This window comes from Tachyglossus aculeatus, chromosome 21 (genome assembly GCF_015852505.1).
Source record: "Tachyglossus aculeatus isolate mTacAcu1 chromosome 21, mTacAcu1.pri, whole genome shotgun sequence".
Taxonomy (NCBI): domain Eukaryota; kingdom Metazoa; phylum Chordata; class Mammalia; order Monotremata; family Tachyglossidae; genus Tachyglossus; species Tachyglossus aculeatus.
The window spans coordinates 12,171,746-12,314,510 of record NC_052086.1 but is presented as its reverse complement, the minus strand read 5'-3'; the positions used below and the strand labels follow the sequence as shown (position 1 = coordinate 12,314,510).

The 142,765-nt window shown below is 50.8% G+C and overlaps 4 protein-coding genes across 7 annotated transcripts; 1 reads left to right on the top strand and 3 right to left on the bottom strand.

Moving 5' to 3' along the window:
* Positions 1–6,370: 6,370 nt before the first annotated feature.
* LOC119942050 (ectonucleotide pyrophosphatase/phosphodiesterase family member 7-like) lies at positions 6,371–38,541 on the bottom strand. Its single transcript, XM_038762706.1, has 5 exons — positions 38,292–38,541; positions 20,712–20,857; positions 16,347–16,973; positions 10,160–10,397; positions 6,371–6,438 (listed from the first exon to the last, which is right to left on the bottom strand). The coding sequence occupies exons 1-5, from the start codon at positions 38,539–38,541 to the stop codon at positions 6,371–6,373; spliced, it is 1,329 nt and encodes a 442-aa protein (XP_038618634.1).
* Positions 38,542–61,221: 22,680 nt separating this feature from the next.
* Positions 61,222–71,358, bottom strand: RPUSD1 (RNA pseudouridine synthase domain containing 1). Of its 3 annotated transcripts, none has more exons than XM_038763195.1 (6): positions 71,297–71,358; positions 66,838–67,033; positions 65,611–65,734; positions 65,224–65,326; positions 62,168–62,269; positions 61,222–62,017 (listed from the first exon to the last, which is right to left on the bottom strand). In XM_038763195.1, the coding sequence occupies exons 2-6, from the start codon at positions 67,017–67,019 to the stop codon at positions 61,635–61,637; spliced, it is 894 nt and encodes a 297-aa protein (XP_038619123.1). In that variant the 5' UTR covers positions 67,020–67,033; positions 71,297–71,358; the 3' UTR covers positions 61,222–61,634. The 3 variants fall into 3 exon arrangements, with proteins under 3 accessions (XP_038619123.1, XP_038619122.1, XP_038619121.1); XM_038763194.1 differs by having other exon boundaries at positions 71,226–71,301; XM_038763193.1 differs by lacking the exon at positions 71,297–71,358 and adding an exon at positions 71,226–71,295 and having other exon boundaries at positions 65,224–65,734.
* A 10,419-nt stretch (positions 71,359–81,777) lies between these two features.
* CHTF18 (chromosome transmission fidelity factor 18) lies at positions 81,778–125,481 on the top strand. 2 transcript variants are annotated; one of them, XM_038762632.1, is made up of 22 exons: positions 81,778–81,886; positions 91,147–91,353; positions 91,496–91,640; positions 91,937–92,138; positions 95,624–95,716; positions 96,997–97,049; positions 98,800–98,947; positions 99,362–99,574; positions 99,904–100,001; positions 100,425–100,548; positions 101,011–101,153; positions 109,700–109,793; positions 110,378–110,476; positions 110,752–110,882; positions 116,787–116,955; positions 121,233–121,457; positions 122,908–123,057; positions 123,191–123,321; positions 123,409–123,553; positions 124,378–124,464; positions 125,105–125,162; positions 125,284–125,481. In XM_038762632.1, the coding sequence occupies exons 1-22, from the start codon at positions 81,790–81,792 to the stop codon at positions 125,421–125,423; spliced, it is 2,952 nt and encodes a 983-aa protein (XP_038618560.1). In that variant the 5' UTR covers positions 81,778–81,789; the 3' UTR covers positions 125,424–125,481. The 2 variants fall into 2 exon arrangements, with proteins under 2 accessions (XP_038618560.1, XP_038618561.1); XM_038762633.1 differs by lacking the exon at positions 121,233–121,457.
* A 3-nt stretch (positions 125,482–125,484) lies between these two features.
* GNG13 (G protein subunit gamma 13) lies at positions 125,485–133,756 on the bottom strand. Its single transcript, XM_038762634.1, has 3 exons — positions 133,427–133,756; positions 125,857–125,969; positions 125,485–125,692 (listed from the first exon to the last, which is right to left on the bottom strand). Exons 2-3 carry the CDS (start codon positions 125,952–125,954, stop codon positions 125,587–125,589), a joined length of 204 nt encoding a protein of 67 aa, XP_038618562.1. The 5' UTR covers positions 125,955–125,969; positions 133,427–133,756; the 3' UTR covers positions 125,485–125,586.
* Positions 133,757–142,765: the final 9,009 nt, after the last annotated feature.

Sequence of the window (142,765 nt, the reverse complement as noted above, 5' to 3'; positions counted from 1 at the left end):
TACTGTGTGCAGAGCACTGTACTAAGCGCTTGGGAAGCACAAGTTGGCAACACCTAGAGACGGTCCCTACCCGACAGCGGGCTCACAGTCTAGAAGGGGGAGACAGAGAACAAAACCAAACATATTAACAAAATAAAATAAATAGAATAGATAGGTACAAGTAAAATAAATAAATAGAGTAATAAATATGTACAAACATCTATACAGGTGCTGTGGGGAAGGGAAGGAGGTAAGGCAGGGGGGATGGAGGGGGAGTGGGGATTCGAACCCATGACCTCTGACTCCAAAGCCCGGGCTCTTTCCACTGAGCCACACTGCTTCTTACTATGTGCCTGGCACTGGAGTAGATAATAATAATAATAATAATAATAATGGCATTTGTTAAGCGCTTACTATGTGCAAAGCACTGTTCTAAGCGCTGGGGGGGATACAAGGTGATCAGGTCTACGGTAATAATAATAATAATGATGATGATGGCATTTATTAAGCGCTTACTATGTGCCGAGCACCGTTCTAAGCGCTGGGGAGGTTACAAGGTGATCGGGTTGTCCCACGTGGGGCTCACCGTCTTAACCCCATTTTACGGATGAGGGAACTGAGGCCCGGAGAAGTGAAGTGACTCGCCCAAGGTGACACAGCAGACATGGGGCGGAGCGGGATTCGAACCCATGACCTCTGAGTCCCCAGCCTGGGCTCTTTCCACAGAGCCACGCTGCTTCTCAGAGCGGGGGCTAACAGTCTTCATCTCCGTTTTACAGATGAGGGAACTGAGGCACAGAGAAGTTAAGTGACTTGCCCAGAGTCCCACAGCTGACAGTTGGCGGAGCCGGGATTCGAACCCATGACCTCCGACTCCAAAGCCCGGGCTCTTTCCACTGAGCCACGTAATCGGGTTGGACACGGTCCGTGTCCCACGGGGGGCTCACAGTCTTAATCCCCATTTTACAGATGAGGTCACTGAGGCCCGGAGAAGAGAAGTGACTTAATAATAATAATAATAATGGTATTTGTTAAGCGCTTACTACGTGCAAAGCACTGTTCTAAGCGCTGGGGAGGTTACAAGGTGATGAGATTGTCCCCCGGGGGGCTCACAGTCTTCATCCCCATTTTCCAGATGAGGTCACCAAGGCCTAGAGAAGTGAAGTGACTTGCCCAGAGTCACACAGCTGACATTCATTCAGTCATTCATTCAATCGTATTTATTGAACGCTAACTATGTGCAGAGCACTGTACTAAGCGCTTGAGAAGTACAAGTTGGCAACATCTGACGGTTGGTGGAGCCGGGATTTGAACCCATGACCTCCGACTCCAAAGCCCGGGCTCTTTCCACTGAGCCATGTAATAGGGTTGGACACGGTCCGTGTCCCACAGAGGGCTCACAGTCTTAATCCCCATTTTACAGATGAGGTCACTGAGGCCCAGAGAAGAGAAGTGACTTAATAATAATAATGGTATTTGTTAAGCGCTTACTACATGCAAAGCACTGTTCTAAGCCCTGGGGAGGTTACAAGGTGATCAGGTTGTCCCACGGGGGGCTCGCAGTTTTAACCCCCATTTTCCAGATGAGGTCACTGAGGCCCAGAGAAGTGAAGTGACTTGCCCAGAGTTCCACAGCTGACAGCTGGCAGAGCTGGGATTTGAACCCATGACCTCCGACTCCAAAGCCCGGACTCTTTCCACTGAGCCATGTAATAGGGTTGGACACGGTCCGTGTCCCACAGAGGGCTCACAGTTTTAACCCCCATTTTACAGATGAGGTCACTGAGGCCCAGAGAAGAGAAGTGACTTAATAATAATAATAATAATAATGGTATTTGTTAAGCGCTTACTACATGCAACGCACTGTTCTAAGCCCTGGGGAGGTTACAAGGTGATCAGGTTGTCCCACGGGGGGCTCACAGTTTTCACCCCCATTTTCCAGATGTGGTCACCGAGGCCCAGAGAAGTGAAGTGACTTGCCCAGAGTCACACAGCTGACAGTTGGCAGAGCTGGGATTTGAACCCATGACCTCCGACTCCAAAGCCCGGGCTCTTTCCGCTGAGCCACGTAATCGGGTTGGACACGGTCCGTGTCCCACGGGGGGCTGACAGTCTTAATCCCCATTTTACAGATGAGGTCACTGAGGCCCAGAGAAGAGAAGTGATTTATAATAATAATAATAATAATAATAATGGTATTTGTTAAGCGCTTACTATGTGCAAAGCACTGTTCTAAGCACTGGGGAGGTTACAAGGTGATCAGGTTGTCCCACAGGGGGCTCACAGTTTTAACCCCCCATTTTCCAGATGAGGTCACCGAGGCCCAGAGAAGCGAAGTGACTCGCCCGGAGTCCCACAGCTGACAGCTGGCGGAGCCGGGATTCGAACCCACGACCCCCGACTCCAAAGCCCGGGCTCTCTCCACCGAGCCATGCTGCTTCTCAGGTTTCACAGCGGGCGAGTGGTGGAGGCGGGATTAGAACCCAGGGCCTTCGGACTCGAGCCACCGGGCCGCGCTGCTGCTCGGCATCCTCATTGCCCCTGGGGTGGGGTGGGAAAGGGGAGAAAGGGGGCCTGTAGATAGGCAGTGGTGAGTGGGGGAGACGCTCTTTAGGGTGGGAACCACCCTCTCTGCCTGATAATCTCTCCTCCTGCCACTCGAGCGGGCTCGTAGCCATTCACCCCAGCCGGGCCTCGGCGTAGATTGAATAATAATAATGATGGCATTTATTAAGCGCTTACTATGTGCAAAGCACTGTTCTAAGCACCACTGAAAGAGCCCAGAGATGGGTCAGATACGGCCACTGCGGCCTATCCCCACCAGAAATGGAGCAGGAGTTTTCAGAAAGGCCGAGATGACTGCGGATTCATCATCGAGAAGCAGCGTGGCTCGGTGGAAAGAGCCCGGGCTTTGGAGTCAGGGGGCGTGGGTTCAAATCCCGCCACTTGTCAGCTGTGTGACTCGGGGCCGGTCACTTCACTTCTCTGGGCCTCAGTTCCCTCATCTGGAAAACGGGGACGAAGACCGTGAGCCCACCGCGGGACAGCCCGATCACCTCGTAACCTCCCCAGCGCTTAGAACGGTGCTTTGCACATAGTAAGCGCTTCGTTCATTCGTTCAATCGTATTTATTGAGCGCTTACTGTGTGCAGAGCACTGTACTAAGCGCTTGTCCATATCTATTCTATTTATTTTATTTTGTTAGTATGTTTGGTTTTGTTCTCTGTCTCCCCCTTTTAGACTGTGAGCCCACTGTTGGGCAGGGACCGTCTCTATGTGTTGCCAACTTGGACTTCCCAAGCGCTTAGTACAGTGCTCTGCACACAGTAAGCGCTCAATAAATACGATTGATGATGATGATGATGATTGAGGTGAGGTGGATGGCCTGTAGCTTTAATAGCACTTAGTACAGTGCTCTGCACATAGTAAGCGCTCAATAAATGCGATTGATGATGATGATGATGATTGAGGTGGGGTGGATGGCCTGTAGCTTTAATAGCGCTTAGTACAGTGCACTGCACATAGTAAGCGCTCAATAAATACGATTGATTGATTAATTCTTCTGCACAGAGCTTTAATTCTTGGGCTTATAGCTTTAATTCTATTTGTTCTGACGATTTGGACACCTGTCTCCATGTTTTGTTTTGTCGTCCGTCTCCCCCTTCTAGACTGTGAGCCCGTGGTTGGGTGGGGACCGTCTCTATAGGTTGCCAACTTGTACTTCCCAAGCGCTTAGTACAGTGCTCTGCGCACAGCAAGCGCTCAATAAATACGACAATGAATGAAATGGTTCCTCTGAGCATCTGGCTGCCAGTTAATGGCATTCCAATCCATCAGGGGTATTTATTGAGCGTCTACCGTGTGCGGAGCAGTGTAGTATTTCCCAAGCGCTTAGTCCAGTGCTCTGCACACAGTAAGCGCTCAATAAATACGATTGATGGATTGATTGATTGATTGATAGTAAGAGACGCCACAGAGAAGCAGCATGGCTCAGGGGAAAGAGCCCGGGCTTGAGAGTCGGAGGTCAGGGGTTCTAATCCCGGCTCCGCCGCTTATGAGCTGTGTGACTGTGGGCGAGTCGCGTAACTTCTCTGTGCCTCGGTTACCGCTTAGTACAGTGCTCTGCACATAGTGAGCGCTCAATAAATACGATTGATGATGAAAATGGAGATGAAGACTGTGAGCCCCACGGCGGGGGGGGGGGGCGACCTGATTACCTTGTATCTCCCCCAGCGCTTAGAACAGTGCCTGGCACATAGTAAGCGCTTAACAAATACCAAAATTAGTAGTAGTAGTAGTAGTAGCAGTAAGGGCTTGGGAGAGGGCAATACAACCCTATATGTATATATATAGATGTATGTATAGATAAATATATACACACACACACACCCTATATGTATATGTATATATATATACACCCTATATGTATATGTATATATACATATATCTATACATACATCTATCTGTACATATACATATATCTATACATATCTATATATACATATATGTATATACATGTATACATGTATACATATATACATATACATATACATATACACACACACACACACACACACACACACACATATATATATATATATATATACATATCTCCCCCCCCCTTTAGACTGTGAGCCCACTGTTGGGTAGGGACTGTCTCTATATGTTGCCAATTTGTACTTCCCAAGCGCTTAGTACAGTGCTCTGCACATAGTAAGCGCTCAATAAATACGATTGATGATGATGATGATATATATATATATATATATGTTTGTACATATTTATTACTCTATTTATTTATTTATTTTACTTGTACATATCCTCCCCAGCGCTTAGAACAGTGCTTTGCACATAGTAAGCGCTTAACAAATGCCAATTATTTTATTATTATTATTATCTATTCTATTTTATTTTGTTAGTACGTTTGGTTTTGTTCTCTGTCTCCCCTTTTAGACTGTGAGCCCACTGCTGGGTAGGGACTGTCTCTAGGTGTTGCCAATTTGTCCTTCCCAAGCGCTTAGTACAGTGCTCTGCACACAGTAAGCGCTCAATAAATACGATTGATGATGATGATGATGATGAGACGAGCCTAAAGTATCTGGGCCTGAGGGAGGGCTGAATATCAGTTGCTTAAAAGAGTCCAAGACCAAGTGAAGAGATGAAACAGAAAAGCGAGGGCTGAATATCAGTTGCTTCACCAAGTGCAGAGGTGAAGCGGAAAAGCGGTCGCAGCCGGAGGTGGAATTGGGGACTGGATTAAGAGGCATCTCTAGATGTTGCCAATTTGTACTTCCCAAGCGCTTAGTACAGTGCTCTGCACATAGTAAGCGCTCAATAAATACGATTGCTGATGATGATGATTTCTTCCGGACTTTTGTTCGGCTCCTTACCTCTTCCTTCTCTGGATGGCGGTGCACGCCACGCTGGCGATGAAGACGACCGCGACGACTCCTATAAGGACGCCGAGGCCGATAGCGACGCCTTGGAAATCCGCCCCTGCCAAAAAAAAGTGGAGAAGTGGTTTTTTCCCGAGGCCCAGTACGCAGAAAGGCCGTTCTCCCACTCTTCAATCAATCAATCAATCAATCGTATTTATTGAGCGCTTACTACGTGCAGAGCACTGGACTAAGCGCTTGGGAAGTACAAATTGGCAACATATAGAGACCGTCCCTACCCACCAGTGGGCTCACAGTCTAAAAGGGGGAGACAGAGAACAAAACCAAACATACTAACAAAATAAAATAAATAGAATAGATAGGTACAAATAAAATGAATAAATAAATCCTCACCTGGCCTCTCCCTGAGGTGAAGGGACAGATCATCATCATCAATCGTATTTATTGAGCGCTTACTGTGTGCAGAGCACTGGACTAAGCGCTTGGGAAGGACAAATTGGCAACATATAGAGACGGTCCCTGCCCAACAGTGGGATCATAACTCAGGGAAAAGGCTTTGGGAAAAGGAACCCTGTCCACTCCGCCCCTTTGATCGGAGGACATTCCCGGAGAGCGGTTTGGAAGAATGGAAGGGATCCCGTAAGCTAATTTCTGTTTCTTCTGTTGGTGGGCTTACCGACTTTGACATATCGCTCTTGGACAGTGCTCTGCACACAGTCGGTGCTCAGTAAATAGCCACAAACACCGCAGTGTCAGCTGTGTGACTCTGGGCAAGTCGCTGAACTTCTCTGTGCCTCAGTTACCTCCTCTGTAAACTAATGGTGGCATTTCTTAAGCGCTTGCTATGTGCAAAGCGCTGTTCTAAGGGCTGAAACGGGAATGAAGACCGTGAGCCCCATGTGGGACAATCAGATCACCTCCCCAGCGCTTAGAACAGTGCTTTGCGCATAGTAAGCGCTTAAAAAATGCCATCGTCACCATCCAGCCGGTACATTTTAGGAGTGGGCTACCTCCTGGACCGGGGCCGGCTTCAGAAGGAAGGGAGCGAGGATGCCCCGCGATCCTCAGACCCACCATTGTCCGAACCGCTCACGCGAAAAGTGGCGAAGCCGCACGGCCGAGTGGAAAAAGCACGGGCCTCGTGGATAGAGCACGGGAGGCAGAAGGACCTGGGTTCGAATCCTGCCTCTGCCACCGGTCTGCTGTGTGACTTTGGACAGGTAATGATAACGACGGCGTTTATTAAGCGCTCACCACGTGCCAAGCACTGGGGAGGCGACAAGGCGACAAGGTGATCAGGTGGGCCCGCAGGGGGCTCACGGTCTTCATCCCCATTTTCCAGATGAGGGAACTGAGGCCCAGTTGCCCAAAGTTGTTGGCAGAGCGGGGATTCGAACCCATGACCTCGGACTCCAAAGCCCGGCCACTTTGCACTCCAGTGCAAAGAAGTGCACTTCAAAGGCACTTCTCCGGGCCTCAGTTACTTCATCTGCAAAATGGGGATGAAGACGGTGAGCGCCGTGTGGGACGGGGACTGTGTCCAACCCGATTACACACAGCTGATGATTGGCGGAGCCGGGATTTGAACCCATGACCTCCGACTCCAAAGCCCGGGCTCTTTCCATTGAGCCACGCTGCTTCCCACAGCGCTTACGTACATATGTGTAGTTTATTTTAACGACTGTCTTCCCCTTTTTATTTGACCATGTTCTTTTTCCAGCGCTTACTGTGTGCCAGGAACTGTTCTAAACGCTGGGGTAGATACCAGCTGATCAGGTTGGACACAATCCCTGTCCCACATGGGACTCACATTCTTCATTCCCATTTTACAGATGAGGCAAGTAATAATAATAATAATAATAATGGCATTTATTAAGCGCTTACTATGTGCAAAGCACCGTTCTAAGCGCGTGGAGGGATACAAGGTGATCAAGTTGTCCCACGTGGGGCTCACAGTCTTCGTCCCCATTTTACAGATGAGGGAACGGAGGCGCAGAGAAGCGAAGCGACTTGCCCAAGGTCACACAGCAGACATGTGGCGGAGTCGGGATTCGAACCCACCACCTCTGACTCCAAAGCCCGGGCTCTTCCCACTGAGCCACGCCGCTTCTCAAGTGAGGCACAGAGAACGCGCCCAAGGTGACACAGCAGATGGGTGCCCCTTCCATTCACTCACTCATTCGATCGTATTTATCGAGCGCTTACTGCGGGCAGAGCACTGTACTAAGCGCTTGGGAAGGACAAATCGGCCACCTACAAGAGACGGTCCCTACCCCACGACGGGCTCACAGTCTAGAAGGGGGAGACGAGCAACGGAACAAAACACGTAGACCGGTGTCAAAACCGTCAGAATAAACAGAATTATAGCGATATGTACCTCACTGATAAAATAGAGTAGGAAATAGGTACAAGTGAAATAAATAGAGTAATAAATCTGCATCAATATATACAAGGGCTGTGGGGAGGGGAAGGAGATGGGGCGGGAGGGGATGGGGAGGAGGAAAGGAAAAAGGGGGCTCATCATCATCCATCGTATTTATTGAGCGCTTACTATGTGCAGAGCACTGTACTAAACGCTTGGGAAGTACAAATTGGCAACATCTAGAGACAGTCCCTACCCACCAGTGGGCTCACAGTCTAAAAGGGGGAGACGGAGAACCAAACCAAACATACTAACAAAATAAAATAAATAGAATAGATATGTACAAATAAAATAGAGTAAAAAAAAATATGTACAAACATATATCCATATATACAGGTGCTGTGGGGAAGGGAAGGAGGTAAGATGGGGGGGATGGAGAGGGGGACGAGGGAAAAGGAAGGAAGGGGCTCAGTCTGGGAAGGCCTCCTGGAGGAGGTGAGCTCTCAGCAGGGCCTTGAAGGGAGGAAGAGAGTGAGCTTGGCGGATGGGCAGAGGGATTGGGGGCATTCCAGGCCCGGGGGATGACGTGGGCCGGGGGTCAGTCTGGGAAGGCCTCCTGGAGGAGGTGAGCTCTCAGTAGGGCTTTGAAAGGAGGATGGTAAGGTCCTTGTGGACTTACCTGGCAAGTCACTTAACTTGCTAAACACTGAGCAAGGTCATTCACACAGTCCCTGCCCCTCAAGGGGCTTACTGTCCAAGTAGGAGGGAGAATAGCCATTTCATCTCCCTTTTCCAAATGAGGAAACTGAAACCCAGAGAAGTGAAGTGACTAGCCCGAAGTCGCCCAGCGGGCAAGTGGCTTCCCCTCCACGCAGCACCTGTATATACGTTTGTACAGATTTATTGTTTATTTTACTTGTACGTATTTACTATTCTATATATTCTGTCAATGATGTGCATTTATATGTATATATGTTTGTACATATTTATTACTCTATTTATTTTACTTGTACAGATCTAGTCTATTTATTTTGTTTTGTTAGGATGTTTGGTTTTGTTGTCTGTCTCCCCCTTTTAGACTGTGAGCCCACTGTTGGGTAGGGACTGTCTCTGGATGTTGCCAACTTGGACTTCCCAAGCGCTTAGTACAGTGCTCTGCACACAGTAAGCGCTCAATAAATACGATTGATGATGATGACTGTCTCTATATGTTGCCAACTTGGACTTCCCAAGCGCTTAGTCCAGTGCTCTGCACACAGTAAGCGCTCAATAAATACGATTGATTGATTGATTGATTTAGACTGTGAGCCCACTGTTGGATAGGGACCGTCTCTATATGTTGCCACTTGGACTTCCCAAGCGCTTAGTACAGTGCTCTGCACACAGTAAGCACTCAATAAATACAATTAAATGAATGAATGAATGAATTTAGCTTTACTTCTATTTATTCTGATGACTTGACACCTGTCCACATGTTTTGTTTTGTTGTCTGTCTCCCCCTTCTAGACTGTGAGCCCACTATTGGGTAGGGACCGTCTCTATATGTTGCCAACTTGTACTTCCCAAGCGCTTAATACAGTGCTCTGCACACAGTAAGCGTTCAATAAATATGATTTACTTGTACATATTTATTACTCTATTTATTTGTTTATTTATTTTACTTGTACATATCTATTCTATTTATTTTATTTTGGTAGTATGTTTGGTTTTGTTCTCTGTCTCCCCCTTTTAGACTGTGAGCCCACTGTTGGGTAGGGACTGGCTCTATATGTTGCCAATTTGTACTTCCCAAGCGCTTAGTACAGTGCTCTGCACATAGTAAGCGCTCAATAAATACGATTGATGATGATGATGATGATGATTGAATGAATGAATGAATGAATGAATTTAGCTTTACTTCTATTTATTCTGATGACTTGACACCTGTCCACATGTTTTGTTTTGTTGTCTGTCTCCCCCTTCTAGATTGTGAGCCCGTTGTTGGGTAGGGACCGTCTCTATATGTTGCCAACTTGTACTTCCCAAGCACTTAGTACATTGCTCTGCACACAGTAAGCGCTCAATAAATACAATTGAATGAATGAATGAACTTCTCCGTGCCTCAGTTCCCTCACCTGGAAAATGGGGATGAAGACTGTGAGCCCCCCCGTGGGACAACCTGATCACCTTGTAACCTCCCTAGCGCTTAGAACAGTGCTTTGCACGTAGTAAGAGCTTAATAAATGCCATTATTATTCTTATTATTACCAACTCCACTGTACTGTTCTCTCCCAAGCGCTTAGGACAGTGCTCTGCACACAGTAAGCGCTCAATAAATACGACTGGATGAATGAATGAATGAAACAGCAATGACTGACTATGTTTTAAAAGTACTTAACCCTCAAAACTGTTCCTCCCCCTATTTTGTAGGCCCATAACTTACCCGACTGCTGACCGAAAGTGTCCGAAAGCATGTTCTGAGTGACGGCAAGAGATCCATTGTGCGGTTCCGGGATGACGCCCAGGAGTTTGCACATCAGCGGGTAAATGTGGATGCTGTCGAAGGGTTCAGTCAAGTGATCTTTCTTGAAATCTGGTCCAAAAGCTCGGAATATTGTCTTCATGTCCATGCCCGCGTTATCGAATCCATGATCCCCTTTGTTGACATAGAGTATAAACCGCTGAAGGAAAAGCCAACAGGGATTAGAGTCCCCTGAAAGGACACTCGGTATCTCCTTGGATCCCCGAAGGTGCTGGCAAATAAATATGGTTCCCCCCTCCGCCATTTTGAAGGAAGATTCTCGGAAGTGTTGGAAGGGAATAATAATAATAATAATGGCATTTATTAAGCGCTTTCTCTGTGCCAAGCACTGTTCTAAGCCCTGGGGAGGTTACAAGGTGATCAGGTGGTCCCAACGGAGGGCTCACGGTCTTCATGCCCATTGTCCAGATGGGGTAACTGAGGCACAGAGAAGTTGAGCGACTTGCCCCAAGTCACCCAGCTGACAGTTGGCGGAGCCGGGCTTTGAATCCACGATCTCCGACTCCCAAGCCCGGGCTCTCTCCACTGAGCCACACCGCTCTTCCATTAACCTGCAGATAATTTGGGGAGATAATCCATTTGTCGTCCGTCTCCCCCTCATACCAAGATAAGAATTCCTTGGATACTTGAAGATCTTTATTAAATCTCCCTTCAAATCTCTCTTCTCCAGGCTCAGCAATCCCAGTTCCTTGAATATGTCTTCACAGGATTTGTTTTTACGAGCCTTTAATTATCTTTATCTCTTTCCCCTGAATCCCTTCCCAGTCCTTCCCATTCCTCTTTTTCCACCGTGGAACTCAGTAGGAAGCAGATTAACAGGGCTGAATAGACCGGGAGGAACAATGCAGGATTTCTGCTTTTTGACCATTCCAATTAGGCACCCTAGTGTGTCGCTTGCTTTTTAAACTAAAGAGCTAGTTTCTGATTTAGAGAAGCAGCATGGCTCGGTGGAAAGAGCCCGGGCTTTGCAGTCAGAGGTCACGGGTTCAAATCCCGGCTCCGCCACTTAGCTGTGTGACCTTGGGCAAGTCACTTCACTTCTCTGGGCCCCAGTTCCCTCATCTGTAAAATGGGGATTAAGACTGTGAGCCCCTCATGGGACAACCTGATCACCTTGTAACCTCCCCAGTGCTTAGAACAGTGCTTGGCACATAGTAAGCGCTTAATAAATGCTATCATTATTATTATTATTATTAATATTTAGGGAACACTTGTCACCCCTATGATTTGTAGACTTCCTTAAAAAAAATCCACTTAACCGTTAAATTAGTTGTCCATCATACTCCCACACACACACATATGGCGTGAGAGAGTGATAGAGAGGGAGAAGGAGGGGAAAAAGAAGATGGTGAGAGAGGGCTTGAGAAGAAGAGACTAAGAGTGGAGGAAAGGAAGAGGAAGAGGCCGTGTTTCCGCCCTCCTTAAGAACTCCAGGGATTACCCACCCGCCTCCATATCAAACAAAAGCTCCTCACCGTTGGCTTTAAAGCACTCAATCGTCTTGCCCCCTCTTACCTCACCTTGCTACTCTCCTCCCACAAATCAGCCCCCACACTTTGTTCCTCTAACACCAAACTACTCATGGCACCTCAATCTCATCTATCTCGCTGCTGACCTCTCACTCACGTCCTTCCTCTGGCCTGGAAAACCCTCCTTCCTCATATGTTGCCAACTTGTACTTCCCAAGCTCTTAATACAGTGCTCTGCACACAGTAAGTGCTCAATAAATACGATTGATTGATTGATTGGTAGTCATCAGGCTCCTTCAAAGCCTTATTGAAGACTCATCTCCTCCAAGAAGCCCTCTCTGACTTAGCCCCCTTTCCTCTTCTCCCACTCCCTTCCGCCTCGGTCCAACTTGCTCCTTGTACATACTTATTACTCTATTTATTTACTTATTTTATTTGTACATATTTACTCTACTTATTTTAGTTTGTTAATATGCTTTGTTTTGTTCTCTGTCTCCCCCTTCTAGACTGTAAGCCCGCTGTTGGGTAGGGACCGTCCCTAGATGTTGCCAACTTGTACTTCCCAAGCACTTAGTACAGGGCTCTGCACACAGTAAGCGCTCAATAAAGAATAATAATGATGGCATTTATTAAGTGCTTACTATGTGCAAAGCACTGTTCTAAGCGCTGTGGAGTTTACAAGGTGATCAGGTTGTCCCACATGGGGCTCACAGTCTTAATCCCCATTTTACAGATTAGGGAACTGAGGCACAGAGAAGTGAAGTGACTTGCCCAAAGTCACACAGCTGACAAGTGGCAGAGCTGGGATTTGAACCGATGACCTCCGATTCCAAAGCCCGGGCTCTTTCCACTGAGTCCCGCTGCCTCCCCAAACAACTAAAAAATACTAATTATCCACCCACAGCCCTTCTTAGACTTATATATCACTAAGAAATTTAACAAGATCCCGCATCTGTAACTGAATTGCTTCTGCTCAGTCAAAACTTGATGGACCGAAAAAATAGGGGCAGAGATGTAGATTCGTTTAAGTATTTTTGAAATTCTTTCTAGTTAACGCTGTTAGACAAAAAAAGCAGTCTTTCCTGTAAAGACTTAATGTCAATACTAAACTTTTAGAAGTAGTAATGCGGCTTTCCATGCTAGTTTATTAAAATAAAACACCTGTTTGCCTACTTAGTGACACCCAGGCACTCAGTCATAATCCCCTTAATTTACTACTTAATAAATACTATTGAATGAATGAATGAATCCCCTCTCCCAGCCCCACGGCACTTAAGTACGTATCTGTTATTTATTGATATTACTGTCTGTCTCTCCCTCTAGACACGTTAGCTCACCGTGAGCAGGCAATGTGTCTGTTTTATCGTTATATCGTACTCTCCCAAGTGCTTAGTACAGTGCTCTGCGCACCGTAAGTGCTCAATAATGTGACCGACTGAGTGAGGAAAGTGCGGAGAGAGAGAGATGGAGAAAGAGGAAGAAAGAGAGGGAGAAAGGGAGAGAACTTTCCTTTGGATTTGAAGACTATACTGCTGACAGTGAAATTTTATCCATGTGGCTCCCAGGACAATTGGCAAGCCATTCCATCCTTTGGGAATGCAAAGACGGCTTTTTGGGAGACTGATGCCGTTCATTCAGTCATTCATTCGATCGCATTTATTGAGCGCTTATTGTGCGCAGGGCACTGTACTGAGCGCTTGGGAAGGACAAGTCGGCAACCCATAGAGACGGTCCCTACCCAACAACGGGCTCACAATCTAGAAGGGGGAGACAGACAACAGAACACAAAGTGTAGACAGGTGTCAAAATCGTCAGAATAAATAGAATTCTAGCTCTATGCAATTGCAACTTGGTTCCTAGATACAGTTCCATATGGGGAACATTGTAAAACTGATCCAGTCAGTGTTTCTTCACCTCGAACAGGTTTCTAAAATTTGTAAAAATGCTGGCGCTGATTTTAAACTAAAAATGGAGGGAAAACCGGTGAGAGCGGAAAAGCATGACCCAATCCGTTGGACGGAAGTGGGCAGATTCCAGGAATCTGGAGGGAATCAAATTAGTCATTTGAGGAAACGCAGCGTGGCATAGTGGCACAGTGCTAAGCGCTTAGTACAGTGCTCTGCACACAGTACGCGCTCAATAAATACGACTGAATGAATGAATGACAGAGCACAGGCCTGGGAGTCGGAGGGCCTGGGTTCTAATCCCGGCTCTGCCATTCATCTGCTGGGTGACCTTGGGCAAGTCACTTAACTTCTCTGTGCCTCAGCTACCTCATTGGTAAGATGGGCATTAAATAATGATAATAATAATAATAATAATGATGATGATGGTATTTGTTAAGTGCTTACTATGTGCCAAGCACTGCTCTAAGCGCTGGATACTACTCCTTCCTACTTACGTGGGCTTGGGAGTCAGAGAACGTGGGTTCTAATCCGGCCTCCGCCACTTGTCTGCTGTGTGACCTTGGGCAAGCCACTTACCTTCTCGGTGCCTCAGTTCCCTCATCTGTAAAATGGGGATTAAGACTGCGAGCCCCACGTGGGATGACCTGATTACCTTGTATCTACCCCAGCGCTTAAAACAGTGCTTGGCACATAGTAAGCACTTAACAAATGCCATCATTATTATTATCAGCGCTTAGAACAGTGCTTGGCATTCATTCAATTGTATTTATTGAGCTCTTACTGTGTGCAGAGCACTGTACTAAGTGCTTGGGAAGTACAAGTCGGCAGCATATGGAGACGGTCCCTACCCAAGTTGAGGGAGGAAGGAAGGGGAAAGATTGGGGGAAAGAAAAGAAAGTTGAGGGAGGAAGGAAGGGGGAAAATTGAGGGAAAGGAAAGAAAGGTGAGGGAGGAAGGGAGGGGGAAATTGAGGGAAAAGAAAGAAAGGTGAGAGAGGAAGGAAGGGGGAAAATTGGAGGAAAGAAAAGAAAGTTGAGGGAGGAAGAAAGGGGGAAAATTGAGGGAAAGGAAAGAAAGGTGAGGGAGGAAGGGAGGGGGAAAATTGAGGGAAAGGAAAGAAAGGTGAGGGTGGAAGGAAGGGGGAAAATTGGAGGAAAGAAAAGAAAGTTGAGGGAGGAAGGGAGGGGAAAGATTGAGGGAACAAAAAGAGAATTGAGGGAGGAAGGAAGGGGGAAAATTGAGGGAAAGGAAAGAAAGTTGAGGGGGGAAGGAAGGGGAAAAATTGAGGGAAAGGAAAGAAAGGTGAGGGAGGAAGGAAAGGGGAAAATTAAGGGAAAGGAAAGTTGAGGAAGGAAGGAAGGAAGGGGGAAAATTGAGGGAAAGGAAAGAAAGTTGAGGGAAGAAGGAAGGGGAGAGAAAAGAAAGTTGAGAGAGGAAGTAAGGAGGAGAATTGAGGGAAAGGAAAGAAAGTTGAGGAAGGAAGGAAGGGGAAAGATTGGGGGAAAGAAAGTTGAGGGAGGAAAGGGGAAAAAGAAAAGAAAGCTGAGGGAGGAAGGAAGGGGAACACTGAGGGAAAGAAAAAGAAAGCTGAGGGGGGAAGGAAAGGGGAAAATTAAGGGAAAGGAAAGCTGAGGGAGGAAGGAAGGGGGGAAATTAAGGGAAAGGAAAGCTGAGGGAGGAAGGAAGGAGGAAAATTGAGGGAAAGGAAAGAAAGGTGAGGGAGGAAGGAAGGGGGAAATTGAGGGAAAGGAAAGAAAGCTGAGGGAAGAAGGAAGGGGAAAGAAAAGAAAGTTGAGGGAGGGAGGAAGGAAGAGGAACACTGAGGGAAAGAAAGTTGAGGGGGGAAGGAAGGGGGGAAATTGAGGGAAAGGAAAGAAAGTTGAGGGAGGAAGGAAAGGGGAAAATTGAGGGAAAGGAAAGAAAGTTGAGGGAAGAAGGAAGGGGAAAGAAAAGAAAGTTGAGGGAGGAAGGAAGGGGAACACTGAGGGAAAGAAAAGAAAGTTGAGGGGGGAAGGAAGGGGGAAGATTGAGGGAAAGGAAAGAAAGTTGAGGGAGAAAGGAAGGGGGAAAATTGAGGGAAAGGAAAGAAAGTTGAGGGAAGAAGGGGAAAGAAAAGAAAGTTGAGGGAGGAAGGAAGGGGAACACTGAGGAAAAGGAAATAAAGTTGAGGAAGGAAGGGGAAAGATTGGGGGAAAGAAAGTTGAGGGAGGAAAGGGAGAAAAGAAAAGAAAGCTAAGGGAGGGAAGGAGGGGAAAGAAAAGAAAGTTGAGGACGGAAAGGAGGGGAAAGAATCTTAAGGCTAAGAGGCACGAATGGGGAGGGGAAGGGAGAGGAAAGGAAAAGTAGGGGAGGGACACTGAGGAAAAGTAAAGAAAGTTGAGGACGGAAGGGGAAAGATTGGGGGAAAGAAAGTTGAGGGAGGAAAGGGGGAAAAGAAAAGAAAGCTGAGGGAGGAAAGGAGGGGAAAGAAAAGAAAGTTGAGGATGAAAAGGAGGGGAAAGAATCTTAAGGGTAAGAGGGACGAATGGGGAGGGGAAGGGAGAGGAAAGGAAAAGTAGGGGAGGGAGCAGCGGAGGGGGTGGGGAAAGGCGAAGGGGCAGGAAAGCGGGTCCCGGTGGGCTGAGGGGGGGAAGGCGAAGGCCTTCAAACAATCAAGCAACAGTCCTACGCGATGGTTTTGGCCAAGAGAAACTTACCCCAACATGAACTTACCCCATTGACACTGTAACCAGAATCACCATAAAGCAAGATTGGCAGAACCCGGTCATGCCTGGCAAAATGGAAACGCTCCGGAAAATCTTCTTTCTTGTACACGTGTAAGTTGGGGTGCGCGTTTTTTAAAGCCTGGTAAATGCTCTCTTCCTTCCCCGGTTTGGGCAGAATCATGCCAAAGCCTCCATAATCCACTATATCGAATTTCACCAGGTCCTTGAACTGGATGTAGTTGGATAATTGAATTTCGCTGACCTCAGGCTGCTTTTTGACCGTGGTCATTCCGTGATCTGACGTGACGATGACGTTAAGCCTGTCCTTCAAGCCAGCCCTCTCGATAGCGTCTACCAGGTAGCCAATGGTTCGATCAATCTGTTGGATTATAAGCCGTCTTTGTTCTGTTTCCGGGCCCACCGCGTGTCCCACGTTGTCGGGCTCGCCGTAGTAGAGGGTCACCAAATCGAATCCCTCCTCGGCGAACCAGTTCATAACGATGTCGATGTTCTCCCGCCACTCCGTCTCGTTGCTGTCCGGGTGAGTGAAAGACTCCACCAGGGACCTCTGGACGGCCTCGCCGCTGTAGTTAGCGCCTCCGCCCGGGTAATGAAACGAGGCCGTTTTCCTCCCCTGCAGATTTGAGGAGATGTGACATGGAAGAGTCATTCCTCTTCACCACCCTGCCCTCAAAGAAGCGCTGACCGAGTTACTGAACTGTAAACTCCTTGAGGGGCAAGGTATCATGTTTAGTTACTTAGAGAATCAATCAATCAATCGTATTTCTTGAGTGCTTACTGTGCGCAGAGCACTGTACTAAGCGCTTGGGAAGTCCAAGTTGGCAACATCTAGAGACAGTCCCTACCCAACAGTGGGCTCACAGTCTAAAAGGGGGAGGCAGAACGAAACCAAACATACTAACAAAATAAAATAAATAGAATAGATATGTACAAGTAAAATAAATAGAGTAATAAATCTGTACAAACATATCTACATATATACAGGTGCTGTGGGGAAGGGAAGGAGGTAAGATGGGGGGGGAAGCAGCGTGGCTCAATGGAAAGAGCCCAGGCTTTGGAGTCAGAGGTCATGGGTTCAAATCCCGGCTCCGCCAATTGTCAGCTGTGGGACTCTGGGCAAGTCATTCATTCAATTCATTCAGTCGTATTTGTTGAGCGCTTACTGTGTGCCGAGCACTCTGGGCCTCAGTTCCCTCATCTGGAAAATGGGGATGAAGACTGTGAGCCCCTTGTGGGACAACCTGATCGCCTTGTAATCTCCCTGGCATTTAGAACAGTGCTTTGCACATAGTAAGCACTTAATAAATGCCATCATTATTATGAAGTCACAACTTCTCTGTGCCTCAGTGACCTCATCTGGAAAATGGGGATAAAGACTGTGAGCCCCCATTGGGACAACATGATCACCTTGTAACCTCCCCGGTGCTTAGAACAGTGCTTTGCACATAGTAAGGGCTTAATAAATGTTATTATTATTATTATTATTATTTGCACATAGTAAGTGCTTAATAAATGCCATCATTATTATTAAGTCATTTAATTCTCTGTACCTCAGTGACCTCATCTGGAAAATGGGGATAAGGACTGTGAGCCCCCCGTTGGGACAACCTGATCGCCTTGTAACCTCCCCGGCATTTAGAACAGTGCTTTGCACATAGTAAGCGCTTAATAAATGCCATCATTATTATGAAGTCACTTAACTTCTCTGTACCTCAGTGACCTCATCTGGGAAATGGGGATGAAGACTGTGAGCCCCCCGTTGGGACCACCTGATCCCCTTGTAACCTCCACGGCGCTTAGAACAGTGCTTTGCACATAGTAAGGCTTAATAAATGCCATTTTTATTATTATTATTATTTCCTCCCTTCTTTTTCATCTACTGCATTTGGTTCTGTGACCTGTGGGTAGAGAAGCAGCGTGGCCCAGTGGAAAGAGCCCGGGCTTTGGAGTCAGAGGTCATGGGTTCAAATCCCTGCTCCGCCGCTTGTCAGCTGTGTGACTTTGGGGAAGTCACTTCACTTCTCTGGGCCTCAGTTCCCTCAGCTGTGAAATGGGGATGAAGACTGTGAGCCCCCCGTGGGACCACCTGATCACCTTGTCATCTCCCCAGCGCTTAGAACCGTGCTTTGCACATAGTAAGTGCTTAATGAATGCCATCATTATTATTATTAGGGAAGCAGCGTGGCTCAGTGGAAAGAGCCCGGGTTTTGGAGTCAGAGGTCATAGGTTCAAATCCTGGCTCCAGCCGCTTGTCAGCTTTGTGACTTTGGGCAAGTCACTTCACTACTCTGGGCCTCAGTTCCCTCATCTGTAAAATGGGGATGAAGACTGTGAGCCCCTCGTGGGACCACCTGATCACCTTGTCACCTCCCCAGCGCTTAGAACCGTGCTTGGCACATAGTAAGCGCTTAATAAATTCCATTATTATTATTATTATTATTACTTGCCTATGTGACCTTAGATAAATCACTTTGCTTCTCTGGGCCTCGGTTTCTTCATTTAATGTCGTTTCTCTCTCCCTTTTAGGCAATGAGCCATATGCGGGGCTGGGACTGTCCAACTTGTACTTCCCAAGCGCTTAGTACAGTGCTCTGCACACTGTAAGCGCTCAATAAATACGATTGAATGAATGAATGAATGAATCATGTATCTCTGCCCGTTCAGAGTACAGTGTTGGCGCATGGTGAGACTTGACAAATGCCTTATTATTAATGATGACAATTCCCACTGAATCAACAGTTATTAGAGGGTGATTTTCCCATATCATGAGGTTTCCCAAGAGCACAGCACTTGCATTATCGAAATCCCTTTATTCAGGCCTATAAGAAGAGGTGGAATCAAAGCAGCGTGACTCAGTGGAAAGAGCCCTGGCTTGGGAGTCAAAGGTCTTAGGTTCAAATCCCGGCTCCGCCAATTGTCAGCTGTGTGACTTTGGGCAAGTCACTTCACTTCTCTGGGCCTCAGTTCCCTCATCTGGAAAATGGGGATTAAGACTGTGAGCCCCCACCATGGGACAACCTGATCACCTAGTAACCTCCCCAGTGCTTAGAACAGTGCTTGGCACATAGTAAGTGCTTAATAAATGCCATCATTATTATTATTATTATTGTTATTATTAAAGACAGCCCGAAGTCAAGGTAAGGTCATTCCGTGGGCCAGAAGGAGCAAAATGGGAGCTTTCTCCAGAAAACATTGTGGTCAATTTCCAGCCGAGCCATTTAGTGGCAGAGCCGGGATTAGAACCCATGACCTCCTGGCTCCCAAATCCGCGCCCTATCCACTGCGCCACGCTGCTCCTCTGATCGATGGGCGAGGCAAGGAGCTCCCCTCAAGAAGCTTTCAGTCTCGTAGGGGAGAACAGGAACCACCGGAGGAAGATGGACTGAGGGGAGGAGGAAAGAGAAACCGAGGCAGCAGAGCTGGGCAGCTTGTTTCAGGGATGATTAAAGGGTGGCAGGCCTGGTGACAGTGAGCCAGCGGGAGCAAGGCGTGAACACCAAAGCGAAGGAGGAATTATTCACCTTTGGATGAGGGGGGCGGCAGGCGGGGGAAGTAATTAGGATTGATGGAGTGCAATTTTAAAAAATTGAAACCCTGGGAAACGCGGGGGGGGGGGGAGAGTGTGGAGAGGGCGGGGCAGAGAGAACAGTTTAGAACATCTTCAGCCTCATGGCTATTTGCTGAGCATATGTTTGTACATATTTATTACTCTATTTATTTATTTTACTTGTACATATCTATTCTATTTATTTTATTTTGTTAGTATGTTTGGTTTCGTTCTCTGTCTCCCCCTTTTAGACTGGGAGCCCACTGGTGGGTAGGGACCGTCTCTATACGTTGCCAATTTGTACTTTCCAAGCGCTTAGTCCAGTGCTCTGCACACAGTAAGTGCTCAATAAATACGATTGATGAGGATGATGATTTCTAGCCCACGCCTCTTCCCGTCATGCTCTCCAAGAGATCTCCAAGAGCTTCAGGAGATGAACTTCCCGGGAAAAGGGCCAAGAGTTCAGACCCCAGTGCTTAGTACAGTGCTCTGCGCACGCTAACTCATCAGTGGAAAGAGCCCGGGCTTTGGAGTCAGCGATCAGGGGTTCAAATCCCGGCTCCGCCAATTGTCAGCTGGGTGACTTTGGGCAAGTCAACTTCTCTGGGCCTCAGTTCCCTCATCTGTAAAATGGGGATTGACTGTGAGCCTCCCGTGGGACAACCTGATCACCTTGTTGTAACCTCCCCCAGCGCTTAGAACAGTGCTTTGCACATAGTAAGTGCTTAATAAATTGCATTATTATTATTATTATTATTATTATTATTATTATATATGGTTGATTGATTGGTTAATTGAGTCTACCTGCTTCTGGGCTGTAATCCACAGGGGCAACACCCCATTGTCCCACCACTCAGTCTTGTTCTGCGTCGCTTTATAGGAGAATTTCCTCAGCGTCTCCGTGTTAAACATCATGTTGTGAATGACTCCGTGGTCTTCGATCCAGCGTCCTGGAGCGGGAAGGGAATTCAGTCATCATCCGATCGGATTGATTGAGCGCTTACCGTGTGCCGAGCACTGGACTGAGCGCTTGGAAAGAACGGTACAGCGACCGGCTTCAGATGGTAAGCAACTGAGGCAGGGGCCTCAGAGCGTTCAGCCGGAGAGGGAGATGGGGACCCGGAGGGAATGCAGCGGCTTTGGTTCGGGGATTCCTATGGAGAATCAATCAATCAATCAATCAATCGTATTTATTGAGCGCTTACTGGACTAAGCACTTGGGAAGTCCAAGTTGGCAACATATAGAGACGGTCCCTACCCCACAGTGGGCTCACAGTCTAAAAGGGGGAGACAGAGGACAAAACCAAACATACTAACAAAATAAAATAAATAGAATAGATATGTACAAGTAAAATAAATAGAGTAATAAATATGTACAAGCATATATACATATATACAGAAACATTTTTAGGTGCGAGGATTCGGGAGGAATTCCAGAGGATGTCATAGGGAATGGGAGGGGAAATAAATATATGGCCAACCGTGGCAATATATCAACCGTGACCCAGAAGAAGGATATTTACAAGAATATTCAGCAATTATCATTAGTATCGTTCTATTTATTGAGCACGTACTCTACGCCAGGCCCTGTACTAAGCGCTGGGGTGGATACGAGCAAATGGGGTTGGACACGGTCCCCGTCCCACGTGGGGCCCAATCTCCATTTTACAGATGAGGCGACTGAGGCCCAGAGAAGTGAAGTGACTTGCCCAAGGCCACACTGCGGACAAGTGGCAGAGCCGGCATTAGATCCCACGACCTCCGAAACCCAAGCCCGGGCTCTTCCCACTGAGCCACGCTGCTTCACCCCGCTGTTTGCACATAGTAGACACCCAATAAATTAGAGATTGATTGATGAGATTAGAAATGAATCAAGGAAGGCCACCCGGAGGAGAGGTTAGACTCCCAGGCCTGTGTTCTAACAACTATAATAATAATAATGATGGTATTTGTTAAGCGCTTACTATGTGCAAGGCATTCATTCATTCATTCAATAGTATTTATTGAGCGCTTACTATGTGCAGAGCACTGCACTAAGCGGTTGGGAAGCACAAGTTGGCAACATTAAGAGACGGTCCCTGCCCAACAGTGGGCTCACAGTCTAGAAGAAAGCACTGTCCTAAGCACTGGGGGAGATACAAGGTGATCAGGTTGTCAATCAATCAATCAATCGTATTTATTGAGCGCTTACTGTGTACAGAGCACTGTACTAAGTGCTTGGGAAGTACAAGTTAATCCCACGTGGGGCTCTCAGTCTTAATCCCCATTTTACAGGTGAGGGAACTGAGGCTCAGAGAAGTGAAGTGAGTTGCCCAATGTCACACAGCAGACATGTGGCGGAGCCGGGATTCGAACCCATGGCCTCTGACTCCAAAGCCCGGGCTCTTTCCACGGCACCATGCTGCTTTTTTAGGGCATGCTGCTTCTCTAACAGTGCCTTGGTTTATAGTGAGCGTTTAGCCCACTGTTGGGTAGGGACTATATATGTTGCCAACTTGTACTTCCCAAGCGCTTAGTACAGTGCTCTGCACACAGTAAGCGCTCAATAAATACAATTGATTGATTGATTAAGAAATACTGTAAAAAAGAAAGGAGAAAAATAGGCTGCTTTGGCGGGAAGTTCCAACCAGAGAAAATAAAGGCTGTTGCTCTCTGAATGAAGAATTTGATGAGGAGAAGAAGCAGTGACGATTCTGTCTCCTCCTTTAGATAATAATAATGGCATTTATTAAGCGCTTACTATGTGCAAAGCACTGTTCTGAGCGCTGGGGAGGTTATAAGGTGATCAGGTCGTCCCACGTGGGGCTCCCAGTCTTCATCCCCGTTTTCCAGATGAGGTCACTGAGGCCCAGAGAAGTGAGGTGACTTGCCCAAAGTCCCACAGCCGACAAGTGGCGGAGCCGGGATTGGAACCCATGACCTCTGACTCCAAAGCCCGGGCTCTTTCCACTGAGCCACACTGCTAGATTGGAATCTCCTCATGGGCAACTCTGTCACGTTGTGCTTTTCCCGAGGGCCGAGCACACACAGGCAGTGCACAATAAATACCATTTATTGACTGGCTGCGGGGGAGTTGGGGAGGTTAAGTCATTCATTCATTCAATCGTATTTATTAAGCGCATACTGTGTGCAGAGCACTGTACTAAGCGCTTGGGAAGTCCAAGTTGGCAACATCTAGAGACGGTCCCTACCCAACAGCGGGCTCACAGTCTAAAAGGGGGAGAAGTCCCTGACTAATGGGCTCTCTTCACCTCCACAGTGTTCCCTGGTACTGGAAATAATAATAATAATAATAATAATAATAATAATAATAATAATAATAATGGGATTTGTTAAGCGCTTACTATGTGCAAAGCACTGTTCTAAGTGCTGGGGAGGTTACAAAGCGATCAGGTTGTCCCACATGGGACTCACAGTCTTCATCCCCATTTTACAGAGGAGGGAACTGAGGCCCAGAGAAGTGAAGTGACTTGCCCAAGTTAGAATAAACGAAGAACCCATCATGAAAAGGACTGAGAAAACACTTCCAAACCATTCAAACTTCACCAGACCGACAGCAAAAACGGTGATGAAAACCCACATCATGAAAAGGACTAAGAAAATCCTTCCGAAACCACTCAAACTCCACCAGACCGACAGCAAAAACGGTGATGAAAACCCACATAATAATAATAATAATAATAATAATAATAATAATAATGGGATTTGTTAAGAGCTTACTATGTGCAAAACGCTGTTCTAAGGGCTGGGGAGGTTACAAAGCGATCAGGTTGAACACGTGAAGCTCACAGTCTTCATCCCCATTTTACAGAGGAGGGAACTGAGGGAAGGAGTGGCAGGCCCCTTTCCCTGTATTTCTCCGCCCTGTGTAAGAAGCAGCGTGGCTCAGTGGAAAGAGCCCGGGCTTGGGAGTCAGAGGTCGTGGGTTCGAATCCCGGCTCCACCATTTGTCAGCTGTGGGACTTTGATCAAGTCACTTTGCTTCTCTGGGCCTCAGTTCCCTCATCTGTAAAATGGGGATTAAGACTGTGAGCCCCAAACAGGACAACCTGATTACCCTGTCACCTCCCCAGCGCTTAGAACAGTGCTTTGCGCATAGTAAGTGCTTAATAAATGCCATCATTATTATTATTCAGACTGTGAGTCCCCAGTGGGACAACCTGATCACCTTGTAACATCCCCGGCGCTTAGAATAGTGTTTTGCACATAGCAAGCACTTAATAAATGCCATAATAATAATCATTATTATAAGAAGAAAAGATGCAAAAGAAAAAAACAGGAGCAGGATATTGACATCTATTCTCTTTTAATACAGTGATCGCGTAGTGACTTTACACCTCTCCAATAAAATCTGTCTTCATCCGACAGATGAGTTAATCTCGGAGAGCAGAAAATGTCAGAAATTGATGCAAGTCAATTCCGGATGAATCAGATTTCACAATATTATTCTTGGCTAAGGTCTCGCTACATGGGATTTCCCTTTTCACCCCTGGGGCATCTCATTTATTCGGTTAGATCTGAAATTAGTACTGCCAAAAGTATAATATCAAGGTTTTAGACCTTTGATAGTTTTCTTTTTCCAAACAGGGACAAGGTAGCGTCCTATTTCTATTTGATTCATGGGGGGAGAAAACGGACTGCTACATTAAAACTTCCCGTTCACACAGTATTTGCTTGACCATTTCCTTCGTTTCAATAATATCATTTATCTGCTCTGTTCCTCAATCATTTTGTGATAAAAACCGAGAGTCTGAGGGCCATGTTCACTACTGTTCCTGAGGCTGCAATCGCAGCCTCTCTGAAAGAGACGGAAAAAGAGAACATGTGGGATATATTAAGCTGGGGAAAAAAGAAGTGGCGGATCAGTAAGCGCTCAATAAATACGATTGATTGATTGATTGATTGATTATAGCCAACTGTGTCTCATTAGAGAGGGGATGGAAAGGGGAATTTCGTCAGAGTTCGGAAGAACAGCTGGTGCAGTTGCGGTGACTTTTGACCTTTGAGGGTAACGGCAGATAGTACGCTCAATAAATACGATTGATTATAGTAGGTCCGAGAATGCGCTTAGTGGAACTCAGCTCACCGAGGGCGGTGGTATTTACTGAATGCCTGCCCCTACTTTGCCGTCAGAGTGATGGCTTTCTGTTTTCCCCGGGAAAAATGTTGTGCCCGTGGACGCCGGTTCTGTTGGGCTTTGTCAGCTGACCAGTCCCGCCAATTTTCTGGTGCTTTTCTGCTCCTGTGTGAATTGTACCTATTTTACATGGGTAACTGGGCCATGTGAACTTGTACTTGTACTTCCCAAGCGCTTAGTCCAGTGCTCTGCACACAGTAAGCGCTCAATAAATACGATTGATTGAGTAACTGGGCCAAGTGAACTTGTAATTGTACTTCCCAAGCGCTTAGTACAGTGCTCTGCACACAGTAAGCGCTCAATAAATACAATTGATTGATTGATTGATTGATGTGAACCTATGGAAGAAGAGCTGGCGTAGCAGCACTGGGATAATAATAATAATAATAATAATGGCATTTGTTAAGTGCTTACTTTGTGCAAAGCACTGTTCTAAGCGCTGGGGTGGATACAAAGTGATCAGGTTGTCCCGCGTGGGGCTTACAGTCATCATCCCCATGTTACAGATGAGGCAACTGAGGCTCCGAGAAGTGAACTGACTTGCCCAAGGTCACACAGCAGATATGTGGCAGAGCCAGGATTTGAACCCATGACCTCCAAAGCCCGGGCTCTTTCCACGGAGCCACGCTGCCCTACCATTCTCTTCCCCTCGGCGTGGAAGGTGTGAAAGCAGCGAGTTTGCATTATGGAGTCAAAGTACCAATGAGCCATGACTTCTGGTTCAATGCAGTGAGGGCCAGGAGAAACAGCGTGGCGCAGTGGAAAGAGCCCGGGCTTTGGAGTCAGAGGTCATGGGTTCAAGTCCCGGCTCTGCCACTTGTCAGCTGTGTGACTTTGGGCGAGTCACTTCACTACTCTGGGCCTCAGTTCCCTCATCTGTAAAATGGGGACTAAGATTGTGAGGCCCCCCGTGGGACAACCTGATCACCTGTCACCTCCCCAGAGCTTAGAACAGTGCTTGGCACATAGTAAGCACTTAATAAATGCCATCATTATTATTATTGTTACCCAGGGAACAGTCAAGAGTGGCAGAACCCCTTCATTCATTCATTCATGCAATCGTATTTATTGAGCGCTTACTGTGTGCAGAGCACTGTACTAAGCTCTTGGGAAGTCCAAGTTGGCAACGTATAGAGACGGTCCCTACCCAACAGTGGGCTCACAGTCTAGAAGGGGGAGACAGAGAACAAAAAAAAACATATTAGCAGAATAAAATAAATAGAATAAATATGTACAAGTAAAATAAATAAATAATAAATACGTACAAACATATATACATATATACAGGTGCTGTGGGGAAGGGAAGGAGGTAAGGCGGGGGGGATGGAGAGGGGGACGTATCTGAGTCATTTAACTGTTCGAGATTCTTTTCTTTTTCCTGTCAGCCCTCCAGAGTAAATCTGCCTGTATGCTGTGCCGGTTGTTTTCATCCTGGCTGGCAAAATCCTGTCTTCCATGGGATCCTCTCCAACTTTGAGCCCCGCGCCATTGGGAAGGTTCAGCCCTGTAAGGATTTTGTTGCCGACGGATGCTTCCTCGACATGGACGTTTCACTAACTAAAATAGGAAAAACTACAGTATTTCAAACTGTTCTCAAAGCGTGTAATTAAATCTCATCTCTCTCGGACCTGCACAGTGCTCTGCACACAGTAAGCGCTCAATAAATACGATTGATTGATTGCAGAGCACTACGTGCCGGAAGCCCCGTTCCCTGAATGGGGAGGGGATGGACGGGACCGGAGATACATGGGGGCCGGAGCCGGATTCAGATGAGACGTGAATCAATCAATCAATCAATCAATCGTATTTATTGAGCGCTTACTGTGTGCAGAGCACTGGACTAAGCGCTTGGGAAGTATAAGTTGGCAACGTATAGAGACAGTCCCTACCCAGCAGTGGGCTCACAGTCTAGAAGGGGGAGACAGAGAACAAAACCAAACATATTAACAAAATAAAATAAATAGAATAGATATGTACAAGTAAAATAGAGTAATAAATCTGTACAAACATATATCCATATATACAGGTGCTGTGGGGAAGGGAAGGAGATAAGATGGGGGGGATGGAGACGGGGGCAAGGGGGAGAGGAAGGAGGGGGCTCAGTCTGGGAAGGCCAGATAATACTAATGATAATAATGGCATCTGTTAAGCGCTTACAACATGCCGAGCACTGTTCTAAGCGCTGGGGAGGTTACAAGGTGATCAGGTTGTCCCATGAGGGGCTTAGAACAGTGCTTTGCACATAGTAAGCGCTTAAAAAATGCATTATTTTGTCATTCGTCTACCCCTTCTAGACCGTGAGCCCGCTGTTGGGTAGGGACTGTCTCTATATGTTGCCGACTTGGACTTCCCAAGCGCTTAGTCCAGTGCTCTGCACACAGTAAGCGCTCAATAAATACGACTGTGAGCCCACTGTTGGGTAGGGACTGTCTCTAGATGTTGCCAACTTGGACTTCCCAAGCGCTTAGTCCAGTGCTCTGCACACAGTAAGCGCTCAATAAATAAATACGACTGATTGAAACGTGAACTAAACTGAAGCATCAAGGTGCCACCCGGGACTCCTCCAAGATGGAGGCCACCTGGTCTTTCGCGTAAATGGCTGCCGCGGGGCTTCCCTCAAAAACAGGTGCCTGGCTGCCTTTCTCAAAGATGGGAAGGAGATGGGTTGGAACCGTGGGGAATAAACACTCTCGCACAAAATACCGTACATGACCTTGTTGCCCGTGTCGTACGCACGGTGTGATGAAATGGCAACAGTTTATTGGTCTGTGCCTCAGTTGCCTCATCTGTGAAATGGGAATCAATCAATCAATCGTATTTATTGAGCACTTACTGTGTGCAGAGCACTGTACTAAGCGCTTGGGAAGTCCAAGTTGGCAACACAGAGAGACAGTCCTTACCCAACAGTGGGCCCACAGTCTAGAAGGGGGAGACAGAGAACCAAACCAAACGTATTAACAAAATAAAATAAATAGAATAGATAGGTACAGGTAAAATAAATAAATAAATAGAGTAATAAATATGTACAAACATATATACATATATACAGGTGCTGTGGGGAAGGGAAGGAGGGAAGACGGGGGGATGGAGAGGGGGGCGAGGGGGAGAGGACGGAGGGGGCTCAGTCTGGGAAGGCCTCCTGGAGGAGGTGAGCTCTCAGTAGGGCCTTGAAGGGACTGTGAGCCCCACGTGGGACAACCTGATAACCCTGTATCTCCCCCAGTGCTTAGAACAGTGCTTGGCACATAGTAAGTGCTTAACAAGTACCATTATTATTACTATTATTATTGTTATTATTCAGTATGCTCAGTGTAACGTAAGGGTACTGAGGGGTGCCTGGTGAATGGAATCAGGGCACCTCAGTTCCTTACCTTTGCGACATTTGAACGCTAGCAAGGCTGCATTGGTTTGTAATTAAGGACTTTATCCCTGGAGCAGTGGGGAGGGATCAGACTTCCCAAATCCCAGACTTGTTACTTAGCACTGTTGGCTTAATTTGTTGTTGTTGTTTGCAATCCATCACTACAGGGTTTTTTTTTTCCTCAATATGTCTACTCCTAGGAAACAGGAATAGAAAATAAGATCAAGAAGGCCAGACTTTGGGAGGCTATCCAACTCTCACCCTATGACACCTTGAGTCCAGTCTAAACTAAAAGTCTACAGAGCCGGACCTTGAGGCCTGGAGCAAGCACGGACTCCACATGCAGCTCCCGAAACAGTTCCGCAAGCGTCGTTTTATCACCCTCACTCAGTATCAAATAGCAAGGCAAGACAAGAAATCTGAGTGATCAGACTTCCCAAATCCCAGACTTGTTACTTAGCATTGTTTTCTTAAATTGTTGTTGTTGTTTGCAATCCATCACTACAGGGTTTTTTTCTCAATATGTCTACTCCTAGGAAACAGGAATAGAAAATAAGATCAAGAAGGCCAGCCTTTGGAAGGCTATCTGACTCTCACCCTATGACACCCTGAGTCCAGTCTAAACTAAAAGTCTACAGAGCCGGACCTTGAGGCCTGGAGCAAACACGGACTCCACATGCGGCTCCCAAAACAGTTCCACAAGCGTCGTTTATCACCCTCACTCGGTATCAAATAGCAAGGCAAGACAAGAAATCTGAGTGATCAGACTTCCCAAATCCCAGACTTGTTACTTAGCATTGTTTTCTTAATTTGTTGTTGTTGTTTGCAATTCATTACTACAGGGTTTTTTTTTTTCTCAATATGTCTACTCCTAGGAAACAGAAATAGAAAATAAGATCAAGAAGGCCAGCCTTTGGGAGGCTATCCAACTCTCACCCTATGACACCTTGAGTCCAGTCTAAACTAAAAGTCTACAGAGCCGGAGTTTTGTCCAACCTATTCTGGGACCTCGAGGCCTGGAGCAAACACGGACTCCACGTGCGGCTCCCGAAACAGTTCCACAAGCATCGTTTATCATCCTCACTTAGTATCAAATAGCAAGGCAAGACAATGAGCAGTGAATTTCTAGGACGCGTGTCCCAATAACGCCAAAGCTACGCTCACCTTCACACAGCTATGCTGGCAGGGACAGAAGAGGAGAGTGAGTAACCGCAGAAACCCAAGCAGCTGCTGCGTGGAGAGCTGAAATAGGGAAACTGACATCAGGGCGGACAGAGGAAGTGTTTGAAGGACGCAGTGAAACAAAGTCTTAGACGATGCTGTATCCCAGTGGCTGAGGAGAGCCCTGAATGAAGCATTAAGAAGGGACCGACTTTCTTGCAACGCTGGAGAGATAAAGAGAAAAAACAGTACCAAGAGCTACAAACAGTAAGTACAACCCTGCAGAGGACAACCTTTTTGTGTGTGTGTCTAATGTGACCGGGACTATGAATCCTGTATTGGTCTTTTTGCAGCCCCAAAGGTATTCATAAGTGAACTACACCATTCATTCAATCGTATTTATTGAGCGCTGGTGTCTTTTTCTAATGAAAAAGACAACTATAGTTCCTCACTGAGTCTTTAAGCCCCGGGTGGAATTGGGGCAGAGACTGTATCTGATCTGATTATTTCGTATTTGCACACACTTAATGATTATTTGTGGCATTTGTTAAGTGCTTACTATGTGCCAGGCACTGTTCTAAGCACTGGGGCAGGTACAATCAAATTGTCCCACGTGGGGCTTACAGTCTTAATCCCCATTTTCCAGATGAGGTGACGGAGGCGTAGAGAAATGAAGTGACTTGCCCAAGGTTACACAGCAGACACTAGAGAAGCAGCGTGGCTCAGTGGAAAGAGCTTGGGCTTGGGAGTCAGAGGTTGTGGGTTCTAATCCTGGCTCCGCCACTTGTCAGCTGTGTGACTTTGGGCAAGCCACTTTACCCATCTGGGCCTCAGTTACCCCATCTGTCAAGTGGGGGTTAAGACTGTGTGCCCCCCGTGGGACAACCTGATCACCTTGTAACCTCCCCAGCGCTTAGAATAGTGCTTTGCACATAGTAAGCGCTTAACAAGTACCATCATCGTCATCATCGTCATCCTGTGGCGGAGCCAGGATTAGAACTCAGGTCCTCTGACTCCCAAGCCCGGGCTCTTTCCGCAGGCCATGCTGCTTCCCATACCAAAATAATTGCTTTTCTTTTTATCAATTATTATTCTTTTCCCTCTGATCTGCCTTGTGAATGCTCTTAACTTTTAACCCGTTAATAGTGGTACAGTCACGATCACAATTGTGAGTTCGGCCTTGAGGTGACATAACTGATCCCTTAAGTTCTAGAAAGTTTCAATCGATCGATCAAACGATTGAGTGCTTACTGTGTGCAGTGCACTGTCCTAAGCGCTTGGAGCAGTAGAATAATAATAATAATAATAATGGTATTTGTTAAGCGCTTACTATGTTCAAAGCCCTGTTCTAAGCACTGGGGAGGTTACAAGATGATCAGGTTGTCCCACGTGGGGCTCACAGTCTTCATCCCCATTTTACAGATGAGAGAAGTGAAGCGACTCGCCCAAAGTCCCACAGCTGACAAGTAGCAGTGCCAGGATAATAATAATAATAATAATAATAATAATAATGGTATTTGTTAAGCGCTTACTATGTTCAAAGCACTGTTCTAAGCGCTGGGGAGGTTACAAGATGATCAGGTTGTCCCACGGGGGGCTCGCAGTCTTCATCCCCATTTTACAGATGAGAGAAGTGAAGTGACTCACCCAAAGTCCCACAGCTGACAAGTGGCGGTGCCAGGATGGTAATAATAATAATAATGGTATTTGTTAAGCGCTTACTATGTTCAAAGCACTGTTCTAAGCGCTGGGGAGGTTACAAGATGATCAGGTTGTCCCACGGGGGGCTCAGAGTCTTCATCCCCATTTTACAGATGAGAGAAGTGAAGTGACTCGCCCAAAGTCCCACAGCTGACAAGTGGCGGTGCCAGGATGGTAATAATAATAACAATGGTATTTGTTAAGCGCTTACTATGTTCAAAGCACTGTTCTAAGCGCTGGGGAGGTTATAAGATGATCAGGTTGTCCCACGGGGGGCTCAGAGTCTTAATCCCCATTTTCCAGATGAGGTAACTGAGGTACAGAGAAGTTAAGTGACATAATAATAATGATGGCATTTATTTAGCGCTTACTATGTGCAAAGCACTGTTCTAAGCACCGGGGAGGTTATAAGGCCATCAGGTTGTCCCGTGGGGGGCTCACAGTCTTCATCCCCATTTTCCAGATGAGGGAACTGAGGCCCAGAGAAGTTAAAGTGACTCGCCCAAAGGCACCCAGCTGAGAGTTGGCGGAGCCGGGATATGAACCCACGACCTCCGACTCCGAAGCCCGGGCTCTTTCCACTGAGCCGCGCAGATGCGTTCCCTGTCCACGGTGAGCTTATAGTCTGGAGGGGGAAACGGACAAAAATATGGATGAATCAATTACGGCTATGTATGTCAGTTCTGTGGGGCTGAGGGGAGGTTGAATAAAGGGCGTAAGTCCAAGTACAAAGGTGGAATAGAAGGGAGTGGGGGGGAAGATGTGCTTTCAGTAAGGCTTTGAAGGTGAGGCAAATGATTGTCAGATAGCAAGAGGGAGGACATTCCAAGCCTGAGGCAGGGCGTGGGCGAGAGATCAGCCACGAGATAGATGAGATGGAGCTACAGTGTCAGCATTAATAATAATAATAATATTAATAATGATGGCATTTATTAAGCGCTTACTATGGGCAAAGCCCTGTTCTAAGTGCCAGGGAGGTTACAAGGCCATCAGGTTGTCCCACGGGGAGCTCAGAGTCTTCATCCTCGTTTTCCAGATGAGGGAACTGAGGCCCAGAGAAGTGAAGTGACTCGCCCAAAGTCACACAGCTGACTGTTGGCGGAGCCGGAATTTGAACCCACGACCTTCTGTTTGGTCCCCTTCTGTTCTCGATCTACACGCACTCCCTTGGTGACCTCATTCGCTCCCACGGCTTCAACTATCATCTCTACACTGATGACACCCAGATCTACATCTCTGCCCCTGCTCTCTCCCCCTCCCTCCAGGCTCTCATCTCCTCCTGCCTTCAGGACATCTCCATCTGGATGTCTGCCCGCCACCTAAAGCTCAACATGTCCAAGACTGAACTCCTCGTCTTCCCTCCCAAACCCTGCCCTCTCTCTGACTTTCCCATCTCTGTTGACGGCACTACCATCCTTCCCGTCTCACAAGCCCGCAACCTTGGTGTCATCCTCAACTCCGCTCTCTCATTCACCCCTCACATCCAAGCCGTCACCAAAACCTGCCGGTCTCAGCTCCGCAACATTGCCAAGATCCGCCCTTTCCTCTCCATCCATACCGCTACCCTTCTCGTTCAAGCTCTCATCCTCTCCTGTCTGGACTACTGCATCAGCCTTCTCTCTGATCTCCCATCCTCGTGTCTCTCCCCACTTTAATCCATACTTCATGCTGCTGCCCAGATTATCTTTGTCCAGAAACGCTCTGGGCATATCACTCCCCTCCTTAAAAATCTCCAGTGGCTACCAATCAATCTGCGCATCGGGCAGAAAGTCCTCACCCTGGGCTTCAAGGCTGTCCATCACCTCGCCCCCTCCTACCTCACCTCCCTTCTCTCCTTCTCCAGCCCAGCCCGCACCCTCCGCTCCTCCGCCGCTCACCTCCTCATCATACCTCGTTCTCGCCCGTCCCTCCGTCGACCCCCGGCCCACGTCCTCCCCCAGGCCTGGAATGGCCTCCCTCTGCCCATCCGCCAAGCTGGCTCTCTTCCTCCCTTCAGGGCCCTACTGAGATCTCACCTCCTCCAGGAGGCCTTCCCACACTGAGCCCCTTCCTTCCTCTCCCCCTCACCCCCCTCTCCATCTCCCTATCTTACATCCTTCCCTTCCCCACAGCACCTGTATATATGTATATATGTTTGTACATATTTATTACTCTACTTATTTATTTATTTATTTTAATTGTACATATCTATTCTATTTATTTTATTTTGTTAGTATGTTTGGTTTTGTTCTCTGTCTCACCTTTTAGACTGTGAGCCCGCTGTTGGGTAGGGACTGTCTCTATATGTTGCCAACTTGTATTTCCCAAGCACACAGTACAGTGCTCTGCACACAGTAAGTGCTCAATAAATACAATTGACTGATTGATTGATTGACCTCCGACTCCAAAGCCCGGGCTCTTTCCACTGAGCCGCGCAGATGCGTTCCCTGTCCACGATGAGCTTATAGTCTGGAGGGGGAAACGGACAAAAATACGGATGAATCAATTACGGCTATGTATGTCAGTTCTGTGGGGCTGAGGGGAGGTTGAATAAAGGGCGTAAGTCCAAGTACAAAGGTGGAATAGAAGGGAGTGGGGGGGAAAATGTGCTTTCAGTAAGGCTTTGAAGGTGAGGCGAATGATTGTCAGATAGGAAGAGGGAGGGCATTCCAAGCCAGAGGCAGGGCGTGGGCGAGAGATCAGCCGCGAGATAGATGAGATGGAGCTACAGTGAGTAGGTCAGCATTAATAATAATAATAATAATAATAATAATAATAATAATGGCATTTATTAAGCGCTTACTATGTGCAAAGCCCTGTTCTAAGCGCCGGGGAGGTTACAAGGCCATCAGGTTGTCCCACGGGGAGCTCAGAGTCTTCATCCTCATTTTCCAGATGAGGGAACTGAGGCCCAGAGAAGTGAAGTGACCCACCCAAAGTCACACAGCTGACAATCGGTTTTGTTGTCCGTCTCCCCCTTCTCGACCGCGAGCCCGCTGTTGGGTAGGGACCGTCTCTAGATGTTGCCGACCTGGACTTCCCAAGTGCTCGGCACACAGTAAGCGCTCACTAAATACGACTGACTGAATGAATGAATGAATAGGTGGAGCCGGGATTTGAACCCATGACCTCCGACTCCAGAGCCCGAGCTCTTTCCACTGAGCCACGCTGCTTCTCTAAGAGGAGTGAACTGACGGGTTGAACTGTAGTATGAAGTCAGGGCACTAAGCGAGGAAAAGGCAAGGTGACTGAATGTTTTAAAGCCAATGGTAAGGAGTTTCTTTTTGATGCGGAGTTGGTTGGGCAACTACGGCTACACAATAATGAGAATTTTGGTATTTGTTAAGCGTTTATTAGGTGCCAAGCACTGTCCTAAGCGCTGGGGGAGATACAAGGTAATCAGGTCTTTCCCCGTGGGGCTCACAGTCTTCATCCCCGTATTTGTTAAGCGCTTACAAGGTGCCAAACACTGTCCTAAGCGCTGGGGGAGATACAAGATGATCAGGTTGTCCCCCGTGGGGCTCACAGTCTTCATCCCCATTTTACAGATGAGGTAACTGAGGCACAGAGAAGTTAAGTGACTTAATAATAATGATAGCACTTACTAAGCGCTTACTATGTGCCAATCACTGTCCTAAGCGCTGGGAGAGATACAAGGTAATCAGGTCTTCCCCCGTGGGGCTCACAGTCTTCATCCCCATTTTCCAGATGAGGTCACTGAGGCACGGAGAAGTTAAGTGACTTAATAATAATGATGGCATTTATTAAGCACTTACTATGTGCCAAGCACTGTCCTAAGCACTGGAGGAGATACAAGATGATCAGGTTGTCCCCCGTGGGGCTCACAGTCTTCATCCCCATTTTCCAGATGAGGTCACTGAGGCACAGAGAAGTTAAGTGACTTAATAATAATGATAGCACTTATTAAGCACTTACTATGTGCCAAGCACTGTCCTATGTGCTGGGGGAGATACAAGGTAATCAGGTCATCCCCCATGGGGCTCACAGTCTTCGTCCCCATTTTCCAGATGAGGGAACTGAGGCACAGAGAAGTGACTTAATAATAACGGTAGCATTTATTAAGCGCTTACTATGTGCCAAGCACTGTCCTAAGCGCTGGGGGAGATACAAGGTAATCAGATCGTCCCCCGTGGGGCTCACAGTCTTCATCCCCATTTTCCAGATGAGGTCACTGAGGCATAGAGAAGTTAAGTGACTTAATAATAATGATAGCACTTACTGAGTGCTTACTATGTGCCAAGCACTGTCCTAAGCACTGGGGGAGATACAAGGTAATCAGGTCGTCCCACCTGGGGCTCACAGTCTTCGTCCCCATTTTCCAGATGAGGTCACTGAGGCACAAAGAAGTAAAGTGACTTAATAATAATGATAGCACTTATTAAGCACTTACTATGTGCCAAGCACTCTCCTAAGCGCTGGGGGAGATACAAGGTAATCAGGTTGTCCCACCTGGGGCTCACAGTCTTCATCCCCATTTTCCAGATGAGGTCACTGAGGCCCAGAGAAGTAAAGTGACTTGCCCAAAGTCCCACAGCTGACAAGTGGCGGAGGCGGGATTAGAACCCGTGACCTCTGATTCCCAAGCCCGCGCTCTTTCCACCGAGCCACCCCGCTTCTCTAACGTTAGTTTTCTGAAACTGCATGAGAATTGGGGGTGGATTTTCTTTGACGCGGAGGAGCGATCCCACGCCGATCATGCTCTTGACATCTAAAATCAATAATTAAAGGTGTTCCCGAGGCACGGATTAAACACAATGGAGCATCTATGCAAGGACATTTGTTTTTATGATTTCTGCGCATCCCTAATTACACTTAGCCTGTGAACCTATGTGGGACAGGGACTGTAATAATAATGTCGGTATTTGTTAAGCGCTTAGTAGGTGCCAAGCACTGTTCTAAGCGCAGGGGGAGATACAAGGTAATCAGGTTGTCCCACCTGGGGCTCGCAGTCTTCATCCCCATTTTCCAGATGAGGTCACTGAGGCCCAGAGAAGTGAAGTGACTTGCCCAAAGTCACCCAGCTAAGTGGCGGGGGCGGGATTTGAACCCATGACCTCGGACTCCCAAGCCCGGGCTCTTTCCACTGAGCCACGCTGCTTCTCTTAGGCAGCAGTGTTTATGGAGTGCTAGGGATGGCCTCTCCATTTCCTTTCTCTCTGACTTGTGTAAGACAGTAATTCTAAAACTTTCCTTTACCCTTCGGTAGATTTTCTTGGGCAAACAAATCGGCGCGGGGCTTGTCGTCTCAGGAACACAAACACGGAATTACTGTGAGCCTGTCGTGGGCAGGGAAGGTCCCTGTTTGTAGTTGTATTGTGCTTTTCCAAATACTTAGCACAGTGCTCTGCACACAGTAAGCACTCAATAAACACCCTGGAACGAATGAACGCCGTGGAAGTAAATCAAGCAATATTTAAAAGATATTTCTGACAACCTCCCAACCTTTCCGCCACGCCCGGCTTTTCCGGAACCATTCCGGAGATGATTATCCAGTTAACTAGAATACCCAAATCCTCAGTTCTCCTCTCCCTTTGGCAGCCTTCTTTCTGGCATAATAATAATAATAATAATAATAATAATAACAATAACAATAACAATGGTGGTATCTGGCTTAATAATAATGGTATCTGGCTTAATAATAATAATAATAATGATGATGGTATTTGTTAAGCGCTTACTATGTGCAAAGCACCGTTCTAAGCGCTGAGGAGGTTACAAGGTGATCAGGTTGTCCCACGGGGGGCTTGCAGTTTTAATCCCCATTTTCCAGATGAGGGAACCGAGGCCCAGAGAAGTGAAGCGACTTGCCCAAAGTCACACAGCGGGCAGTTGGTGGAGCCGGGCTTTAATAATAATAATGATGATGGCATTTATTAAGCGCTTACTATGTGCAAAGCACCGTTCTGAGCGCTGGGGAGGTTACAAGGTGATCAGGTTGTCCCTCGGCAGGGGGCTCGCGGTCTTCATCCCCATTTTCCAGATGAGGAAACTGAGGCCCAGAGAAGTGAAATGACTTGCCCAAAGTCACGCAGCTGACAGTTGGCGGAGTCTGGATTTGAACCCGTGACCTCTGACTCCAAAGCCTGGGCTCTTTCCACTGAGCCACACTGCTTCTCCAACAGCATTAATAGCATTCCCACCAGAGAGTGGGCAGGAAACAGTGCTAAGCGCTAAGCGCTTAGTACAGTGCTCTGCACATAGTAAGCGCTCAATAAATACGATTGATGAAACATGAAAAGAGAGAACTCAAACCATCAGTTTCGGTCCTCGTTCGCAGTTCTAGTGAAAATTGGGAGGGGGGGAAGGCTGAATATCTTTAATATTTTCAAGTTTTTCACGCTATCTGTGCTCCTCGCGCTCGACGTTATTGTTGTCATAGGGACCGTCTCTATATGTTGCCAACTTGTCCAGTGCTCTGCACACAGTAAGCGCTCAATAAATACGGTTGAATGAATGAATCATCATCGCCATCATCATCAACATCACTGCCGCTGAGGGAATACTCAATCCGGGCGGGACACAGTTCGAGGAGCACGGGGAATATAAATCAATCAATCAATCGTATTTATTGAGCGCTTACTCTGTGCAGAGCACTGTACTAAGCGCTTGGGAAGTACAAATTGGCAACACATAGAGACAGTCCCTACCCACCAGTGGGCTCACAGTCTAAAAGGGGGAGACAGAGAACAGAACCAAACATACCAACAAAATAAAATAAATAGGATAGAAATGTACAAGTAAAATAAATAAATAAATAAATAGAGTAATAAATATGTACAACCATATATACATATATACAGGTGCTGTGGGGAAGGGAAGGAGGTAAGATGGGGGGATGGAGAGGGGGACGAGGGGGAGAGGAGGGAAGGGGCTCAGTCTGGGAAGGCCTCCTGGAGGAGGTGAGCTCTCAGCAGGGCCTTGAAGGGCCTTGAAGTATAAAGATACTGTCCGATCGGGAGTTGGGTGACTTTTCCAAGAGAGAAAATGCTCAGGAGTATCGTGCTTCCTGCGGTTGGGAACTCACCGGAGATGGTGGTGAAATGGGATGGAGAGGTCATCGTGACGAAGGGCGGGGTGATGTATTTAGCCTTCACCCCCTCCTTCGCCAGCCGATCCATGTTCGGGGTGTCGACGTCCCGGTCGTAGTCCCAGCGGAACCCGTCGAAGGAAACCATCAGCAGTTTGTTGAAGCTCTTCTTCTTCCTGGTGATAGGAGAGGAGGAGATTAAACCCAGGAGCAGGAGAGAGAACGAGAGCGAGGTCAGCGCTGTCATGTCGCTTGCCTTGGGAAAGAGTCCGAGTTTAGGCTCCGGTTTCCCTGCTTTTAATCAGACGTTGAGCAAAGGTCGGGCCGATAAATAGATGGCCTGGCAGAGCTGGGATATCTTTGCAGCGACGGCCTGCACGCAGGAAGGCAGAAGTCTATCGGGGAAGAAATCCGTTCGTCAGACTTCGCGGAGGGCGTTTCGCGGCCTCGGGGATGAGACGCGGGCCTGGGAATCGGAAGACCTGGGTTCCAGATTTGGCCCCGCCACTTGTCTGCTGTCTAGAAGGGGGAGACGGACAATGCAACAAAACATATTCACAAAATAAATAGAATAAATAAGTACAAATAAAATAGAGTAATAAATACGTACAAACATATATACATATATACAGGTGCTGTGTGGAGGGAGATATTGTACTTCCCAAGCACTTGGTACAGTGCTCTGCATCATCATCATCATCATCATCATCAATCGTATTTATTGAGCGCTTACTGCGCTTGGGAAGTACAAATTGGCAAAAATCTGCACACAGTAAGGGCTCAATAAATACGATTGAATGAAGGAATGCGTTTATTTTACTTGTACATATGCAGTCTATTTATTTTATTTGGTTTATATGTTTTGTTTTGTTGTCCATCTCCCCCTTCTAGACTGTGAGCCCGCTGTTGGGTAGGGACCGTCTCTAGATGTTGCCAACTTGGGCTTCCCAAGCGCTTAGTCCAGTGCTCTGCACACAGTAAGTGCTCAATAAATACGATTGAATGAAGGAATGCATTTATTTTACTTGTACATATGTATTCTATTTATTTTATTTGGTTTATATGTTTTGTTTTGTTGTCCGTCTCCCCCTTCTAGACTGTGAGCATGCTGTTGGGTAGGGACCGTCTCTACATGTTGCCAACTTGTACTTCCCAAGCGCTTAATCCAGTGCTCTGCACACAGTAAGTGCTCAATAAATGCAATTGAATGAATGAATGCATTTATTTTACTTGTACATATGTTTCTATTTATTTTATTTGGTTTATATGTTTTGTTTTGTTTTGTTTTGTTGTCCGTCTCCCCCTTCTAGACTGTGAGCCCGCTGTTGGGTAGGGACCTTTTCTAGATGTTGCCAACTTGTACTTCCCAAGCGCTTAGTCCAGTGCTCTGCACAGTAAGCGCTCAATAAATACGATTGAATGAATGAATGCATTTATTTTACTTGTACATATGTATTCTATTTATTTTATTTGGTTTATACGTTTTGTTTTGTTGTCCGTCTCCCCCTTCTAGACTGTGAGCCTGCTGGTGGGTAGGGACCGTCTCTAGATGTTGCCAACTTGTACTTCCCAAGCGCTTAGTCCAGTGCTCTGCACACAGTAAGCGCTCAATAAATACGAATGAATGAATGATCTTGGGCAAGTCGCTTCGCTTCTCTGTGCCTCAGTTACTTCATCTGTAAAATGGGGATTGAACCCTCCTCCCTCCAACTCGGACTGTGAACCCCATGTGGAACAGGTACTGTGTCCAACTTGATTATCTTGTATCTGCCCCAGTGCTTAGTACAGTGCCCAGCACATAGTGAGCACTGAACAGATGTCATCCAAAAAACTCCCCCCCCAAACCTAGATATACTAGATATGTTCAGATTTCACTCAGACCCACCCCTCAGCCCACTACACATACAATGACACACACACAATATTCTTTATTCTAGACTGTGAGCCCGTTGTTAGATAGGGACCGTCTCTATATGTTGCCGACTTGTACTTCCCAAGCGCTTAGTCCAGTGCTCTGCACACGGTAAGCGCTCAATAAATACGATTGAACGAATGAATGAGTTCCCTTCAACTCCCTTTCCACTCTCCTTGTTCGCTCCAGTGTTTTCCTCTCTAGACCGTCAGCTACTTGAGGGCAGGGATCAGGTTTGACTTGTACTTATTTACTATTCTATTTATTTTGTTAATGATGTGCATTTAGCTTTGATTCTTTTCGTTCTGACCACTTGACACCTGTCTACGTGTTTTGTTCTGTTGCCTGTCTCCCCCTTCGAGACTGTGAGCCCGTTGTCGGGTTGGGGCCGTCTCTATAGGTAGCCGACTTGTACTTCCCAAGCGCTTAGTACGGTGCTCTGCACACGGTAAGCGCTCAATAAATACGATTGAATGAATGAATGAATAAATACGATTGATTGAATGAATGAATGAATGAGAGGACCAGGTTGAGACTTCCAAGGAGTCAGGACTGGGGCCTGAAATGCCATTTATCAGTTAGAGAGCAGACCTGGTGACAGGGCTCCTGGGGTGGGCTCTTGGTGGGACATGTTTCATTACTCAATTTATTTATTTATTTTACTTGTACATATTTATTCTATTTATTTTATTTTGTTAATATGCTTTGTCTTGTTCTCTGTCTCCCCCTTCTAGACTGTGAGCCCGCTGTTGGGTACTGACCATCTCTCTATGTTGCCAACTTGGACTTCCCGAGCTCTTAGTCCAGTGCTCTGCACACAGTAAGCGCTCAATAAATACGATTGCATGAATGAATGAAATGAATGAAACCCCGGGAAATGTTATCCTTGTCTGCTTGGGGCTCTGAGTGCTAGACTTGCCCCACGTTGGCCAAGGTCGTTATCTCTCACAGAGGTCACGGTAATCTCTTTCTAAAAGACACATATTATGGGCAGACCTGGGCAACCTGCTGTCAGGGGGCGGACGGAACTGTCACATCAGTACATATTTTTTACTCTATTTATTTTATTTGTACATATCTATTCTATTTATTTTATTTTGTTAGTATGTTTGGTTTTGTTCTCTGTCTCCCCCTTTTAGACTGTGAGCCCACTGTTGGGTAGGGACTGTCTCTATATGTTGCCAATTTGTACTTCCCAAGTGCTTAGTACAGTGCTCTGCACATAGTAAGCGCTCAATAAATACGATTGATGATGATGATGATCAGAGTCCACGTCAGTATCGATAACATCTTTGGGGGCCTTCATTGTACGGAGTAAAGATAATAATAATAATAATAACGATGGCATTTATTAAGCGCTTACTATGTGCAAAGCACTGTTCGAAGCGCTGGGGAGGTTACGAGGTGATCACGTTGTCCCACGGGGGGCTCACAGTCTTAATCCCCATTTTACAGATGAGGGAACTGAGGCACGGGGAAGTGAAGTGATTTGCCCAAAGTCACTCAGCTGACAATTGGTGAAGCCGGGATTTGAACCCATGACCTCCGACTCCAAAGCCCGCGCTCTTTCCACTGAGCCATGCTGGGGAGGTTACAAAGTGATCAGGTTGTCCCACGGCAGGCTCACAGTCTTCATCCCCACTTTACAGATGAGGTCACTGAGGCCCAGAGAAGTTATGTGACTTGCCCAAAGTCACACAGCTGACAATCGGCGGAGGCGGGATTTGAACCCATGACCTCCGACTCCAAAGCCCGGGCTCTTTCCACTGAGCCACGCTGCTTCTCCGGGGCGGCCCAGGAACTGTCTTTTTACTAGCCCCTCATCCTCACGCTCCCTCCTCCGTGCCCAGCCCGTGTTCCGCAGAGACGATCCACATTTGGGAATTATCCGGACAGACTCAAATCATCTGAGTGAATTTTTCCCGCTGGGGTCACACCTTCCCTCCTACATGGAACTCCCTCCTCCTTCCCAGCCAGCCCATCTCCTCTCCTCTTCTAAAATCCCAATTTATCCCTGAACAAATACCATCATAATTATTAATGCTCATTTCCTCACTTCCTGAGCACTTCCACATCACTTCACCCTGCTCTGCACATAGTAAGCGCTCAATAAATACGATTGATGATGATGATGATGATGATTACTCAATCGATCAGTGGAATTTATAGAGTGCTTACTGTGTTCAGTCCGAAGCATTTGGGGGCATACGATGCAACAGACTTGGTAGCCGCATTCCTTGTCTACTCCTTCGGAAGCGGCCGAGCCTAATCAATCCATCAATCAATCGTATTTATTGAGCGCTTACTGTGTGCAGAGCGCTTGGGAAGTCCAAGTTGGCAACATCTAGAGACGGTCCCTACCCAACATTGGGCTCCCAGTCTAGAAGGGGGAGACAGAGAACAAAACCAAACATATTAACAAAATAAAATAAATAGAATAAATCTGTACAAGTTAAATAAATAAATAGAGAAATAAATACGTGCAAACATATATACATATATACAGGTGCTGTGGGGAAGGGAAGGAGGTAAGGCGGGGGGGATGGAGAGGGGGAGGAGGGGGAGAGGAAGGAGAGCACAGGCTTGGGAGTCCGAGGGCATGGGTTCTAATTCCAGATCTGCCACTTGTCAGCTGTGGGACCTTGGGGCAAGTCACTTCACTTCTCTGGGCCTCAGTTACCTCATCTGTAAAATGGGGGTGAAGACTGTGAGCCCCCCGTGGGACATCCTGATTACCTTGTATCCCCCCCCCCCCCAGCGCTTAGAACAGTGCTTGGCACATAGTAAGCGCTTAACAAATGCCATAATAAAAATTGTTAGTATTACCCACAGTGAGTTTACAGTCTAGAGGAGCAGCATGGCCTAGTGGTTAGAGAAGCGGCGTGGAAGCAGTGGAAAGAGCCCGGGCTTTGGAGTCAGAGGTCAGGGGTTCAAATCCCGGCTCCGCCACTTGTCAGCTGTGGGACTTTGGGCAAGTCACTCCACTTCTCTGTGCCTCAGTTCCCTCATCTGTAAAATGGGGATTAAGAATGTGAGCCCCCCGTGGGACAACCTGATCACCTTGTAACCTCCCCAGTGCTCAGAACAGTGCTTTGCACAGAGTAAGTGCTTAATAAATGCCATTATTATTATTAGTAGTATTACAGCAGAGGCTTGGACGTCAGGGGGCCTGGCTTCTAATCCCAGATCTGTCACTTGTCGCTGTGCAACCTTGGAAAAGTCACTTAACTCCTCTGGGCCTCAGTTCCCTCATCTGTAAAACGGGGATTAAGACTGTGAGCCCCACGTGGGACAGAGACCGTCCAACGCGATTTGCTTGTATCTTCGTGCCTCAGTTACCCCGTCTATAAAATGGGGGTTCAATACCTGCTTCTCCTTCCTATTTAGATGGTGAGCCCTGTGAGGGACAGGGACTGATTATTTTGTATCTTCCCCGGCACGTACAACAGTGCTTGACGGAGAGGAAGAGCTTCACAGATACCATTATTATTATTCATTCAATCGTATTTATTGAGCGCTTACTGTGTGCAGAGCACTGTACTAAGCGCTTATTACTGTTATTGGGGGAGCTTACGGTCAGAAGTGGAGAGCTTATAGTCTAGAGCGCTTGGGTTCCCCTGCCCGTAGCGCATCTCCGTTACTTCCCCCCGCCTATAATTTATTTTAGGGTCTGTCTCCCCATTTAGATTGTAAACTCCTCGAGGACAGGAATGGTGCCCACCGACTCCACTGTGCTCCCCTCAGCTCTTAGAACAGTGTTTTGCACAGCGAAAGCATTCAAATGTTCATTCATACGTTGCCAACTTGTACCTCCCAAGCGCTTAGCCCAGTGCTCTGCACACAGTAGGCGCTCAATAAATACGACTGAATGAATGAATGAAATTCAAACACTACTACTGATTAAGCTGATCCTAAGCCACATGGTTCTCACAGTGTGCCGAGCACTGCGTTAAGTGCTGGGGTAGATAAGCAGCACGGCTCAGTGGAAAGAGCCCGGGCTTTTGGAGTCGGTGGTCATGGGTTCAAATCCCGGCTCCGCCAGTTGTCAGCTGTGTGACTGTGGACAAGTCACTTAAATTCTCTGTGCCTCAGTTCCCTCATCTGTAAAATGGGGATCGACTGTGGGGGCCCCGTGGGACAACCTGATCACCTTGTAGCCTCCCCAGCGCTTAGAACGGTGCTCTGCCCATAGTAAGCGCTTAACAAATGCCGTCATCATTATTATTATTATTATAATCAGTTTGGACACAGTCTCTGTTCCACATAGTATTAATATCAGTCAATCAATCAATCCAATTTACTGAGTGCGGAGGACTGTACTAAGCGCTTGGGAGCGTACGATATCTCCATTTTACGTTTTACAGGATTTTGATGTGGCCAGCAGAGTGAAATATTCACTCTGAATGAATCAGAGTGAAAGGAAATCAGAGTGAAGTGAAATCAGAGTGAAATATGGACTGGTGAGGGGTAGAGCCTGAAGGCAGAGAGGTCAGCAAAGACTACGCCGTATTCAAGGCAGGATGTGACAAGTTTTTGGATCAGCGTAGCAACTGTTTGGACGGAGAAGAAGGGGCAGATTCTGGAGGTGGGAAGATAGATCCCGAAAGATTTGGTGAGAATTGGAAGAGAGAAAGGAGTCCAGGATAACGTCGAGCTTTCTGGTTTATGAGAAAGGGTGATGGGAAAATCCGGGAAAGGACAGGGTGATCCTTCCCTGCTGCTTTTTCTATTGTGTTGGCCCTTCCTTTCACTCCCCTTTTCCATTTCTCCCTGCCAAAAGCCCTTCCCATCCCCAGAGGGCCTGGAATTTCCTCCCGGCCCGGCTTGCCGGTTACATTTTCCTCTCCCGAAACCATTTACCGGGGAGTGGCCCTACTGTGTGGGTAAGTTTGGGTCCCCAGGCCCAAGAGCTGAGAACACGAGTGTCGGATCTTGGACGAGTGAGAATTTTCCTGAAAATGAAAACGCTCCGCTAGCCTCACACCTCCAGCTCTGGTCCAGTCTTGGGCTTCAGGTTCTTGCTGCTCTGAGCCATCTGCTTCAATGTGCCACGGACCTGGCGGGGGGGAAGAAGAAGGAGAGAGAATCGGACGCGTCGACAGTTTCAGAGAACTTCAGAGATTCCCCACCGCCGACGGCACAGCCCAAACGGAAGCGGTCACAGACCCCGGCGGTCCGATGTGCCTGGTTTGACCAAAAACTAGACTGTTCTCCATGTATTTTCAAGCATTCGCTCATCTTGCCCCCTCTCTCCTCACCTCGCTGCTCTCCCGTAACCCAGCCCAAACAGTTCGCCCTTCTAATGCCAACGTACGCACTGTACGTCGATCTCCTCTATAATAATAATAATGATCAATCAATCGTATTTATTGAGCGCTTACTGTGTGCAGAGCACTGTACTAAGCTCTTGGGAAGTCCAAGTTGGCAACATCTAGAGACAGTCCCTACCCAACGGTGGGCTCACAGTCTAGAAGGGGGAGACAGAGGACAAAACCAAACATATTAACAAAATAAAATAAATAGAATAGATATGTACAAGTAAAATAAATAAATAAATAGAGTAACAAATATGTACAAACATATATACAGGTATGATGGCACTTAAGTGCTTACTATGTGCAAAGCATCTATCTGTCAGTCGGTCGATCAGTCGTATTTATCGAACGCTTACTGTATGCAGTACAATGTACTAAGCTCCTGGGAGAGTACAATTCAACAATAAAAAGACACATTCCCTGCCCAGAATGAGCTTACAGCCTAGAGGGGCAGATGGATATTATTATAAATTAAAAAAAAATTGCAGATGTGTACATAAGTGCTGAGGGGATGAATAAAGGGAGCAAGCCAGGATGATGCAGAAGCAAGTGGGAGAAGAGGAAAGGAGGGTTTATCTAGGGAAGGTTTCTTGGAGGAGAAGTGACTTCCATGAAGGGTGGGCGAATCATTGCCTGTTGGACATGAGGAGGGAGAGCGTTCCAGGCCGGAGACGGGACTTAAGCGAGAGGTTGGCGGCCAGACAGATGAAACTGAGGTCTTGTGAGAAGGTTGGCATGAGAAGATCAAAATGTGCAGGCCGGGTTGTAGAGAAGCAGCGTGGCTCGGTGGAAACAGCCCGGGCTTTGGAGTCCGAGGTCGTGGGTTCAAATCCCGGCTCCTCCGATTGTCAGCTGTGTGACTTTGGGCGAGTCACGTCACTTCTCTGGGCCTCAGTTCCCTCATCTGGAAAATGGGGATTAAGACTGTGAGCCCCCCGTGGGACAACCTGATCTTCTTGTAACCTCCCCGGCGCTTAGAGCAGTGCTTTGCACATAGTAAGTGCTTAATAAGTGTCGTCATTATTATCATTTCATTTTGGGCAAGCACCTTTTCAATCCATCAGTGGTATTTACTAAGCACTGGAGTAGATGCAAAATGATCATGGGGGCTCACATTCTTAGTAAAAGGGAGAACATTTCACAGATGGAGGAACTGCTGTGTGACTTTGGGCGAGTCACTTCACTTCTCTGGGCCTCAGTTCCCTCCTCTGGAAAATGGGGATTAATCCTGCGAGCCCCCCGTGGGACAACCTGATCACCTTGGGGAAAAAAACAGGAGCCCCAAGTACCCCTTTTAAGGATTTCTATTCTCATCCATTATCCCAGTCCCTCGCACACCGTACGGCGGGTACAGCGGTCCTCTTTGACGACGAAGAGTTCTTCCATGAGTTAGTCAGATATCTTTTTATATTACCGAGTGTCACACCAGCTGGGGACCAACCGATACTACGAATGTGGCACCGATAAAAAGAAAGCGTAATCAGACTTTAAACATTCTCTGTACCCTGCCAAGCTCCGCACGTGCCAGCAGAACGGTAACAACCGGCCGGTTCTGCTGCTTTGAAGGGTTTCTCAACGCAAAAGGGATCGCGATTTTAATAAGAAACGGCAATACCGTACTTTTAAAATTACGGTTTACTCTCCTGCTTCGTTGAGGTGACGGGGTTGTGCGAATGCTGTGAGGTCTGGGGGTCTGTCGTGGGAATATTGCGCTGGGTGAGGGCTTCTTGACTTCAGCTGAGGAGCTTCTTACCTCCCTGATAAATCCCCAGACATAAACTCACCTTCAACACTCAGGTCCAGGGCCTGCAGACTTTACAGAGATTCCCCACCACCGGTACGGCACAGCCCAAATGGAAGCGGTCACGGACCCCGGCGTCCGGCCCGTGGTCTGACGGTCCGATGTGCCTGGTTTGACCAAAAACTAGATTGTTCTCCATGTATTTTCAAGCATTCGCTCATCTTGCCCCCTCTCTCCTCACCTCGCTGCTCTCCCGTAACCCAGCCCGAACAGTTCGCCCTTCCAATGCCAACGTACGCGCTGTACGTCGATCTCCTCTATAATAATAATAACGATCAATCAATCAATCAATCGTATTTATTGAGCACTTACTGTGTGCAGAGCACTGTACTAAGCGCTTGGGAAGTACAAGTTGGCACCATCTAGAGACAGCCCCTACCCAACAGTGGGCTCACAGTCTGAAAGGGGGAGACAGAGAACAAAACCAAATATATTAACAAAATAAAATAGATAGAATAGATATGTACAAGTAAAATAAATAAGTAAATAGAGTAACAAATATGTACAAACACATATACAGGTATGATGACACCCCCTGTCCCTTCTCCCCACTGTCACCCAAAACCATTCATCCCCGACACACACTCTGATGGCCGACACCCTGACACCCTGAGAAGCGTGACCTAGCGTCTGAGAGTCAGAGGGACCCGAGTTCTAATCCCCGCTCTATGACCTCGGGCAAATCCCTTCGTTTTTTTTCTGTGCCTCGGTTCCTTCATCTGGAAAATGGGGATTCGGACTGTGAGCTCCATGTGGGACATGGAGAATTTCCAACCTGATGAGCGTGGAAGTGCTGAACAAATATTATTAAAGAACTGCAGAAATTCCCATCTAGCCCATCCCCATCCCATACGTCGCCCCCTCCCCAGGCGCCTACCCAACAGTCTCATCTAAATCAATCAATCAATAAATCAATCATATTTATTGAGCGCTTACTGTGTGCTGAACACTGTACTAAGCGCTTGGGAAGTACAAGTTGGCAACATATAGAGACAGTCCCTACCCAACAGTGGGCTCACAGTGACAACATTTAGATAAGGAGTGTGGCTCAGTGGAAAGAGCCCGGGCTTTGGAGTCGGGGGTCATGGGTTCGAATCCCTGCTCTGCCGATTGTCGGCTGTGTGACTTTGGGCAAGTCGCTTCACTTCTCTGGGCCTCAGTTCCCTCATCTGGAAAACGGGGATTAAGACTGTTGAGTCCCATGGTGGGACAACCTGATCTTCTTGTAACCTCCCCGGTGCTTAGAACAGTGCTTTGCACATAGTAAGTGCTTAATAAGTGTCATCATTATTATTATTTCATTTTGGGCAAGCACCTTTTCAATCCATCAGTGGTATTTACTAAGCACTGGAGTAGATGCAAAATGATCGTGGGGCTCACATTCTTAGTAAAAGGGAGAACATTTCACAGATGGAGGAACAGAGGCATGGAAAAGTTAATTGATTTACCCAAGGTTACACCAAGAGCTATCTATCCTATCTTCCCACCTTCAAAGCCTATTAAAATCACACTTCTTCCAAGAAGCCTTCCTTGACTAAGCCCTGATTTCCCCTTCTCCCTCTCCCTTCTGGATTGTCCTTGCATTTGAATTTGTATCCTTTATTCACTCCACTCTCAGCCCTACAGCATATGTATATGCTCAAAATTTATATTAATGTCCGTCTCCCCCGTCATAATAATAACGATGGTATTTGCTAAGCGCTTACTATGTGCAAAGCACTGTTCTAAGCGCTGGGGAGGTTACAGGGTGATCAGGTTGTCCCACAGGGGGTTTACAGTCTTCATCCCCATGTTCCAGATGAGGGAACCGAGGCCCAGAGAAGTGACTTTTTTTTCTGACGGTATTTGTTAAGCGCTTACTATCATCATCAATCGTATTTATTGAGCGCTTACTGTGTGCAGAGCACTGTACTAAGCGCTTGGGAAGTACAAATTGGCATCATATAGAGACAGTCCCTACCCAACAGTGGGCTCACAGTCTAAAACAGTGCAAGCACTGTTCTAAGCGCTGGAGAGGTTACAGGGTGATCAGGTTGGCCCACGGGGGGCTCACCGTCTTAATCCCCGTTTTACAGATGAGGGAACTGAGGCCCAGAGAAGTGAAGTGACTTGCCCAAAGTCACACAGCGGACAAGCGGCGGAGCCGGGATTTAAACCCCTGACCTCTGACTCTGAAGCCCGGGCTCTTTCCACCGAGCCACGCGGCTTCTCTATTCCACCCTCAGCCCTACAGCATATGTATATACCCATAATTCGGGATTTGAACCCATGACCTCTGACTCCAAAGCCCGGGCTCTTTCCACCGAGCCACCCTGCTTCTTCATTCCACCCTCAGCCCTACAGCATATGTATATACTCCTAATTTCTATTAACATCTGTCTCCCACTGTAGACTGCAAGCTCCTCGCGGACAGAGAAAAGAAACGTCTACCAACTCTGTTATATTGTACTCTCCCAAGTGCTTAGTCGAGTGCTCAGCACGCAGTAAGCACTCAATAAATACAACCGATGGATTGATTACAGGGTTACTGTTTAAACACTTGGTCATCTACAAATACATTTTCCCTTCTTCTGTAGTTTTCTCTTTTTTTAATGGTATTTGTCACGAGCTTACCGTGTATGAAGCGTCGTTCTAAACACTCGGGTAGAAACAAATTTATCACGTGGGGCTCACGGTCTAAGTTGGAGGCAGGATGATTTCATTCAATCGTATTTATTGAGCGCTTACTGTGTGCAGAGCACTGTACTAAGCGCTTGGAAAGTACAAGTTGGCAACAACTTGTTGTTATTATTATATTTGTTAGACACTTATTATGAGCCAGGCACTGTACTAAGCGCTGGGCTGGATACAAACAAATCCGGTTGGACACAGTCCATGTCCCACAGGGGGCTCACAGTCCTAATCCCCATTTTACAGATGCGATAACTGAGGCACAGGGAAGTGAAGTGACTTGCCCAAGGTCACACAGCGAGCAATTGGCAGCGCCGGAATGGAAACCCGGGTCCTTTGACTCCCAGTCCTGCGTGCTTTCCATTTAAGTCGCGCTGCTTCGGTTTTCACTTTGTGCTACTGTTTCCCTTGCTAGTTGGTAAATCCCTTGGGTGCAGGGACGATGTCTTTTCAATCAATCAATCAATCAATCAATCAATCAATCGTATTTATTGAGCGCTTACTGCGTGCAGAGCACTGGACTAAGCGCTTGGAAAGTACAAGTTGGCAACATCTAGAGACAGTCCCTACCCAACAGTGGGCTCACAGTCTAAAAGATTGACTGTTTTTTGATTTTGGTGTTCTCTCCTAAGTATTTAGTAGAATATTCTGCATACTTGGTAAATACCAGCGTAAATACCAGAGAAGCAGCGGGGCTCAGTGGGAAAAGCCCGGGCTTCGGAGTCAGAGGTCATGGGTTCAGATCCCGGCTCCGCCAACTGTCGGCTGTGTGACTTTGGGCAAGTCGCTTCACTTCTCTGGGCCTCGGTTCCCTCATCTGGAAAAGGGGGATGAAGACTGTGAGCCCCCCGTGGGACAACCTGATCACCCTGTGACTTCCCCGGCGCTCAGAGCAGTGCTTTGCACATAGTAAGCGCTTAATAAATGCCATCATTAACCAAGAAGACGCGGAAAACGAGAGGCTTGTGATCCAAATGAGTGTAGGGAAAGAATTTGGTTTCTGGCCTCAGCTCCTAGGGATCAGGACTCATTTCACATCTCTGAAGTCACCTCCTCTTGAAGCCTTAAAGCCGGGAAGAGGATCTCTGTAATAATAATAATAATGATGATGGCATTTATTAAGCGCTTACTATGTGCCAAGCACGGTTCTAAGCGCTGTAATGATAATGATGATGACATTTATTAAGTGCTTACTATGTGCCAAGCACTGTTCTAAGCACTGGGGTAGATACAAGGTAAACAAGTTGTCCCACGTGGGGCTCACAGACTTAGTCCCCATTTTCCAGATGAGGGAACTGAGGCCCAGAGAAGTCAAGTGACTTGCCCAAAGTCACACAGCTGACAATTGGCGGAGCCGGGATTCGAACCCGTGACCTCTGACTCCAAAGCCCGGGCTCTTTCCACTGAGCCACGCTGCTTCTCAAGCTGTAAGTCCATTGCCCCACGCCGGGGCCCCAGCCATATGGTGTCCGGGTCAGTCCTGTGGCCCCGTGGAGAGCACACCTGAGTGGGTAATAATAACGATAACGATGGTATTTATTAAGCGCTTACTATGTGCAAAGCACCGTTCTAAGCGCTGGGGCGATACAAGGCGATCAGGTGGTCCCACGGGGCGTTCACAGTCTTAATCCCCATTTTCCAGATGAGGGAACTGAGGCACAGGGAAGTGAAGCCCACTGTTGGGTAGGGACCGTCTCTATATGTTGCCAATTTGTACTTCCCAAGCGCTTAGTCCAGTGCTCTGCACACAGTAAGCGCTCAATAAATACGATTGATGATGATGATGATGAAGCGACCCGCCCCAAGTCCCACAGCTGACGGGCGGCGGAGCCGGGATTTGAACCCACGACCTCTGACTCCAAAGCCGGGGCTCTTTCCACCGAGCCACGGTACGGAGGGTCCGCGTGGGGGCTGTTGTTCCTGAAGAGCTTCAAGCCCCAGAATGCTCACCTTGCTCGCACCCGTTTCCTCCCACGACGGCGGTGCGTTCAGACCCACGTGTTTTCAGTGAATCGGTCAGTCAGTGGTACTTACTGAACGCCCATCGTGTGCACGGCCACCGGACTAAGCGCTCGGGAGACCGCGGCACGGCGGAAACGGTTGTCACGATCTCCGCCTTCGGCCCGCTTGCCGTCTAGGGAAGCAGGAAGAGCGGGAGAGCGTCCCGTCCAAAACTCAGAGTGAACACTTCATCGAGAAAACAAATCCCGACTCAGTGCTCCTTCCCATCCGCCTTTCCGTCCTCCGCGGCGACAATTCCCGTGCTCCCGGCCCTCCCGCCGGCGCAATTTCGGCCTTCGTATCATCTACATCTACAGTCTTTTTAGACTGTGAGCCCACTGTTGGGTAGGGACCGTCTCTATATGTTGCCAATTTGGACTTCCCAAGCGCTTAGTCCAGTGCTCTGCACATAGTAAGCGCTCAATAAATACGATTGATGATGATACATGGAATTTTGTTGCCCCTTTTAGACTGTGAGCCCACTGTTGGGTAGGGACCGTCTCTAGATGTTGCCAACTTGGACTTCCCAAGCGCTTAATCCAGCGCTCTGCACACTTTAAGCGCTCAATAAATACGATTGATTGATTGATTGATCTACAATTCTCCTTGAACTGTGATGAGCTGCGACTCTCAGGCCTGATTTTTGAACTCACGCATGAAAACGACCCGGCGTTAGAAGCGGACGTGCTGATTAGCGGGCGTTCTTGAGCCGTTTTTGTCCAAGGAACGTGAGCTTAGTTCCTCCTCCTTATAATCCCAGGGAGACGTCCGATGATAAAACGTGATTGCCTGATGGTCAGATATCAGCTTGGTTCGCCCCTGCATGACTCCGACAAGTTGGCCTCGGGCCTCCCGAGGAAAAGCTATTTATTGACTTCCCGCGACCCCGTAAAAGCCCATAAAAATTGTACGGAGCAAAGTTTCCATGGGTGGGGACTGCGCCTGTGTATGTCCTGCCTCGTGGATACAGCACGGGCCCGAGGATCGGAAGGACCTGGATTCTAATCCCGGCTTCTCCATTGAAGGAGCAATTGAAGACCAATTGAAGAAGAAGAAGAACATGAAGAAGCGCCTGATGAGTGGGCCGGTCACTTCATTCATTCATTCAGTCGTATTTATTGAGCGCTTACTGTGTGCAGAGCACTGGACTAAGCGCTTGGGAAGTCCAAGTTGGCAACCTATAGAGACAGTCCCTACCCAACAGCGGGCTCACAGTCTAGAAGGGGGAGACAGAGAACAAAACAAAACATGTTAACCAAATAAAATAAATAGAATATGTACAGATAAAATAAACAAATAGAGTAATAAATACGCACAAACATATATACATATATACAGGTACTGTGGGGAAGGGAAGGACCCTTCTCTGTGCCTCAGTTACCTAGTCTGGAAAATGGGGATTGAGACCGTGAGCCCCACGTAGGACAACCCGGTCTGCTTGTGTCCACCCCAGCACTTAGTGCAGCGCCTGGCATAGAGTAAGCGCTTAAGAAATAACCTCATTACTGTTACTTAATTTTTCTGAGCCTCAGTTACCTCAGTAATAATGATAATAATGATGGCATTTGTTAGTAAGTGCTTACTACTACTACTACTACTAATAATAATGGCATTTATTAAGCGCTTACTATGTGCAAAGCACTGTTCTAAGCGCTGGGGAGGTTACAAGGTGATCAGGTTGTCCCACAGGGGGCTCACAGCCTTAATCCCCATTTTCCAGATGAGGTAACTGAGGCCCAGAGAAGTGAAGTGACTTGCCCAAAGTCACACAGCTGACAAGTGGTGGAGCCGGGATTTGAACTCATGACCTCTGGCTCCAAAGCCCGGGCTCTTTCCACTGAGCCATTACTATATGCCAAGCACTGCTGTAAGCGCTGGGGTAGATACAAGGTAATCAGGTTGTCCCACGGGGGGCTCGCAGTCTTAATCCCCATTTTACAGATGAGGGAACTGAGGCACAGAGAAGTCAAGTGACACGCCCCAAGTCACACAGCTGACAAGTGGCGGTAAATAATGATGGAATTTATTAAGCGCTTACTATGTGCAAAGCACTGTTCTAAGCGCTGGGAAGGTTACAAGGTGATCAGGTGGTCCCACGGGGGGCTCACAGTTTTCATCCCCATTTTACAGATGAGGGAACTGAGGCCCAGAGACGAGATCAGGGACTAGAGCGGTAGATTCAGGGCATTTGGTCCGAATTTGGGCAGAGATTTTTACCGTTTATCGCCCTGATGGAAGAGTCACCCCTGTCAACTGAGGGAAGGTATTTAAAAATATCTCAATTAGGGATCAAGCAATCATCTGTATCGAGCCCCTGATGTGTGCCGAGCGCTGTACTAAGTGGTTGGGTGGGTAAAAACTTATTTATTCCATTTATTTTAGTTTGTTAATATGTTTTGTTTTGTTCTCCGACTCCCCCTTCTAGACCGTGAGCCCGCTGGTGGGTAGGGACCGTCTCGAGATGTTGCCGAGCGCTTAGTCCAGTGCTCTGCACACAGGAAGCGCTCAATAAATACGACCGAATGAATGAACGAATGAAATAAAATATAACACAGTTGGTAGACACGTTCTTTGCCCACCAGATTAGAGTCGACTCTTCGTTATTTCAACAAGCAAATGACTTTAAGAAAATGAACCTATTTCTCCGTATCTCTTCTGTCGGAGTCGGACCGAAGGATCGATTCTCCTAAAATCATCGAGCGTGCGTCCGATGCGCCTTTATCCCAGAATGATTATCTTCCACCCAGGCTTCCGCGTGGTTGGAGAGGGAGAGAGGAAAGAGCCCGGGCTTTGGAGTCAGAGGTCCTGGGTTCAAATCCCGCCTCCTTCACTTGTCAGCTGCGGGACTTTGGGCAAGTCACTTCTCTGGGCCTCAGTTCTCTCATCTGGAAAATGGGGATTAAAACTGTGAGCCCCCCGTGGGACAACCTGATCACCTTGTCACCTCCCCAGCGCTTAGAACAGTGCTTTGCACATAGTAAGCGCTTAACAAATATCATTATTATTATTATTATCATTGAGCAGTAGCATGGTCTGGTGGAAAGAGCCCCCGGCCCAGGAGTTGATGACCAGAGTTCTAATCCTGGCTCTGCCACATCAATCAATCAATCGTATTTATTGAGCGCTTACTGTGTACCAAGCGCTTGGGAAGTCCAAGTTGGCAACATCTAGAGACAGTCCCTACCCACCAGTGGGCTCACGGTCTAAAAGGGGGAGAACAAAACCAAACATACTAACAAAATAAAAGAAATAGAATAGATATGCACAAGTAAAATAAATAAATAAATAAATAGAATAATAAATATGTACAAATATGTATAATATGTATGTACAAATATGTATAAATATGCCACATGTCACATGCCACATGTCTACCCTGTGATCTTGGGCAAGTCACCTAACCTCTCTGGGCCTCAGTTACCTCATCTGTAAAATGGGGATTAGATCCCGTTCCCTCCTACCTAGACTATAAGCCCCGTGCGGGACAGGGATTGGGTCCAATCTGAGTAACTTGTATCTATCCCAGCACTTAGAACAGCACATAATAACAATAATAATAATAATAATGGCATTTGTTAAGCGCTTACTACATGCAAAGCACTGTTCTAAGCGCTGGGGGGGGGGGATACAAGGTGATCAGATTGTCCCGTGGGGGGCTCACCGTCTTCATCCCCACTTTACAGATGAGGTAACTGAGGCTCAGAGAAGTTAAGCAGCGTGGCTCAGTGGAAACAGCACAGGCTTGGGAGTCAGAGGTAGTGGGTTCAAATCCCGGCTCCGCCACTTGTCAGCTGGGTGACTTCGGGCAAGTCACTTCACTTCTCCGGGCCTCAGTGACCTCATCTGGAAAATGGGGAGGAAGACTGCGAGCCCCCCGTGGGACGACCTGATCACCTTGTATCCTCCCCAGCGCTTTGCACATAGTAAGCGCTTAACAAATGCCATCATTATTATTATCGACAAATATCGTTCTCGTTATTATTATTATCATTATTATTTCTGTTGCTTGGCTAACCGCTACTATCACGTACAACGGGTAGGGACGGTAATTTTTCTGAGCGAAAACCCTCCACCCAGAGGATCGTCTCCTGGAAATCAGCACTGCTGAGCAGATTTTACTTGTCCATATTTACTATTTTATTTATTTTGTTAATGATGTGCATCTAGCTCTACTTCGGTTTATTCTGACAACTTGACACCCGTCCACGTGTTTTGTTTTGGTGTCCGTCTCCCCCTTCTAGACTGGGAGCCCGTCGTTGGGTAGGGACCGTCTTTATAGGTTGCCAACTTGTACTCCCCAAGCGCTTAGTACAGTCCTCTGCGCACAGTAAGTGCTCAATAAATACGATTGAATGAATGAATGAATTTCCTGAAATGACGTTACGGACGGTTGAATGGATACGGATATGAATATGGATATCATCATCATCAATCGTATTTATTGAGCGCTTACTATGTGCAGAGCACTGGACTAAGTGCTTGGGAAGTACAAATTGGCAACATATAGAGACAGTCCCTACCCAACAGTGGGCTCACTCACAGTCTAAAAGGGGGAGACAGAGAACAAAACCAAACATACTAACAAAATAAAATAAATAGAATAGATATGTACAAGTAAAATAAATAGAGTAATAAATATGTACAAACATATATACATATATACAGGTGCTGTGGGGATATGGATATGAAGCAGCGTGGCTCAGTGGAAAGAGCCCAGGCTTTGGAGTCAGAGGTCATGGGTTTGAATCCCGCTCCGCCACATGTCTGCTGTGTGACCTGGGGCAAGTCACTTAACTTCTCTGAGCCTCAGTTACCTCATCTGTAAAACGGGGATTAAGACTGCGAGCCCCACGTGGGACAACTTGATCACCCTGTATCCCCACCAGCGCTTAGAACAGTGCTCTGCACATAGTAAGCGCTTAACAAATGCCGTTATTATTATTATTATTATACAGATGGGCTGACTCAGCTACTCATTTGGCAAATGTCGTTCTGAATGAAAGCCCTGAAGCAATAAAAAAGTACTTTTGACCCATCATAACTATGATATTATCAGCAAGCAAGTAATCTCACTGTACCAACACTAAGCCCTTGATAGCTCGATCTTATCAGATTTTCACACTTGACTTTAGAACCGTAATAATGATAATAAAAAGAGTCAAACGGGAGGGGGTTATGTTGAGAAAAGGGGAATGCGAATCATATTTTTTACGCCCCCACCTTTATCCCTGAATTATTTTCATTACCGAGCATGTGGAAGTTACAGTGGCCGCTGTCTTCCCCCTTCTCGACTGTGAGCCCGCTGTTGGGTAGGGACCGTCTCTATATGTTGCCAACTTGGACTTCCCAAGCGCTTAGTACAGTGCTCTGCGCACAGTAAGCGCTCAATAAGTACGATTGAATGAATGAATGAATGAATGAATGAATGGCCATGGCTGCGAAGGTTAAAATCACACCAAAATTATTGCAACAAGCTAGTTTATTTCCCTAACGGCATCTGTTGTTTTCTGTTCGTCATATCAGTCTGAACGTGTGGAGGCCTTAGGTCTCTTAGGTTTCTTCTTCATGAGGGTATTGAGTACACCACAGTAATTTAGTAATTGTTCTATTTCTAAATTGTGTGCTATCTAAATGGTTAATTTTGCAGCTTACCATTTAGGCAATGAGAGTATCACTTATTACTCTATTCATTTTATTTGTACATGTTTATTCTATGTATATATGTTTGCACGTATTTACTTCTCTATTTATTTATTTTACTTGTACAGATTTATTCTATTTATTTTATTTTGGTAATATGTTTTGTTTTGTTCTCTGTCTCCCCCTTCTAGACCGCGAGCCCACTTTTGGGTAGGGACCGTCTCTAGATGTTGCCAACTTGGACTTCCCAAGCGCTTAGTACAGTGCTCTGCACACGGTAAGCGCTCAATAAATACTACTGAATGAATGAATGAAAAGATTCGGGAGCAAAACTACCAAACCTGCGTAGAGGCAATCGATCAATCAGGATTAGTGAGAAGCAGCGTGGCTCAGTGGAAAGAGCCCGGGCTTTGGAGTCAGCGGTCATGGGTTCAAATCCCAGCTCCGCCAACTGTCAGCTGTGTGACTTGGGGCAAGTCACTTCTCTGTGCCTCAGTTACCTCATCTGTAAAATGGGGGTGAAAACTGCGAGCCCCCCGTGGGACAACCTGATCACCTTGTCACCTCCCCAGAGCTTAGAACGGTGCTTTGCACATAGTAAGCACTTAACAAATGCCATTATTATTATTATTATTATTATTATTATTATTATTATTATTATTATTATTATTACAAGCTAATCCGATTGAACACGGTCCCTGTCCCCTATGGGGCTCACAGTCTTAATCAATCAATCAATCAATCAATCGGATTTATTGAGCGCTTACTGTGTGCAGAGCACCGCACTAAGCGCTTGGGAAGTACAAGTTGGCGACATATCCCCATTTTACAGATGAGGCAACGGAGGCACGGAGAAATGAAGTGATAAATGGTTGCTTTTTTTTGTAGCGTTTGTTAAACGCCTACTATACGTCAAGCACCGGGGTAGATACAAGAAAATCGGGTCCCACACGGGACGGGCACTCTAAGTAGGAGGGATTCGAACAGGTATTAAATCCCTATTCTGGAGATGAGGTAAAGGAGGCACAGAGAAGTGAAGCGACACAGCAGATGAGCGGCGGAGCCGCGATTAGAACTCGGGTCCCGCGTTCTTTCCAACACACCGTGCGGCTTCTCCAACCACTTTCAGGTTGGCCCTGTTAGAACCTACGACAATCTTCCAATTCGGTGATGTCCGTTCCAGGCGTCGGAGAGGACGGAAAAGCTGTTGGATGGAATACTTTGGGAATGGGAAAGGGTAAGAAAAGGCCTTGGAAAGAGCACTCTGGGAAGATGAGGGAAAAGGGAAGTCGTCGGAGCACTGTAGATGACTATAGAAGCAGTCGTTCAATTAGTGGCATTTACTGAGCACTTACTACGTGCGGAGCACTGTCCTAAGCCCTTGGGAGAGTACAATACAGCGGAATCAGCAGACACATTCATTCGTTCATTCAATCGTATTTAGTGAGCGCTTACTGTGTGCAGAGCACTGTACTAAGCGCTTGGGAAGTCCAAGTCGGCAACATATAGAGACGGTCCCTACCCAACAGCGGGCTCACAGTCTAGATGGGTCCACCTCCGCATCAAACAGAAATTCCCAAGCGCTTAGTGCAGTGCTGTGCACACAGTAAGCGTTCAATAAATACGATTGAATGAATTGAATGAATCTGCTTTAAACCACTCAGTCGGTCAGCCAGTCAATCATATTTATCGAATGCTTACTGTTTGCAGAGCATTCATTCGTTCATTCAGTCGTATTTATTGAGCGCTTACCGTGCGCAGAGCACTGTACTAAGCGCTTGGGAAGTACAAGTTGGCAACATAGTGAGCGCTTACTGTGTGCAGAGCGCTGTACTAAGCGCTTGGGAAGTACAAGCTGGCAACATATAGAGACGGTCCCTACCCAACAATGGGCTAACAGTCTAGAAGGGGGAGACAGAAAGCAAAACAAAACATTCATTCATTCAATCGTACTAAGCGCTTGGGAAGTACAAGTTGGCAACGTAGTGAGCGCTTACTGTATGCAGAGCACTGTACTAAGCGCTTGGGAAGTACAAGCTGGCAACATATAGAGACAGTCCCTACCCAACAACGGGCTCACAGTCTAGAAGGGGGAGACAGACAAAAAAACAAAACATTCATTCATTCAATCGTATTTATTGAGCGCTTACCGTGTGCAGAGCACTGTACTAAGCGCTTGGGAAGTACAAGTCGGCAACCTATAGAGACGGCCCCAACCCGACAACGGGCTCACAGTCTAGAAGGGGGAGACAGGCAACAGAACAAAACACGTAGACAGGTGTCAAGTGGTCAGAACAAAAAGAATCAAAGCTAAATGCGCATCATTAAGCGCTTAGTACAGTGCTCTGCACACAGTAAGCGCTCAATAAATACGATTGATGATGATTAACAAAATTAATAGAATGGTAAATAAGTACAAGTAAAACCTGATCCCTGCCCTCAAGTAGCTGACGGTCTAGAGAGGAAAACGCTGGAGCAAACGAGGAGAGTGGAAAGAGAGGTGAAGGGAACTCATTCATTCGTTCAATCGTATTTATTGAGCGCTTACCGTGTGCAGAGCACTGTACTAAGCGCTTGGGAAGTACAACTTGGCAACTTATAGAGACGATCCCTGCCTAACAACGGGCTCACGGTCTAGAATAATGTGTGCGTGTTATTATATGTGTAGGGGGCTGAGGGGTGAGTCTGAGTGAAATCTCAGCAGGCAGCAGAGCGTGTCTAGTATATCTAGGTTTGGGGGGGGGGGGAGTTTTTTGGATGACATCTGTTCAGTGCTCACTATGTGCTGGGCACTGTACTAAGCACTGGGGCAGATTCAAGATAATCAAGTTGGACACAGTACCTGTTCCACATGGGGTTCACAGTCTAAACTGGAGGGAGGAGGGTTCAGTCCCCATTTTACAGATGAAGTAACTGAGGCACAGAGAAGCGAAGCGACTTGCCCAGGATCACACAGCGGACAAGCGGCGGGGCCAAATTTGGAACCCAGGTCTTCCGATTCCCAGGCCCGTGCTTTATCCCCGAGGCCCCAAAATTCACTGAGCGCTTACTGTGCGCAGAGCACTGTACCAAGCGCTCGGGAAGTCCGAGTCGGCAACATCTAGAGTCGGTCCCTACCCGACGACAGCGGGCTCGCGGTCTGGAAGCGGGAGGCCGACGACAAAACAGGACATTCGTTCCTTCAATCGTATTCATTCATTCATTCAATCATATTTATTGAGCGCTTACTGCGCGCGGAGCACCGGACTGAGAGCACGGGAGGGCGTAAGACGCCAAGATCCCGGACAGATTTCCCAACTTGCGCACTAGATCCGCTCCCTGTGAACTTTGACCCCGTCTATTCCCCCTCCAACCCCTGCCCCCGTCCGCCTTCCGGCCCTTTAGATTCGTCGGGGTCGACCGAGCGCCGACCGCGCGCGGAGCACCGGACTAAGCGCCCGGGGAGTCCGAGTCGGCGACGTCCAGGGACGGTCCCCACCCGACGACGGGCTCACGGCGCGGAAGGGGGAGACGGCCAACGGGACCATCATCATCATCAATCGTATTTATTGGGCGCTTACTATGTGCAGAGCACCGTACTAAGCGCTTGGGAAGTACAAATTGGCAACATATAGAGACGGTCCCTACCCAACAGCGGGCTCACAGTCTAAAAGACCAAACACGGAGCCGGGGGTCGGGGCCGTCGGAATTCCCGGGCGCCGAAGGCAGGAGGCGGGGGAGCGTCCCGGGGCTCCGAGCCGGGTCCGGCCCACCGAGTCACGACGACGACGGCGGCCTCGATTAAGCGCTCGCTCCGGGCAGAGCGCCGCGGGGGCGACCCGGTGATGAGGTTGTCCCCCGGGGGGGCCTCACGCTCTTCATCCCCAGTTGCCGGGCGAGGGGACCGAGGTCCGGAGGCGTGAAGTCACCCAGCCGGCGGTCGGCGGGGCCGGGATCGGACCCCGCGCCCTTCCCACCGAGCCGCGCCGGGACGGGCCGGAGACCACCACCGGCCGGGGAGCTCAGCCGTCCGGCTCCAACGCCGCCGCCCACTCCCGCAGCCAGGCCCGGCACTGGCGCTCGGCCCCGTCCGTGACGCCAACCGGCCGCCCCGAGGTCCCGCTCCGGCCCGCCGCCGGGGCCCCGTCCCCGGCGGCCCGCAGGGTCCGCAGCACGGCGCCGAGGGGCCGGACGGCGCGCAGGGAGACCCAGCGGGAGTCCAGGGACGGGAGGAAGGGGTCCGGGGCGGTGGCCTCCACGAGTTCGGGCCCGGTCGGGATGCGCAGGTGGAGGGCGTGCAGCATCATGCGGAAGGGGACGCCGTCCCGCCCGAGGCCGTAGGTCAAGTCGCCCACGATGGGGTGGCCGCTGGCGCTGCAGTGGACCCGGAGCTGGTGCGTCCGGCCTGCCGGGGAGGGACGCCGTCGACCTGGGATGCCGACCCCCGGCGCGTGGCCAGTCCGGTCCGAGTCCCGGCCCGCAGGAGCCCGGACGGGTCGCCTTCCCCCGGGGGGGACCCTCCCCACACTCCCCGCTCCCCCCTGGGGGGCCGTACCGGTGAGCGGCTGCAGCAGCACCTTGGTGACAGGCTCGCCGCCGTAGGTGCCGTGCTCCAGGACCCACAGCTCCGTCCGGCAAGGCTTGGCGTTTTCACACCCTGGGGCCATCGGGGCCGGGGGGAAGGCACGGGGGGGGGCACTTGCGGTCACCCCGTCACCGCCCGGCCCCCCGCCTCTCGAATAACCCGGGGAGCCGGGCCCAAACCCGGCGGCGTCCAAAAGACGAACCCGGAACCCAACCACCGGGGCCTCACCCGCTCACCTCCCCTCCACCCGCCAGGCTCCAGGCCTGCGTCCCCTCCCGCTCACCGGCCCCATCTCCCCTCCCCTCCGTGTCTTCACTCCCACTTTTTTATAGCATTTATTAAGCGCTTACTATGTGCGAAGCGCCGTAAACCCTGGGGTAGATACAAGGTCATCAGGTTGTCCCACGTGGGGCTCACAGACTTAATCCCCATTTTGCAGATGAGGTCGCTGAGGCCCAGAGAAGGGAAGTGACTCGCCCAAAGTCACCCAGCTGACAAGTGGCGGAGCTGAGTAATAAATTACTCTATTTTGCTTGTACATATCTATTCTATTTATTTTATTTTGTTAGTATGTTTGGTTTTGTTCTCTGTCTCCCCCTTTTAGACTGGGAGCCCACTGGTGGGTAGGGACCGTCTCTAGATGTTGCCAATTTGTGCTTCCCAAGCGCTTAGTACGGTGCTGTGCACAGAGTAAGCGCTCAATAAATACGACTGATGATGATGGAGTTCAAGCCCACGACCTCTGACTCCAAAGCCCGGGCTCTTTCCACTGAGCCATGCTGCACATTTTAGCCGGGGCTCCTTCCACTGAGCCACGCTGCTTGTACATCCCCCATCGCTTAGAACAGTGCTTGGCACATAGTAAGCGCTTAATAAATGCCATTATCATTAAGAGGGGACACACGGAGCGTTTAGGGGAGCGTTGGCTGCCCCCTCTCCCTCTCTCCCCCTCCTCCATCCCCCCATCTTACCTCCTTCCCTTCCCCACAGCACCTGTATATATGGATATATGTTTGTACATATTTATTACTCTATGTATTTATTTTACTTGTACATATCTATTCTATTTTATTTTGTTAATATGTTTGGTTTTGTTCTCCGTGTCCCCCTTCTAGACTGTGAGCCCACTGTTGCGTAGGGACCGTCCCTATATGTCGCCAACTCGTACTTCCCAAGCGCTTAGTACGGTGCTCTGCACATAGTAAGCGCTCAATAAATACGATCGATCGATTGATTGATTCACTCTCCGGCCCCGCCCTGCCTCCACTTCTAGACCGTGAGCCCGCCGTTGGGTAGGGACCGTCTCTCTGTGTTGCCAACTTGGACTTCCCAAGCGCTCAGTACAGTGAGCGCTCAATAAATACGATCGAATGAACGAATGAATGAACAGCCCCCACTCTCCATAACCCGGCTGACCAGTCCCAACTCCCTTCCCTGTGCCCACCCACCAGCCCCACGCCTTCGCCCTTCTGTTTTATTTTTTAAAGGAATTGTTAAGCAGACTTTTAGACCGTTGGGTAGGGACTGTCTCTATATGTTGCCAATCTGTACTTCCCAAGCGCTTAGTACAGTGCTCTGCACATAGTAAGCGCTCAATAAATACGATTGATGATGATGGTGACTATATGTCAGCCACTTTTCGGAGCACTAGGGCCGATGCAAGCTAATGATAATTATAACTGCGGCATTTGTTAGCGCTTACTATGCGCCAGGCACCATACTAAGCGCCGGGGTGGATACGAGCAAATCGGTTGGACGCAGTCCCCGTCCCCTTCTAGACTGTGAGCCCGCCGTTGGGTAGGGACCGTCTCTCATGTTGCCAGCTTGGACTTCCCAAGCGCTCAGTCCAGTGCTCTGCACACAGGAAGCGCTCAATAAATACAATCGAATGAATGAATGAATGAATGAATCCCAGGTGGGGCTCACATTCTTAATAATGATAATAGTGAGGGCATTTATGAAGCGCTTACTACGGGCAAAGCACCGTTCTAAGCACCGGGGAGGTTACAAGGTGATTGGGTTGTCCCACGTTGGGGGGCTCACGGTCTTCATCCCCATCTGACGGGAGAGGGAACCGAGGCGCATTCATTCACTCAATCGTATTTATTGAGCGCCTACTGGGCGCAGGGCACCGGACTGAGCGCTCGGGAAGTACGAGGCTCGGGAAGCAGCGTGGCTCACTGGAAAGAGCCCGGGCTTTGGAGTCGGAGGCCGTGGGTTCAAATCCCGGCTCCGCCAACCGTCAGCGGTGCGACTCTGGGCAACTCTATTTATTTATTTTACTTGTACATATCTATTCTATTTATTTGATTTTGTTAGTACGTTTGGTTTTGTTCTCCGTCTCCCCCTTTTAGACTGTGAGCCCGCTGTTGGGTAGGGACTGTCTCTAGATGTTGCCAACATGTACTTCCCAAGCGCTCAGTCCAGTGCTCTGCACACAGTAAGCGCTCAATAAATACGATTGACGATGATGATGAAGTCACTTCACTTCTCCGGGCCTCGGTTCCCTCGTCTGGAAAACGGGGATGAAGACCGGGAGCCCTCCCCGGGCCAACCTGAGCGCCTTGTAACCTCCCCGGTGCCTAGAACGGTGCTTCGCACGCGGTGAGCGCTGAACGGACGCCGTCGTCGTTACGAGGCCCATCATCATCATCATCAATCGCATTTATTGAGCGCTTACTGTGTGCAGAGCACTGGACTAAGCGCTTGGGAAGTACAAATTGGCAACATATAGAGACGGTCCCTACCCAACAGTGGGCTCATGGGTGACTCGCCCCGGGTCAGAAGGCAGACAAGCGGCGGAGCCGGGATTAGGATGCGGGTCTTCCTGCCTTCCACGCCCATCGAGGCAGCTGTTTCTTCCGCTCCGGGTGGGTTTCCCTGCCCCGCAGCCCTGCCCTTCCTCCCTCCGGGCCCCCAGCCGCCAACCCCGTCCCTCCTCCCTCCATCCCCGCGACGTCCCAACCCACCGGTCGGGCCCCTTCTCCTCCCCCGGCTGTGGCCCTCGGGCCGTCCGGCCCTCTTACCCTCCGTGCCCTGGATGCACATGGTGTGGGTCAGCCCCTCGGCGGTGTTCTTGCCGATGGCGTGGCTGATGGTCATCCTGTCCTCGCCCACGTGGCCTCGGACCTGCGGCGAGGCGGAGCCCGGCCTGGCACCTCGGCCCCGTCCTGCGGCCAGCTGGTCCCCGTCCGGCTCAGGAGGGGCCCGGGAGCGGGAAGGGAACCAGACGCCCGCGCCGTACCCTCGCCGGCCGGGGCCCACCCCCTCCGGATGGGCGAACCGACGCGGGGCCGGACCGGGGGGCCGGCTTCTTGGATGAACGAGGTGCCCGGACGGGAGAGGCGTCCCCCCGGATGGTTGGAAACGGGGCCCGGTGCCCCGGGGCGCCGCGACGGGCCGGACCCCCTTACCAGGGCGACGTAGGCCTTGGTGACGGTCCGCTCCTTGAAGCACCGGTAGGCTCTGCCGGCGGCGGCCCTGTTGAGGGCCACGCACAGGGCCCCGCTGGTGGAGAAGTCCAGCTGGTGGCAAAATCTGCAACGGAACCGAGGTCCCGGGTAGGCCTGACCGCTCCCGCGCCCCCCGACACCCACCGCTCTCGGAAACCCCCCGGGGACAGGCACGGAAGGGTCCAGAGAAGGGAGGTCAAGCCCATAATGACGACGATGATGGCATCTGTTAAGCGCCTACTCTGTGCAGAGCCCCGTTCTAAGCGCCCGGGGGGAATACGAGGTGATCGGGTCATCCCACGGGGGGCTCCCAGTCAGCACCCCCGTTTTCCGGATGAGGTCGCCGAGGCTCGGAGAAGTTAAGCGACTCGCCCGAGGCCACGCGGCGGACATCCGCTTGCACCTCCCGGGCGCTCGGTCCAGTGCTCTGCGCACAGGAAGCGCTCCAGAGATACGACTGAATGAATGGGGGGGAGCCGGGATTCGAACCCATGACCTCGGACTCCAAATAATAATAATAATAATGATGGCATTTATTAAGTGCTTACTATGTGCAAATCACTGTTCTAAGCACTGGGGAGGTTACAAGATGATCAGGTTGTCCCACGCGGGGCTCACAGTCTTCATCCCCATTTTACAGATAAAATGCCCTCCAAAGCCCGCGCTCATCAACCTCGGACTCCAAATAATAATAATAATAATAATGATGGCATTTATTAAGTGCTTACTATGTGCAAATCACTGTTCTAAGCACTGGGGAGGTTACAAGATGATCAGGTTGTCCCACGGGGGGCTCACAGTCTTCATCCCCATTTTACAGATAAAATGCCCTCCAAAGCCCGCGCTCATCAACCTCTCAACCTCTCTCGTCTCCGACGCCTTCGAGCCGGCAGCCCGCGCTCTCCTGGGCGCGTCATCGTCATCATCAATCGTATTTATTGAGTGCTTACTATGCGCAGAGCACTGGACTAAGCGCTTGGGAAGTACAAATTGGCAACAGGTGCAGCTCCTACATCCGCCCCCCGGCAGACTCCGTTCGACCAGCGGCCCGATCCCTTCCCGGGCTGAGCCATCCCCGCCGGCCCCCGCGGTCCCGGCGGAGGGGAAGTGCCCGGACGCCCCGGGCACCGCGCTTTGCACGTAGTGAGCGCTTCACGAATGCCGTCATCATCACCATCGTTATTATACCTGAAGCCATGGCAGGTGCCGGGGTCGGCCAGGTCGGGGAAGCGCCGGTTCAGCTGGGCCTGCAGGGTGAGGGGCCGGGGCCACAGCTTGCTGTCCAGGCGGAGGTCCCACCGCTTGTTCACCACCACGAAATCGGCGCTCTGGTACAGGACCGACAGGCTGTCGGGGCTCTCCGGGTCCATGGCGGCCAGTCCCCCTGCGGGCGGGCGGGCGGGCCCATCAGGGGGTGGGAGAAGCCTCCAAACGGCGCCCACCAAACGCTCTGGGCATGTTCCTCCCCTCCTCAAAAATCTCCAGTGGCTACCAATCAATCAATCTGCGCATCAGGCAGAAACTCCTCACCCTGGGCTTCAAGGCTGTCCATCCATCCCCTCACCCCCTGCTACCTCACCACCCTTCTCTCCTTCTCCAGCCCAGCCCGCGCCCTCCGCTCCTCCGCCGCTAATCTCCTCACCATTAGGCCTCGTTCTCGCCCGTCCCGCCGTCGACCCCCGGCCCACGTCCTCCCCCGGGCCCGGAATGCCCCCAATCCCTCTGCCCATCCGCCAAGCTGGCTCTCTTCCTCCCTTCAAGGCCCTACTGAGAGCTCACCTCCTCCAGGAGGCCTTCCCACACTGAGCCCCCTCCTTCCCCTCCCCACAGCACCTGTATACATGTATACGTTTGTACATATACGTTGTACGTATATTGCTCTATTTATTTATTTTACTTTGTTAATATATTTTGCTTTGTTGTCTGTCTCCCCCTTCTAGACCGTGAGCCCGCCGTCGGGTGGGGACCGTCTCTAGATGTTGCCGACTTGGACTTCCCAAGCGCTTAGTCCAGTGCTCTGCACACAGTAAGCACTCAATAAACACGATTGAATGAATATGTTACCAACTTGCCCTTCCCAAGCGCTTAGTCCAGTGCTCTGCACACAGTAAGCACTCAATAAATACGATTGAATGAATGAATGAATATGTTACCAACTTGCCCTTCCCAAGCACTTAGTCCAGTGCTCTGCACACAGTAAGCGCTCAATAAATACAATTGAATGAATGAATATGTTACCAACTTGCCCTTCCCGAGCGCTTAGTCCAGTGCTCTGCACACAGTAAGCGCTCAATAAATACGACTGAATGAATGAATATGTTAACAACTTGGACTTCCCAAGCGCTTAGTCCAGTGCTCTGCACACAGTAAGCACTCAATAAATACGATTGAATGAATGAATGAATATGTTGCCAACTTGTCCTTCCCAAGCGCTTAGTCCAGTGCTCTGCACACAGTAAGCGCTCAATAAATACGATTGAATGAATGAATATGTTCCCAACTTGCCCTTCCAAGCGCTTAGTCCAGTGCTCTGCACACAGTAAGCGCTCAATAAATACGATTGAATGAATGAATATGTTGCCAACTTGCCCTTCCAAGCGCTTAGTCCAGTGCTCTGCACAAAGTAAGTGCTCAATAAATATGATTGAATGAATGAATATGTTGCCAACTTGTGCTTCCCAAGCGCTTAGTCCAGTGCTCTGCACACAGTAATCGCCCAATAAATATGATTGAATGAATGAATATGTTGCCACCTTGTCCTTCCCAAGCGCTTAGTCCAGTGCTCTGCACACAGTAAGCGTTCACTAAATACGCCTGAATGAATGAATTAGTACAGTGCTCTGCACACAGTAAACGCTCAATAAATATGATTGAATGAATGAATATGTTGCCAACTTGTCCTTCCCAAGCGCTTAGTCCAGTGCTCTGCCCACAGTAAGCGCTCAGTAAATACGATTGAATGAATGAATATGCTGCCCACTTGTCCTTCCCAAGCGCTTAGTCCAGTGCTCTGCACACAGTAAGCGCTCAATAAATACGACTGAATGAATGAATGAATATGTTGCCAACTTGTCCTTCCCAAGCACTTAGGAAAGTGCTCTGCACACTGTAAGCGCTCAATAAATACGATTGAATGAATATGTTGCCAACTTGTCCTTCCCAAGCGCTTAGTACAGTGCTCTGCACACAGTAAGCGCTCAATAAATACGACTGAATGAATGAATATGTCGTCACCTTGTCCTTCCCAAGTGTTTAGTCCAGTGCTCTGCACACAGTAAGCGTTCACTAAATACGACTGAATGAATGAATTAGTCCAGTGCTCTGCACACAGTAAACGCTCAATAAATATGATTGAATGAATGAATGAATATGTTGCCAACTTGTCCTTCCCAAGCGCTTAGGACAGTGTTCTGCACACAGTAAGCGCTCAATAAAAATGATTGAATGAATGAATATGTTGCCAACATGTCCTTCCCAAGCGCTTAGTCCAGTGCTCTGCACACAATAAGTGCTCAATAAATACAATTGAATGAATATGTTGCCACCTTGTCCTTCCCAAGCGCTTAGTCCAGTGCTATGCACACAGTAAGTGTTCACTAAATACGACTGAATGAATTTGTACAGTGCTCTGCACACAGTAAACGCTCAATAAATATGATTGAATGAATGAATGAATGAATATGCTGCCAACTTGTCCTTCCCAAGCGCTTAGTCCAGTGCTCTGCACACAGTAAGCGCTCAATAAATATGATTGAATGAATGAATATGTTGCCCACTTGTCCTTCCCAAGCGGTTAGTCCAGTGCTCTGCACACAGTAAGCGCTCAATAAATACGATTGAATGAATGAATATGTTCCCAACTTGCCCTTCCAAGCGCTTAGTCCAGTGCTCTGCACACAGTAAGCACTCAATAAATACGATTGAATGAATGAATATGTTGCCAACTTGCCCTTCCAAGCGCTTAGTCCAGTGCTCTGCACAAAGTAAGCGCTCAATAAATATGATTGAATGAATGAATATGTTGCCAACTTGTGCTTCCCAAGCGCTTAGTCCAGTGCTCTGCACACAGTAATCGCCCAATAAATATGATTGAATGAATGAATATGTTGCCACCTTGTCCTTCCCAAGCGCTTAGTCCAGTGCTCTGCACACAGTAAGCGTTCACTAAATACGCCTGAATGAATGAATTAGTACAGTGCTCTGCACACAGTAAACGCTCAATAAATATGATTGAATGAATGAATATGTTGCCAACTTGTCCTTCCCAAGCGCTTAGTCCAGTGCTCTGCCCACAGTAAGCGCTCAGTAAATACGATTGAATGAATGAATATGCTGCCCACTTGTCCTTCCCAAGCGCTTAGTCCAGTGCTCTGCACACAGTAAGCGCTCAATAAATACGACTGAATGAATGAATGAATATGTTGCCAACTTGTCCTTCCCAAGCACTTAGGAAAGTGCTCTGCACACTGTAAGCGCTCAATAAATACGATTGAATGAATGAATATGTTGCCAACTTGTCCTTCCCAAGCGCTTAGTCCAGTGCTCTGCACACAGTAATCGCTCAATAAATACGATTGAATGAATATGTTGCCCACTTGTCCTTCCCAAGCGCTTAGTCCAGTGCTCTGCACACAGTAAGCGTTCACTAAATACGATTGAATGAATGAATTAGTACGGTGCTCTGCACACAGTAAGCGCTCAATAAATATGATTGAATGAATGAATGAATGAATATGTTGCCAACTTGTCCTTCCCAAGCGCTTAGTCCAGTGCTCTGCACACAGTAAGCGCTCAATAAATACGATTGAATGAATGAATATGCTGCCCACTTGTACTTCCCAAGCGCTTAGTCCAGTGCTCTGCACACAGTAAGCGCTCAATAAATATGATTGAATGAATGAATGAATATGCTGCCAACTTGTCCTTCCCAAGCGCTTAGTCCAGTGCTCTGCACACAGTAAGCACTCAATAAATACGACTGAATGAATGAATATGTTGCCAACTTGGACTTCCCAAGCGCTTAGTCCAGTGCTCAGCACACAGTAAGCGCTCAATAAATACGATTGAATGAATGAATATGTTGCCAACTTGTCCTTCCCAAGCGCTTAGAACAGTGCTCTGCACACAGTAAGCGCTCAATAAATACAATTGAATGAATGAATGAATATGTTGCCAACTTGTCCTTCCCAAGCGCTTAGTCCAGTGCTCTGCACACAGTAACGGCTCAATAAATACGACTGAATGAATGAATATAGGTTGCCGACTTGGACTCCCCAAGCGCTTAGTCCAGTGCTCTGCACACAGTAGGCGCTCAATAAATACGATTGAATGAATGAATATTTATATATATCCAGGTGGGGTGGGGGGGGGGGTTCTTTCCACTGCCCCTCGGATTGTCGGATCGGACACCTCCCCCCACCCCCACCCCCGAGGGCCGATCAATCAATCAATCAATCAATCAATCGTATTTATTGAGCGCTTCCTGTGTGCAGAGCACTGTACTAAGCGCTTGGGAAGTCCAAGTTGGCAACGTATAGAGACAGTGGGCTCACAGTCTAGAAGTCCGATCCACTTACCGGCCGCGCATCCAAGCGGGGCGCTCAGTACAGCGCCCGGGACCGTGATAGACGCCGCCGCGGCCACTTACCTCCCTCGGAGCCGCGTGGGGGCGCTCCCGACAGGGCCGGTGACGTCACCGGGGCGCGGGAGGTGACGTCACGACGTCAGGGCCGGGCGGAGCGTCGGCGCGAGCGGGGCCGCGTGGGGGCGCTCCAGGCAGGGCCGGTGACGTCACCGGGGCGCGGGAGGCGACGTCACGACGTCAGGGCCGGGCGGAGCGCCGGCCGGAAGTGCGCGCGAGCGGGGCCGCGTGGGGGCGCTCCCGGCAACCAATCAATCAATCGTATTTATTTGTGAGGCTCGAAGAGGCTTGAGTCTCTACAACTAGACAGACTCCATCTTGTTAGACAGACTCCATGTTGTGGAAAATGCCTTGTCACGTGGTTGGGCAGGGAGCCAGAACTTCTGGCCTGTAGCCCGGCGCCAACGCCCTTATCGGGAAGCACCTGGCAGGGCGATTACCGTCAGCCTAACGGCCGGGAAAGCCCCTTGGGCAACCAGGCCAGTAAAACAAGGAAGGAACATTTGCATAACCGCTCCTCAGACCCCTATAAAGGGTGTAAAGTTGTGCTCGTGGGGGCTGCCGCTTCCCAAGCCTTACTATAAGGCGGTAGCCCAGATTTAAATCTGCAATAAAGCTGCGACCTGCCCTCTTTGGCGCTGGGCAGGTCACCTAAATTCTGTCCGGTTGTCGTGCGATCCAATTTGTTGGTGGGTGGGATCCCGGGCCCCGGAGACCTTGATCAGGTTTCCTTATAACATTTGGGGGCTCGTCCGGGATCCCCACCATTCTAGGCGGACCCCTTCGCTCCGCCATTCGGGATCGGCGCAACAGACCCGGTACCGGTGAGTCACTTTGTCAGGCCTCGCGAGGGTTTGGGAGTATAGGAACGGCAGGACGCTGCCTTTGTTCCGACTCCACTCGGATCAGGGGACGCTCTGACCTCGAGTTTGGGTCTCATGGTCGAGTACAGTTGTCCTTGAGACGTGTGTGTTTCTTTGGGCTGTTTGTTTGGTTGTTGTTGGTCGGGACGCCCTGACCCCGAGTTTGGGTCTCATGGTCGAGTACAGTTGTCCTTGAGACGTGTGTGTTTCTTTGGGCTGTTTGTTTGGTTGTTGTTGGTCGGGACGCCCTGACCCCGAGTTTGGGTCTCATGGTCGAGTACAGTTGTCCTTGAGACGTGTGTGTTTCTTTGGGCTGTTTGTTTGGTTGTTGTTGGTCGGGACGCCCTGACCCCGAGTTTGGGTCTCATGGTCGAGTACAGTTGTCCTTGAGACGTGTGTGTTTCTTTGGGCTGTTTGTTTGGTTGTTGTTGGTCTGTCGTTTTCGTTCTTTGTGCGCTTTGCGAATTGCCGGCGGACCCCGGCTAAAACCGGGGGAGGGGGGGCGCATGCGTAATGTTTTAATCTTCGGGCAGGTACGGGGAAGGGGAAAGGGCCCTTCAAGCCCTTTGGAACATCTTCTTCGGTCTTTTTGTCTCCCAGTTTTTCTGCTCGCACTTGCCGTCCTCTCCCTCTCGGCCAAGATGGGACAGGGCAGGTCAAAGGGCCCCTTGAGCCCGTTGCTCAAAAACTTCTCTGATTTCCAGCGGCGAGCTGATAACTATGGCGTGTCTGTTAATAACTTTGACTTACGCAGGTTTTGCGAGTTGGAATGGCCCGCCTTCAAGGTTGGCTGGCCCGACACTGGGACCCTAGACATAGGGGTGGCGGCTGCCGTCCGCCGAGTCGTGGACGGAAACCCAGGCCACCCGGACCAAATCCCATACATTACCATTTGGATAGATATTATAGTAGACAACCCTAAGTACTTAAAGGACTGTGGGTGCCGACCCCTCGGCGCCACTAAGGTCCTCGTATCCAGCACTCTAGGGTCCAAAGTTGCTCGCAAGCCTCCCGTGCTCCCCACGCAACCGGAGAGCCCAAGGAGGGGGCGAGCGCCTCCTCCGCGAGCGCCCCCTCCCCCCTATAGGGAACCCTCAGCCCCGCCCGAGGAAGAGGTTTTTCCCCAACCAGATTCCACCGGACCTCCAAGCCCCCCCCACACCCGAAGTGGGACTGAATTTGGGCCGACAGGAGTGAGGGAAACAGGAGAAAGGGATGAAACGGGGCGGCCTGTGCGGACATATGTTCCTTTTACCACGTCAGATCTGTACAATTGGAAGAACCAGAATCCTTCCTTTTCCCAAGCCCCGGAGGAGGTAATCAACTTACTAGAGCCAGTCTTCTACACTCATCAACCTACTTGGGACGACTGCCAGCAACTCCTCCGCGTCTTGTTTACGACGGAGGAAAGGGAAAGAGTAAAAGCAGAGAGCAAAAAGGAGGTCCGAAATATTCGCGGTGAACCGAGCACTGACGCAAGGGAAGTGGAGGCCCAGTTCCCCTCTGGCAGGCCTGATTGGGACCCCAACACCCCGGGAGGGGAGGCCAATCTGAATCAATACCGCCAGATCCTCTTACGGGGGCTACGGGCGGCGGCCAGAAAGCCGACTAATCTCTCTAAGATAACCGAGGTCCGGCAGGGGCCAACGGAAAGTCCTACGGCCTACCTGGAACGACTATATCAGGCCTACCGGACCTGGACCCCCATAGACCCTGGGAGTCCTGATAATCAGGCAGCTATAGTAATTCAATTCGTGTCGCAGTCGGCCCCAGATATCCGAAAAAAAAGATTCAAAAAACGGATGGGTTCCAGGGAAAGTCTCTCTCTGAGCTGGTAGCCATAGCCCAGAAGGTTTTTGACCAACGAGAGGACCCCACCAGAACAACTTATGAATTAACCCAGAAAATGGCGAAGGTCCTCCTAGCTCGAGAGGAACATTCAGAGAATAGGCGACGGGGAGGCAGGTCAGGTCAGAAGAGGCTGCCCCTGGGAAAGGACCAATGTGCCTACTGCAGGGAGAATGGGCACTGGAAACGGGACTGTCCCAAGTTAAAAGGGGGCGCAGCTCCGGTCCTGGTAGAAGAGGAGACTCAATAGGGCCGTCGGGGTCCCTCAGCCCTCCGGGAACCCAGGCTAAAGTTAAAAGTCGGGGGGCAATTGATTGATTTTCTGGTTGACACGGGGGCAACCCATTCAGTAGTGCAGAAACCCGTTGGTCCGATGACAAGGGACACGGTGACTATTGTAGGGGCCACCGGGGCCACGTGCAGGTACCCTAAATCGGAAGGTCGGATTGTTGATCTAGGGAAGGGATTGGTAACACACTCCTTCCTAGTTATTCCCGAATGCCCTGACCCCCTGTTGGGACGGGACCTCCTGCACAAGTTAAGGGCCACCATTATATTCTCCGAAGCGGGGACCCCTGAAATTAGAACTGAAGGCAAGTTACTGCTGTCCTCACCCTTGGTGGAGGAGTATCGTCTGTTCACTGAACAACCTGCACAGAACCTCGCCCTCTTAGATTTATGGAGGGAGGAGATCCCCGAAGTATGGGCAGAATCGAACCCTCCGGGACTCGCTACTACCCAGGTCCCCGTGCATGTCCAGCTTACCAGCACGGCCCTGCCGATCAGAATAAGGCAATACCCTATAAGTCTGGAGGCTAGAAGGAGCCTCAGGGGGAGTATTCGGAGATTTAAGGAGGCAGGAATATTGAAACCCGTCCACTCCCCTTGGAATACCCCCCTCCTACCCGTCCGGAAAACTGGGACCTCGGAATACCGCATGGTACAGGACCTGAGGGAGGTGAATAAGCGAGTGGAAACCATACACCCCACTGTTCCCAACCCTTATACCCTCCTCAGCCTTCTGCCACCTGACCGAACATGGTATTCGGTCCTAGATCTTAAGGACGCATTCTTCTGTATACCTTTGACTTGTCAATCACAGCTCCTGTTTGCATTCGAATGGATAGACATGGAGGAGGGGGAGTCGGGCCAATTGACCTGGACCAGACTGCCCCAGGGATTTGAGAACTCCCCCACCTTGTTTGACGAAGCTTTGAGTAGAGATTTGCAGGGATATCGATTTGACCACCCAACAGTAACGCTCCTCCAGTACGTAGACGACCTTTTGATTGCCGCCGGGAGTCGGGATGAATGCCTCCAAGCTACCAGGGACCTGCTGGTCACTCTAGGATCAATGGGGTACCGCGTGTCAAGCAGCAAGGCCCAGCTGTGCCAGGAGGAGGTCACTTACTTGGGATTCAGGATCAAGGACGGGACCAGGACGTTGGCCCAGAGCCGGGTCCGGGCCATCCTACAGGTCCCAGCCCCGAAGACCAAGAAGCAGGTACGAGAGTCCCTGGGCACGGTCGGCTACTGCAGGCTCTGGATCCCCAGCTTCGCGGAGCTGGCACAACCCCTATACGCCGCCACCCGAGGGGCCGATGCCCCCCTACGATGGACCGATACCGAAGAGGAAGCCTTCCAGCGGTTGAAAACGGCCCTGCTGCAACCACCTGCTCTGGCCCTACCCAACCTGGACCAGCCCTTCCAGCTTTTTGTAGACGAGGCAGAGGGTGTTGCCAAGGGGGTGCTCATGCAGACTCTCGGCCCCTGGAAGAGACCAGTGGCGTATCTCTCAAGGAAACTGGACCCCGTGGCCGCCGGATGGCCCCGCTGTCTGCGGGCCATTGCAGCCGCCGCCCTCCTGTCCAAGGAAGCGTCGAAGTTGACCTTCGGGCAGAGTTTGGAGATCACCTCGTCTCACAACCTGGAGGGTCTCCTGCGCACGCCCCCGGACAAATGGCTGACCAACGCTCGAGTAACCCAATATCAGGTCCTGCTCCTGGACCCACCCCGGGTGATCTTCAAGCAAACTGCGGCACTTAATCCCGCAACCCTGCTGCCAGCAACTGACGACTCCTTGCCCCTGCATCACTGCGCGGACACCCTGGATGCCCTAACCACCACCCGCCCGGATCTGACCGACCAACCCCTTGCCGACGCTGAGGCCACGCTCTTCACTGATGGGAGCAGTTACGTGAAGGAAGGCCTGAGGTATGCGGGGGCGGCCGTGGTGACAACGGACTCCATCGTCTGGGCTGAGGCACTCCCGAGAGGGACGTCGGCCCAGCGGGCTGAACTTATAGCCTTCACCAAGGCGCTGGAATGGAGCAGGGGTAAGACTGTGAACATCTACACCGACAGCCGTTATGCATTTGCTACCCTGCACGTACATGCAATGATCTACAAGGAAAGGGGACTGCTGACTGCCGGGGGCAAGGCCATCAAAAACGCCTCTGAAATTTTAGCTCTTCTAACGGCCATCTGGCTGCCAAAGCGTGTCGCCGTCATCCACTGCAGAGGACACCAACAAGGTGAATCGTTGGAAGCATTGGGAAACCGGCTGGCTGACAAGACAGCCCGGGAGGTCGCTAAGAAGTCACCGGCAATGCAGGCCTCCCTGTGCGACTCGCCCCGTACCCCAGTTGACTGGGTCCCAGTGGACACCCCACAATATACAAAAGAGGAAGAGGCTCTCGGCCAACGGCTTGGCGGAACCACTGACCCGACCGGCTGGTGGCGACTCCCTGACGGGCGGATCCTACTCCCAAGAGCAGTAGGGAGGCGGGTAGTCGAGCAGACCCACCGTGCTTCCCATCTTGGGGAATCCAAACTGGCCGCGGTCATACGAAAGCACTACCTCATCTGTGGCATCTACGGGGCAGTAAAAGACGTGGTGCGCAGGTGCGAGGCCTGCGCTCGGGTAAATGCACAATCCGTCCCTACCAGCTCGGCCGAGAACGTCCGCGACCGAGGACTGGCCCCCGGGGAACATTGGGAAATTGACTTTACCGAGATGACTCCGGCCCGGGGCGGCTACAAGTATTTGTTGGTCCTGGTGGATACCTTCTCCGGATGGGTGGAGGCTTACCCGGCGAAGGGGGAAACGGCTCAGATTGTCGTCAAGCACCTGGCAAATGATCTAGTCCCGCGATTTGGACTGCCACTTCGTATTGGGTCTGACAATGGTCCGGCTTTTGTCGCAAAGATAACTCAGCAGCTGGCTTCCGCGCTCCGGATCACCTGGAAACTACACTGTGCGTACCGGCCCCAGAGCTCTGGGCAGGTGGAAAGGATGAATCGGACTTTGAAAGAAACTATCACCAAATTAAAAATGGAAACTGGGGGTGATTGGGTCGCGCTTCTCCCCCAGGCCCTCTTCCGGGCCCGGTGCACACCAGGGAGGGAAGGCCTGTCCCCCTTTGAGATTGTCTATGGTCTGAGGCCCCCCCTGGTGCCCCGAGTCGGCCTTGACCAGCTTGCCGAAGTCACCCATCGGTCTTTGCTTAAGTCCTTACAGGCGCTGCAGGCTACGCGGTCCCTCGCCCGGACGACCTTGGCAGATCAGCAACCTGGGGCGGAGGTCCATCGAGGAAGGGAGCCCCTCTTCCAGCCTGGGGACCTTGTCTACGTAAAGAGACTCGACTCCCGGCAGCTCGCTCCCCGCTGGGACGGGCCCTTCACTGTCGTTTTGAGCACTCCCACTGCCGTGAAGGTAGCTGGTAAGACCCCGTGGATCCACTACACCAGGTTGAAGGGTGCCCCAGAGTGCAGTGGAACATGGGGGATCGACCCTGCCTCCACCCCTCTCAAGTTAAAACTCTCCAGACGTTTGTCATAACCTTGTTCGGAGTCAGCTGTCTCTCTGGGGTCCTGGGGGGCCTCGGGCCCCCCCCTAACAAAGAGGCACTGATAGCGGCCCTGTGGGGACCCCCCTGTAACTGTCGAGGGGGCGTCCAAGAAACCGTACCCACCACCTATACGCGATCAGTTACTTGTGGCGACTCGACGGCTTACCTAGTGTACAACAGGGGAGTGGGTGGAGGATATCATCAACATTGGGTATGCACTCGCCGACCTAAGGTACTACTGTCCCCGGACGGTCGACCTGGGCCCTGCCCAACGGCATGCCAGGTCACCTCCCAGATGCACTCCACTTGCTACAGCGCGGCCCAGCAGTGTAACCACACGGACGGGAGGGTCTATTTGACTGCCGTCCTACAGAGAACTTACAGTGGCTCCTTTGGGGGAGAAATGGACCACTCCAAATACGCCCAGGCCTCCTGCACGGGGACCGTCGGTCAGCCCGTCTGTTGGCCACTCCGGGCCCCCCTCCACATCTCTGATGGTGGGGGGCCGTCCGATCGCGTCCGGGAAGCGCAGGTGTCAGAACGCATGAAGGAGGTAATCTAGATCTTACACCCCTCGATCCAGTATCACCCCCTGGCGCTACCTAGGCCCCGGAGCCCCGGTCTGGACCCTCAGACTGCGGATATCCTCGCCGCCACCCACCAAACTTTGAATGCCACTAACCCTGCGCTGGCGGCGGATTGCTGGCTCTGCATGCCCTTCGGCCATCCTATACCCATTGCAGTGCCCGAGAGCGCGTCCGAAAACGCCTCCGTATCCGGGCCCGATTCTCCTTACCCCGGAGGAAACTGTACTCACAACCTTCCCTTTCGTGTGCAGCCGCTTTGGGCCCTCCCTGTTCCCTGTTACCTTAGGTCAGGCCCCAACACCAGTATCGCCTTGGACGTAGGCTTCGCCTCTTGTAACTGCTCTCAAACCGTCAATGTCTCCGCCCCACTTTGCCCGGCCCCCGGTCGAGTCTTTGTGTGCGGTGGGAACTTGGCTTTCACGGCCCTTCCCGCCAACTGGACGGGTCTTTGTGTCCAAGCCTCCGTACTTCCTGACATCGACCTTATTCCAGGTGACGAGCCTATTCCACTCCCCAGCCTGGATTATATCGCCGGTAGACATAAGAGGGCCATTCAGTTTCTCCCCCTACTCCTGGGCCTTGGGTTGGCCGGTGCGGGCACGGGAGCGACGGGTCTAGGGGTGTCGGTCCACTCCTACCATAAATTGTCCACCCAGCTCATTGAGGATGTCCAGGCTCTTTCAGGCACCATCCGCGATCTACAGGACCAGATTGACTCCCTTGCTACAGTGGTCCTACAAAACCGGAGGGGTCTGGACCTGCTGACAGCTGAACAGGGCGGGATCTGCCTAGCCCTAAAGGAACATTGCTGCTTCTACGCTAACAAATCCGGGATCGTTCGGGACAAGATCCGCAAGCTCCAGGAGGACTTGGCCGTGCGGCGGCAGGAGCTGGCCAACAACCCCCTCTGGAGCGGCTTCAATGGACTCCTCCCTTATCTGCTGCCACTTCTGGGCCCCTTGTTTGCGTTGATCCTTGTGTTGTCTATCGGCCCCTGCCTGTTCAGAACTGGAGCACGTATGCTCCAGGATAGGCTGCAAGCTATTAAAGTCCTGGCCCTGATGTCCCCGTATCAACCAGTGCCCCCTGAGGACCCCTCCCCCGCGTAACCTTGCGTTTGGCTTCTGTACCCACGCTTTGCTGAGCGGTCAAAGATTTGCCCTTCACTGACAAAAAGCAGTGGGGAATGTGAGGCTTGAAGAGGCTTGAGTCTCTACAACTAGACAGACTCCATCTTGTTAGACAGACTCCATGTTGTGGAAAATGCCTTGTCACGTGGTTGGGCAGGGAGCCAGAACTTCTGGCCTGTAGCCCGGCGCCAACGCCCTTATCGGGAAGCACCTGGCAGGGCGATTACCGTCAGCCTAACGGCCGGGAAAGCCCCTTGGGCAACCAGGCCAGTAAAACAAGGAAGGAACATTTGCATAACCGCTCCTCAGACCCCTATAAAGGGTGTAAAGTTGTGCTCGTGGGGGCTGCCGCTTCCCAAGCCTTCCTATAAGGCGGTAGCCCAGATTTAAATCTGCAATAAAGCTGCGACCTGCCCTCTTTGGCGCTGGGCAGGTCATCTAAAATTCTGTCCGGTTGTCGTGCGATCCAATTTGTTGGTGGGTGGGATCCCGGGCCCCGGAGACCTTGATCAGGTTTCCTTATAACATTATTGAGCGCTTACCGTGTGCAGAGCACTGAACTAAGCGCTTGGGAAGTCCAAGTTGGCAACATCTAGAGACGGTCCCTACCCAACAGCGGGCTCACGGTCTAAAAGGGGGAGACAGAGAACAAAACCAAACATACTAACAAAATAAAATAAATAGAATATATAGTGTTGGCCACAGCGGACTTGGCATGACTGACTCCATCTTGTGCATATCAACAGTAACACTTAATTTTGTGCAGACGGAAGCACTCCAGTGTTTGTAAAGTAACATTAACCAAAGTGGCCCCTCTCTGTCTGGAATGTCCCCATCCTGTGTTGACCATTATCTCCTGATAACATCTTGTAAACAGGGATTTTAACACTAACCAAACCATGACAAACAAATGGTTGTACTTTAACTTGGGATCTTGGAATGCCAAGGCCTCACGTACGGCACTACTCTCAGGAATCCTTTGTGTAGCTCGGATTTGAAACCCAATAAAAGAGGAAGAAGCGGCTGGGATCGGGGCTGCTTGTCACTCGTACCTCTCCCGGGAGGTGAACGGGCAGGTAGCCACTTTCCTTCTTTACTGCTCTATCTGAACTCTTGTCTCCGAGTCATTTTTCCTATCTGCGTCACCACCCTGGGTTCAAGAACCCTGCGGCCTATTTACACCGATTAACCTATTTTGCACCCTATTTGTCGATAACAGATAGGTACAAGTAAAATCAATCAATCGAGTAATAAATATGTACAGACATATATACAGGCAGGGCCGGTGACGTCACCAGGCGGCACCGGGCGCGGGAGGTGACGTCATGACATCAGGGCCTGGCGGAGTGTCCGCCGGAAGTGCGTGCGAGCGGGGCCGCGTGGGGGCGCTCCCGGCAATCAATCAATCAATCGATCGTATTTATTGAGCGCTTACCGTGTGCAGAGCACTGGTCTAAGCGCTTGGGAAGTCCAAGTTGGCCACATCTAGAGACGGTCCCTACCCAACAGTGGGCTCACAGTCTAGAAGGGGGAGACAGAGAACAAAACCAAACATACTAACAAAATAAAATAAATAGAATAGATAGGTACAAGTAAAATCAATCAATCGAGTAATAAATATGTACAGACATATATACAGGCAGGGCCGGTGATGTCACCAGGCGGATGATGATGATGATGTCATGACGTCAGGGCCTGGCGGAGCGTCCGCTGGAAGTGCGCGCGAGCGGGGCCGCGTGGGGGCGCTCCCGGCAATCAATCAATCAATCGTATTTATTGAGGGCTTGCTGTGTGCAGAGCACTGGACTAATTGCTTGGGAAGTACAAGTTGGCAACATCTAGAGACGGTCCCTACACAACAGTCTAAAAGGGGGAGACAGAGAACAAAACCAAACATACTAACAAAGTAAAATAAATAGAACAGATAGGAACAAGTAAAATAAATAGAGTAATAAATATGTACAGACATCTATACAGCCAGGGCCGGTGACGTCACCAAGCGGCGCCGGGCGCGGGGGGCGACGTCACCACGTCAGGGCCGGGCGGAGCGTCCGCCGGAAGTGCGCGCGAGCGGGGCCGCGTGGGGGCGCTCCCGGCAGGGCCGGTGACGTCACCGGGAGGCGCCGGGCGCGGGAGGTGACGTCACGACGTCGGGGCCGGGCGGAGCGGAGGCCGGAAGTGCGCGCGAGCGGGGCCGGAAGTGCGCGCGCGGCGGCAGAGATGGCGTCGGATTATGAGGAGGAGCTGTATGGCGTCGAGGACGACGACTTCGACAGCCAGTTCGCCGCCGAGTTGGAGGTCCTGGCCGAGCTGGAGGGTGAGGGCGACCGGAACACCCCGAAAAACGAAACCCAGGGCGGCCCCCACCTCAGGGACACTCCTCAGTCATTCATTCATTCATTGAATTCATTCATTCATTCAGTCGTATGGATGGAGCGCTTACTGTGTGCAGAGCACTGGACTAAGCGCTTGGGAAGCACAAGCTGAGGTAACCGAGGCCCAGAGAAGTGACGTGCCTTGTCCAGAGTCACACAGCTGATGATTGACGGAGCCAGGATTTGAACCCATGACCCTTCATTCATTCATTCGTATGGAAGGAGCACTTACTGTGTGCAGAGCACTGGACTAAGCGCTTGGGAAGCACAAGCTGAGGTAACTGAAGTCCAGAGAAGTGAAGTGCCTTCCCTGGAGTCACACAGCTGATGATTGGCGGAGCCGGGATTTGAACCCATGACCCTTCACTCATTCAATCGTGTTTATCGAGCGCTTACTGTGTGCAGAAGCACTGGACTAAGCGCTTGGGAAGTCCAAGTTGAGGTAACCGAGGTCCAGAGAAGTGACGTGCCCTGCCCAGAGTCACACAGCTGACGATTGGCGGAGGCGGGATTTGAACCCATGACCCCTCAATCAATCAATCATTCATTCAGTTGTATTTATTGAGCGCTTACTGTGTGCAGAGCACTGGACCGAGCGCTTGGGAAGGCCAAGTTGAGGTAACTGAGGCCCAGAGAAGTGACGTGCCTTGCCCAGAGTCACACAGCTGACCATTGGCGGAGCCGGGATTTGAACCCGTGACCCTTCATTCATTCAGTAGTATTTACTGAGCGCTTACTGTGTGCAGAGCACTGGACTAAGCGCTTGGGAAGCACAAGTTGAGGTAACCAAGGCCCAGAGAAGTGAAGTGCCTTCCCCAGAGTCACACAGCTGACGATTGGCGGAGCCAGGATTTGAACCCATGACCCCTCAATCAATCAATCATTCATTCAGTCGTATTTATTGAGCGCTTACTGTGTGCAGAGCACTGGACTAAGCGCTTGGGAAGCACAAGTTGAGGGAACCGAGGCCCAGAGAAGTGAAGTGCCCTGCCCAGAGTCACACAGCTGACGATTGGCGGAGCCGGGATTTGAACCCGTGACCCTTCATTCATTCATTCATTCATTCAATCGTATGGATGGAGCGCTTACTGTGTGCAGAAGCACTGGACTAAGCGCTTGGGAAGGACAAGTTGAGGTAACCGAGGCCCAGAGAAGTGAAGTGCCTTCCCCAGAGTCACACAGCTGACGATTGGCGGAGCCAGGATTTGAACCCATGACCATTCAATCATATGGTTGGAGCGCTTACTGTGTGCAGAGCACTGGACTAAGCGCTTGGGAAGGCCAAGTTGAGGTAACTGCGGTCCAGGGAAGTGAAGTGCCTTCCCTGGAGTCACACAGCTGATGATTGGCGGAGCCGGGATTTGAACCCATGACCCTTCACTCATTCAGTCGTGTTTATTGAGCGCTTACTGTGTGCAGAAGCACTGGACTAAGCGCTTGGGAAGGACAAGTTGAGGTAACCAAGGCCCAGAGAAGTGAAGTGCCTTCCCCAGAGTCACACAGCTGACGATTGGCGGAGCCAGGATTTGAACCCATGACCATTCAATCATATGGTTGGAGCGCTTACTGTGTGCAGAGCACTGGACTAAGCGCTTGGGAAGTCCAAGTTGAGGTAACCGAGGTCCAGAGAAGTGAAATGCCTTCCCTGGAGTCACACAGCTGATGATTGACGGAGCCGGGATTTGAACCCATGACCCTTCGCTCATTCAGTCGTGTTTATCGAGCGCTTACTGTGTGCAGAAGCACTGGACTAAGCGCTTGGGAAGGACAAGTTGAGGTAACCGAGGTCCAGAGAAATGACGTGCCTTCCCCAGAGTCACACAGCTGACGATTGGCGGAGGCGGGATTTGAACCCATGACCCCTCAATCAATCAATCATTCATTCAGTCGTATTTATTGAGCGCTTACTGTGTGCAGAGCACTGGACCGAGCGCTTGGGAAGGCCAAGTTGAGGTAACTGAGGCCCAGAGAAGTGACGTGCCTTGCCCAGAGTCACACAGCTGACCATTGGCGGAGCCGGGATTTGAACCCATGACCATTCATTCAATCGTATTTATTGAGCGCTTACTGTGTGCAGAGCACTGGACTAAGCGCTTGGGAAGCACAAGCTGAGGTAACTGAAGTCCAGAGAAGTGAAGTGCCTTCCCTGGAGTCACACAGCTGATGATTGGCGGAGCCGGGATTTGAACCCATGACCCTTCACTCATTCAGTCGTGTTTATCGAGCGTTTACTGTGTGCAGAAGCACTGGACTAAGCGCTTGGGAAGTCCAAGTTGAGGTAACCGAGGTCCAGAGAAGTGACGTGCCCTGCCCAGAGTCACACAGCTGACGATTGGCGGAGGCGGGATTTGAACCCATGACCCCTCAATCAATCAATCATTCATTCAGTTGTATTTATTGAGCGCTTACTGTGTGCAGAGCACTGGACCGAGCGCTTGGGAAGGCCAAGTTGAGGTAACTGAGGCCCAGAGAAGTGACGTGCCTTGCCCAGAGTCACACAGCTGACCATTGGCGGAGCCGGGATTTGAACCCATGACCATTCATTCAATCGTATTTATTGAGCGCTTACTGTGTGCAGAGCACTGGACTAAGCGCTTGGAAAGTACAAGTTGAGGTAACTGAGGTCCAGAGAAGTGAAGTGCCTTCCCTGGAGTCACACAGCTGATGATTGGCGGAGCCGGGATTTGAACCCATGACCCTTCACTCATTCAATCGTGTTTATTGAGCGCTTACTGTGTGCAGAAGCACTGGACTAAGCGCTTGGGAAGGACAAGTTGAGGTAACCGAGGTCCAGAGAAGTGACGTGCCCTGCCCAGAATCACACAGCTGACGATTGGCAGAGCCAGGATTTGAACCCATGACCCCTCAATCAATCAATCATTCATTCAGTCGTATTTACTGAGTGCTTACTATGTGCAGAAGCACTGGACTAAGCGCTTGGGAAGCACAAGTTGAGGTAACCAAGGCCCAGAGAAGTGAAGTGCCTTCCCCAGAGTCACACAGCTGACGATTGGCGGAGCCAGGATTTGAACCCATGACCCCTCAATCAGTCAATCATTCATTCAGTCGTATTTATTGAGCGCTTACTGTGTGCAGAGCACTGGACTAAGCGCTTGGGAAGCACAAGTTGTGGTAACCAAGGTCCAGAGAAGTGAAGTGCCCTGCCCAGAGTCACACAGTGGACGATTGGCGGAGCCGGGATTTGAACCTGTGACCCTTCGTTCATTCAGTCGTATGGATGGAGCGCTTACTGTGTGCAGAGCACTGGACTAAGCGCTTGGGAAGTCCGAGTTGAGGTAACTGAGGCCCAGAGAAGTGAAGTGCCTTGCCCAGAGTCACACAGCTGACCATTGGCGGACTGGGATTTGAACCCATGACCCCTCAATCAATCATTCATTCAATCGTATTTATTGAGCGCTTACTGTGTGCAGAGCACTGGACTAAGCGCTTGGGAAGTACGAGTTGTGGTAACCGAGGTCCAGAGAAGTGAAGTGCCTTCCCCAGAGTCACACAGCTGACGATTGGCAGAGCCAGGATTTGAACCCATGACCCATCAATCAATCAATCATTCATTCAGTCGTATTTATTGAGCGCTTACTGTGTGCAGAGCACTGGACTAAGCGCTTGGGAAGGACAAGTTGAGGGAACCGAGGCCCAGAGAAGTGAAGTGCCCTGCCCAGAGTCACACAGCTGACAATTGGCGGAGCCGGGATTTGAACCCGTGACCCTTCATTCATTCATTCATTCATTCATTCAATCGTATGGATGGAGCGCTTACTGTGTGCAGAAGCACTGGACTAAGCGCTTGGGAAGGACAAGTTGTGGTAACCGAGGCCCAGAGAAGTGAAGTGCCTTCCCCAGAGTCACAGAGCAGACGATTGGCAGAGCCGGGATTTGAACCCATGACCCTTCATTCATTCAGTCATATTGATTGAGCGCTTATTGTGTGCAGAGCACTGGACTAAGCGCTTGGGACATACAAGTTGAGGGGACCAAAGCCCAGAGAAGTGAAGTGCCCTGCCCAGAGTCACACAGCTGATGATTGGCAGAGCCGGGATTTGAACCCATGACCCTTCATTCATTCAGTCGTATTGATTGAGTGCTTATTGTGTGCAGAGCACTGTGTTAAGCGCTTGGGAAATCCAAGTTGGCAACATATAGAGACGGTCCCTACCCAACAGTGAGCTCACAGTCTAGAAATTCATTCATTGAATCATATTTATTGAGCACTTACTGTATGCAGAGCACTGGACTAAACGCTTGGGAAGTACAAGTTGGCCACATATAGAGACAGTCCCTACCCAGCACTGAGCTCACAGTCTAGAAATTCATTCATTGAATCGTATTTATCGAGCGCTTACTGTGTACAGAGCACTGGACTAAGCGCTTCTAGACTGTGAGCCCACTGTTGGGTAGGGACTGTCTCTCTATGTTGCCGACTTGGACTTCCCAAGCGCTTAGGACAGTGCTCTGCACACGGTAAGCGCTCAATCAATACGATTGAATGCATGAACAAAGCGCTTGGAAAGTCCAGGTTGGCAGCATATAGAGACGGTCCCTACCCAACAGCGGGCTCACAGTCTAGAAGTTCATCAGCATCAGCATCATCAATCGTATTTATTGAGCGCTTACTGTGTGCAGAGCACTGGACTAAGCGCTTGGGAAGTCCAGGTTGGCAACTTATAGAGACGGTCCCTACCCGACTGCGGGCTCACACAGAGTGGGCACCCACAGGGCCGGTCACCCCCAAAATCCGCCACCCTCACGAATCAATCATTCAGTCATATTTATCGAGCGCTTACTATGTGCAGAGCACTGAGCGCTTAGGAAGTCCAAGTTGGCAACATGTAGAGGCGGTCCCTACCCAACAGCGGGCCCACAGTCTAGAAGGGGGAGACAGACAACAAAACATACTGACAAAATTAAATAAATAGAATAGTAAATCTGTACAAGTAAAACAAAGTAATAAATCTGTGTGTGTGTATATATGTATATACATATATATGTGTGTGTATATATATATACATGTATATGTGTATATATATTTACATATATGCACATATATATATACATATATATGTGTGTATATATATTTACATATATATATATATATATATATAAACAAACAAACATATATTCTGTCGTCCCCAGGATTAGTCATTCCCAGAACCTGTCACCCTTAGGGTCACAGATTCTGGGGATGATTGATCCTGAGGATAACGGGTCCTGGGGGTGACAGTTTCGGTGGGTGACTGACCCTAAGGGTGACAGGTTTTGGGGGTGACTGGCCCTGTTGGTGACAGGTTCTGGGGGTGACGGGTCCTGGGGGCGGGGGGGCTGGGGAGGGGGAGAGGAAGGAGGATGAGGGAACTGAGGCAGAGAAGCTAAGTGACCTGCAAAGGTCACAGAGCAAAAAGTGCCAGAGCTGGGGCTAGAACCCAAGTCCTCCCGACCTTCAGGCCCGCGCTCGATCCAGTAGGCCGTTCTATCTACGTTACCGTTAGGATTATTTTGTAAATTGAACTGGACTTGAACAAGAGGAGCAGCGTGGCTCAGTGGAAAGAGCCCGGGCTTTGGAGTCGGAGGTCGTGGGTTCAAATCCCGGCTCCGCCGCTTGTCAGCTGTGGGACTTTGGGCGAGTCACTTCACTTCTCTGGGCCTCAGTTCCCTCATCTGGAAAATGGGGATGAAGACTGTGAGCCCCACGTGGGACAATCTGATCCCCTTGTATCCCCCCAGTGCTTAGAACAGTGCTTTGCACATAGTAAGCGCTTAACAAATGCCATCATTATTATTATTAACAACAAGGAGCAAGGCAAAAGCACCCTGGAAAACTAAAAAATCTCTCTCAAGTTGAGCCTGTCACCTGATTTTGCCGGTAAAAAACTTGGAAGGTAGAAGGCTGGAGGGAACTTGTCACCTTTACCAGAACCTGCCACCTCCAGTGGCACTCACCCCCAGAAGCTGTCATCCTCAGGATCAGTCATTCCCAGAACCTGTCACCCCCACGACCTGTTGCTTCTACGGTCAGTCACCCCCAGAACCTGTCACCTACAGGGCGAGTCACCCCCAAAACCCGTCACCCTTGGGGTCAGTCACCCACCGAACCTGTTACCCCCAGAAGCTGTTGCCCCCAGGACCTGTCATCCTCAGGATCAGTCATCCCCAGAACCTGTCACCCACAGGGCCAGTCACCCCCAAAACCTGTCACCCTTAGGGTCAGTCACCCACAGAACCTGTCACCCCCAAAATCTGCCACCCCCAGGGGCACTCACCCCCAAAATCTGTCACCCTCACAAATCAGTCACCCCCAAGACTTGTCACCCTTAGGGTCAGTCACCCCAGAACCTGCCACCCCCAGGACCTGTCATCCTCAGGATCAGTCATCCCCAGAACCTGTCACCCCCAGGGCCAGTCACCCCCAGAACCTGTCACCCCCAAAACTTGTCACCCTTGGGGTCAGTCACCCCCAGGGGCACTCATCCCAGAACCTGCCACCCCCAGGGGCACTCACCCCCAAAACCTGTCGCCGCCAGTACCTGTCATCCTCAGGATCAGGCGTACCCAGAACCTGTCACCCTCAGGGCCAGTCACCCCCAAAACCTGTCACCCTTAGGGTCAGTCACCCACCGAACCTGCCACCCCGAGGGGCACTCACCCCCAGAACCTGTCATCCTCAGGATCAATCATCCCCAGAACCTGTCATCCTCAGAATCAGTCACCCCCAGAACCTGTCACCCACAGGGCCAGTCACCCCCAAAACCTGTCACCCCCAGGGGCACTCACCCCAGAACCCGCCACCCCCAGGGGCACTCACCCCCAGAACCTGTCACCCGAGGACCTGTCATCCTCAGGATCAGTCATCCCCAGAACCTGTCACCCACAGGGCCAGTCACCCCCCAAAACCTGTCACCCTTAGGGTCAGTCACCCACAGAACCTGTCACCTCCAGAATCTGTCACCCCAAGACCTATCATGTTCAGGGTCAATCATCCCCCAAGCCTATCACACTCAGGGTCGGTTGCCCCCAGGATCTGTCACCCTCAGAGTCAGTCACCCTCAAGACCTTTCATCTTAAGGGTCAGTCTCCCCCCAGAACTTGTCACCCTCAGGATCAGTCACCCCAGAACCTCTCATACTCGGGGTCAGTCTCCCCCCCAGAACCTATCACCCTCAGGATCAATCACCCCACAAAACCTATCATTTTCAGGGTTTGTCACCCTCAGGGTCAGTTACTCCAGAACCTCTCATACTCAGGGTCAGTCACCCCCTAGAACCTGTCACCCTTAGGATCAATCACCCTGCAAAACCTATCAATCATTTTCAGGGTTTGTCCCCCTCAGGGTCAGTCACCCCAGGACCTCTCATACTCAGGGTCAGTCTCCCCCCAGAACCTGTCACTCTCAGGATCAATCACCCCGCAAAACCTATCGTTTTCAGGGTTTGTCACCCTCAGGGTCAGTTACCCTAGGACCTCTCATACTCAGGGTCAGTCACCCCCAGAACCTGTCACCCTCAGGGTCATTTGCCCCCATAACCTGTTACCCTCATGGTCATCTACCCCCAGAAACTACCACCCTTCGTGTTAGTCATTCCTAGTACCTGTCATCCTCAGACACCCCCAGCACCTGTCATCCCCAAGGTCAATCTTCCCCCAGAACCTACCACCCTCAGAGCCCATCACCCCCAGGACTTACCACTCTTCAGGTCAGTCACCCCCAGAACCTGTTGCCCCCAGAACCTCTCACCCTTCGGATCAGTCACTCATGGGACGGTCACCTTCAGACCCCCCCAGGACCTGTCATCACCAGGGTTAGTCACCCCCTAGAACCTGTCATCTTCGGGGGCAGTCATCCCAGGACCTATCTCCCTCAGGGGCGATCACCCCAAGAACCCAACGCCCCCTGGTCGCGTCATCCTCAGGGTTAATCGTCCCAGGACCCCCGGGATCCGTCATCCCCATCCTCAGAGTCCAACCCCCCTGGTACCTACCACTCTCAGGGTCATTCATCCCCCGGAACATGTTGCCCTCAGGCCCTCTCTTCCTCGGGGCAAATCATCACCGCAACCTCTCACCCTCAGGGTCGGTCACCCCCAGAACCTGTCACCCTTAGGGTCAGTCATCCCCAGAACCTCTCACCCCCAGGGCCTGTCACCCCTAGAACATGTCGCCCTCAGGGGCGGTAATTCCTAAGATCTATCGTCCCCACCATCAAACACCCCCGAGACATATTGCCCCCAGGGTCTATCCCATCCAGAACCTATCACCCTCAGGGTCTGTCAGCCGCAGGATCTCCTGCTACCAGGATCAGTCACCCGCAGGACCTGTTATCTCCAAACACCCCCTGGATTTGTTGCTCCCAAACCTGTCACCCCCATAACCTCTTGTCCCCTGTGTCAAATACCTCCAGAATCAGCCTCTCCCTGGATCAGACATTCCCAGGACTAGCCATCTCCAGGACCTATCACCCCCCCAGGGCTAGTTGCTTCCTGGCTCGGGTGTCCCCAAGGTCAGTGGCCTAGTGGATAGAGCTTGGGCCTGAAAGTCAGAATGCCATGGATTCTAATCCCAGCTCCGCCACTTAATAATAATAATAATAATAATGATGGCATTTATTAAGCGCTTACTAAGCAAAGCACTGGGGAGTTTACAAGGTGATCAGGTTGTCCCGTGTGGGGCTCACATTCTTAATCCCCAATTTACAGATGAGGGAACTGAGGCCCAGAGAAGTGAAGCGACTCGCCCAAAGCCACACAGCTGACAAGCGGCGGAGCCGGGATTTGAACCGACGACCGCTGACTCCAAACCCCGGGCTCTTCCCACCGAGCCGCGCTGCTTCCCGCCACCTGTCTGCCGTGTGACCTTGGGCAACTCGCCTCGCTTCTTTGTGCCTCGGTGACCTCACCTGTAAAATGGGAATCGAGACCGTGAGCCCCGCGAGGGACAGGGACTGCGTGCAACCCGATTTGCTTGTATTCACCCCAGCGCTTAGTAGAGCGGCTGGCATATAGTAAGCGCTTAACGAATGCCGCAATTGTTAATTATTATATGGGTGCCTCTGGCTCCTTCCAGGGACCTGAGACTTGGAGGAGTACCTGCCTCCCTACTAGGAGGTGAACTGACAGGCGGCCAGTGAGCCATTTGAGTAGGACAGCCCTTCTGGTCTCCTTGTCTGCCTGTTTAAACAAGTTTTTGTCCCCAGGGCACCCAACCCCACCGGTACCCAAGGTCTCCTGGCGACGGAAGAGGAAACCGGTGACGTTTGAGGAGGCCCTCGCCGCCGGTGATGTCGGCCGTGGGGATCGCGGCCCGGGACGGGACGGGGATGGCAGTGCCAGCCTCCCCGGGCGGGATCGGCGGGAGCCGGTGGAGGTGGAAGAGGAGGACCCTCTGGCCCCGGTCCCACTCAGTATGTTCCGGGCAGGGAGGGCCCTTTCGGAGGTTGCAGTACGTAGGGGAGCGCGGGCCGGGGGAGCCGGGGGGAGGCCGGTGTCGGGCGGGGGTGCAGGGCAGAGTCAGCCCAGACGTGCCCACCCCGTCCCGCCTCTCAGCCCCCAAGCCCAAAAGGCGGAAGCTCGAGACCGTCAAGAAGCTGGATTTTGGCCCGGGCCTCGAGGTGCCCCGTTCCGGCCCCCCGCGGGGCGACGTCACGCCCCCGCTGACCCCGGAGGACCCCGCCCGGGAGCCGGACAGCAGGTGACGGTTTCGGGCGCCGCCAGAACTACTTGGTCCTGGGAGGGGGCTGGGGCCAGGCCGATATAGGTGGGGAAAATGGGTTGGTCTGGGGGGACTGGGTGCCGTTCGGTGGCGGGAGCGGCCCCCCGGAGATGCGCCCGGAGAGAACGAGAAATCTGGTGCCTCAGAGGTGTCAGGAGGGCCGGGGGAGGCGGGGACTCAGCTGGCGGGAAAGCCTAGTGGAGGTAGTTGGAGGAGGAAGGATAAGGTCCCGGGGGGTCCGCACCCCCCTCACCGTCACGCCTGGGCACCTGCAGACCCGCCGACCGGGGCCGGAGCCCGGGGCCCCTGGACGTGAGCGACGTTGCCCCGCTCCAGAGGACCCCTTCCCCGCCGGCGAGCCGCAGAGGGGTCTTACGGCGGCCCCCCGTCTTGGATGACTACCTCAACGTGACATCCACCGACGGCACCCGGGTCTACGTGGTGATGAGGGACGATCCCCCGGGGGCAAGAGAGGAGGTAGGAGTCGATCGCGGCCGGCCCCGCGACCCGGGATCTGAGTCCTTCCGATCAGCGGGCTGCCTGTGTCGGCCCCCTCCCTCTCGGGGGCCTGGCTCGGGCCGGGAAGCCCCCGATCTCTTGGAGTCATTTCCCCACTTACTGGGTGCCAAGCACTGGGGTAGATACAAGGGAATTGGATAAGGCTGGGATCTTCTCCCCATTTTACAGATGAGGGAAATGAGATCCTGAGAGGTGTGAGGTGACATAGCAGGTGGTCCACCATCTCGGCCTCGGGCGGCAGATGGGGGGAAAGTCGGCCTGGGGCCACCGCAGCCAGCCTATCCGACCTGTCCGGGAGAATCCCGCCCGGCTTGAGCTCCCGGAGGGAGCGGCGGGACCAGCCCACGGACCCAGGATGGAGAAATAGCAGGGACGAGGGAGAGAGGCAGCGGGGCGTCGTGGACGGAGCACGGGCCCGGCCGCTTGTCTGCTGCGTGGCTTTGGGCAAGTCGCTTCACTTCTCTGAGCCTCAGTTACCTCGTCTGGAAAATGGGGAGTGAGACCGTGGGCCCCCGTGGGACAGGGACCGTCCAACCCGATTTGCTTGTATCCATAGTGAGTGCTTAACCGATACCATAATTATTAATTACGATTACCGTTATTAGGCAAGGAAGCAGTGTTGCCTGAGCTTGTGAATCAAAAAGCCTGGGTTTATTCATTCATTCGATTGCGTTTATCAAGCACTTACTGTGTCCAAAGCACTGAACTAAGCGCCTGGGCGAGTACAGCATAACCATAAACACACACATTCCCTGCCCACAACGAGCCTGCAGTGTGGGTTGTAATCCTGGCTCTGCCACTTGTCTGCTGTGTGACCTTGGATAAGTCACTTCACTACTCGCCCAAGCGCGTAGTATAGCGCTGTGCAAACAGTAAGCGCTCAATTATGCGACTGATTAATTACTCTGTACCTAAGTTTCCTCACCGGTAAAACAGAGATTTGGTTTCTGTTCTCCCTTCTGCTTAAACAGGACGGGGACTGTTTCCGACCTGATAATCTTATGTCCTTCCCAGCGCTTAGAACAGTGTTTGGCACGTGGTAAGCGCTTAACAGATACCGTCATTATTATTATTAATAATAATAATAGTCATGGTATATATTGAACTCCCACTGGGAATTAAGTAGTAAGCGCTTAACAGATACCATCGTTATTATTAGTAATAATAATAATAATAGTCATGGTATATGTTGAACTCCCACTGGGAATTAAGTAGTAAGAGCTTAACAGATACCATCGTTATTATTAATAATAATAATAATAATAATAGTCATGGTATATATTGAACTCCCACTGGGAATTAAGTAGTAAGAGCTTAACAGATACCATCATTATTATTATTATTAATAATAATAATAGTCGTGGTATATATTGAACTCCCACTGGGAATTAAGTAGTAAGAGCTTAACAGATACCATCATTATTATTATTAATAATAATAATAATAGTCGTGGTATATATTGAACTCCCACTGGGAATTAAGTAGTAAGAGCTTAACAGATACCATCGTTATTATTATTAATAATAATAATAATAGTCATGGTATATATTGAACTCCCACTGGGAATTAAGTAGTAAGAGCTTAACAGATACCATCATTATTATTATTATTATTAATAATAATAGTCATGGTATATATTGAACTCCCACTGGGAATTAAGTAGTAAGCGCTTAACAGATACCATCGTTATTATTATTAATGATAATAATAATAGTCATGGTATATATATTGAACTCCCACTGGGAATTAAGTAGTAAGAGCTTAACAGATACCATCATTATTATTATTAATAATAATAATAGTCATGGTATATATTGAACTCCCACTGGGAATTAAGTAGTAAGAGCTTAACAGATACCATCATTGTTATTAATAATAGTAATAATAATAGTCATGGTATATATTGAACTCCCACTGGGAATTAAGTAGTAAGAGCTTAACAGATACTATCATTATTATTATTAATAATAATAATAGTCATGGTATATATTGAACTCCCACTGGGAATTAAGTAGTAAGAGCTTAACAGATACTATCATTATTATTATTAATAATAATAATAGTCATGGTGTATATTGAACTCCCACTGGGAATTAAGTAGTAAGTGCTTAACAGATACCATCATTGTTATCATTAATAATAATAATGATAATAGTCATGGTATATATTGAACTCCCATTGGGAATTAAGCAGTAAGAGCTTAACAGATGCCGTCATTATTATTAATAATAATAATAATAGTCATGGTATATATTGAACTCCCACTGGGAATTAAGTAGTAAGAGCTTAACAGATACCATCGTTATTATTATTAGTAATAATAATAATGAGAGTCATGGTATACGTTGAACTCCCACTGGGAATTAAGTAGTAAGAGCTTAACAGATACCATCATTATTATTATTATTAATAATAATAATAGTCATGGTATATATTGAACTCCCACTGGGAATTAAGTAGTAAGAGCTTAACAGATACCATCGTTATTATTATTAATAATAATAGTCATGGTATATATTGAACTCCCACTGGGAATTAAGTAGTAAGAGCTTAACAGATACCATCGTTATTATTATTAATAATAGTAATAATAATGGTCATGGTATATATTGAACTCCCACTGGGAATTAAGTAGTAAGAGCTTAACAGATACCATCATTGTTATTATTATTAATAATAATAATAGTCATGGTAGATATTGAACTCCCACTGGGAATTAAGTAGTAAGAGCTTAACAGATACCATCGTTATTATTAATAATAATAATAATAATAGTCATGGTATATATTGAACTCCCACTGGGAGTTAAGTAGTAAGAGCTTAACAGATACCATCATTATTATTATTAATAATAATAATAATAATAGTCATGGTATATATTGAACTCCCACTGGGAGTTAAGTAGTAAGAGCTTAACAGATACCATCATTATTATTATTAATAATAATAATAATAATAGTCATGGTATATATTGAACTCCCACTGGGGGAAATATCCTGGGCTAAATGTTTGGAAGAGTCACTTAACTTCTCTGTGCCTCAGTTACCGCATCTGTAAAGCGGGGTTTAAGACCGCGTGCCCTTTGTGGGACAGGAACTGTGTCCGACCTGATTAACTTGTGCTCAGCACAGTGCCTGGCACGTAGTAAGCGCCTAACAAACACCCCAAAGAAAACTACAAAACCCAACGCACAGAGAGACGTCGTTTTCACTCCCGGGGAGCGACGGCCGTGACGGGGACGTAGCGAGCTCTGCCGGTGGCCCGGGAGGCCCAGAAGCGGAGTCTGCTCGTCATCCTCGATCGTATTTATCGAGCGCTTACTATGTGCGGAGCACCGTGCTCCCCGTCAGCAGGCAGGACGTAGGGCAGCTTGTCCGGGGGGCTCAAACGGGGGGTCCGGAGGGAGGCTCCCCCCGCGACGGGCCCCCCCTTGCTCCCCACAGCTCGTCACCCCGGACGGCAGCCGGAGAGGAGCCGGGCAGCTTCACCTGCTGGGAGTTCCCTTCTCCCACCTGAAAGAGCAGGTCGCCATTGAGGTACGCGGAGGCGGCCCGGGAACGGGGGGGGGCCTCCATCCGCCTTCCCGCTGAGCCGGGCCCGCCCCAACTTTCCGAGCGCTTAGTCCAGTGCTGTGCGCACAGTAAGCGCTCAATAAATACGATTGACTGATTGATTGATTGACACGGTATTGGGGCGCTTGGAAGACCTGTGTGCTGTTCGCCCTCGGTGATGGACGTTCCTGACTCTCCCTCAGTGACCCAGGACGGAACACCCTCCCCTATCCTCCCCACCCCACCTTACCTCCTTCCCCTCCCCACATATATGTTTGTATGTACTTATTACTCTGTTTATTTTACTTGCGCATATTTATTCTACTTATTTTATTCTGTTAATATGTTTTGTTTTGCCGTCCGTCTCCCCCGTCTAGACTGTGAGCCCGCTGTCGGGTAGGGACCGTCTCGAGATGTCGCCGACTTGGGCTTCCCAAGCGCTTAGTCCAGTGCTCCGCACGCAGTAAGCGATCAATAAATACGATTGAACAAATGAATGAATGAACACCCAACTCTAACCCTCACAACCCCCACAATGACCCAACACCCCTGACTGTCCCCCCTCTAACCCTCGCAGTGACCCAGAGCAGACCATTCATTCGTTCAGTTGTATTTATTGAGCGCTTACTGTGTGCAGAGCACTGTACTAAGCGCTTGGGAAGTACAGTTCGGCAACCTATGGAGACGGTCCCTACCCAACAGCAGGTTCACAGCCTAGAAGGGGGAGACGGCCAACAAAACAAAACACCACCTCCAACTCTCTCCTCTCCATTTCGGACTCTCCCGACACCCCTGACTCTGCCCCACTGCCCCACCAAGGACCATCCACCACCCCCGACTGTCCCCTCTCCATTCCTGACTCTCCCTCCGTGAAGCAATTTATCGAAATGCCCCCGGGCCCCGATAAGAAACGCCCCTTCCCCGTCCACCAAGTAGGTGGTGAGGACGAGGAGGGAATTGTGACCCCAGGTCAAACCCGCTTACTTACTTCCACGCTGGAGAAGCGGCGTGGCTCGGTGGAAGGAGCCCGGGCTTTGGAGTCAGAGGTCATGGGTTCGAATCCCAGCTCCGCCACTTGCAGCCGTGGGGCCTTGGGCAAGCCACTTCTCTGGGCCTCAGTCACCTCATCTGTAAAATGGGATTAAGACTGTGAGCCCCACGTGGGACAACCTGATCACCTTGTATCCCCCAGCGCTTAGAACAGTGCTTTGCACATAGGAAGCGCTTAATAAATGCCATTATTATTATTGTTATTATTATTCCAGCGCCGGAGGAGGGTTTTGGAGGGCTCCCAGCGGTTGACAGACTTATTGAACAGGTAAGAGGCCCGAAAATACCAACATTATTATTCACCCCTGGGTCCAGCTGGTGTTTCCGCCATGATCTGCCTGGAGCTCCCGCTTTGATGCGTCTCTGCCCAGTCTCAACCAGGGCCTGGTGGAATATCACCTCCTTTTAACTCAGAGGGACGGGCAGCGGCTGTAGCGTTAATCTGCTACTTATCGAGTATCCGTTTGTACTAAATGCTTGGGTATTTTAACAAAAACCCCTCAATCCTCACCCACAAGGAGCTTTCGTTCTAACTGGGGAGATGGAAGTAGAATCCCCAGCTGTGTATATGTGCATCAGGTCTGATCAACCGTGTGCGATGACTGCAGAGCATTCATTCATTCATTCGATAGTTTTTACTGAGCGCTTACTATGTGCAGAGCACTCTACTAAGCGCTTGAGAAGTCCAAGTTGGCAACATCTAGAGACGGTCCCCACCCAACAGCGGGCTCACGGTCTAGAAGGGGGAGACAGAGAACAAAACACAACGTATTAACAAACTAAAATAAATAGAATAAACATGTACAAATAAAATAAGTAAATAGAGTAATAAGTACGTACCAACATATACTAAAATAAGTAGAATAAACACGTACAAATAAAATAAGTAAATAGAGTAATAAGTACGTACAAACATATATACAGGTGCTGTAGGGAGGGGAAGGAGGTAGGGTGGGGGGGATTCATTCATTTGGTCGTACTTATTGAGCGCTTAATGTGTGCAGAGCACACAGTCGTAGGTACGTATCATCATCATCATCAGTCGTATTTATTGAGCGCTTACCATGTGCAGAGCACTGTACTAAGCGCTTGGGAAGTACAACTTGGCAACATATAGAGACAGTCCCTACCCAACAGCGGGCTCACAGTCTAGAAGGGGGAGACAGAGAACAAAACACAACATATTAACAAACTAAAATAAATAGAATAAACATGTACAAATAAAATAAGTAAATAGAGTAATAAGTACGTACAAACATGTACTAAAATAAATAGAATAAACACGTACAAATAAAATAAGTAAATAGAGTAATAAGTACGTACAAACATATACATATATACAGGTGCTGTGGGGAGGGGAAGGAGGTAGGGCGGAGGGGATTCATTCATTCAGTCGTACTTATTGAGCGCTTAATGTGTGCAGAGCACACAGTCGTAGGTACGTATCATCATCATCATCAGTCGTATTTATTGAGCGCTTACTATGTGCAGAGCACTGTACTAAGCGCTTGGGACGTCCAAGTCGGCAACATCTAGAGACAGTCCCTACCCAACAGTGGGCTCACAGTCTTATAGGGGGAGACAACGGTGTGGTCAGTGCCCAAGAGAGGAGACCGAAGGGGGGATAGGAACCCAAGTTTTGGTGGAGGAGTTGGGGTTTTAGGAGGGTCTTGAAGGCCCGAACCACTTAAAACCACCTCAAGGAGTGAGCCCACCGATCACCCCCCTCCCACTGCCGCTGCTGAGGAAGAAGCTGAATCCTGAGGGCGGCCTGCCGCCTCCCGCTAGCCGCAGGCATCGGTGCGGCGGGGACGGGAGCATGGAAGCTGCCTCCTGGCAACCCAGGGAGAGGCCAGGTCAGGGTTGTGCGTGCAGCAGGAGCTCGATAGAAAATGCCACCGGTGGTGGTGGGGACTGGGGCCCCATAGGAACCGGAACCCCCCTGGACTTGTCGTCTCCCGACCTCAAAGCCCAAGCTGCGGGCCAGTTTGGCTTCAGAAGCGTTTCGTCCTCCGCAGTCTCGACGCTCCCGGCCCTGGAGCCCCGGGCCCCGGCGATGCTGCGGTGGCCGAGGAGGAGGAGGAGGAAGAGGAAGAGTCGTCGGTGAACAGTCTCTGGGTGGATCGGTTCACCCCCCAGCGCTACACAGACCTGCTCAGCGATGACGTGAGGCTCTTTGTCCCTGCCCCGCACACCGCTGTGGTCCCTGGAGTCTTCTTTTGGGGGGGGCTGGCCCTGCCCAGGGTGAGCCCACCCCTGGGAGGGTCTGCACCCCGTCTTCCGCCGAGTGGACCGGTTTCCTCCTGGCCCGTGCCCTGTGACCCTTCCAGCTCCGGTCTGCGGGCCACCTCACCCGGGCAGGGCAGGGGCATCCGTGGTGCTTCCGGACGGGTCCCAGCGGGTGGGGGCACGTGAGAAACCACCCACTGGCCCTGATCATCATCATCATCATCATCAATCGTGTTTATTGAGCGCTTACTATGTGCAGAGCACTGTACTAAGCGCCTGGGAAGTCCAAATTGGCAAACAAAGCAGGGGCCGCTTCGGCGGTTGGACGCCCCACCCGTCTGCGTCTTCCAGTACACCAACCGCTGCCTGCTCAAGTGGCTGAAGCTGTGGGACCTAGCGGTGTTCGGGAGGGAGAAGCCGGCCAAGCGAGCCAAGCCGGCCGCCGAGCCGCGGGCCCCCGCCAAGGCCGTCAGGGAGCAGCCGGGCAAGTGGAAGAGCAAAGAGCAGCTGACCGAGGAGATGCTGGAAGCGGAATTGGACCAGACCAAGAGGCCAAAGCACAAGGCGGGTCTGACAGGAGCTGGGTGTCCTCTCGGGTCGTCGTGGGTGGGCGGGCGGGCGGGCGGGCACCGGGGCTGCGGGCAGGTCGGCCTCTCCCGACTGGGACCTTGAGCATCCCCAACGGCGCGTGCCACGATCAGTAATATGCAGAAGGCATCTCCTGTGTGTGCGGAGCGCTGGTCTAAGCGCTGGGGGAAGTACAGGAGAGTTGAAAGTCATGGTTCCTGCCCTTGAAGAGAGACACAGAGCGCGTTACAGCTAGGAGGGAGGAGAGAATGGGAAGGTGGAAGCGTGGCGGAGTAAGCGCTCACTGTGCTCTCGCTCGGTTGCAGGCGGCGCTGCTGTGTGGGCCCCCCGGGCTGGGGAAGACCACCCTGGCCCATGTCATCGCCAAGCACGCGGGGTACAACGTAGTGGAGATGAACGCCAGGTGAGTCCCGGGCCCCCGGTGCAGAGCGGGTCTCTGTCGGGAATTGACACCCAAACCCACCCCCCGTGCCCAGTGGGAGAAATCGGGGGGGGGCCCAAAAGAAATCAGACCGCGACCTCTTCCGATCTGTACGGCAGTCTACTGAGTGTTGTGTCTCTGATGCTTGGAGCGGGGCGGGAGCGGTACTCTTGGACTTACCGAGTGCTCCCTGGGCGCCGAGCACTGGGGGAAGCCCAGCAGAATCGTGAGACGTGGGCTTTGCCTACTGGGAGCTTCGCCTCCGGCGGGGACTGTGCTCGGGTACGGAAGAGTGCGGGTGGGGTGGGTTGGGGAGGGAATCTGGTACTGGCCAACCTGTTTGGGGGCAGGAGTCCCCTGGGCAGGGCCAGGACCCGCCGCTGAGCTCCCCGCGGTGTGTCGCAGCGACGACCGCAGCCCGGACATCTTTAAGACCCGCATCGAAGCCGCCACCCAGATGAAGTCCGTCCTGGGGGCCCACGAAAAGCCGAACTGCCTGATCATCGACGAGATCGACGGGGCGCCCACGGTGAGAGGAGGGTGGCCCCGGAACCCCTCTGGGGGCAGGAGAAGGGTCTTGGGGCTAATGATCGCGGACCGTGGGGGGGTATTGGCTGGGTCCAGGGGCTGTTTTCCTCTCCCACTTGGTCGTCCTCCCGATCCCACTGCCCCAACCTCTCTCGGACCAGGGCCGTCCCTCGCCTCCCCTGGGCAGTCACTGGGGAGGGGTCTCGGAAACCTTCGCCTCATCCTGACCCTTGGTTGCCTGGTCCCTGCCCCCCAGGTAGAAGGGCAGGCTGGTCTGGGCCAGCGAGAGGTTTTTGGGGAGGCCTGCCGGGGTAGCATAATTCCAAGAAAAGTAATCTGTTCACCCTCCCCAACTGGACGCCCCCCCAAACACCACCAGGGAACGGCCTGGGCTGCCAGAGGGAACGGGAGGTCAGACCCAGTCCTTCCCGAAGGTGACCTCTACCCGCCCTTCCCCCTCCAGCCGGCCATTAACGTGCTCCTGAGTATCCTCAATCGGAAGGACGCCAAGGACGTGGAGCCGGCCAGCGGCGGGCCCGGGGTCAGGAAGAGGAGGCGGGAAGGAGGCCTCCTGTTACGGCCCATCATCTGTATCTGCAATGACCAGTGAGTGGCTGAGGGGCACCGGGGACGGAGGGCAAGGGCAGCAGTGTCGGATTCCCGGGGTCCAGTCCGGCCATCAGCCGGTACCTCGCTGCTGGGGATGGTCCGTGCCCAGAACTCAAAACCGAGGGTGGGCCGAGAGGACGGGAGGTTGGTCCACAGACTATTCAAGGCCTTATTGAGGCCCATCTCCTCCAAGATGACTCCCCCGACTAAGCCCCCCTTTCCTCTTCCTCCACTCCCTTCTGCATCGCCCTGATTTGCTCCCTTTTATCTTCCTCCCTCCCAGCCCCACACTACTTAGATACATAGGTCCCACTTAGTACTTTTTTTTAATAGCATTTATTAAGTGCTTACAATGTGCAAAGAACTGTTCAAGTGTTCAAAGAACTGAGCATCCTCAATCGGAAGGACGCCAAAGACGTGGAGACGTGGAGAACAGTGCTTTGCACATAGTAAGCGCTTACTAAATGCCATTAAAAAAAAGCTGTTCTAAGCGCTGGGGAGGTTACAAGGTGATGAGGTTGTCCCACGGGGGGGGGGGCTCCCAGTCTTCATCCCCATTTTCCAGATGAGGGAACTGAGTGAAGTGATTTGCCCAAAGTCACGCAGCTGATAGGTGGCAGAGCCGGGATTTGAACCCACGACCTCTGACTCCAAAGCCCGGGCTCCTTCTGCCGAGCCACGCTGCTTCTCTAAGTAGACCTTCTCTACTTAGGTCCTACAGAATAATTTGGGGGATTAGGGGCTTTTAGGAAGGAGTGACTTGTGACCAGCGAGAGAAGCCCTGGAGTTTTGCCAGTCAGTCTTCGGACTAGAGACTGCTTAAGGTTCCCCCAGAGTTCTCAATTTATTGAGTACTTACCGCTCATTCATTCATTGTCAGTCATTTATTGAGCGCTTACTGTGTGCAGAGCACTGTACTAAGCACTTGGAGCGTACAGTGCTACCATTAACAGACACAGTCCCTGCCCACAGTGAGCTTATAGTGTGGAGCGGGGAGAAAGACATCAGGACAAATAAATAAATTCAAGGTATGTACCTAAGTAGTGTGGGGCTGGGACGGGAGGAGGATAAAAGGAAGCAAATCAGGGTGATGCAGAAGGGAGTGGGGGAAGAGGAAAGGGGGGCTTAGGCAAGGAAGTCTTCTTGGAGGAGATGGGCCTCAATAAGGCCATGAAGAGCGGGGAGAGTCATTGTTGGATTAGAGGAGGGAAGGGCGTTCCAGTCCAAAAGCAGGACACGGGCGAGGAGTCGGCAGCGAGATAGATGAGATTGAGGCATTAGAGGAACAAATCGTGTGGCCTGAGTTGTAGTAAGGAGAGGAGCGAGGTGAGGTAGGAGGGGGGCAAGGTGATTGAGTGTTTGAAAGCCGACGGTGACAAGTTTTGGTTTGTTTGGTTTTTTTTATGGCATTTATTAAGCGCTTACTCTGTGCCAAGCACCGTTCTAAGCGCTGGGGAGTTTACAAGGTGATCAGACTGTCCCATGTGGGGCCCACAGTCTTAATCCCCATTTTGCAGATGAGTTAACTGAGGCCCAGAGAAGTGAGGTGACTCAAAGTCACACAGCTGACAATTGGCAGAGCCGGGATTTGAACCGATGACCTCGGACTCCAAAGCCCGGGCCACGCTGATGCGGAGGTGGATGGGCAACCACTGGAGTTCTCTGAGTGGAGAAACACGTCCTGAGTGCTTTTCTGGAAAAATGTCGAGGGCAGCAGAGTGAAGTAGGGACTGGAGTAGGGAGAGACGGGAGGCTGGAAGGTCAGCAAGGAGGCTGACGCAGTAATCAATCAATCAATCAATCAATTGTATTTATTGAGCGCTTACTGTGTGCAGAGCACTGGACTAAGCGCTTGGGAAGTCCAAGTCGGCAACATCTAGAGACAGTCCCTACCCAACAGCGGGCTCACAGTCTAAAAGAGGGAGACGGAGAACAAAACCAAACATACTAACAAAATTAAATAAATAGGTATGTACAAGTAAAATAAATAAATAGAGTAATAAATATGTACAAACATACATACGTATAATCCAGGCGGGATAGGGTGAGTGATTGTATTAACGTGGTAGCAGTTAGAATGGAGAGGAAAGGGCGGATTTTAGCGCTTTTTGTGAAGGTAGAAGCGACGTGATTTAGCCTAAGGAGAGGAGTCAAGGATGATTTAGACTGTGAGCCCACTGTTGGGTAGGGACTGTCTCTATATGTTGCCAATTTGTACTTCCCAAGCGCTTAGTACAGCGCTCTGCACATAGTAAGCGCTCAATAAATACGATTGATGACGATGATGATGATGATGCCAAGGTTTTGGGCTTGGCGAGGCAGGAAGGATGGTGGTGCCGTCTACCGCGATGGGAAAATGGGGAAAAGGACAGGTGGGAAGGCAAGGAGCTCCGTTTTAGACGGATTGAGCTTGAGGTGACAGCGGGACATCCAAGCAGGGATGTCTTGAAGGCAGGAGGAAATGCGAGACTGCAGGGAAGCGAGAGAGATCGGGGCTGGAGGTGGAGATTTGGGAATCACCCGCATCGAGGTGGTCGTTGAAGCCATGGGAGCGAATGAGTCCTCCGAGGGAGTCGGGAGCGAATGAGTCCTCCGAGGGAGTGGGTGTGGGATGGAAAATTGAAGGGGACCCAGACCTGAACCCTGAGGGACACCGTGATGTCAGTGAAAGACCGGTCCGAACCAATGCAAGCAGCTTGGCCTCGTGGAAAGAGCACAGGCCTGGGAATCAGAGGGTCCTGGGTTCCAATCCTGGCTCTGCTGGGTGACCTTGGGCAAATGACTTCTCTGTGCCTCAGTTACCTCATCTGTAAAAGGGGGCTAGAGACTAGGAGCCCTTTGTGGGACAGGGACTGTGTCCAACCCAATTTTTGTGCCTCCTCCCCAGTGCTTAGTACAGCGTCTGGCCCACGGTAAGCACTTCAAAAATAACCTGATTATTATTGTTATTATTATTTGCGTCTCAGTTACCTCACCTGTAAAATGGGGATTAAGAACGTGAGCCCCATGAGGGGCAGGGACTGTGTGCAACCTGATTGCTTTGTATCTGCCGCAGCACAGTGCCCGGCAAGCAGGCACTGCTATCTATAATCTATAGATTATACTATAGACCATAGACTATATCTATAGTCGATATATAATAATAATAATAATAATAATAATAATAATCATGGCATTTATTAAGCACTTACTATGTGCAGAGCACTGTTCTAAGCGCCGGGGGGGGTGGGGGGGGATACAAGGTGATCCAGTTGTCCCCCGTGGGGCTCACAGTCTTCATCCCCATTTTACAGATGAGGTAACTGAGGCTCAGAGAAGTTAAGTGACTCGCCCAAGGTCACCCAGCAGACATGTGGCAGAGTCGGGATCTCTCAGTTGTATTTATGGAGTGCTTTCTGGGCGCAGAGCACTGTACTGAGTGCTTGGGAGAGTACGATCCGACACAGTCACACATTCTCTGCCCACAGCGAGCTCACAGTTTAGAAAGACAGATATTAGTAGACGTAAGTGCTTTAAAAATACCATAAAAAGAAGCTTCCCAACTCTCCAAAGTCTGCGGAGACCTTGAGTTCTCAGCGGTGGTGGAGGGAAGGGGGCGAGGAGTCCTGGGGGCTTTCCCCCCGCAGGCCGGTGGGAAGAGCATGGCTTCTTGAAGCTGCATGGCGCAGTGGAAAAGAGCCTGGGCTTTGGAGTCAGAGGTCATGGGTTCAAATCCTGGCTCTGCCAGTTGTCCGCTGGGTGACTTTGGGCAAGTCACTTAACTTCTCTGTGCCTCGGTTCCCTCATCTGTACAGTGGGGATGAAGACTGTGAGCCCCCGTGGGACAACCGGATCACCTTGTAACCTCCCCAGCGCTTAGACCAGGGCTTTGCACCTGGTAAGCGCTTAATAAATGCCGTTGTTGTTATTATTGCAGAGAAGCAGCGTGGCTCAGTGGAGAAGAGCCCGGGCTTTGGAGTCAGAGGTCATGGGTTCAAACCCCGGCTCCGCCAATTGTCAGCTGGGTGACTTTGGGCAAGTCACTTCACTTCTCTGGGCCTCAGTTACCTCATCTGTCGAATGGGGATGAAGACTGTGAGCCCCCCGGGGGACAACCTGATCCCCTTGTAACCTCCCCAGCGCTTAGAACAGTGCTTTGCACATAGTAAGTGCTTAATAAATGCCATCATTATTATTATTATTATTATTTTTAAGAGCAGCAAATTCATTCATTCGTATTTATTGAGCGCTTACTGTGTGCAGAGCACTGTACTGAGCGCTTGGGAAGTACACATTGGCAGCATATAGATATGCACATAAGTGTTGTACAATACGAGAAGCAGCGTGACCTAACGGATGGAGCCTGGGCCCAGGAATCAGAAGGACCTGGGTTCTAATCCTGACCACCACTCGTATATTGTGGGACCTTGGGCAAGTCACTTAACTTCTGTGTGCCTCAGTTGGCTCATCTGTAAAATGGGGGTTAAGCCCTAGGTGGGGCAGGGACCGTGTCCAGCGCAGTTACCTTGTATCTTCCCCAGCGCTTAAAACAGTGCCTGGCCCTTAGTAATTGCTTAACGAATGCTATCGGTATTATTATTATCAACAGTGTGTATTGAACACTTACTGTGTGCAGAGCACTGTACTAAGCGCTGGAGAAAGTACGCTGTAGCGGAGTTCTTTTCTTTCAATCGTATTTCTTGAGCGCTTACTGTGTGCAGAGCACTGTACTAAGCGCTCGGAAAGGCCCTGCTGAGAGCTCACCTCCTCCAGGAGGCCTTCCCAGACTGAGCCCCTTCCTTCCTCTCCCCCTCGTCCCCCTCTCCATCCCCACCATCTTACCTCCTTCCCTTCCCCGCAGCACCTGTATACATGGATATATGCTTGTACATATTTATTACTCTATTTATTTTACTTGTACATATCTATTCTATTTATTTTATTTCGTTAGTAGGTTTGGTTTTGTTCTCTGTCTCCCCCTTTTAGACTGGGAGCCCACTGTTGGGTAGGGACCGTCTCTATGTGTTGCCAATTTGTACTTCCCAAGCGCTTAGTCCAGTGCTCTGCACATAGTAAGCGCTCAATAAATACGATTGATGATGATGATGATGATGATGAAAGTACAATTCAGCAACAGATACAGTCTGACAAATCAAGTAGATAGGTTTGTCTTTGAACCCTAAATGGTAGACCTATAGACACATCTGCAAATAAATACAGGTTTCCCTAGGAAGGCATGGTTTCGAGGGGCTGTAAGCCCATTTGGGATACGACAGCGTACTTTTTGGAGAAAACTTGAGGTTTTTGCAGCTCCCTGTAGTTCCTCCTTCCTCTCACTTGCCACCCTTGGGCCTCTGACCTTCTCTCCATTAGTGCAGCAATAGTTCATTAACACGACACAGAGAATTTAATCGTAACTGCTAAACGTTCACCGTTCGTCCTCTAATGTAATCCTGCTGATGAACTACTAATAACGGTACCGATCCCAGAGCCACAAAACAATGAATTTATTGTAACGGTGAACTGTAACTGTGATTGTCCCTGTAACTTGAACAACATAATGAACTAAAGGTCTCGGGAGGCTTTTTTTTTGGAAGGTGGAAAAGTAGAGTCACGAACCTTCAACGTCACCTCGTGTCAGGAGACAGGCCTCATTCGGGCTGTTTCGGAAATCTTTGGCTTTGCTCGCTGCAGTCTTTCCGGCTGGGTTATTTTGGAAATTTACCCCTTCCCCCCAGCTATTTCCCCATTTGTGCTGTTAAATACAGTCGTTAAATACATTCCGTGCACGCAAGGCGCTTCCATTTAGACTGGGAGCCCACTTTGGGTAGGGACTGTATCTAGATGTTGCCAACTTGGACTTCCCAAGCGCTTAGTCCGGTGCTCTGCACACAGTAAGCGCTCAATAAATACGATTGATGATGATGATTCTAGAGGGGGAAATGCCACTAGCACAGTAATTGGGGGTCTTGGGCCTGATGCCTGGCACCGTGAAAAGACCCCCATTCCCCAACTCCCAGGAATTAGCCTTTTCCCCGTCTCAGCTGGGCCTTCCCTCCCTCTCTTGTTTTTGTGGGACCTCTCAAAGCGCTTAGTACAGCGCTCTGCGCACAGTAAGCGCTCAATAAATACGATTGATTGATTTCATCTACATCATCTCCTCGACTTGTGTCCTCAGTGAACTCCACCCAGCCCCCACGGAGTCGGCCGCTTAGTCCAGGGCTCTGCACACAGTAAGCGCTCAATAAATACGATTGATTGATTCCCCACAGCACCTGTGTATACGTTTGGACATATTTCTTACTCTATTTATTTGACTTGTACATATCTATTCTATTCATTTTATTTTGTTAAGATTTTCGGTTTTGTTTTTGCTCGGTTTTGGCTTGGTTTTGGCTGGGGCGGTCGGAGCACTGAGCCCTCCGGCTCCGGAGTCCGGGCTCACCGGGCCGGGGTGGAGGCCGGCCTCGGGGCAACCTCACCTTCAGGTGGGCCATTAATGGGTAGGGACCGTCTCTAGATGTTGCCACCTCGTACTTCCCAAGCGCTCAGTACAGCGCTCTGCACACAGCAAGCGCTCAGTAAATGCGACTGAATGAACGAGTGGACGAATAACGGCCGCCGTCCCTTAAAGTCATTTTCTCCCATTTCGTCCCGGTGTCTCCAGTGGCTTTTCTCTTCGGGCTTTCCGGCCGGAGCGGTGGGCCGTCACCGGAGCCGCTCGCCCAAGGCGTTGGAGCGCTCTTTGAGCTGGGCTGTTTTAATAATAATAATAATAATAATAATAATAATAATGTTGGTATTTGTCAAGCGCTTACTATGTGCCAAGCACCGTTCTGAGCGCTGGGGTAGATACAAGGTAATCAGGTTGTCCCACGGGGGGCTCACAGCCTTCATCCCCATTTTCCAGATGAGGGAACTGAGGCCCAGAGAAGTGAAGCGACTTGCCCGAGGTCACGCGGCTGACAAGTGGCGGAGCCGGGATTAGAACCCACGACCTCTGGCTCCCCAGCCCGGGCTCTTTCCACCGAGCCATGCCGCTTCTCTGGGACTGGACCAAGTAATAATTACGGTATTTAAGCGCTTATTATGTGCCAAGCACTGTTCTGAACACTGGAGTGTCTTTTAGACTGTGAGCCCACTGTTGGGTAGGGACTGTCTCTATATGTTGCCAATTTGTACTTCCCAAGCGCTTAGTACAGTGCTCTGCACATAGTAAGCGCTCAATAAATACGATTGATGATGATGGAGTAGATACGAGATAATCAGGTTGTCCCTCATTTTACAGATGAGATGACTGAGGCACAGAGGAGTGGTGCCTCAGTGGTGGAGCCGGGATTAGAACCCACATCCTCTGACTCCCAAGCCCAAGCTCTTTCCACAAAGCCCCGCTACCCAACTAGGTTTCGAGCAAGTACATATTCTATTTATTTTAGTTTGTTAATATGTTTGGTTTTGTTGTCTGTCTCCCCCTTCTAGACTGTGAGCCCGCCGTTGGGTAGGGACCGTCTCTAGATGTTGCCGACTTGGACTTCCCAAGCGCTTAGTACAGTGCTCTGCACACAGTAAGCGCTCAATAAATACGATTGAATGAATACGAAGCGAATTTTGTCCTGGTAAACATGCGCCTGCCGCAAGCCGAGCTGCAGGAGGGTTTTCCCAGTCCGCGGGCAGGATCAGAGAAGCAGTGTGGCTCAGTGGAAAGAGCCCGGGCTTTGGAGTCAGAGGTCGTGGGTTCAAATCCCGGCCCCGCCACTCGTCAGCTGGCTGACTTTGGGCAGGTCGCTTCACTTCTCTGGGCCTCGGTTCCCTCATCTGGAAAATGGGGGTGAAGACCGGGAGCCCCCCGTGGGACAACCCGATCACCTCGTATCTCCCCCAGCGCTTAGAACAGTGCCTGGCACATAGTAAGCGCTTAACAAATATCAATCAATCGATCAATCAATCGTATTTATTGAGCGCTTACTATGTGCAGAGCACTGTACTAAGCGCTTGGGAAGTACAAATTGGCAACACATAGAGACGGTCCCTACCCAACACTGGGCTCACAGTCTAAAAGGGGGAGACAGAGAACAGAACCAAACATACCAACAAAATAAAATAAATAGGATAGAAATGTACAAGTAAAATAAATAAATAAATAAAGAGTAATAAATATGTACAATATGTACAACCATATATACATATATACAGGTGCTGTGGGGAAGGGAAGGACGTTGGAAATACCAATGTTATCATTATTATTATCTGTTCTAGTAAAAATACATATTAATGCATTTATTAATAATAATAGGGAGGGGTGGGCGGAGCTTGTCTTTGAAGCCAGCAGTCTAAAAGCAGTCCGCTTAGAACAGTGCTTTGCGCAGAGTAAGCGCTTAACAAATGCCAATTATTATTATTATTGGTCCGCGGATGAGCCGCGCTTTCCCGTGCGGTGCCGCCGGCCTCGCGAGGAGGCGGGGGGGGGAGGGTGGGGAGGAGGGGACCCCGTTGCGCCGACGTCCCCCTCTCTCCCGGGACAGGGGGACCCCGTTGTGCCGACGTCCCCCTCTCTCCCGGGCCAGGTTCACAGCGTCGCTGAGGCAGCTGCGGCCGCACTGCTTCCTCCTGAGCTTCCCCCAGACCCAGCCCTCGAGGCTGGTCCACAGGCTCCAAGAGGTGAGTGCCCGCGGGGATCCCCCCTTTCCCTCGCCGGGACCCCGCTTGCGGCCGGGTTAGGGCGACGAGCTGGCGTCGTGGGGCTCCCGCGGTCATCCAGATGCCGGGGAGGTTGCGGAGGGGCTTCCGGGTTTTCCCCGGGAGCTGCAGGGTGAGCGAGTCTCCGATCCCCAATCTGCCAGGGCCCTTTGTCCCGGGCCTCTTAGGTGGCCTCTCAGAGCGGCGCAGGCCCTCAGTACCACGCTGTGTCTACACCCAGGCCCGTAGCACTGCACTCTGCCCATTCGCAGATCCTTACTACCACTCTGCCCACACGCAGGCCCTCGGTTCCCCGCTCTGCCCACAGTAGGCTCCCCCGGCCATCGCCCGTGCCCGTCCCAGCGTCCGGGCGGCACCCAGCGCCCCGGCGACGTGCAGCGTGAGCGAGGCTCCGATCCCAGATTTGCCAGGGATCACCCGCCTGCCCTCCGTAGGTGTGGCAGCGTCTCGGAGGGGGAGTCAGGGTTCCCCGGTGCCCGTCCGCCGCCCGGCTCGTCAGCCGGGGAGCCGCTCCGGGGCTGACGTGCCGGCTGCTCCCGTTCCAGATCTCGGCACTCCAGGGGATGAAAGCGGACGTGGGAGCCCTCATGGCCCTGTGCGAGAAGACGGAGAACGACATCCGCTCGTGCATCAACACTCTGCAGGTCCGGCCCCGCGGGGCCTACGGGGGTGGCGAGCGAGCAGTGGGGCCAGAAGGGTGGGAGCCGGAGGGACAAGGCCCCATTTTTGAGACCCCCCCCCGCCCGGGGTGGCAGAAGACCAGAGGTCAGGGGTCACGTCTTTTAGACTGTGAGCCCGCCGTTGGGTAGGGACCGTCTCTAGACGTTGCCAATTTGTCCTTCCCAAGCGCTTAGCCCGGTGCTCTGCACACAGTAAGCGCTCAATAAATGATGATGCCGTCCCTCTGGTTCCCCCACAGTTCCTGCACGGTCGGGGCAAGCGGGAGCTGAGCGTGAGGATGCTCCGGACCCTGAACGTCGGCCTGAAGGACCAGAAGAAGGGCCTCTTCTCCCTCTGGCAGGAGATTTTCCAGCTGCCCAGGGTGCAGAGGTAGCGGCGGGCTGGGGGCGGCGGGGCGGACTGAGCGGTAGTCCGGCCGTGGCCCGGTTGACCCAAGAATTACAATAATCACAGTGGCATTGGTTAAGCGCTTACTACGTGCTGGCCTCTGTACTAAGCTCTGGGGTGCAAACAGGTCGATTGGGTTGAACGCAATCCCTGCCCCTCGCGGGGCTCCGTCTCCATCCCCATTTTACGGTTGAGGTGCCTGAGGCACAGGGAAGAGACGCGACTTGCCAGCGGACAGGTGGCGGAATCAGAACCCACCACCTCTGACTCCCGAGGCGCTTAGGACAGTGCTCTGCACACAGTAAGCGCTCAGTAAATGCGATTGAATGAATGAATGAATGAAAAGGCTGCTCTATCATCATCATCATCATCCATCGTATTGAGCGCTTACTGTGTGCAGAGCACTGTACTAAGCGCTTGCTCTATACGTCAGCGCTTAGAACAGTGCTTAGCACGTAGTAAGCGCTTAGCAAATACCATTATTATTATTATTATTACACGGCGCTGCTTCTCACAAATACCCTCTTGCTCTCACCACTCAGGGCTCAGTGACCCAATATGGATCATCTAATTCCTCTGACACCCCCCCCCATCTCCCTCCAATCAATCAATCATATTTATCGAGCGCTTACCGTGTGCAGAGCGCTGTACTAGGCGCTTGGCTGTATACGTCAGCGCTTAGAACAGTGCTTCGCACGTAGTAAGCGCTTAGCAAATACCATTATTATTATTACACGGCGCTGCTTCTCACGAATACCCTCTTGCTCTCACCACTCAGGGCTCAGTGACCCAATATGGATCATCTAATACCTCTGACCCCCCCCCCCATCTCCCTCCAATCAATCAATCATATTTATCGAGCGGTTACCGTGTGCAGAGCGCTGTACTAGGCGCTTGGCTGTATACGTCAGCGCTTAGAACAGTGCTTCGCACATAGTAAGCGCTTAGCAAATACCATTATTATTATTATTATTACACCGTGCTGCTTCTCACGAATACCCTCTTGCTCTCACCACTCAGGGCTCAGTGACCCAATATGGATCATCTAATACCTCTGACACCCCCCCATCTCCCTCCAATCAATCAATCAATCAATCAGTCATATTTATTGAGCACTTACTGTGTGCAGAGCACTGTACTAAGCGCTTGGGAAGTCCAAGTTGGCAACATATACAGTCCCGACCATCCAATACCCCCTGACTTTCCCCTCTCCATCCCCGACTCCCTCCAGTGACCCGGCCTGGGCCTGCTGCCGATTTGTCCTTCCCGAGCGCTTAGTCCAGTGCTCTGCACGCAGGAAGCGCTCAATAAGTACGACTGAATGAATGAGTGAATGAGAAGCAGAAGGACCTAGCGGTTAGAGCACGGGCGTGGGAGTTAGAAGGCACTAATCCCAGCTCCTCCACTTGTCGGCTGGTGCGACCTTGGGCAAGTCACTTCGTTTCTCCGTGCCTCGGCCGCTTCATCTGCAGAATGGGGGTGGAGACTGGGAGCCCCCCGTGGGACCCACCCAATTTCCTCGTACCCTCCCCGGCGCCTGCTACATAGTAAGCACTTAACAAATGCCTTAATAAGAATAACGACGGCATTTACTAAGCGCTTACTGTGTGCAAAGCGCCGTTCCAAGCGCTGGGGAGGTTGCAAGGTGATCAGGTTGGTCCCACTGGGGGCTCCCAGTCTTCATCCCCATTTTCCAGGTGAGGGAACTGAGGCGCGGAGGAGCGAAGTGACTCGCCCAAAGTCACCCGGCTGACAGTCGGCGGAGCGGGAATTCGAGCCCCTGACCTCTGACTCCAAAGCACGGGCTCTTTCCGCTGAGCCACGCTGCTTCTCCTTAAGCGCTTAGTCCGGTGCTCTGCACACAGTAAGCGCTCAATAAATGCGATTGATTGATTGAAATGCCATTATTATTATTATTATTAATTATCCGTGACTCTCCTTCCCGTAACCCAGACAATCCAACCCCCCGACTCTCCCCCGTCCATCCCTGACTCCCCCAGTGACCCATCCCGGCCCGTCCATTACCGGTAAAACTCACGGCAAGCCTCCCCCTCTCCATCCCCCCGCCGCCTTACCTCCTTCCCCTCCCCACAGCACCTGTATATACGTTCGTACGGATTTATTTATTTCATTTGCACATATTTATTCTATTTCGTCAATATGTTCTGCCCTCCGTCTCCCCCTTCTAGCCCGCGAGCCCGCTGTCGGGTAGGGAGCGTCTCTCTATGTTGCCAACTCGGACCTCCCAAGCGCTCAGTACAGCGCTCCAGGTCAGAGTTGGTTGAGGTGTTCCCTGCCCGCGCCGAGTTTACAGTCCTTCGAGAGCTGCGGAGCTTGGCTAAATGATACATCCCCCCCGAACTCAGAAGGCGGACGGAAATTTTTTGGTCCCCCAGATTGTCTTAGGTGAAAGAACAAAAGTTTGGCAGTCGTGACCTGCTACCTGCCTGCTGTGTGACTTTGGGCGGGTCACTTCACTTCTCTGGGCCTCAGTTACCTCATCTGTGAAAGGGGATTAGGACTGTGAGGATGAAGACTCCGTCCCCTCCCCACAGCACCTGTATATATGTATATATGTTTGTATGGATTTATTACTCTATTGATTTATTTTCTAGACCGTGAGCCCACTGTCGGGTAGGGACCGTCTCTATATGTTGCCAGCTTGTACGTCCCAAGCGCTTAGTCCAGTGCTCTGCACACAGTAAGCGCTCAACAGATACGATTGATTTTATTTGTACATATTTATTCTATGTTGTTAATATGTTTTGTTGTCTGTCTCCCTCTTCTAGGCTGTGAGCCCGCTGTTGGGTAGGGACTGTCTCTGTATGTTGCCAACTTGTACGTCCCAAGCGCTTATTACAGTGCTCTGCACACAGTAAGCGCTCAATAAATATGATTGATTTTATTTGTACATATTTATTCCAAGCGCTTAGTACAGTGCTCTGCACACAGTAAGCGCTCAATAAATACGATTGATTTTATTTGTACATATTTATTCTATTTTGTTACTATGTTTGATTCTCTGTCTCCCCCTTCTAGACTGTGAGCCCGCTGTTGGGTAGGGACCGTCTCTCTATGTTGCCAACTCAGACTTCCCAAGCGCTTAGTCCAGTGCTCTGCACACAGTAAGCGCTCAATAAATACGATTGATTTTATTTGTTCATATTTAGTCTATTTTATTTTGTTAATATGTTTGGTTCTCTGCCTCCCCCTTCTAGACTGCGAGCCCGCTGTTGGGTAGGGACCGTCTCTATATGTTGCCAACTTGTATGTCCCAAGCGCTTAGTCCAGTGCTCTGCACACAGTAAGTGCTCAATATATATGATTGATTGATTTTATTTGTACATATTTATTCCAAGCGCTTAGTCCAGTGCTCTGCACACAGTAAGCGCTCAATAAATACGATTGATTTTATTTGTACATATTTATTCTATTTTGTTACTATGTTTGATTCTCTGTCTCCCCCTTCTAGACTGTGAGCCCGCTGTTGGGTAGGGACCGTCTCTCTATGTTGCCAACTCAGACTTCCCAAGCGCTTAGTCCAGTGCTCTGCACACAGTAAGCGCTCAATAAATACGATTGATTTTATTTGTGCATTTTTATTCTATTTTATTTTGTTAATATGTTTGGTTCTCTGCCTCCCCCTTCTAGACTGTGAGCCCGCCGTTGGGTAGGGACCGTCTCTAGATGTTGCCAACTCGGACTTCCCAAGCGCTTAGTCCAGTGCTCTGCACACAGTAAGCGCTCAATAAATACGATTGAATGAATGAATGCTGGCTATCCACTTTGCAGGGAAGAGGACTGCTCCTGCCCCCGGGCCGGTACGGGGTCACCCAGCCGGGTGACCGCATGTGGTTCACGGCGTCTGTGTCATTAGCAGCTTGGTCTCAATCTTGGTCCCAGATTGATTGATTGATTGATTGATTGATTGATTGATTGGTCTCCCCCTTCCTCAGACCCGGGGCAGGGCAGGAGGGGGCTACCGGTGTCCCCAAGGACCTTGCCAGCCCATCGGGCCTGGCCCCCTTCCTCCAGGCGGGCCCTCCCTGCCATTTCTCTTGCGGCCCCTGACTTTGGTGGAGGAGAGCAGGCACCCCGGGGGCAGAAAACCATCTCCTTGCTATTCATTCATTCATTCAATCGTATTGATTGAGCGCTTACTGTGCGCAGAGCACTGGACTAAGCGCCTGGGAAGTCCAAGTCGGCAACATGTAGAGACGGCCCCTACCCAACAGCGGGCTCACAGTCTAGAAGGGGGAGACAGGCAACAAAACATATTGACAAAATAGAATAAATATGTACAAGTAAAATAAATAAATATTCATTCATTCATTCATTCAATTGTATATTTGTTGAGCGCTTACTGTGTGCAGAGCACTGGACTAAGCGCCTGGGAAGTACAAGTCGGCAACATACAGAGACGGCCCCTACCCAACAGCGGGCTCGCAGTCTAGAAGGGGGAGACAGGCAACAAAACATATTGACAAAATAGAATAAATATGTACAAGTAAAATAAATAAATATTCATTCGTTCATTCAATCGTATTTGTTGAGCGCTTACTGTGTGCAGAGCACTGGACTAAGCGCCTGGGAAGTACAAGTCGGCAACATACAGAGACGGCCCCTACCCAACAGCGGGCTCACAGTCTAGAAGGGGGAGACAGGCAACAAAACATATTGACAAAATAGAATAAATATGTACAAGTAAAATAAATAAATATTCATTCGTTCATTCAATCGTATTTGTTGAGCGCTTACTGTGTGCAGAGCACTGGACTAAGCGCTTGGGAAGTACAAGTTTGGCAACACCTAGATACGGTCCCTACCCACCAGCGGGCTCACAGTCTAGAAGGGGGAGACAGGCAACAAAACAAAACATATTAACAATATAAAATAAATAGAATAGATATTGGAGGAGAGCAGGCACCTGGGGGCGGAAAACCTTCTCCTTGCTATTCATTCATTCATTCAATCCTATTGATTGAGCGCTTACTGTGTGCAGAGCACTGGACTAAGCGCTTGGGAAGTCCAAGTCGGCAACATATAGAGACGGCCCCTGCCCAACAGCGGGCTCACAGTCTAGAAGGGGGAGACAGGCAACAAAACATATTAATCAATCAATCAATCGTATTTATTGAGCGCTTACTGTGTGCAGAGCACTGTACTAAGCGCCTGGGAAGTCCAAGTTGGCAACATATTGGGACGGTCCCTACCCAACAGCGGGCTCACAGTCTAGAAGGGGGAGACAGGCAACAAAACAAAACATATTAATCAATCAATCAATCGTATTTATTGAGCGCTTACTGTGTGCAGAGCACTGTACTAAGCGCCTGGGAAGTCCAAGTTGGCAACCTATAGGGACGGTCCCTACCCAACAGCGGGCTCACAGTCTAGAAGGGGGAGACAGGCAACAAAACATGTTAACAAAATAGAATAAATAGAATAAATATGTACAAGTAAAATAAATATTCATTCATTCATCCTATTTATTGAGCGCTTACTGTGTGCAGAGCACTGGACTAAGCGCCGGGGAAGTCCAAGTTGGCAACATCTAGCGACGGTCCCTACCCACCAGCGGGCTCACGGTCTAGAAGGGGGAGACGGAGGACAAAACCGAACATATTAACAATAGAAAATAAATAGAATAAATACGTACAAATAAAATAAATAGAATTATAAATACGTACATGTATACAGGTGCGGTGGGGAAGGGAAGGAGGTAAGGCGGGGGGGGGGGGTGAGGAGGGCGAAAGGAAGGCCTCCTGGAGGAAATAGAGGTAAGGCGGCGGAGGGGGGGGATGTGACCGTGCTTAGGGATCGGTATTCCGGGAGGAGGGCGTCATCCTTTTTCCCTCATCTTGCTTCCTCACCTCTCCGATTCTCCAGGCAGCGGATCGGGGAGGACCCTTTCCCGGCGGCCCAGGCGACGCTCCCGGGGTTGGCCGACGACCCCGGGCAACGTGGAGGCAGGGGTCCCTCCCACGGTGCCTCCCACCGGTTCCACCGCATCCTCCACCTCAGCACCGCCGCGGGGGAGCACGAGAAGATCTCTCAGGTGAGAGCGAGACCCTCGGCGCGCCGGCCTCGGCCCCTCCTTTCCCGGGAATCACCGGGAATCGGACGGAGTCGCCGGGCGGGGACCCGGAGCGGTCCCACGCCGGCCGCGTCCAACGCTCTGTTGGCTTGAGGGGCCGATAATCGCGCCGCGTGCGGAGCGCCGTGCTTGGCTCTCGGCAAAGCCGAGGCGCGGCGGGGCTTCCCCGCCATCCGGGAAATTACGATTTAGAGGGAGGCAAAAATCGGGCAGGAGTCGTCGACAAACAGCGCAGGTGAGGGGGTGTAACAGGATAGAGCTTCGGGTGTTTCGGTACGAAGCCGCCGAGCGAGCAAACGGAAACGTGTCGCTTTCCAGTTGGGGAGGTGGCTCGGCCTGGTGGGACGAGTCGGGAGATCTGAGTTCGAGTCCCACCACTTACTTGCCCGTCGTGGGGCCTTGTGCAGGTCATCTTGCCGGGCCTCGGTTTCTTCACCCGCAGAACGGTGGTTAAAATCTCTTGTCTCCATGAGGCCTGTGTGGGAGGAGCTGTCTGATTTGATAGTACAGTGCTTTGCACAGAGCGCTTAGTAAATGCCATTATCCTTATTGTTTGCTATCCCAGTTCTTCGCACAGTGCTTGGCATATAGTGCCACTCTCCCCCTTTTAGACTGTGAGCCCACTGTTGGGTAGGGACCGTCTCTATATGTTGCCAATTTGTACTTCCCAAGCGCTTAGTACGGTGCTCTGCACATAGCGCTCAATAAATACGATTGATGATGATGATGATATAGTGAGTGAGCACATAATGAGAATCAATCAATCAGTCGTATTTATTGAGCGCTTACTGTGCGCAGAGCACTGGACTAAGCGCTTGGGAAGTCCAAGTTGGCAACATATAGAGACAGTCCCTACCCAACTGTGGGCTTACAGTCTAAAAGGGGGAGACAGAGAACAAAACCAAACATACTAACAAAATAAAATAAATAGAATAGATATGTATCATCGTTATGAATGAATCCCCCCCACCCTACCTCCTTCCCCTCCCCACAGCACCTGTATATATGTATATATGTTTGTACATACTGACTCTATTTTATTTGTACATATTTATTTTATTGACTTTAGTGTTAATATGTTTTGTTTGTATATGTTTGTACAGATCGATTACCCTATTTTGCTTGTACATATTGACTATTCTATTTATTTTATTTGGTTAATATGTCTGGTTTTGTTGTCCGTCTCCCCCTTCTAGACTGTGAGCCCGCTGGTGGGTAGGGACAGTCCCTAGATTCATTCATTCATTCATTCATTCAATCGTATTTATTGAGCGCTTACTGTGTGCAGAGCACTGGACTAAGCGCTTGAGAAGTCCAAGTTGGCAACATCTCGAGACGGTCCCTACCCACCAGCGGGCTCACAGTCTAGAAGGGGGAGACGGACAACAAAACAAAACGTATTAACAAAATAAAATAAATAGAATAGTTAATATGTGCGAGCAAAATACAGTAATCAATCTGTACAAACAGATGTTGCCAACTTGTACTTCCCAAGCACTTAGTCCAGTGCTCTGCGCACAGTAAGCGCTCAATAAATACGATTGAATGAATGAATCCCCCCCCGCCCTACCTCCTTCCCCTCCCCACAGCACCTGTATGTATTTCTGTACAGAATGATTACTCGATTTTGCTCGTACATATTGGCTATTTTATTTATTTTATTTTGTTAATGTGTTTTGTTTTGTTGTCCGTCTCCCCCTTCTAGACTGTGAGCCCGCTGGTGGGTAGGGACTGCCTCTAGATGTTGCCGACTCGTACTTCCCAAGCGCTTAGTCCAGTGCTCTGCGCACAGTAAGCGCTCAATAAATACGATTGAATGAATGAATCCCCCCCGCCCTACCTCCTTCCCCTCCCCACAGCACCTGTATATATGTTTGTGCATATTGATTACTCGATTTTGCTCGTACACACTGACTATTCTATTTATTTTATTTTGTTAATACGTTTTGTTTTGTTGTCCGTCTCCCCCTTCTAGACTGTGAGCCCGCTGGTGGGTAGGGACCCGTCTCTATACGTTGCCGACTCGTACTTCCCAAGCGCTTAGTCCAGTGCTCTGCGCACAGTAAGCGCTCAATAAATACGATTGAATGAATGAATCCCCCCCGCCCTACCTCCTTCCCCTCCCCACCGCACGTGTATATATGTTTGTCCAGATTGATGACTCGATTTTGCTCGTACATACCGACTATTCTATTTATTTTATTTTGTTAATATGTTTCGTTGTCCGTCTCCCCCTTCTAGACTGTGAGCCCGCTGGTGGGTAGGGACCGGCTCTCTATGTTGCCGACTCGTACTTCCCAAGCGCTTAGTCCAGTGCTCCGCGCACAGTAAGCGCTCAATAAATACGATTGAATTATTGCGATTCCTGAGGCTAGGAAGTAGAGGAGTGCGTTGTAGTAGGTGGTATTTATTGGGCGCCCACCGAGGGCACTGCCCTGTACTAAACACTTAGCAAAAGGCAGCATGGAGAAGTGACTGGTGGGGGGAGAGGGGGAGGTGGTCCCCCAGTAGCAGAGTGAGCAGGGCCCACCCAGTGCCGCTTACACCCTGCTAGAGGTTACGTCAGCCGTGCCCAGCAGTGCGTCTGAACAAATTGTCGTTCATTTTGTGTGTTTGTGTGTTGTGCTTTGTGGAGAGAGGGAGAGGGTGTTTCTGTCTGTCTGTGTCTCAGTCCCCCATGATGATAATGGCATTTATTTAGACTTTTAGACTGTGAGCCCCTTTTCGACTGTGAGCCCACTGTTGGGTAGGGACTGTCTCTATGTGTTGCCAATTTGTGCTTCCCAAGCGCTCAGTACAGTGCTCTGCACATAGTACGCGCTCCATAAATACGATTGATTGATTGATTAAGCACTTACTACGTGCAAAGCCCTGTTCTGAGCGCTGGGGAGGTTACAAGGTGATCGGGTTGTCCCCCGGGGGGCTCACAGTCTTCATCCCCATTTTCCAGGTGAGGGAACTGAGGCCCAGAGAAGTGAAGTGACCCGCCCAAAGTCACCCAGCTGACAATTGGCAGAGCCGGGATTCGAACCCGTGACCTCCGCCTCCAAAGCCCGGGCTCTTTCCACTGAGCCACGCTGCTTCTCTTCTCCGATCTCCTCTATCAGGCTGGAGACGCCCCCCCTCCCTCCCGGTGCAATGGCGGGTCACTTCACGTCTCCGTGCCTCAGTTCCCTCATCTGTAAAATGGGGATTGAGACTGTGAGCCCCACGTGGGCCAACCTGATCACCTTGTATCCCCCCCCGCCCGCCGGCACATAGTAAGCGCTTAACAAATACCATCATTATTATTATTATGTTCAGCCTCCTCCCCCGGGCCCCCACGTGATGTGGTGCATTTGTGTGTGTCTCCATTCTCCTCCCTGAGACTGGTGGCCCCTTCTCAATCAGTCAGTCGCATTTATTGAGCGCTTACCGCGTGCAGAGCACTGTACTAAGCGCTTGGGAAGTCCAAGTTGGCAACAGAGAGAGACGGTCCCTACCCAACGTCATCATCATCATCGATCGTATTTATTGAGCGCTTACCGCGTGCAGAGCACTGTACTAAGCGCTTGGGAAGTCCAAGTTGGCAACAGAGAGAGACGGTCCCTACCCGACGTCGTCATCATCATCATCAATCGTATTTATTGAGCGCTTACTGTGTGCAGAGCGCCGGACTAAGCGCTTGGGAAGTCCAAGTCGGCAACGTCTAGAGCCGTGCGACCTTGGGCAAATCGTTTCCCTTCTCTGCGCCTCGCTCACCTCGTCTGTAAAACGGGGATCGAGGCCTTAAGCCCCATATGGGACGGGGGGCTCGTGCCCAACCTGATTTGCTTGTCTTCACCTCGGCGCTTAGAACAGCGCCTGGCACGCACAGCCGCCACCCCCGATTATATATGTTTGTACGTATTTATTACTCTGTTTATTTTACTTGTACCCATCCATTTTATTTTGTTGGTATGTTTGGTTCCGTTGTCCGTCTCCCCCTTTTAGACCGTGAGCCCGCTGGCGGGTCGGGACCGGCTCTAGATGCTGCCGACTTGGACTTCCCAAGCGCTTAGCCCGGTGCTCTGTGCACAGGAAGCGCTCAGTAAATACGACTAGATTGATGTAGAGACGGTCCCTACTACCCGACAGCGGGCTCACAGTCCAGATGGACTCGCCCCCGCGCCAGTCACCGCGTGCCGTGGGCGCGTCTCCGGTGTCCCCCGTCGGAGTGGACCCCCGAGGGCCGCCTCCCGCTCTCTCCCGACCTCCAGGGCCTCCACGAGAACTTCCTCAACGTGAAGCCGAAGGACCCCAGCTTGGGCACGGTGTGCCGGGCCCTGGACTGGCTGGAGTTCGAGGACGCCCTGGACCGCGCGGTGCGCCACGGCCAGCACTTCCAGCTGATGAGATACCTCCCCTTCCTACCCGTGGCCTTCCACCTCCTCTTCGCCGCCGCCGGCGTCCCCAGGATCGCCTACCCCAGCAGCCAGTTCGAGGCAGGTGCCCCGGCCCAGCTCTAGGCCTCCCTGCCCTCAGGAGGAGTGCCGAGGGAAGTCTGGGGCCTGTTTAAAGCTCCCGTTCGTTCAGTCGGATCGATCGAGCGCTCACTGTGCGCAGAGCACCGCACCAAGCGCTTGGGAAGTCCAAGCCGGCAACATCTAGAGACGGTCCCGACCCGACAGCCGGCTCACGGTCTAGAAGGGGGAGACGGACGACGAAACAAAACATATTAACAAAATAGAATAGGTGCAAGTAAAATAGAGTAATCAATACGTACAGACGTATATACGTACGTGCGGGTGCTGTGGGGAAGGAAAGGAGGTGGGATGGAGGGGGAGAGGAAGGAGGGGGCTCAGGGTGGGAAGGCCTCCTGGAGGAGGTGAGCGCTCAGTAGGGCCTTGAAGGGAGGAAGAGAGCGCCCAGAATCCTAGTCTGTTCCCCAGTGTCGCCACCCCCAAGCCTCCTTCATTCATTCATCCATTGTCGTACTTATTGAGCGCTCACTGTGTGCGGAGCACCGTACGGAGCGCTCGGGAAGTCCAAGTCGGCACTCCCTGATCCTAGTCTGTTCCCCAGTGTGGCCACCCCCAAGCCTCCTTCATTCATTCATCCATTCAGTCGTACTTATTGAGCGCTCACTGTGTGCGGAGCACCGTACGGAGCGCTCGGGAAGTCCAAGTCGGCACTCCCTGATCCTAGTCTGTTCCCCAGTGTGGCCACCCCCAAGCCTCCCTCATTCATTCATCCATTCAGTTGTACTTATTGAGGAGCGCTTACTGTGTGCGGAGCACCGTACGGAGCGCTCGGGAAGTCCCAGTCGGCGCTCCCTGATCCTAGTCTGTTCCCCAGTGTGGCCACCCCCAAGCCTCCCTCATTCATTCATCCATTCAGTTGTACTTATTGAGCGCTCACTGTGTGCGGAGCACCGTACGGAGCGCTCGGGAAGTCCAAGTCGGCACTCCCTGATCCTAGTCTGTTCCCCAGTGTGGCCACCCCCAAGCCTCCCTCATTCATTCATCCATTCAGTCGTACTTATTGAGCGCTCACTGCGTGCGGAGCACCGTACGGAGCGCTCGGGAAGTCCAAGTCGGCACTCCCTGATCCTAGTCTGTTCCCCAGTGTGGCCACCCCCAAGCCTCCCTCATTCATTCATCCATTCAGTCGTACTTATTGAGCGCTCACTGCGTGCGGAGCACCGTACGGAGCGCTCGGGAAGTCCAAGTCGGCGCTCCCTGATCCTAGTCTGTTCCCCAGTGTGGCCACCCCCAAGCCTCCCTCATTCATTCATCCATTCAGTCATACTTATTGAGCGCTCACTGCGTGCGGAGCACCGTACGGAGCGCTCGGGAAGTCCCAGTCGGCACTCCCTGCCCTCCACGCGGGCTGCCGGCGGGTCAGTCGGGAAGTCCGGGCCGAGCGTGACCCCCCCACTTGCCCCCGACCCAGGCGCTGAGCAGGACGAACCGGATGCAGAACCTGATCTCGTCCCTGATGGCGGGCGTCGGCCCCGCGGCCCGCAGCCGGGCCGGGCCCCGGGCGCTCGTCCTCGAGGCCCTCTGCCCGCTGCTGGACATCATCTCCCCCAAGCTGCGCCCGGTCAGTCTCCGGCCGCGCCCCGCCAGGAGGGAGGGGGCCCTGGGGGGCCCCGCTGCCGAGTCCGGGTCGGCGGGGAGGTCGGGGGGCCCGGCCGCCCCGCCAGCGGCCGCCCCCTCCCACCGTCCCCCTTCAGATAAACACGCAGCTGTACAGCGCCAAGGAGAAGCAGCAGCTGGCGGGCCTCATCGGCACCATGCTGTCCTACAACCTCACCTACCTCCAGGAGCGGACGGCCGACGGCCAGTACGTCTACACGCTGGACCCGTGAGTGCCCGGGGGGCCGGGGGGCCGCCGCGGGCCGGGGCCTCCCCGCCCGCGGGCCGTGACCTCCGCCGCTGCCCCCCGCGCCAGGAACGTGGAGGCCGTGTGCAGGTTCCCCGACCTCCCCGCCCGCAAGCGGCTGACCTACCAGGCCAAGCAGCTCATTGCCCGCGAGATCGAGCTGGAGAAGATGAGGAGGGCCGAGGCGGCTGTGCAGGCCCGCAACCCGAGCCGGGTGAGAGCCCGGCCTCGCCGGAGGCCGGGGGCGCGGTGTGGCGCGAGGGTGGCCTCCGCGTACCCCCCCGCCACCGCGCCCCGGCGCCTGGCCGACGGTCCCCGGTGGCGCCGGTCCCCGCTGACGTCAGTGGGGTTAGGGTAACGAGTCCCCGGTGCCGCCGTCGCCTCCGGAGGGTTCTTGTTTACTCCGCCGGCCGCGGGGCCCCCCCCGGGGTTGGGAGGGGAGGAGGGCCGGGTGAGGAGGCCTGCGGAGGGGGGACCAAGGCGGTGGGCCCCTGTTCCCGAGTCCCTGGGCCCGACACCGGCCACGCGCTGACTCGGAGCCGAGCGCGCGCGTGAAATGACGAATTCGAATAATGTAATGGAGTACGAAGCGCTTAATATAGTGCTTCGCGCACAGGACGCGCCCCTTCTAGGCTGTGAGCCCACTGTTGGGTAGGGACTGTCTCTATGTGTTGCCAATTTGGACTTCCCAAGCGCTTAGTGCAGTGCTCCGCACACAGTAAGCGCTCAATATATACGATTGATGATGATGATGATGACAGTGATCATATAATGAGTAATAACCCGGGGCTGCGCCCCCACCCCCCCAGGCCTTTGGGCCACCCAGACCAAGAAGAGCTTGACTTGTGCCGTCCATCCCACGGAGGAGGGGGCCGTGGCTCTCGCCCGCCGTGGGAGCTGGAGGGTTGTTGTCGGGACAGGCGGGGAAGGGACCTTCTGCTCCCGGAGGGGTTGGGAACAGAGGGCCAAGCGTGGGCGGAGGTCCGGGAGCAGATCTCGGGGCCCGCGGCGAGGCCACGACCGTCTCCCGTCCCCCAGCCAACGGCGGGTGAGAGGGCGGGGAGCGGCCGGAACCCCGAGCAGCGCCTGGAGCACATCATCCAAAGGGCCGTGGTTGACGAGAAGGTGAGGCGGGGGGTGCTCGGGTCAGCTCCGTTCTCACCTTTCCCGGGGCAGAGGAAAACTGTCCTATGGCTCTGGAGGAGCGCCTCCCCCACGCACTCCTCGTCGCGGGGGTCTTCCTTCCCGCGGATACGCGGGGTCAGGCTTCCCGGGGCCGTCTCCGGCCGGCCTCAAGCGCGCCTCGTGGGGGTGTCGCCCCTTGCCCCCCTTCCGTGCCTGAGCCGTCCCGCCGCACCCCAAGGAAACCCGCGGCGTGGAGGGGAAGGTGGGATGCGTCCCCCTGAAGCGGCGGGGGAGCCCGGGGCCGGATGGAGGGATGTGAGCGTGGCTTGCGTGAGTGCGAATATCCCTGCTGACGTGTGGGTGTGCCTGTCTGTGCCGGCATACGTGTATGGGGCACGTATGTAGGGGGGGATGTGTGAGGCGGTTGCCCTCGTGCAGGGTGGGTCCGTGAATCGGTGCCAGCGGGCGTTGGGGGAGGACTCGGGTGCCCTCCATCCCCCGCGCTGTTGGCGTGGGTCCCAGTGGGACCGGGCGGAGCAGGGGGAGTGGGGAAGGAAGCCCTCGGGGCCCCCGGGGGCAAGAGACCCCAACCGGCCGGCCCGCCGGAGTAACGTCCCCTCACCTCCCTCTCTCTTCCTAGCCGGAAACGGACTTCTTCGGACGCAAGATCGTCCGGAAAGCGGCGGCCCCGGGGCCAGGTAACCGCGGGATGGGGCGGGAGGAGGGAGGGTGGCACGCCAAGGTAGCCCGAAGGCCGGGGGCCGGGGGTGCCCCCGCCGCGTCCCGACCGGCGGCCGCGTGTCGTCCCGCCCCCCTCAGAGAGCCGTGCGGCCGCCGAGCAGGAGCCGGGGGAGAAGCGATTCGGGGAGGCGGTGGGCCGCAGCCACGTCTGGTTCCGCTTCAACGAAGGGGTCTCCAACGCCGTGCGCCGCAACGTCTACGTGCGGGACCTGATGTAGCCACCCCGGGCCGGGCCTCCCGCGGCCTAGAAATAAACCCGCCGGGCGGAGCGCGGGGTTTCTGCTGCCGTCGTTTATTTCAGCGCGCGGCGGCCCGGCCCGACGGCGAAGCGTCAGCCCAGTCCCTAGGAAAGGCGGCCGGTACCGGAGGCGGGCGGCGCGGCTACAGGATGGCGCACTTTCCCCTCTCCACCCACGGGTTGTTCTTCATCAGCTCCGGGTTTAGGAACGGGTCGCTGGGGAGCCCGTCCTCGATCCACTTGAGCAGCCTGCGGCGGGGCGGGTGCAGGGTCAGCGGCGGGCCCGGACCCCCGGCCTCCGGGGCTGGCCCGCGGGGGGGAGAGGGGGACCCCGATCGCGGGCCCCGGCCGCACGGAGCGGCCGGGGGGCAAAGACGGGGGGACGGAAGGCGGGGTGGGGTGGGGGCACTCACTCTGGGATCGTCTTGGAGGACATCTCCCGCTTGAAGGCCAGCTGGTGCTTGAGGCTCTCCACTTCCTTCTTCATCTGGGGAGCGTCCCATTCTTCCATGGCGAGGAGCAAGGCCTAGGGAGAGAGGCAACGAGGGGCACCAGAGGGCACGGAGCCCGGCAAACCCCCGACACCCCTTCGGGTGAGCCCCAGTCCGCCGCCCAGCCTGGCAGGAAGCAGGAGTTTGGCCAAGCGTTCATTCATTCATTCATTGAGCGCTTACTGTGTGCGGAGCACTGGACTAAGCGCTTGGGAAGGACAAGTTGAGACGGTCCCTACCCAACAGTGGGCTCACAGTCCAGAAGGATCATTCGAATTCATCCGATCCTATTTACTGAGCGCTTCCGGCGTGCGGAGCCCCGCCCCGCCTGCGCAAACGACCCCGCTCGCTCGGGAAATTATTTTAATCGTTACAGAATATCGTCTTCATTCATTGAGCGCTTACTGTGTGCAGAGCACTGGACTAAGCACTTGGGAAGGACAAGTTGGCCATCAATCAGTCGTATTTATTGAGCGCTTACTGTGGGCCGAGCACTGGACTAAGCGCTTGGGAAGGACAAGTTGGCAACGTCGAGAGACGGTCCCTACCCAACAGTGGGCTCACAGGCTAGAAGGGGGAGACAGACAACAAGACAAAACAGATTAACAGAATAAAATAGAATAAATATGTACAGGTAAAATAGAGTAATAAATATATACAAACATATATGCAGGTGCTGTGGGGAAGGGAAGGAGGTAGGGCGGGGGGGGAAGCAGACCACCTAGGGTCCCCTCCTCACTCCTCTTCGGCTCCCCACTTTCCCTTCCCCGCAAACGTAAGCACCTACCCCTCCAATCAATCGATGGCATTTATTGAGCTCTTACTATAATAATAGTGGTATCTGTTAAGCGCTTACTACGTGCCAGGCACTGTATTAAGCCGTAGAGAAGGAGCGTGGCTCAGTGGAAAGAGCCCGGGCTTGGGAGCCGGAGGTCACGGGTTCTAATCCCTGCTCCGCCACTTGTCAATCAATCGTATTTATTGAGCGCTTACTGTGTGCAGAGCACTGTACTAAGCGCTTGGGAAGTCCAAGTTGGCAACATATAGACGGCCCCTACCCGACAGCGGGCTCACAGTCTAGAAGGGGGAGACAGAACAAAACATTAACAAAATAAAATAAATAGAATAAACATGTACAAGTAAAATAGAGTAATAAATACGTACAAATGTCAATCATATTTATTGAGCGCTTACTGTGTGCAGAGCACTGTACTAAGCGCTTGGGAAGTCCAAGTTGGCAACAGATAGAGACGGTCCCTACCCAAAAATGGGCTCACAGTCTAGAAGGGGGAGACAGAACAAAACAAAACATTAACAAAATAAAATAAATAGAATAAATATGTACAAGTAAAATAGAGTAATAAATACATACAAATGTCAATCATATTTATTGAGCGCTTACTGTGTGCAGAGAGCACTGTACTAAGTGCTTGGGAAGTCCAAGTTGGCAACATATAGAGACGGCCCCTACCCAACAGTGGGCTCACAGTCTAGAAGGGGGAGACAGAACAAAACAAAACATTAACAAAATAAAATAAATAGAATAAATATGTACAAAATAGAGTAATAAATACATACAAATGTCAATCATATTTATTGAGCGCTTACTGTGTGCAGAGCACTGTACTAAGCGCTTGGGGAGTCCAAGTTGGCAACATATACCCAACAGTGGGCTCACAGTCTAGACGGGGGAGACAGACAACAAAACATATTAACAAAACTAAATAGAATAGAATATTCTATATTCTAATATATAATATATTCTATAATATAATTATGATATAATATATTCTATAGAATTGATGGCTGTGTGACTTTGGGCAAGTCACTTCTCTGGGCCTCAGTTACCTCATCTGGAAAATGGGGATTAAAGACTGTGAGCCCACCGTGGGACAACCTGATCACCTTGTATCCCCCCCAGTGCCTAGAACAGTGCTTGGCACATAGTAAGCACTTAAATGCCATTATTATAAAAGCAAATTGGGTTGTGCACAGTCCCTGTCCCACGTGAGGCTAAGCCTTTGGGAAGGTATAATGCAACGGAGAGGAGAAGACTGAGGTGGGAGGCCATCAGCCTCCATCGGAACAAGAGGAAAGGGGCCAGCCTGCAGTAAGAGGGATTGCAGTCAGACTCCAGAACTCCTCCTCTGCTGGGATTCTCCCGGGTTCAGCGCTAAACCCCCTGGCTACAGCTTGGAGAAAACGGGAGGGAGGATGAGCCGGACTCCAACCTCAAGTTTCAGGATCCTTGGACCTGAAGTGACCCGCGGAGGTCATCTTGTCCGGGCCTCTGTCTACTCCAGCCGGAAAACCGCCGCCAGGTCCTACTAGCCTCCAGGGAAGAAGCCACCGAGGCCCAGAAGAGCCGTCCGAAGTCTAACCTGACTCCCTATTACTGCGGTTCCTGCCTCGGCGGATCCGATCAATCGTATTTATTGAGCGCTTACCGTGTACTAAGTGCTCGGGAAGTCCAAGTTCAAGGATCCGGACCCCTGGCAGCACCTGGTTTGGGTTTTCTAGCCCTGACGACCCTGGTTGCCGAGCCACCTGCTCCGGGCCGGCCGGGGAAGCTGCTTTGCCTAGGCCCCGGGGTGGGCATTCAAAGTAGCCGTCCGATCGCCTGGCGCATTTGGTTGGATTTGAATGTGGGCATCATCATCAATCAATCAATCGTATTTATTGAGCGCTTACTCTGTGCAGAGCACTGTACTAAGCGCTTGGGAAGTACAAATTGGCAACACATAGAGACAGTCCCTACCCAACAGTGGGCTCACAGTCTAAAAGGGGGAGACAGAGAACAGAACCAAACATACCAACAAAATAAAATCAATAGGATAGAAATGTACAAGTAAAATAAATAAATAGAGTAATAAATATGTACAACCATATATACATATATCCAGGTGCTGTGGGGAAGGGAAGGAGGTAAGATGGGGGGATGGAGAGGGGGACGAGGGGGAGAGGAAGGAAGGGGCTCAGTCTGATGAAGTCATCATCATCATCATCATCATCATCAATCGTATTTATTGAGCGCTTACTGTGTGCAGAGCACTGGACTAAGCGCTTGGGAAGTCCAAGTTGGCAACATCTAGAGACGGTCCCTACCCAACGGTGGGCTCCCAGTCTAAAAGGGGGAGACAGAGAACAAAACCGAACATACTAACAAAATAAATAGAATAGATATGTACAAGTAAAATAAATAAATAGAGTAATAAATATGTACAAACATCATCATCATCAATCGTATTGAGCGCTATGTGCAGAGCACTGTACTAAGTGCTTGGGAAGTACAAGTTGGCAACATCTAGAGACAGTCCCTACCCAACAGTGGGCTCACAGTCTAAAAGGGAGAGACAGAGAACAAAAACGAACATACTAACAAAATAAAATAAATAGAATAGATATGTGATATGTACAAGTAAAATAAATAGAGTAATAAATATGTACAACCATATATCCATATATCCAGGTGCTGTGGGGAAGGGAAGGAGGTAAGATGGGGGGATGGAGAGGGGGGCGAGGGGGAGAGGAAGGAAGGGGCTCAGTCATACCATCGTTTATTTATTTACGGGACAGACTTAAAAATCAGACTAACAAAATAAAAGAAATAGAATAGATATGTACAAGTAAAATAGAGTAATAAATATGTACAAACATATATCCAGGTGCTGTGGGGAAGGGAAGGAGGTAAGATGGGGGATGGAGAGGGGGACGGGGGGGGAGAGGAAGGAAGGGGCTCAGTCTGGGAAGGCCTCCTGGAGGAGGTGAGCTCTCAGCAGGGCCTTGAGGGGACTTGTGAAGGTGGCGGGCGGAGGGCGAGGGGGCTCCTCACTCCTCCTGCCCCAAGGCCCGGACTTGGGGAGACGGAGCGGGGGGTTTTCCGTACCCCATCCCATTCCCTAGCCAACCCAGAGACCCCCAGGAGCGTCTGCGCCGGGAAGGGGAGGCCAGAGCCGGGGGGTCCCGTGGCCGGCTTGAGACCCCCCATCACTCCAGAGCCTTTTCTGGAGCCTCGGGGGGCTCAGGGTGGGACCGGTGTTCAGCGTGACTGTGATAAAACCTCCCGGAGCCTGGGGTGGGACGGGCAGGGAGTCCGGGAGAAGAGGAATAATAATAATAATCATTCTATTCTATTTATTCTATTTATTTCATTTTGTTAATATGTTTTGTTCTCTGTCTCCCCCTTCTAGGCCGTGAGCCCACTGGTGGGTAGGGACCGTCTCTAGATGTTGCCAACTTGTCCTTCCCAAGCGCTTAGTCCAGTGCCCTGCACGCAGTAAGCGCTCAATAAATACGATTTATTTACTTATTAAGTGCTTATTAGTACAGTGCCCTGCACACAGGAAGCGCTCAATAAATACGACTTATTTACTTATTAAGTGCTTATTAGTCCAGTGCCCTGCACACAGGAAGCGCTCAATCAATACGATTTATTGATTTATTAAGTGCTTATTAGTACAGTGCCCTGCACACAGGAAGCGCTCAATCAATACGATTTATTGATTTATTAAGTGCTTATTAGTACAGTGCCCTGCACACAGGAAGCGCTCAATCAATACGATTTATTGATTTATTAAGTGCTTATTAGTACAGTGCCCTGCACACAGGAAGCGCTCAATAAATACGATTTATTGATTTATTAAGTGCTTATTAGTACAGTGCCCTGCACACAGGAAGCGCTCGATCAATACGATTTATTTATTTATGAAGTGCTTATTAGTACAGTGCCCTGCACACAGGAAGCGCTCGATAAATACGATTTATTGATTTATTAAGTGCTTATTAGTACAGTGCCCTGCACACAGGAAGCGCTCGATCAATACGATTTATTTATTTATGAAGTGCTTATTAGTACAGTGCCCTGCACACAGGAAGCGCTCAATAAATACGATTGATTGATTTATTAAGCGCTTATTAGTACAGTGCTCTGCACACAGGAAGCGCTCAATCAATACGATTTATTGATTTATTAAGTGCTTATTAGTACAGTGCCCTGCACACAGGAAGCGCTCAATAAATACGATTGATTGATTAAGCGCTTATTAGTACAGTGCCCTGCACACAGGAAGCGCTCAATAACTACGATTGATTGATTAAGCGCTTACTATGTGCAAAGCACCGTTCCAAGCGCTGGGGAGGTTACAAGGAGATCGGGTGGTCCCACAGGGGGCTCCCAGTCTTCATCCCCAACTGAGGCCCAGAGAAGTTGTGTGACTTGCCCGAAGTCACCCAGCTGACAATTGGCAGAGCCGGGATTCGAACCCATGACCCCCGACTACTTTTTATTTTGTTAATATGTTTGGTTTTGTTCTCTGTCCCCCCCTTCTAGACTGTGAGCCCGCTGTTGGGTAGGGACCGTCTCTCTATGTCGCCAACTTGGACTTCCCAAGCGCTTAGTACAGTGCTCGGCACACAGTAAGCGCTCAGTAAATACGATTGATTGATTGATTGATTGACTCCTGGGCTCTTTCCACTGAGCCACGCTTCGTCTCTAATGAGGGAATGAGGGACGGGGGGGATGTCTCCTCTCCCCAACAGCTAAGAGCCGGCAGCAATCAATCAATCAATCGTATTTATTGAGCGCTTACTGTGTGCAAAGCACTGTACTAAGCGCTCGGGAAGTCCAAGTTGGCAACATATAGAGACAGTCCCTACCCAACAGTGGGCTCCAAGGCCGTGTCCCCAACGGGACCGTGGGTGCCGCCTGCCTCGCACCCGTCCCAGCTCGCTGACCAAAGGCGCAGGGGGACTGGCCCGGCCTGACCAGGAAGGAGAAGCAGCATGGCTCGGTGGAAAAGAGAGTCAGAGGTCACGGGTTCGAATCCCGCCTCTGCCAGTTGTCAGCTGGGTGACTTTGGGCAAGTCCCTCCTCTGAGCCTCAGTTCCCTCATCTGGAAAATGGGGATGAAGACCGTGAGCCCCACGGGGGATAACGCGATCACCTTGTATCCCCCCCCAGCGCTTAGAACAGTGCTTTGCACATAGTAAGCGCTTAACAAAACTCCATCATCATTATTATTATTAAGGAGAGGGGAGAATATCGTCGACACCCACCAGCCGGGACACACGTTCCCACCAGGCCGGGCAGCAGGGCTGGCGGGAAGGGGGGATTGGGGGCAGTGAGTCAAGTCGGGGTGGGGGACAGGGAGTGAGAGTAATAATAATAATAATAATGATATTTATTAAGCGCTTACTGTGCGCACTGTTCTAAGCGCTGGGGAGTTTGCAAAGTGATCAGGTTGTCCCACGTGGGGCTCACAGTCTTAATCCCCATTTTCCAGATGAGGGAACTGAGGCCCAGAGAAGTGAAGCGACTCGCCCAAAGTCACACAAGCCGACAAGTGGCAGAGCGGGGATTTGAACTGACGGCCTCCGACTCCAAAGCCCGGGCTCTTTCCACTGAGCCAGGCTGCTTCGCTTCCCAAGCGCTTAGTCCAGTGCTCTGCGCACAGTAAGCGCTCAATAAATACGAGTGACGATGATGATGATCAATCAATCAATCGTATTTATTGAGCGCTTACTATGTGTAGAGCACTGTACTAAGCGCTTGGGAAGTACAGATTGGCAACACATAGAGACAGTCCCTACCCACCAGTGGGCTCACAGTCTAAAAGGGGGAGACAGAGAACAGAACCAAACATACCAACAAAATAAAATAAATAGGATAGAAATGTACAAGTAAAATAAATAAATAAATAAATAAATAAATAAATGGAGTAATAAATATGTACAACCATATATCCATGTATACAGGTGCTGTGGGGAAGGGAAGGAGGTAAGATGGGGGGATGGAGAGGGGGACGAGGGGGAGAGGAAGGAAGGGGCTCAGTCTGGGAAGGCCTCCTGGAGGAGGTGAGCTCTCAGCAGGGCCTTGATGATGCTGACTAAGCGCTGGGGAAGTCCAAGTTGGCAACATAGAGAGACAGTCCCTACCCAGCAGCGGGCTCCCAGTCTAGGAGGGGGAGGCAGACAACAAAACAAGACATATTAACCAAATAAAATAAAAGTAGAATCAATCAATCGGATTTATCGAGCGCTTACTGTGTGCAGAGCACCGGACTAAGCGTTTGGGAAGTCCAAGTTGGCAACATTTAGAGACGGTCCCTACCCGGCAGCGGGCTCCCAGTCTAGAAGGGGGAGGCAGACAACAAAACAAGACATATTAACCAAATAAAATAAGCAGAATCAATCGGATTTATCGAGTGCTTACTGTGCGCAGAGCACGGGACTAAGCGCTTGGGAAGTCCAAGTTGGCAACATTTAGAGACGGTCCCTACCCGGCAGCGGGCTCCCAGTCTAGAAGGGGGAGGCAGACGACAAAACGACATATTAACCAAATAAAATAAGTAGAATCAATCGATCGGATTTATCGAGCGCTTACTGTGCGCAGAGCACCGGACTAAGCGCTTGGGAAGTCCAAGTTGGCAACATTTAGAGACAGTCCCTACCCAACAGCGGGCTATAAGTATGTACAAGTAAAATAAATAAATACCTTGGGAGTGGAGCAGAGGGAGCCGCCGGTGGTGGTGGTGGTGGTGGTGGTGGTGGCGAGGCGGGGGGCGTTCAGGCCGGCCAACAGATCGATCAGCGTCGCGTCGCCGACTCCGATCTCTCACCCGCCGACTACGGCCGCCGATCCTAAATGGGATCTATTAATGGGAGGGCGGGCGGCACACGGAGACACGTGTGCACACGGGCACACACGTGCGCCCACCGTCTGGGGCTAAGCTGAGCCTCGACGGGGAGGCGGGGATGGGGAGGAGAGTGGCCCCGTGGCCCCGGCCTCCGCTTGATCTCCCTCGCCGGCAGCACGGGCCCTGTGGAAACCGGGGGGATTAAGAGGGCTACTGTTGTTGTCGCCGTCGCCGCCGCCACAGCAGCCGGTGTGTTTTCACTGGAGGCTGACGCCGGTGACAGTTGATGTCTGGCTACCATAGCTACCTTCCCCCGGGCCCACCGCCGTAGCGGTGTCCCTACGGGATGAGGGAAGAGAGCGGAGCAGATCGGAGTCACGTAGAGAGCGGGAAACCCGGATCCCCCGCTTCCCTCCCGGCTGCGGGATCCTACTGCCCATCTCTGAGAGCGGAATAATCCCCCCTTTTAGACTGTGAGCCCGCCGGTGGGTAGGGACTGTCTCTATGTGTTGCCAATTTGGACTTCCCAAGCGCTTAGTCCAGTGCTCTGCACATAGTAAGCGCTCAATAAATACGATTGATGATGATGATGATGATTCATTCATCCATTCGTATTTATGGAGCGCTTACTGCGTGCGGCTGCGGGATCCTACTGCCCATCCCTGAGAGCGGAATAATCCCCCCTTTTAGACTGTGAGCCCGCCGGTGGGTAGGGACTGTCTCTAGATGTTGCCAATTTGGACTTCCCAAGCGCTTAGTCCAGTGCTCTGCACATAGTAAGCGCTCAATAAATACGATTGATGATGATGATGATGATTCATTCATCCATTCGTATTTATAGAGCGCTTACTGCGTGCGGCTGCGGGATCCTACTGCCCATCTCTGAGAGCGGAATAATCCCCCCTTTTAGACTGTGAGCCCGCTGTTGGGTAGGGACTGTCTCTATGTGTTGCCAATTTGGACTTCCCAAGCGCTTAGTCCAGTGCTCTGCACATAGTAAGCGCTCAATAAATACGATTGATGATGATGATGATGATTCATTCATCCATTCATATTTATGGAGCGCTTACTGCGTGCGGCTGCGGGATCCTACTGCCCATCTCTGAGAGCGGAATAATCCCCCCTTTTAGACTGTGAGCCCGCTGGTGGGTAGGGACTGTCTCTATATGTTGCCAATTTGGACTTCCCAAGCGCTTAGTCCAGTGATCTGCACATAGTAAGCGCTCAATAAATACGATTGATGATGAGGGTGATGATTCATTCATCCATTCGTATTTACGGAGCGCTTACTGCGTGCGGAGCACTGTCCTAAGCGCTTGGGAAGTCCAAGTTGGCAACATAGAGAGACGGGCCCGACCCGACAGCGGGCTCAATAATGATGGTACGTTTGGTTTTGTTCCCCGTCTCCCCCTTTTAGACTGTGAGCCCGCCGTTGGGTAGGGACCATCTCTATATGTTGCCAATTTGTGCTTCCCAAGCGCTTAGTACAGTGCTCTGCACATAGTAAGCGCTCAATAAATACGATTGATGATGATGATGATGATGTACTGAGCGCTTGGGAAGTACAAGTTGGCAACATCTAGAGACGGTCCCTGTCCCACTCGGGGCTCCCTTTTTCCATCTTTGGTAGCTAAAGGAAGCTGTAAAAGTGAGGCTACAAGGCGGGAAGAGCTGATGGAGTGTTTTAAGCATCCCACCGCCCCCCGAACCCACATCCCTTTGCGTGCACAAAAACACACACCAATTCCTGAGACACACAAACACACGTGCCCCGACGTGTTCCTGGTGGATAGAGCACGGGCCCGGGAATCAGAAGGACCCGGGCTCCAATCCTGCCTCCGCCTCTTGTCTGCTGCGTGACCTTGGACAAGTCCCTTAACTTCTCTGTGCCTCAGTTACCTCCTCTGTAAAAGGGGGATTAAAACTCTGACCCCACCACCACCACGTGGGATAGGGACCGTGTTCAACCCGATCTGGTTGGGTCCACCGCAGCGCTCAGTAGTGAGCCCTTACTAGAGAAGCAGCGCGGCTAGGTGGAGAGAGCCCGGGCTTTGGAGTCAGAGGTCATGGGTTTGAATCCCGGCTCCACCACTTCTCAGCTGGGTGACTTGGGGCAAGTCACCTCACTTCTCTGGGCCTCAGTTCCCTCATCTGGGAAACGGGGGTGAAGACCGTGAGCCCCCCGTGGGACAACCCGATTGCCTTGTTACCTCCCCAGTGCTTAGAACGGCGCTTTGCACGTAGTAAGCGCTTAATAAATGCCATCATTATTATTATTGACAAATGCTATTATTATTATATGTATATATATGTATATGTTTGTACATGTTTATTACTCTATTTTTATGTATATATATATATATGTATATATGTTTGTACATATTTATTACTCTACTTATTTTACTTACCTATCTATTCTATATTTTATTTTGTCAGTATGTTTGGTTTTGTTCTCTGTCTCCCCCTTCTAGACTGTGAGCCCACTGGTGGGTAGGGACTGTCTCTAGATGTTGCCAATTTGTACTGCCCAGGCGCTTAGTCCAGTGCTGTGCACATAGTAAGCGTTCAATAAATACAATTGATGATGATGATGATGATGATTATCGTTACGTTCCCAGGTGCTCACTGCTGCGTAAGCCGACCGGTGCCGCCTCTCCCTCCCTCCCACTGTCTGTGGCCTGGATTGGCATCCTCCACATCGCTCCCCTCCCTGCCTCCCGTCCAGCCAAGGACCAGACCGGACCAGATCCGCTCAGAAACAATCAGGGAGAAGGAAAGCTCTCCACTTCCTATTCCCAATCCGAACTCCCCAAACTGCCAAACTCCCAGGCCGAGGCCCGCCCGTCCTCCGCGGCCCGGCCCGTGGCCAAGCGCCGGCTCCGGCCGAGCTCTCGGGGGCCGGGCCGCTGACCTCGGACATAATCCCCGCGCCGAGCGGGGAGGATTGGGGGCTTTAGCGGCGGGATGACGCCATTTATTGGATTTTCCAGCAAATGGGAAATCTGGGCAGCAGCTGGGCCGGTGGCTCGGGACCATCTGCGTCAGCCCAGGGTGGAGCAGCCTCTCCCCCAGCGCTGATCCCTTAATAATCATCATCATCATCATCAATCGTATTTATACTAATAATAATCATCATCATCATCATCAATCGTATTTATTGAGCGCTTACTATGTGCAGAGCACTGTACTAAGCGCTTGGGAAGTACAAATTGGCAACATCTAGAGACAGTCCCTACCCAACAGCGGGCTCACAGTCTAAAAGGGGGAGACGGAGAACAAAACCAAACATACTAACAAAATAAAATAAATAGGATAGATATGTACAAGTAAAATAGAGTAACAAATATGTACAAACATATATACATATATACAGGTATATAATATACAGGTATATAATAATAATGATGATGGCATTTATTAAGCGCTTACTATGTGCAAAGCACTGTTCTAAGCGCAGGCACTGTTCTGACCCCATCGCCCAGCCAGGTGGCCAGAGCTGTGGCGGAGGACACACACACACACACACACACACACACACACACACACACACACACACACACACACACACACACACACACAATGCCCCACAGAGGCGGGAGCTGGGCCGGTACTCCTGGAGGGGAGGCGCCTCTGGCAGATAATAATAATAATAATGGCATTTATTAAGCGCTTACTCTGTGCAAAGCACCGTTCTAAGCGTTGGGGAGTTACAAGGTGATCAGGTGGTCCCACAGGGGGCTCACGGTCTTCATCCCCATTTTCCAGATGAGGGAACTGAGGCCCGGAGAAGTGAAGCAACTTGCCCAAAGTCACCCAGCTGATAAGTGGCGGAGCCGGGATTTGAACCCATGACCTCGGACTCCAAAGCCCGGGCTCTTTCCACCGAGCCCCGCTGCTTCTCCTGATGCCACAGGATATAACTGGGTTGTGTTGCGAGAGCACCAGCTCCATGCCACACTCACCCAGGAAGCTGGGGAATCCCAGGGAAAAAAAGAAGACAATCCTGCCCTCGGGGAGCTTCCAGTCCAGCAGCGAGCCGACGCGTCTCATATAGTAAGTGCATTCAGGGATGAGGGCGCGAGGAAAGCAGCAGGGTGTAGTGGATGTAGCACAGAAGGACACGGGTTCTAATCCTGCTCTGCCACTTGTCTGCTGGGTGACCTTGGACAAGTCACTTCACTTCTCTGGGCCTCAGTTCCCTCATCTGGAAAACGGGGATGAAGCCTGTGAGCCCCCCCGTGGGACAACCTGATCACCTTGTAACCTCCCCAGCGCTTAGAACAGTGCTTTGATAGTAAGCGCTTAATAAATGCCATTATTATTATTATTATTATCATTCTCCGAACCTCAGTTACCTCATCTGGAAAATGGGAATTGAGACCGTGAGCCCCACACGGGACAGGGACCGCGTCCAGCCCGATTTGCTCGCATCCACTGCTTAGTACGTAAGTTAGTGCTTCACAAAAAGGAGAATTATTATTAAAGGGGTTGGAGAGGATGCACTAGGGGGACCAGAGTAGCAGGGACCAGTCAAGGGGACCTGACATCCTTCCATCCATTCATTCAATCGTATTTATTGAGCGCTTACTGTGTGCAGAGCACTGGACTAAGCGCTTGGGAAGTACAAGTTGGCAACATCTAGAGACGGCCCCTACCCACCAGCAGGCTCACAGTCTAGAAGGGGGAGACAGAGAACAAAACATATTAATAAAATAAATAGAATAAATATGTACAAATAAAATAAGGTAATAAAGACGCAGAGTTCTGTTGGAGGTGTAGGCAGGACAGCCAGGTAGAGACGTCCTGGCTCAATATAGTCCACTGACTGACTGAAAGAGTGTCTGTCAAATTCTGCCTGAGCCAGAACATTTTTCCAGGGTCAATCTATCATTGGTATTTATTGGAAAGGATATGTAATGGCCTTTCAAGCAAGAGGGGGTCAGTTTTAACAACAGTATTCCGCACACGGTAAGCACTCAAGTCCCTGTGGATGCGGGTGCCGTGGCCTCGCTGGAGGGAGACCGGACACCTGAGAATAAAAACGCCCAGCGTAGAGGCTTCAGGGAGAGTCAGGGATGGGGAGGAGAGGGTCAGGTGAGTGGGATGGTCTGTGCTGGATCACGGGAGGGTGAGTCAGGGATGGAGAGGGGAGAATCAGGGGTGGTGGTTGGCCCGTGCTGGGTCACTGACGGTTCAGGGATGGAGAGAGAAGAATCAGGGGTGTTGAGTGGTCCATGTTGCATCACCGGCAGAGAGTTAGGGTTTGGAGAGGGGAAAATCAGGGGTGTTAAGTGATTAACAATAATGTTAACATTAACAATAACAACAATAATTAACAATGATAATAATATTAAGCGCTGGGTGACCTGTGCTGCGTCATGGGGGGGAGAACTAGGGATGGAGAAGGGAGAATCGGGGGGTGTTGGATGGCCCAAGCTGGGTCACTGGTGGCGAGTTGGGAAGAAGAGAATCAGGGGGAGTTGGATGGCCCATGCTGGGGCACTGGGGGAGAGTCAGGGATGGGGAGGGGAGAGTCAGGTGTCGGGGATGGTCTGTGCTGGATCACGGGAGGGTGAGTCAGGGATGGAGAGGGGAGAATCAGGGGTGTTGGTTGGCCCGTGCTGGGTCACTGACGGTTCAGGGATGGAGAGAGAAGAATCAGGGGTGTTGAGTGGTCCATGTTGCATTACCGGCAGAGTTAGGGCTTGGAGAGGGGAAAATCAGGGGTGTTAAGTGATTAAGAATAATGATGGTATCTATCAAGCGCTGGGTGACCTGTGCTGCATCACGGGGGAGAGAACTAGGGATGGAGGAGGGAGAATCGGGGGTGTTGGATGGCTCATGCTGGGTCACTGGTGGCGAGTTGGGGTTGGGAAGAAGAGAATCAGGGGGAGTTGGATGGCCCATGCTGGGGCACTGGGGGAGAGTCAGGGGTGGAGAGGGGAGAGTCAGGGCTGTTAGACTGTCTGTGCTGGTTCAATGGGTGAGGGTCGGGGTGGAGAGGTGGAACTAGGGATGGAGAAGGGGGAATCGGGGGTGTTGGATGGCCCATGCTGGGTCACTGGTGGCGAGTTGGGGTTGGGAAGAAGAGAATCAGGGGGAGTTGGATGGCCCATGCTGGGGCACTGGAGGGAGAGACAGGAATGGAGAGGGAAGAGTCGGGGCTGTTGGATGGTCCCACGCTGGGTCACTGGAAAAGAATAGGGGATGGGAAGGGGAGAGTCAGGGGTGTTGAACTGTCTAAACTGGGCCGCTGGGAGAGAGTCAGGGGTGGAGAGAGGAGAGTCAGGGGCGTTGGATGGCCCGTGATGGGTCACTGGATAGAGGGACTGGAATGGAGAGGGGAGAGGCAGGGGTCACCTTGGGAACAGCCAAAGCCTGATTGACATGGGGAGGGAGAAGAGTGTGAGTGAGGAGGCAGAGGCCACCTGGTCAGGAGCGAAGTGTGGCTAGAAGATGGGGTTGGACACAGTCGGAAACCGCGGCCCCATCGCCTGGGGCTACGGGGCGGCGGGCTTCCCACCTGGTTGGGGGTCAGCGAGGAGCAGAGCCCACTCACGGGCCCCTCCTCGGCAGAGGTTGGGTCATTAGCCAAGCCGGCGGACCCCTGAGCACCTCCGAGCACCGAGGTCACCCGACGCCGGAAAGACAGATACCGAGGACTCATCTCTGAAGCCAGCGGCCCTAATTAACCTGCTCGACGCTAAAACGGCAGCTCCGGTCCCGAGGCTGCCCCAAATCAGGATCCAGGTCTCCAGGGAAATTACTTGGTGCGGGCACCTTGTCCGACCTACTTCGCCGTAAACGGACGCCCAGGACTGTGACGCCGGGGGGCCGGGGGCTGCGGGGGCGAATGGCTGGCGGTCAACGCCGACCCCGCCGGCGTCGTGGCCGTAGTCCTGGGCAGGAGGAGGGTGGTGTCGTCTTCAAAAGCCACCGTCGCCTCCGCCTCTCCAAGACGGAAGGGGGTCCAGGAATGGGCCTGGACAATCTCCAGCCGTCCCCCCTTGGCACTGCCCCTTTCAAACGGCCGCCAGTTTGCAGGCCGGGTCATGGCGCGAGCGCCTTTTAAAGCAGAAGCTGACATTTAAACCTCAGGGAAGGGAGCAGTGGAAAGGAGCATGCCTGTCCCCCAAGGACTCCTCTAAAAATCTACCCTCATTCATTTATTCATCTCTATCTATTGCCAAATTAGACTTTCCAGGCGCTTAGGTGAGCTGCCTGTCCCTCAAGGACTCCTCTAAAAATCTACCTTCAGTCATTTATTCATCTTGACATATTGCCAAATTATACTTTCCAAGCGCTTAGTACAGCGCACAGTAAGCGCTCAACTACAACTGAATGAGAAGCAATAGAATCAGTTTGGATACAGTCCATTTCCTACCCGGGGCTCACGGTCTTAAAACCCGTTTTAGAGATAAGGCAACTGAGGCCCAGAGAGGCTAAGCGATTTGCCCGAGGTCACCCAGCAGGCAAGTGGCATAGCCGGGATTAGAACCCTGGCTCCGAGGTCCATGGTGTATTCACTAGGCCAGCTGTTCAATCCTCAGGGGAATTTTGTTAGTTTCTTTTTTATTAAAAATAATAATTTTAACAATAATTCCAATAATTAATAATTTATCAATAATTTGTTATAATTATAATTTATTAATAATAATTTAATAAACAATAACTTAATAATGTTAAAATAATGCTTTTAATTTTAAATAATAATATTTTATTATTAATAATAATAGTAATAATGGCATTTATTAAGCGCTTACTATGTGCAAAGCACAGTTCTAAGCGCCGGGGAGGTTACATGGTGATCAGGTTGCCCCACAGGGGGCTCACAGTCTTAATTCCCATTTTACAGATGAGATAACTGAGGCCCAGGGAGGTTAAGTGACTTGCTCGAAGTCACACAGCTAAGTGGTGGAGCCGGAATTTGAACCCATGACCTCTGACTCCAAAGCCCGGGCTCTTTCCACTGAGCTACACTGCTTCTTTTTATGGTATTTGTTAAGCACTTACCACGTGCCAGGCACCGCACTAAGCACTGGGGTAGATACAAGATAATTGGGTCGGATACAGTTTATATTTCCCATGGGGTTTACACTCTTAATCCCCATTTTACACTAGGTAACTGAGGCACAGCGAAATTAAACGATTTTTGCCGTGCCGGCCCCACGGGTTCAAATCCCGGCTCCGCCAACCGTCAGCTTTGCGACTTCGGGCGAGTCACGTCACTTCTCTGGGCCTCAGCTCCCTCATCCGGAAAATGGGGAATAAGACCGTGAGCCCCCCGTGGGACAACTTGATCACCTCGTAGTCTCCCCAGCGCTTAGAACAGGGCTTTGCACATAGTAAGCGCTTAACAAATACCATTATTATTATTAGGAGGTGTGTCTACGGCTATTCATTCATTCAATCGCATTTATTGAGCGCTTACTGTGTGCAGAGCACTGGACTAAGCGCTTGGGAAGGACAAGTTGGCAACATCTAGAGACGGTCCCTACCCAACGGCGGGCTCACAGTCTAGAAGGGGGAGACAAAACAAAGCAACGAAACAACAACAACAACAAAACAAATTAACAACAACAACAAAACAACAACAAAAAACAAATTAACCAACACAGACCATCCTTAATTGTGTTCCCCCCCATACCATTCTCCAGCATCTCGGTACTCCAGAGCTAACTTGCTATTTCCATACCTAACGGGACGGCCGCCCTTCCTTCCCTCTCCTGAAACCAAGTGCCTTAAAAGCTCACGAGAAAATCAAAACCTCCATCCGAAGCGAGAACTTTACGGCCCACCTTTACGCTCATCCTCCGCGCTAAAACGGACCGAATCTGAATCGTCTTCATCAGCTCACCCGTGCCCATTTTTCCAATCTAGCCCAGATGTACGGAGCTTAGCCAGAGGCCAAGGAACCAAATCGTCAGCTCCACGGGACGTCGTGCTGTGACTTAGTGAGGGAGACACGAGGCCAAGTCGGGGTACGCGGGACTTTCAGCGTACGGTACGGAGGATCATCAAGGGTATTTGTGACACCATACCACACGGCAGGCACGGGAATGGAAGCCAGGCGTCCTGACGCCCGACCCGCCTCTCCCGCGGATACCCGCGCTCCTTGGTCACCGAGAACCCGTGCGGCGGTTCCGTCAGGCAGTAGGGGAAATTCACCTGTCCCGGGATCATCCACCGCGTCACAC

Excerpts from the sequence above, each read along its gene's own strand:
- CHTF18 (XM_038762632.1), top strand. The coding sequence starts at position 81,790 with ATGGCGTCGGATTATGAGGAGGAGCTGTATGGCGTCGAGGACGACGAC. Across the intron at positions 91,641-91,936 it reads GCCCGGGAGCCGGACAGCAG|ACCCGCCGACCGGGGCCGGA; the intron begins GTGACGGTTTCG and ends GGGCACCTGCAG. Across the intron at positions 92,139-95,623 it reads CCCCGGGGGCAAGAGAGGAG|CTCGTCACCCCGGACGGCAG; the intron begins GTAGGAGTCGAT and ends TGCTCCCCACAG.
- LOC119942050 (XM_038762706.1), bottom strand. The coding sequence starts at position 38,541 with ATGACAGCGCTGACCTCGCTCTCGTTCTCTCTCCTGCTCCTGGGTTTA. Across the intron at positions 10,398-16,346 it reads CTGGTTACAGTGTCAATGGG|CGGTTTATACTCTATGTCAA; the intron begins GTAAGTTCATGT and ends CTTTTCCTTCAG. Across the intron at positions 6,439-10,159 it reads CACTTTCGGTCAGCAGTCGG|GATCGCGGGGCATCCTCGCT; the intron begins GTAAGTTATGGG and ends GGTGGGTCTGAG.
- RPUSD1 (XM_038763193.1), bottom strand. Across the intron at positions 62,270-65,223 it reads GTGCATCCAGGGCACGGAGG|GGTGTGAAAACGCCAAGCCT; the intron begins GTAAGAGGGCCG and ends CGATGGCCCCAG. Across the intron at positions 62,018-62,167 it reads GCTGCTGCAGCCGCTCACCG|GCCGGACGCACCAGCTCCGG; the intron begins GTACGGCCCCCC and ends CCTCCCCGGCAG.
- GNG13 (XM_038762634.1), bottom strand. The coding sequence starts at position 125,954 with ATGGAAGAATGGGACGCTCCCCAGATGAAGAAGGAAGTGGAGAGCCTC. Across the intron at positions 125,693-125,856 it reads TCCTCCAAGACGATCCCAGA|GCTGCTCAAGTGGATCGAGG; the intron begins GTGAGTGCCCCC and ends GCCCCGCCGCAG.